At 42.3% G+C, this 144,179-nt stretch overlaps 2 protein-coding genes and 2 non-coding genes across 5 annotated transcripts; 3 read left to right on the top strand and 1 right to left on the bottom strand.

The window, feature by feature from the left end:
- The first annotated feature begins 16,564 nt into the window (after positions 1-16,564).
- Positions 16,565-33,680, top strand: MFSD1 (major facilitator superfamily domain containing 1). 2 transcript variants are annotated; one of them, XM_049774461.1, is made up of 16 exons: positions 16,565-16,750; positions 19,268-19,320; positions 20,044-20,156; positions 21,200-21,242; positions 21,541-21,608; positions 22,416-22,524; positions 24,006-24,108; positions 24,813-24,911; positions 25,632-25,743; positions 25,843-25,899; positions 26,162-26,318; positions 26,687-26,784; positions 28,089-28,201; positions 28,783-28,830; positions 31,358-31,415; positions 33,555-33,680. In XM_049774461.1, the coding sequence occupies exons 1-16, from the start codon at positions 16,597-16,599 to the stop codon at positions 33,556-33,558; spliced, it is 1,389 nt and encodes a 462-aa protein (XP_049630418.1). In that variant the 5' UTR covers positions 16,565-16,596; the 3' UTR covers positions 33,559-33,680. The 2 variants fall into 2 exon arrangements, with proteins under 2 accessions (XP_049630418.1, XP_049630419.1); XM_049774462.1 differs by lacking the exon at positions 33,555-33,680 and having other exon boundaries at positions 31,358-31,419.
- Positions 33,681-41,483: 7,803 nt separating this feature from the next.
- On the bottom strand, positions 41,484-41,616 carry LOC126012560 (small nucleolar RNA SNORA51). Its single transcript, XR_007497016.1, has one exon. It is a non-coding gene; the product is annotated as a small nucleolar RNA SNORA51 (small nucleolar RNA).
- An 11,071-nt stretch (positions 41,617-52,687) lies between these two features.
- On the top strand, positions 52,688-113,237 carry UBXN7 (UBX domain protein 7). The gene is made up of 11 exons (XM_049774460.1): positions 52,688-52,763; positions 84,061-84,208; positions 88,724-88,791; positions 94,574-94,639; positions 96,109-96,221; positions 97,185-97,331; positions 99,507-99,597; positions 101,073-101,200; positions 110,351-110,744; positions 110,881-110,960; positions 112,679-113,237. The coding sequence occupies exons 1-11, from the start codon at positions 52,688-52,690 to the stop codon at positions 112,838-112,840; spliced, it is 1,473 nt and encodes a 490-aa protein (XP_049630417.1). The 3' UTR covers positions 112,841-113,237.
- Positions 113,238-138,408: 25,171 nt separating this feature from the next.
- LOC126013010 (U6 spliceosomal RNA) lies at positions 138,409-138,515 on the top strand. The gene has a single exon (XR_007497348.1). It is a non-coding gene; the product is annotated as a U6 spliceosomal RNA (small nuclear RNA).
- The last annotated feature ends 5,664 nt before the right edge of the window (positions 138,516-144,179 follow it).

Here is a 144,179-nt window from a genome sequence, read left to right as displayed (position 1 = left end):
GGTGCCAGGGGCTGAACCTAGGTCAGTTGTGTACAAGGCAAGGGCCATACCCACTGCACTATTGCTCTGGCCCCAGTTTTCAAGTTTGAATATGTTGCTGGTTTTAGTTTGCAAATGTTTTATTTTTTTTTTAATTTTTTTTTTTTTGGTTTTTGGGCCACACCCTGTGACGCTCAGGGGTTACTCCTGGCTATGCGCTCAGAAGTTGCTCCTGGCAACATATGGGGACCATATGGGATGCCGGGGGATCGAACCTCGGTCCGTCCTAGGCTAGCGCAGGCAAGGCAGGCACCTTACCTCCAGTGCCACCGCCCGGCCCCGCAAATGTTTTATTAATGATTTTTGTTGTTTTTAATTGTTTGGTAAAGCATGTGCAAGACCATTGATGATTCCCCAACCCTTATATAGATTTTTTAGCAGTTTATTTATTTATTTATTGGTTTTTGGGCCACACCTGGAATGCTCAGGGGTTACTCCTGACTCTGTGTTCAGGAATCGCAGGGGACCATATGGGATGCCAGGAATCAAACCAGTCTGTCCCGGGTCGGCTGTATGCAAAGCAAATGCCCTACTGCTGTACTGTCTTTCTGCCGCCCCCCATATAGACTTTTTAAAAATAAGCTATTTTGTTAAGCTTTATTTTGTGGTGGTACATGGGGATCACTCCCTCCTTGAAACTTGGGCTTGCCTATGCAGTGCCAGGAAATTAATTCTGGCATGCATCACCCAATTAATTGAGCTATCTCTCTAGTCCAAAAAAGTGCAATATTAGACTCAGATTAAATGCCAGCTTGTGTTTATTCCACCAGCCAACTTCTTGTTTATTCCTATCTGAATGATCAGAACTTCCCACACCTGGAATGGGTGGGTAGAGGAGTCTGCTTGGAGTGGAGAGAGGGGATAGGAAGGAGAGTTAGAGTCAGCAAAGGGAGTCAGTCAGCAAGGAATCCTGGAGAGCACTGAAAGGGAGACAGAGGCATAGAGAACCAGAAGGAGCAGAGAAGTGGCTTCTTGGAAAAGGTTTAGCATAGAAGCCATGTGAGGAGATGTACATGGCAGTTAGGACCGTGAAATAAAACTGGCTGACTCCTGAAATTTTATCTAACTGCCTGCGAGTCATTTCTCCATCGTTACCCTGCAGTCTTCAGACCTGCTGGCTTAAAGGGGCTGCAGGAGCCGGGCCGAGCTGAGAAAGACCTCAACATCCCCCTCCCAACACATGCGGACTGTCTCATTATATTAAAATAATAAATGGCACTTGAACAGGGACAAAGGACCTGGGAACCTGAGAAGACCTCAACGATGGTGAGTGTTTTGGCTTTATGGTGGCTTGTCATGGCTTTCTTAAACTGGACTGAGAATGAGAGCCCAGAATACACATAACGTCTGTTCTATATATGGCAGAGGCTCATTCAGGTGGACGTACACTAGAAATGAAGAGGGGAGGCTGAAAACTTGGAGCTCCCCCCCTGAGGCCAAGGCCAACCTTTCTCCTACCAAAGGTACCTTTTCCGAAGACCATGGCCTCCTAAACTGTAAATAGAGGTCACTGATTGGAAAAAGTCAGAAAAAAATCTCCTTGGAAAGGGATTGGTAGCAGGCAGAGGAGTGGATTCCCCCAACCCAGATTCCAGCCCAGAAGACCTTGGCAGCCTAATGCAGGTGAAGATGGAGAAGATGCAGGATCCAAGACCAGTTGAAGACCAACAAAGGAGAAGCTACTTTCAGAACTTCTTGCACCTGGGTTACCTCCAAAAATTTAACTTTTTCCTAGGCTAATCTCTTGACCCTATTTTCATCAGATCGCTATATTGCTGGTTAAATTGTACATTATCTGTATGGATCCTATTGTTTTGTTCTAAGCCCCTTGCAAACGGAACATTTTGTATCTAACTTTAGTGCTTTAATCTTTGTTTGCACAATTCTGGGGAAGTGCATGTTAGAGTTTTGAAATTTCTCAGCTATCCAAATAAATGTTTCCCAGTTGCTATGATGTTACATTGTATATCTTACATAGCAGCTTATTTTCAAACTGTATTATCAGCAGAAATGTCCTTGTGATTTTGTTTAGAGCTTATGAAAAAAAAAAAAACCCGAGATGTTTTAGACTTATCAATAGTGCTTGTGTAATAATACAAAAAAGGTGGAGAATGTGGGTATCCCCTTCCACAACTTCTTATCCCTCTTGAGTGATCAGAACCGCTCACACCTGGAATGGGCAAGTAGAGGAGTCTGCCTGAGGGAAGAGAGGATGAGAAGGAGAGTTATCAGCAAAGGGAGTCAGTCAGCAAGGAAGCCAGAAGAGCAGCTGAAAGGAAGACAGAGGCAGAGAGAGCCAGAGAAGGAGCAGAGAAGGAGCTTCTTGGAAAAGGCTTAGCATAGAAGCCATGTGAGGAAATGTATATGGCAGTTAGGACCGTGAAATAAAGCTGGCTGACTTCTGGAACTTCATCTGATGCTTTATGAGTTTCTCTGCCATCACCCTGCAACCTTCAGACCCGCCAGGCCATAGGGGCTGCAGGAGCCTGGCCGAGCCGAAAAAGGTCTCACCATCCCCCTACCAACACATGTGAACTCTCTTTGTATATTAAAATAACACCCCCTTGGCGTTCACATCTCTATCAGCATTCCTGTCTCTTCCCAGCTTTCCCCCATCTCCACAGCCTCATCTAAGTGGGACATTTATTTGAAAATAATGAGTGTGTGTCAGTAAGTCATCCTGCAAAGTTCAGAGCAGACAATGGGCATTGCTCAGTGTTGGGGTTATGTATTCAGGGTTGTCTTGAGTATTGGGTCATTCTGCCCTCCACCTCTCCCCTCCCTTTCTGCCCTACCCCTGCTGGCTCCTCCTAATCTAGTCTCTGTCTTTATGGTTTTGCCTTTACCAGACTGACACAGCGTCAGGATGACCCAGGAAGGATCATTTCCAGGCCGGCTTCTTCCATGCAACAACATTCACTCCCAAAGATCCCTCTTGTCTTCCTTGTTCCATCCTGAACTTCTTGTAGCACTGAGTCATAGTTCATTGTTTGTGTGAATCATATGATCTGAGCAGATCATATCTGCTTGCCTTCTGAAGAGCTGCTCAGAGCATATCTTGAGTGCTCTTAATAGTGTCACCCTCTTATAGGTGTTGACAAGTCAAGCTTAGACCCATATTAAACCAGATTAGCTCTTGGTTTCTGAGATAGATTTGTTTCTGCTTGTGACCCCTGACCCGCGGGGGTGTGGGAATGAAGTAATTTGTGGGTTCCCTCGAGCAGAGCCGATCTGTGAAGTAAACTTGAGAGGTTAGTAAGATGAGAGCTTAAGACAACTCACGCTGTTCAAAAGGATTTATTGCTGGGGAGACTGGCATTTAAAGGCAAAACACGTCATGGGGGATGTTACAAGTACGTCACTCAATTTTCCACCAATTACAGCTTGCGAGCGCTTATCAGCATAAGCTGGGGGGCAGGAAATAGGGAGGGGTAAAAAGGTAGGCTTGAGCACATGTAAAATGCTAATCATTATCTTGTTTGTACTGAAAGCACAAGTCATGTAAAACGTTACCAAACAGGATCTTATAAATTTTACTCAGCAAGCATAAATAAAACACATTAATCTTTTGCTAACACAAAGGCAAGTTGTTCTATATGGGTAACTTCTCTCTGGCTAGGTGGATGGCTGCTTTGAATATATTTTAGAGTTTAGCTATTTCCTTTGTCCTCAGGGCATGGGTGCCTCTGGTTATATGTAGAGTCTGAAGTTTCAGAGGTTCCGGTTATGCTCAGGGTTCAAGCAGCCCCCAACATCTGCTCTTATATTTATTTCTTCCTTCTGTTTGTTTGGATCATCATAACTTCTTTTATTTATTTTTAGGGCCACACCCAGTGGTGCTCAGAGCTTAATCCTGCTTTGCACTCAGGAATCACTGATTCCTCACTCCAGGTGGTGCTTAGTGGTGCTTAGGGAGTTGTTGGGGTTTGAAACTGGGTCGGCTGTGTCCAAAGCTGTACTATTGCTTCAGCCCTGGATCATTTGATTTATTATTTTTCTTTAAAGTATTGTGATTTACAAAGATATTCATAATTAAGTTTTAGACATGCAATGTTTCAGCCCCAATCCATCAGTGCCAACCCTCCTCCATTGATGTTCTCAGAGTTCATCCCATACTATGCCACACACACACACACACACACACACACACACACACACACACACACACACACACACACACACACACACACCATATGGTCCTCCAAGCCAGGAGCGATTTCTGAGCCAGGAGTAACCTCTGAGTGTCACTGGTGTTGCCGAAAAACAAAAAACAAACAAAAGTTTCTTTGGGGGGTTGGGGTCACTCCCAGCAGTGCCAGGGGTTATTTCTGGCTCTGCGCTCAGAAATCACTACTGGCAGGCTTGGGGGACCCTATGGGATGCCAGGAATCGAACTGAGGTTTGGCTACATACAAGGCTACCGTCACAATAGGCACCTTTTTAAGTTTGGCTGTTAAAGTTTGGGACTCATGATTTCATTATTGTTGACTCTGTGGCTTGGATATTTAGTTCTGTCCTTCTCAACATCACAATGTACCTGAGTCCCCTTTGCCCCTGTTCCCCATTATTTTACATCTGTCTTTCTCCTCCTCCTCCACTCAATTTCTTTTTTTTTTTTTTTTTTTTTTTTTGTGGTTTTTGGGTCACACCCGGCAGCTCAGGGGTTATTCCTGGCTCCATGCTTAGAAATTGCTCCTGGCAGACACGGGGGGACCATATGGGATGCCAGGATTTGAACCGATGACCTTCTGCATGAAAGGCAAACGCCTTACCTCCATGCTATCTCTCCAGCCCCATCCTCCACTCAATTTCTTTCCTTCTCTGGTGCCAAAGATGTTTGAGACTACTCCCATTTAAACCATTGCATTTCTTCATGAAGGTTTTTTATTTTATTTTATTTTATTTTTTGGCCACATCCTGTGACACTCAGGGATTATGTTACTCCTTGCTATGTGCTTAGAAATCGCTCCTGGTTTAGGAGGCCATATGGTACACCGGGGATTGAACCAAGGTCCATCCTGGATCAGCTGCATGCAAGGCAAATGCCCTACTGCAGTGCTATCGCTCCGGCCCCTTTATGAAGTTATTCTAAATACAATATATAAGTGATCATTCTGTATTTATCTTTCTTCTTTTGGCTTAATTTAACATAATATCTTCGATTTTCATCCATGTTGGATGGAATGACATGATTGCATTATTCACAATACAAAAATGCCCTCTGCATCATTGCAGCACTATTTACAATAGCCATAATCTGGAAACAACCCTGGTGTCTGGCAAGAAAGAAGTGGCTAAAGAAATTATGGTATATTGGAATATTGGAATGCACAATGAAATATTATGCAACCTTTAGGAAAATAAAGTCATGGATTTTGCTTATACATAGATTATACTGGGTGAAATGAGTTCGAGGGAGAGGGATATACAGAATAATCTTACTCATATGTGGGAGATAAGGGAAATAAAAGTCAGTGTGGGGATGATATCCAAAGACAATAAAGATGAGGATTAGGAGGACCTGTCCAAGGTAGAAAGCTTACAACAAAGAGCGAAGAGTGCAGGTAAAGTAGAGAAGGGTCTACTATGAAAGAGACATGCATGGCACCCGTTCATTAACAGTAGTGCAAGTCACAGTGTCAAAAAAGAAAAGAGAGGGGCTAGAGAGATAGCCTGGAGGTTGGGCATTTGCCTTGCATGCAGAAGGACGGTGGTTTGAATCCTGGCATTCCATATGGTCCCCCAAGCCTGCCAGGAGTGATTTCTGAGCATAGAGCCAGGAGTAACCTCTGAGTGCTGCTAGGTGTGACCCAAAAACCAAAAAAAGAAAAAAAGTAAGAGAGAGAGAGAGAGAGAGAGAGAGAGAGAGAGAGAGAGAGAGAGAGAGAGAAGTAAAATGCTTGCCCAGAGGCAGGCAGGAGAGGGTGAGTGAGAGGCAAGTGGGCATCACGGAGGGTGAGAAGGAAACTGTTGACATTGGTGGTGGAAAATGCATATTGCTGAAGGTTGTTGTATATTGTATGACTGTAACTCAATCATGAACAACGTTTTCTTTGAAAAAAAGAAAGTAGTACGAACTACGAACAACCTACTAACTACAGTGTTTAAATAAGAACTTAAAAAATAAAAATATAAATGACTTTAACTACTAGACATTGCAAGAAGTAACTGGGGCTTTGGAAAATGACAAATCAACTTTGGACAAGAACTCAGTGCTGAAAGGGGAGAAACCATAAACCACAGTGTTAAAAAGGAAAGAGAAGCAAATTGCCTGCCATAGATGCAGGAGGGTTGGAAGGGAAATTGGAGACATCAGTGGTGGGAGAGGTGCACTGGTGAAGAGTGGTGTACAGTCTATGAATGAAACCCAATAACAAACAATTTTGTAATCTTCAATATAATTCAACTATAATACTTCAATAAAGCAATTTAAAAAAATGTTCAACAACTGGGGCTGGAGCCTTGGCACAGAGAGGAAGTCTGCCTTGCCAGGATGAACCACGGTTTGATCCCCTGACATTCCATATGGTCCTCCAAGCCAGGAGTGATTTCTGAGCACATAGCCAGTAGTATCCCCTGAGAGTCACAGGGTGTGGCCCAAAAATTAAAAAAAAATTCAACAACAGGTGAGTGTGTAACGGAAAAATTTCCCGAGTTCCCTGACTACCCTGATCACCTACCCCCCCTTCACAATTGTGGGAACTTGTAGACCCAGTTACAGTTTAACTTCCTTTCTGTTCTGACATGGTTCTAACCTGGTCATGTTAACCCTGTAAGCTTGCACCTAAACCTTGCAAAAATGTGATTGAGCAAATGCTAGATGTCATGTACTTACTAAAGCAAATCAATCTACTGTAACTTTCTATTGTTTGAAATGCTATATATAGCTTGTAAGCTCATGGCTCAGGGATGGCAGTATCTGGCTTATGCTGGATTCTAGTACAACCCTTGCATATGCTTGTAAGAAAATAAGCCCCCTGCTTTTGCATGAGACTGTGGTCTTGGTGTCTTCGAATGGCACATCATTCTCCTGGACTTAACAAGTGAATTATGAAGCTATGGTACATATACAGAATGGAATACAACATAGTTGTAAGTTGTATGGCACATTAGAAAGCCTTGGTTGGGGGCCGGGTAGGTGGCGCTGGAGGTAAGGTGTCTGCCTTGCAAGCGCTAGCCACGGAAGGACCGCGGTTCGATCCCCCGGCGTCCCATATGGTCCCCCCAAGCCAGGGGCGATTTCTGAGCACATAGCCAGGAGTAACCCCTGAGCGTCAAACGGGTGTGGCCCAAAAACCAAAAAAAAAAAAAAAGCCTTGGTTGTCAGTTTGTGTCTATCTACAGAAAGAAAGATTTGAATTAAATCAAGGTTTCTGGGCTTGGAGGTCTTGGTGTCCCTTGACCTAAGGAACAGGGACAGTTTTCTGGCATGTCCCCATCTTCTGAGTGGCTGCAGTTTATTGGCCTCTTCTCCTGATAGAGGTGGTGCTGGCATTCAAACTTCAGTGGCCCAGAGGTTTGAAGTTGAATCACTTCAGATGTTGAACCTACATTAGTGAGGAGAGGTCTGAAAACAGGAAGCAGGAAGCTGCACTTTATTTCTTTTTATTTATTTATTTTTTATTTATTGGTACCAGAAAAAAAACCTCATTCTGGTTCCTCGTTGGAGCCTGTCACCCTGAACAGCTCAACCCTCCACATACTGCTTTAGTGGGGCCCTGGTTTATTTTTTTTGTTTTGTTTTGGGGCCACACCCGGTGGCGCTCGGGGGTTACTCCTGGCTCTGCACTCAGAAGTCACTCCTGACAGGCTCAGGGGACCTTATGATATGCTGGGATCTGAACCACTGTTCGTCCTGGATAGGTTGCTTGCAAGGCAAGTGCTCTACCACTGTGTTATTGCTCTGGCCCAGGGGCCCTGGTTTAGTTCATACTAAAGCATCCTGAAGTCTCAGGCTGTGAGGAGAGAGACTCCCTGAGAAACAGGTCACACTGCTCCTCCTCTAGACTGACCCCAACACCCTCTTCTGACCAGTTTCTCTCCAAGGATGCAACAGTCTTCCACCTGCTGTACAAAGGTTTGTGAAGCTACAAGAGTCTTTTTTTTTTTTTTTTTTTTTTTTTTGAGCCAAACCTGATGACACTCCTGGCTATGTACTCAGAAATCGCTCCTGGCTTGGGGGGATCATATGGGATGCGAGGATGGAAACCTAGGTCAGATGCATGCAACGCAAATGCCTTACCAACTGCTCCACCACTCAGGCCCCCCCCCCCCCCCCCCCGAGAGCCTCTTTTTTTGTTGCTGATTTGCCAGAAGGCTAAATCCTGGCTTTGAGTCTGCTGAGTGCAATGCAGCCTCCCCCCACTCTCCTATCTCCTTTCTGGGAACCCTAGAAACAATATGACCCCTGGGACTTATGCACACTTGCACAAAAGGGATGGCTCACCTCAGGTGGGCTCCCTTCTGATGGGTTCAGGGCCTTCACATAGAGCCAGAGGGCACCATCAGGCTGGGTGCATAAGCAGAGGCAGAGGGACAGACCGTATGCTATTACTCACTCCTGTGGTGAGAGGGTGTGGATATGTCAGTCGTGATAAACACAGCGAGGCAGGTGGGAAGGGGGCGAGGATAGGGACAATTAGCTTGACTGGGAGTCTCTTGGGCAGAGATGGAGGTGTGAGCACAATGAGGGGGATGGCTCAGGATGAGAACAGCCTGCACCATGAATTCTTTTTTATTGTTTTTGTTATTTTTTATTTCTAGCACTATTTGGCATCACTGTGAGATACAGTTACAAAGTTGTTTATGATTGAGTTTCAGTCAGTTTCTTCACCAGTGCACATTTCCTGCCACCAATGTCCCCAGTTTCCCTCCCAGCTTCTCCACTGCCTCTATAGCAGACATGTTTCCTCCTCAGTGATCCACAGAGCGGGCCCAACTCACATTATCTTTTGGGGATTAATTTTGAGTTTTGAGGTCAAGTGTGTGTAAACTGATACAGCTTCTTTCAAACCTTCCCAGTGAGAATGAAGTTGTTTTTCTCTGCTGAAATTATTACTGGAACTGGTCCTTTTGTTTTTCCTTCTGCACTGTCATTTTTTTTCCCATCACAAAATTATAAATGGTCCCTACAAAACTGATTCTGGACCATGGGCATCACAACGACTTCCGTGCACCCCATCAATGGTGTGTGTGTGAGACCTGTGGCATCTTGTGAAATTACCAATGTGAGGACCTGATGGGTGGCTGCAGGCAGATGTGTCACCGTGGTGGAACAAGCACTTGATTCTTCTTGGATGGAAACCCTGGAAGGCAGAGAAACAGCACGCTCTGGCCTTGCACGTGGTTAAAATATGGTTTAATCCCCGGGAACCCCGTTAGGGTACCTGGAGCAGGACAGAAGTGATCAGCTGAGCACAAAGCCAGGAGTTAAACAGCACTGCCAGGTGTGGTCCCCAATGTAAACAAATGACAGAAAGTGAGCATTCATTAGGGAGCATTTTCAATGTGAAGTTAAACTGTGCAGGGCTGAGACTGTCTGAAATGAGGAGTCACAGTTGGGCCCCTGCCAAGGCATCTCTGCTAGTTTCAGTGTGATCTCAGGGCCCTGGTCCTTTCCTCCTCCCACCATGGCTCCGTGATGTCCACATTCATCCACTCCAGGTCACTGCAGCTCCACACTGCACCCAGTACCCCGAGAGCTTGCACCCCACATTTGCCTCTTTCTTCTGTTGCACCCCAGGACCCACACTGTGCTGTCTCCCACCAATCCCAGTTCTGCCCAGTCTGGTAACAGCTCTGAACCCCACTGCTCCCAGTATCTCCACTCAACTTGCACCTGTCCTCTGCAAAGTAGGGAGACCTCTCTGCTGGAGGGGGACAGGCAACTCCTTCAGCCACTGCTGCTCTCCTGAATGCAGGAAAATCACTACCATAATGGTGGACAAATGGCGCACATCTGGCCCAGTGTGAGAGTTTTGAGTGAGTGTGGGCTCAGAGAGTGTGTGGGTTTAAAGAGAGAGTAAGCTTTGATAGAGTGGGCACTGCCAGCCCCTGCTCACTGCCCAGTATCTGACAGCAATCGTGGAGTTGCATCCTAGTGTCCCCTCAGCCATGTATGGTCATATCCCACTATTTCTTCTCTGCCCCTTCTTTCCTGTAACTCCCTCAGTCCCTCCCAGCAATCTCCCCCAGTGTATTTACAGCAACCATTCCTTGGCTGGGAATATTAAGAGGTTTTGTTTTGGGGTCACACCCCTGCTGATGTTTAGGGGTTACTCCTGTCTCTGCTCAGGGATCACTCTTGGTGGTGCTCAGGGGACCATATGGGATGCCAGGAATTTAACCCAGGTCAGCTACATAAAAGTCAAGCACCCTACCTGCTGTGCTATCATGCTGGCCCTGAAATTTAAGTTCTTATTTGTACTTCCCACCAAAAACACAAAACAAATTCTAGCACCCAAAGCCATTCTGTACCAGCTATCAGATCTTCAGGGCAGTGCGTCCCACACACGAGAGGCACCTGTTACACTGGTAACAAATCTCAGGACCGGTGACACACCTGGGAGTGTCGCAAAAAGGTGGGCTGAAGGATGGGTGTGGGCCATCCCCATGCGGTCCATATTGGAGGCCAAGTTAGGATTAGGGTAAGGGTTAGGGTTAAGGTTACGGTTAGGGTTAGAGTTAATCAGCCTGTGTGGTGCCTACTCCTCTAGTGTGGCAGATGCTGGGGCTCACACCTTGTATCCACAGAACTGTATTGCTGACAGCTGCCTGGTCTACTGTGACCCTTTGGTTAAGAAACTGAAGGTTGAGACTCAGTTCAGAGGAGAGTTGCCCTGTGTGTGAGTGTGTGAGAATGTGTAATACTCATGTGTGCATTAGTTTGTGTGAGCATGAGTGTACGTGAGTTTATGTGTGTGTGAGTCTGAGTACGTGTTTGTGTGTGTCTGAGTGTATGTAGGTGCTGTCTCTGGCTGGGCACGCTGGGCTCAAAGTTCTGGGAAAACTTTGGCTGAACCCACTGAAGGGCTTGTTGACCAGAAAGACTCCCCATGGTCAGGTCCATCAGCACCTCCCAGTTGCTTCATCAGAGTAAACAAATCTCATTTTCAAGGTGCAGCTGTCTCTCCTGAATCTTCTCCACATGAAGAACCTTTCGGGGTACATTCTTGGAGTGTGAGCCCCAGACTCCATCCCCTATAATGCACACACACCCAGGTCTCATGTGACATTGCCACTGAGCCCCAGGCAGCGGTTCACTCACTCCATGGCATTCCACTTAGAGATCTATGGACCCAGCATGTGTCTGCTGTATCCTAGCTCAGGATCTGGCTCTCCAGATGCACTATTCTGAGGTCTCTGTAAGGCTCAGGAGAGCTGCTGTGTCCCCCAGACAGAGTGCTCCAATGAGCTCAGGCTCATAGGAAGTGCAAGAAATGGGCCCAGTGGGTAGTTTTCAGCTGCAGTCCCACAGCACTTCCTGCATGTCTGCAGAGTTACTGGTTCTTTAGGCAGCACAAAGGCATCTGTGCTGGAGCTAGGAAATATTCGTGTCTGTTCTTGTGATTAATCTTTGTTCTGGTTTATAGGGGTCTGCGAAGGAGTTTTCCTGCCTTCCCCGTCTGCAAGGGGCAAAGTCTGAAAGCCTGCCCGATCAGGGTCCCTCAAAAAGCTGACTTTCTCCTTCAGAAAGGAACTCAGCATTTGCCCAGCTCCCAGCTCACTTCATCAAACACGAACTACCAGAAATGTCCATGTGGGCGAATCTTGGCTGGAATCCTGTACCACTGTGTGCCCGTCCTTCCCCAGCACCAATCTCCCTGAGCTCCCTGGCCATCCACCCAGTCTCAGGCCCAGAACCCCGGATGTATCACCACTCTGTCCCCTCTCTTTTGCCCCCTTGACCTCACATCCATCCACTTCTGGACCCTAAAGGTAACTCACCTCCTCTGATCCTATCAATGCTCTTGATCTTACTGGTTCTATGCACCCTGCCCGCCACAGAATCACAGGTCAGCCGTCAAGGCTCATTCAAACTCAGTCTTCAGAGAGACATTTGGGTGACCAGTAATCACATCAAATCTCAACAAGTTTCTCAGTCTGCTCAGCAAGACTTCTCTGTAGTCTTGGCTACTGAGGCCAAGACTCAGTCCCTTTCTAGCTCTGCTGTGGCCAACAGAGGTGAAAGACAACAGGTCGAGCCATTAGCTCAAGAGAATTCTAAAACTCCTGACTGCACAGAGGTCCTACACCACCTTTCACCAGCCGAGGATGCTGTCCCCAGGATCAGGGCAGCCAGCACTACATAAACACCAAAAGCCAATTTCTAACTCCCAAGGGCATAGGCTCAAATGTTTAGTGGACATGATGGATCAGAGTAATGCAAAAAAAAGCAGACCCTCCGGCCCTAGGTTTTATTGTGCCCATAAACCACATTTTACAGTTTCTGCTCAATTTTATGCTGGTCCGCTAAACGTTTGATATCATATGGCACTTTCAGCCTGTGGATTTATGGCATGTCAGCAATTGCAACTGAAATAAAAAGTCCAAAGTGTGGGTTTTAAAAGTAATCCACTGTATTTATGATTGACATAAACAGTCCCCTGCAGTCCCTTTGAACATCGTCTTAGATTTAACTCATGTATTAAAGATATTATCCTTCCCGCTCAGCAAGGTCATCGGCAAGGTGAAAGCTGTAGATGGAGGGAAATGAAAAAGATCCGCTGTGTAATGAAAAATACTTTGAAGTGCAGTGATAGATAGAATTTCATCTTTCTACATTCCCGATTAATAATCATGCTCTGTTTATGTTCTATACCCCTGACGGCCCTCAGCCCCTAACTCTGGAAACTGCTAATGGGCCATTGGCCTCTCTAATGCGATGGTAAGAGTGCTTGTGAACACAGTCATGCCAGTTTTCCTGTGGACATGGATCTTTTGACTCAGATCTTTCAAATTCCCTCGAGATGTCAGTCTTCGGCTGTTTCTATTAGTGTGGCTGCAAGAAGCTGGTGATCCTCAATTTAACGGAAGACTGACTTTAACACAAACCAAGGGGAGTGGTCTTGGACCATAGGTGTTTTGTAATGAACCCACTTCACTAATCCATAGTTAGGAGCACAAATTGTGTCTTTTTAGATGGTGTAAGAACAAACCTGGGCCAGACGGCATCCAGCTCAACTAAGAGATGGGCAATGTCATTGAAAAATCTCCCTATTCGGCCACTGCTTGTGGGAATGCCGTCTAGTCCAACCTCTATGGAAAGCGATATGTAGATTCCTCCAAAATCTGGAAATTGAGCTCCCATTCGACCCAGCTATTCCACTCCTAGGGATATGCCATAAGTACACAAGAACAAAATACAAAACCCCCTTCCTTACATCCATATTTATTGCAGCACTATTCACAATAGCCAGGCTCTGGAAACAACCAAGATGCCCTTCAACAGACGAATGGCTAAAGAAACTATGGTACATATACACAGTGGAATATTATGCAGCCGTCAGGAGAGATGAAGTCATGAAATTTTCCTATACATGGATGTACATGGAATCTATCATGCTGAGTGAAATAAGTCAGAGGGAGAGAGAGAGACGCAGAATAGTCTCACTCATCTATGGGTTTTAAGAAAAATAAAAGGCATTTTTGCAACAATCCTTAGAGACAATGAGAGGAGGGCTGAAACTTCCAGCTCACTTCATGAAGCTCACCACAAAGAGTGGTGAGTGCAGTTATAGAAATTACACAGAGAGGGGCCGGGAAGGTGGCGCTAGAGGTAAGGTGTCTGCCTTACAAGCGCTAGCCAAGGAACGGACCGCGGTTCGATCCCCGGCGTCCCATATGGTCCCCCCAAGCCAGGGGCAATTTCTAAGCACATTGCCAGGAGTAACCCCTGAGCGTCAAACGGGTGTGGCCCAAAATCCAAAAAAAAAAAAAAAAAAAAAAAGAAATTACACAGAGAACTACCATAATCATGTGAATGAATGAGGGACCTGGAAAGCCTGTCTAGAGTACAGGTGGGGGTGGGATGGGACGGAGGGAGATTTGGGACATTGGTGGTGGGAATGTTGCACTGGTGAAGGAGGGGTATTCTTTACATGACTGAAACCTAATCACAATCATATATGTAAACAAGATGTTTAAATAAAGAAAAAAGTTTCAAATAAAAAAAAGAAAATATGAAAAAAAAAAACCTCCCTATTTGGGGCCGGAGAGATAGCACAGCGGTGTTTGCCTTGTAAGCAGCCGATCCAGGAGCTAAGGTGATTGGTTCGAATCCCAGCGTCCCATCTGGTCCCCCGTGTGTGCCAGGAGCTATTTCTGAGCAGACAGCCAGGAGTAATCCCTGACCGCCGCCGGGTGTGGCCCAAAAACCAAGAAAAAAAAAAAAGAAAAGAAAAAGAAAAATCTCCCTATTCCCTAACACTTAAGAGCTACTTTAATGCAAATTTGGCATTTATTAAAGCACTGGGAAAGGATTCCATTTCCAGTGCATTTGCAGGTAGCACTCGGCAGTTATGCATTTACTGAGTTCATATGTTCATATGAGACCCCAACTGAGTTCATATGATACTCCCAACTCTCAGAATACACTATTTCAGTGAGTGAAGGTACTGGCTGCATATGGGCAAATGGGGTCTTTGCTACTTTTCTTCATACCCCATATGTGTAGCTGGGAAGATGGCACAGGGGTGCATATGGTGACTCTGATTCCACCCTTAGCACCACAGGGCCCTCTGGGCATGGTGAGAACCCTGTGGGATCACCCCATTCCAAAAATTTTCATGTGTGGCTTTATTTTTATTTTTCAATATAAATGGGAAGTCACACAGAAAACTCATTCTCTACAAATACTTCAGCAAGGAGAAGGTGTCTGTTGGGGGTGTGTTAGGAGCCACATTGTAATGTCGTCAGACACCCCTTGGGCTCAGGGTGCCTCCCATGGAGGCCAACAGTTTAATGCCGCTTGCAGTTACCCATATGCAATGTGAGGAACCCAATGTACAAGCTGAGAGACCCCCAATTATGTGACCTCCTCAATGTTCAATATCAGGAATACCTAATGTGCAGGAAGCTCCTATCCCAATCACCTCCCTTCCTGGGATGTCATGGGAGGGAATGGATCTGTGACCACTAGGAAACTCACACTTGGCTCATCCCATGCACAGAGGATGGAAATTTTACTTGGAGGTCACACCTGGTGGTGCTCAGGGGCTACCCCGGGTCTATTACTTGGTAGGCCACGTGGCGCTGAACACTGACCTGGGTCCTTCTCCTGCAAACTGAACTCACCAGCCCTCCGTTCCAGGGAGAGTTGGGGCAGGGCACACCTGTTGGCACACAGGCTTTGCACTTGTCTCTGCTTTGGGATCTACTAGTGGCCTTGGGATCCAAGGGAGGATGGAACCCAGGTGTGTCCTGCCTGCTGTGCTATCGCTCTGGCACCCCAAGGATTTTTTTTTAAAAGAGATTTATTTGGGGCCTGGGATACAGGGGGGCGGTGGGAGAGAGAAAGAAACAGACAAGAGACACAGGCAGAGAGAAGAGAAAAAAGAGAGAAAAGAGAGTGTTAAGAGTTTGTTCCTTGGAGTATCGCGAGAGTGACACCTACTGGCCACACAGCTTGTGGCTGAAACTGTCACTTCCCAGGGATGGCGGTAAGGCACAGACTTTAAGGGGCTGAATACACTCTAAAAATTCTAGATCCCCCCAAGGGGCCGGAGCGGTAGCGCATATGGACGCATATTGGAGTCCCATATGGGTTCCCCAAGCCATGAGTTATTTCTGAGTGCATAGCCAGGAGAACCCCTGAGCGTCACCGGGTGTGGCCCAAAAAGAAACATAAAATAAAATAAAAATTCTAGACCACTATTGTTTACATTGTCAGCTGCCAATCCAGAGGGACGAAGGCCAAACAAAAGCTTGGCAGCAGCTTTCTAGCCAAAGCTGAGTAAACACGGGATTTTCAAGATGCCGAAGACTTCAACCTCTGCATTTCTCCTCCCACTTTAGACAGACTTCAAACAATATAAAAATGCAAGCGCTGGGACCGAGCCGAGTAAAATCCCAGAACCTCATATCTGGGCCAGAAGCGACCCCCGGAGCAGAGCCAGGAGTTAGCCCTGAGCACCGCTGTGTGTGTGAGACCCCCGAAAACAATGCCACTGCGTAATTTGACCTGCTGCGACATATTCCATAATTACAAAGTACTGACAACTTAATAAATGCTGGCCTAGAGGAGAGGGAAGAGCGCGAGCCGCCTTCCAGGTCTGTCATGCATGAGCCAATCCACCCGCAAAGCGTCCTCAGGACTCGCCCTCCCGGAAGTCCACCCACGTCCAGAACCTGCCCGGCCCCGTCCCTAGGACCACGTGGTCCACCCTCAGGCCTCGCCCCCGAGAAATACGAGCTCGGGAACAGCCAATAATCGGGCGTGGCTTCGGGTCACGTGACCACAAACTCCGCCCACAAGAGCCTCCCGCCCGCTGCGCCTTAGCGTGAGTGCTCACGTGACACGGCCTGTCATGTGATCGGCGCGGACGCTCCACCACCGGGATGGAGGAGGACGAGGAAGCTCGCGCGTTGCTGCCCGGCGGCGGCGGCGACAGTGGAGACCCAGATGTCCGCGCACCGCTGCCCGCGCTCTGCGACCCAAGCCGCCTGGCACACCGAATGTTGGTGCTGCTGCTCATGTGCTTCCTCGGCTTCGGTGAGCCGGGCTGGGGTGCACCCACCTCCGCTCCCAATCTCGCCCAGGCTCTCGGCCCTGCCTGCAGCACGGAGCCAGCCCCTGCATTCGCGGGGTGCCCCTCGTGCTGGGGCGCTCGTGAGGCCTCCACCGCTGCGGGAACATCTAGGCTGGAGGGCGGCCACTGCGGGCTCAGGCGCTTTGAAAATATTTTTTCTCCCTTAACTCCCCTTTTTGGGGAGCTGCTGCCTGCAACAGGGTTCTGCCTGACAGGAGCCACGGTTCTTCTGGGTCAGGAACTAGAACCAACACAGACACTTTATTTGTTTCTTTGTTTGTTTTTGTTTTTGTTTTGGAGCCACATCCGGCGGTGCTCAGGGGTTACACCTGGCTCTGCGCTCAGGAATCGCTCCTGGCTGGCTCGGGAGACCATATGGGATGCCGTGATTCAAACCACCATCTCACCTGAATCAGCTTCGTGCAAGGCAAACTCCCTACCGCTATGCTATCTCTCTGGCCCGACTCAGACACAAATTGTGCCAGAGCAGGGCCTGAAGGAGATGGTACAGCGAGGAAGTTTTTGGCTCGCACTAGGTCATCCGGTTCTGCTTCTCTAACCATTTGCACCCCAAATGGTTCCCTGAGCACCACCAAAAGTAACCACCACGACAATGGGGCCGGTAATAAGACCTGAGCACCCTCAAGTGTGACACACACCGCCACCAAAAAATATTGTCTCTTTTTCAGTTAGTTTTGGTAAATGATGTTTACATGCCTGCTTTTTGTTCCTACCTCTCTGACGATAGTTTTCTGTCTTTTGGGCCACAGATTCAAACATGCACTTCCAGAGTAAGTGGAGAAACGGAGACCATGTTAGCTTGATGCTGACAAGAACTGGAAGGGCTAAACCTCTCTACTTTCAGCTTATCAGTGTCTATTGTTATGCTTTCTTATACATTAGAATATCTTTTTTCCACCTTTCCCACCCTATGGGTCTCAGATCTTACATTGGCTGTGCTTAGGGTCCTTATGCCCAGCCTTACCTTTCACTTTCTGACACTATAATCTTTTATCTTGGGTACACTGTAGACAAAATCTTGTTTTAAATATTGGTTACATGCCTGAGTAAAACCCCTATTTCTTTGCTCTCAATATACACAATGAGGGGCCCGGAGAGATAGCACAGCGGTGTTTGCCTTGCAAGCAGCCGATCCAGGACCAAAGGTGGTTGGTTCGAATCCTGGTGTCCCATATGGTCCCCCGTGCCTGCCAGGAGCTATTTCTGAGCAGACAGTCAGGAGTAACCCCTGAGCATCGCCGGGAGTGACCCAAAAACCAAAATAAAATAAAATAAAATAAAATAAAAGATACACAATGGGGCTAGAGCATAAGCGAGTAGAGTGCTTGCCTTGCAGGCAGATGGTTTGATCACCAGCATTTCATATGGTCCCCTAGCACTGCCAGGTGTAATTCCTGATTGCAGAGACAGGAGCAACACCCTTGAGCACCATAGGGTGTGGCCCAAAACCCAAAAAGAAAGCTATACAGTGATCTCAACATTGGTAGAAATTGCTGGGGATGGGACATTGTGTGTGTGTGTGGGGGGGGGGGATGTAGTTTTAAAGAAAAAGTGGTTTTCCAAAGATGTTAGTAAAAATACTACAAAACCTAAAGTAAATAAAAAGGTAGTACTATATACCGACTATAAGTATTATAGTATTATAAGTATTATAGTCGGTATATAGTACTACTATAAGCTGACCCAAAGTATAAGCTGACCTCCCTAATTTTACCCTAAGAACTGTGAAAACTTAGTGACTTGAGTATATGCTGAGGTGGAAAATGAAGCAGCCACTGGTAAAATTCAAAACTAAAAATATAAGCCCAAAACAATTACAATAATTGAGGTATCAATAGGTTAAATGTTTTTCGATATTTATTGCTAAAGAAAAATTGTAAACGAGCAACAATAACTTTAAAACTTTAAATAAAGTGCAGAAAACCATAGCTTAATTGGTAATCAAGCTAAATCACAAAGGTTAAAATCCTTCAACACTGGATTCCTCCTCTTCATCATCTGTATGCCCAAACAGGCTTCAGCTGTATCTGACGTGAGGAAATCAGCGTAGACATTGTCATCATCACTGATGTTGGTCTCATACAAAGTGCAGAATATTGTGGGTTAAATAGTTCAGTGGCATACAGTTCAGTTCAGCTGCTTACCTCTTCAGCTCAGCTGGACTTGGGGACTGAGCTGTAGCACCGGCCCCTCTAGCAGATGGCAGATGACTAGAGACTAGGTGCATATATATGGTATTTTTAATCAGATTTGCTGTCGTGTACTTTGGTAATTGCAGAGGATTTGGAAGGCTTTTCTTACATTATTTGGTGGCAGTTTAGGAAATGTTGCTGGATGAACGAGTGGTCCAAAGAGTTTCCAATCTGTTTCTCTGCCCCAGAGTCAGCTCTTAAGTAGATACACACAGCTTTTACAGGAGGGTACTTTTCATTCACAGTATATGTGTCTTTTTTCTCTAGGTAGCTATTTTTGCTATGATAACCCTGCAACCCTCCAGACCCAGGTGAAGCGGGTGAGTAGACCTTATACTTTCTATGTGGCTTCCTACCAGACACCAGGGATTGTCAGGGTTTAACCTGCACAGTCCGATCTGTAATCCCAGAGCTGTCGTGGGTAGGGGTGAAGTTTGGCCTCACAGGGCCTGTTCTAGGATCATCTAGCTCCATTTGCTTTCACTTGACCCTTGTGCAGTTTTTTGGAAAGCAAATAATTTGGTAGGATAACTTCTGCCCTAAATAACAATGGAAAACAGGACATTTTACTGTTTCAGTATGTATACTGAACACAAGATTGCACCCATGTAGGTGTTTCCAGTTTGGATTTAAAACATGCTGATAATGTATGGAGCTGTATTTCTGTTGAAGTATTTACATTGTGGCAGCGAGAAATGTGTAGATGGGTCCTTACCCTTCTAGACTAAAGAGAAGAGATGTGGGAATTATGGTGATCTCTCTCCAGGTTGGGGGTGCCCCATTTACATGTAGGTAAGTTGTAAGTCAGGGAGACAGATGAAAGAGTGTCAGGCAGCTGTAGACAGCTGTGGTCCTGAACCACAGGGAGCTTCAAAATAGTGGACCAAGACCAAGTGGACCATCATTCCCTGGAATGATGTTTCTTAGTGCCCACAGCTGCCACACAGTTGCCAGAGTAGTTGGTGATCATGCTTGGAAAACTGTCCTGCAGATTTGTTAGGAAACCTGACTGTTTGGAAACAGTTTCCTTTTCTTCCTGACAGGACATGCAGGTGAACACCACCAAGTTCATGCTGCTCTACGCCTGGTATTCTTGGCCCAATGTGGTTTTGTGTTTCTTCGGTGGCTTTTTGATAGACCGAGTATTTGGAATACGGTAAGCTTTAAATATAAAACCAAACCTTGCCTATGACACAGTCTGATTATTAGGCAAATGTAGAGCTACACTTACACGATGGCTGTCAAAGTCTATCTTTCTCACTGAAATGATTGTTATGTTTCTGGAATTGGGTCTAAACTTTTGAGATATGGTTAGAGCTTCAGATAATGGTGATATGAGTATAGCTCCATCCATTTAGAGGTGATTGCTCTGTTCTGGAGAATCTGATGAACCTGGGTCTGAACCCCATGGCCACTGGCTCAGTAATCTATCTCTGTGTTGCTCTGGTAAATCTGGATCCTGGAGGTAGTTATGAGCCTTGAGATGTGGACACAGATGCCATCTTTCCCTTGCCCAGCCCAGATGTCTCTGCCTTCCTTTGTTTTGTTGTTGTTGGGCCCCACCTGGAGATTCTCAGGGCTTACAACCTGGCTCTTTACTCTTTGGTAATTCTAGGTGGTGCTGTGGGGAACCTATGTGAAACTAGGGATTGCACCAACAGAAGTTGTGTACAGGACAAATGCCTTACTTACCCTTGTACTTTCTTTTGGCCAGCAGAGCCTTTGGTGAACTGTAGCATTACATGCTGAGGGGATCGGATATGGTCGTCTGTTGATGGAGACTTGTAAGGGGCCTAGGCAGGAGGAAAAATCTTTGGGGTCTATCAGACTAATGAGGCTTACGGTGTGTATTGTGTGAAAGGGAAGGAAGGATGTTTTGGATAGGGGACACTAACTTAAAGAATCGTGGAGATGGTTTCATTAGGGGACACTGACCAATCACTTTGGGGAGACTCTAGTTGATGTCATTACAGTACTAGTGGCCCCTCCTGCAAAATTGTCTTCTCCCTGGAAACTGGGGGCCTGGGGTTCTCAGTGATGAGGCAGTGCAGAGTTGTGTCCTTCCCCCCACCTGGCTAAATTTTGGCATGGTCAGAACTTCCTTGGAGGGAATGAAGAGGGTCAGAGCAAAGGGGTAATGGTTGGTGACGGTCTTGGGACTTCTCTCCTCATCTCTGTTTTTGTCTTTCTCTCACACAGATGGGGCACCATTATCTTTAGCTGCTTTGTTTGTGCTGGACAGGTAAGGAGGCAAATACTCACTGATGTGGGTACTCCTTTTGAATGCATGTCTGTGACACACTGCCAGACTTGTGATTAGTGGAACCTGCCTTAAGTGTGTCCACAAGTGGCCCATACCTCAGAGTCAGGGATCCTGAAGATGCCTTTCCAGAGTGTCACATGCTGCTCCACACTCACGTAATGGGCCATTTCACAGATTTCCATAGAAGGGATGTCAAAACTATGGTGGATGTTAACAACTTACCAGTCTCTTCTCTGGATTGACTTGAATTTACTTTTTCATTTATTCTTCTTTGTAGGTTATTTTTGCGCTGGGTGGAATATTTAATGCTTTTTGGTTGATGGAATTGGGAAGATTTGTGTTTGGGTAAGTGCAGTGTAATTTCATATATCCTGTTACGTTGTTTGAATGTTGATTTGTTCAGTAACAACTTACTCTGAGTATTTTGTCTTTTGGGAGAATGATCTTGAATTCTGTTTTCAGTTACATGAGATTATTGCTTCTCTTCATTTCCCTGTGAATGAAGCAACATTTTACCCCCCTTTGGCCACACCTGCTGTGCTCAGGGGACAGTATATAATGCCGGGAATCAAACCTGGCTGGGTGTGTGCCCGGCAACCACCCTCCCTACTGTCCTGTCTCTGTAGCCCCAAGGAAGCAACGCTTTTGTTTGAGTGGACCTTTTTAACTGGGTGGAGTTTGACTATGACAGCACTCTTCAGAAAGAGGATTTTTCTCTGTGCTCTGTTTTTATGATGTAGTAGAATATAATGCTATGTTATTATATATATGTATAACTACTGTTTCTGGGTCTGAGGGTATAGTTCATAGGGAAGAGTACATATTTGCATGATGGCAAAAGGATGGAAATCCTGCCATCGCATGATCCCCTGAGCATAACCAGAAAATTGTATATGGTCCCTTTCTACTGGGTATAATTACACACACACATGCATACACATACACACAATCTGGCACCTGTGTCCCAGCTTTAGGACCCCACAGCCCCTACCACCATAGCCCACTGTGTGAAATAGTCTCAAGCTCTCACCATATTTGGGAGGTGACTTCAGCTTTTCCCATCCACTGGCTTGGAGGGGCACCATATTTTAACCCTGTTATGTTGCCTGTTGACAGCTGATCAGAGCCATCTCCCTTCTTCCTCCTCCTCAGGATCGGTGGTGAGTCCCTTGCAGTGGCCCAGAACACGTACGCTGTGAGCTGGTTCAAAGGCAAGGAGTTAAACCTGGTGTTTGGCCTCCAGCTCAGTATGGCAAGAGTCGTGAGTATGACAGGCCTGACGGGTACCACAGGGATCAGGAGACAGTCTTGTGGCTGCTCTAAGAAAGAACAAAAAGCGTGCACATGCGTGTGTAGTCAGCAAATGTTGTTTTTTCTTTTTCACTCACAGCACAGGTTTTTCTTTCTTCTGTTTTTAGACTACATCCAAAAACAGTTTACATTTGTGCCCAGGGCCCAGTCCAAGAATTGAATCCCTGTCTGTGGTGGTAGGCAAGCACCATACCCGCTGTATTGTCTCTCTGGCCCTTGTTTTGTTTTCTTTAAAAAGTTTTCGTTTGAGGGACCAGAGCAATAGCACGGTGGGTAGGGCATTTGCTTTGCATGCCGCCAACCCGAGTTCAATCCGCTGCATTTCATATGGTCCCCGAACCTGCTAGGAGTAATTTCTTGTTTTTGTTTTTTGGGCCACACCCAGTGATGTGGTTACTCAGAGGTTATTCCTGGCTCTGTGCTCAGAAATCGCTCCTGGCAGGCTCAGGGGACCATATTGTATGCTGGGAATTGAACCCGGGTACATCCCAGGTTGGCTGCATGCAAGGCAAATGCCCTACTGCTGTGCTGTGCTATTGTTCTGGTCCCTGTCAGGAGTAATTTCTGAGTGCAGAGCAAGAAGTAAGCCCTGAGTGCTGCCAGGTATGGCCCCAAAACAAAAATAAAAAAACTTACTTGGGGTCAGAGTACAACGGATAAGGTGTTTGCCTTGCATGCACCTGGCCCCAGTTCATTCTCTATCATCCCATCTGGTCCCCCAAGTACCAGTTGTGATTCCCGAGCACAGAGCCAGGAGTAACCCCTGAGCATTGCCAGGTATAGCCTCCAAACAAAACAAACCTCTCAAGAAAAGAACTCAAGTTTTTCCTCCCTGGTTCTGGGTGGAGACTGAAGATTACACATCCCTACTTGGTGGTGGGCCTGGCAGGAACCCACACTTTGTTCTAGTTCATATCCAGTACCTGGCATGCTAGCAGGCTCTGTGGTGTCTAAATGACAGTTTCCAGATACAGTCTATACTAGGAAAAGCTCCGCTTTCTCTGGACTGCTGGTGCGAGTTGGCCCCAATCACCCCATGACTTCTATGACGAATGTGTTGTTCATACAACAAAAACATTGTTCACAATAAAAAACATATTGTTGTTGTTTTGGGGCTACACCTGGTGGGGCTCACTACTCCTAGCTCTGTACTAGGAATCACTCCTGGGTTCAGGGGACCATATGGGGTGAATCGCTCTCCCCATCGACTATCACTCCTGCTGTCACTATTTTGTCACTTTGGCAAAAGTCCTAAACACACTATGCTGTTTGGGATATTTGCAATTTTAAAGTAAGCTGTCATCTTGGTAGTGGCCATATATGGTGCTTTATTTGAGTGTTTTTATTGATCCCACATTTGGATATGGTTGCACTCATTTACATGGGCACTTTGGGCAGGGACACGTGTGGCAGCATGTGTTTTCTCTGTAGGGCAGCACTGTCAACATGAACATCATGGGGTGGCTGTACTCAAAGATGGAGGCGGCTCTGGGCTCTGTGGGCCCCACCACCCTCGGGGTCACGCTTCTGATTGGTGAGTGAGGCTTGCGTCCCGCCCAGGAAGTGCCTTCAGGAAGGAGCCCTGGCATGAGCAGGGCTTGCCCTGCCCTCCCTGGGGACTCTAGTCGGTGCCTACATTCTTTTTTCCCAGGAGGTGCATATCACGCCATGCCCATTGGGCACTGTGAGGAGGCTCAGCAATTGGGGGGCCTGGACGTGGACAGTCGTTGCTTTGGGCTGATTATAGTCAAGGAACCTAGAGAACTTATGCTTGTTGAACTTTGGGGTGATGAGATGGGGGAAGAGAAGACCCTAGGGGCATTGGCAGGAGCCTTGACAAGGCTGCTGGCCTTTGTTTGGCTGAAAGTGAGCAGACCCCTCTTTCTTTCATGGGAGCCTGGCTGCTTGGGAGGTGCTGAACAAGATCTGAGGCCCTCTTGGGCCCACTGAGCTTTACTTTTGGGGCCAGACACAGTGAGTAAGGGTGCAGGCTGCTTTTTGTTCTTGGGTCTCCCCACACTCAGACTACAGTGGACTGTGAGGTTGGTTCTCAGAGCCACCTGTTATCTGGGATCCGTCTGGAAGGCATGTGTCGGTCCATTTCCTTGTCCCCTCTCGTGGCAGAACTATGCGAGGGGCACTGCTGGCCTCCTGGCTTATGCCAATGCCCACCGACCCTCAGGCACATGTGACCTTTTGGGATGCACATGCAACTCTCCCTCAATCTTTCTCTTCCAGGGGGCATCACTTGCATTCTCTCATTTGTCTGTGCCTTGGCACTTGCCTACTTGGACCAGAGAGCAGAAAGAATTCTGCACAAAGAGCAAGGCAAAACAGGTACAGTGAATGCTGTGGAACTCTAGAAATCCTCACTCAGGCAGCTTTCTGTACAACCTGAGAGGATTACAGGGTATCCTCTATTTCTAAATATCTCTGGCTATGTAGCATTTGGGACACAGCTTCCATCCTCAGAGTTTTCTGTGTTCAGAAATCGCTCCTGTCGGGGCTGGAGCGGTGGTGCGGAGCGGTAAGGTGTCTGCCTTGCCGGTGCTAGCCTAGGACGGACCACGGTTCGATCCCCCGGCCTCCCATGTAGTCCCCCAAGCCAGGAGCCATTTCTGAGCACATAGCCAGGAGTAACCCCTGAGCGTCACCAGGTGTAGCTCCCCCCAAAACAAAAACAAACAAATGAAAAAAAAAAAAAAAGAAATCACTCCTGGCAAGCTCAGGACCATATGTGATGTTGGGGATTGAACCCGGGTCCGTCCCAGTGACCGAGGTCATCTGCATTCAAGGCAAATGCCCTACTGCTGTTATCACTCGACCCCAAGGAAAGTTGTTTTTTGTTGTTTTTTTTTTCCGACACTCATTTGGAGCACTTAGGGATCACTTCTGGCAGGGATCAGAAGACCAAGAGGGGTGCTGGGGCTTGAACGCAGGCTGGCTATGTGGCAGGCAAGTGCCTTCCACACCTTAATCATCTTTTGAAAGTCTTTTGAACTGAAGGTGAGCCGGGTGGACAGGGCGGTCCCTGAACTTGATGCACCCCCTCCCCAGGTGAGGTCATCAAGCTGACGGATGTGAAGGACTTTTCCCTGCCACTCTGGCTCATCTTCCTCATCTGTGTCTGCTACTACGTGGCCATCTTCCCTTTCATCGGCCTTGGGACGTGAGTGTGCGATGGCGCCTCATCCATTAAAGTACCGTGAGAATCCATCTTGTGCACGACTTCCCAGTAACACATTTGGCCTTTCTCTTTCTCTTTCAGAGTTTTTTTCATAGAAAAATTTGGCTTTTCCTCCCAGGCTGCCAGTGCTATTAACAGGTAGGTGATTGCTGCCAGCTGCAGCTCCCATGGGTTTCAGACAGGAGATGGGACCCATCTGTCCCCGAGGCAGGCAACAAGACCCCTCAGGAGCTAGCTGCGGCCTAAAGGAAACCAGACATCTGGGGTGTGGGCACTATTGCTCTGTCAGTGACTCCTAGTAGGTGTGGACACCTAGCAGGGACCAACTGGATTAGTTTGGCCAGGGGTTATCAGGCACTCAAGACCAGCCCCCCCAGGCTCCTGTATACTCTTTGGGCAGCATCGTCTACGTCATCTCTGCCTTTTTGTCACCCGTGTTTGGCCTCCTGGTGGACAAGACAGGGAGGAACATCGTGTGGGTTCTATGCGCCGTGGCCACCACGCAAGCTGCACATGTGATGCTTGCACTGACTCTGTGGAACCCCTGGATCGCCATGGTAACTGCAGGGGGTGGGGCTCTCCCTGGGTTGCCATGGTAATCGCAGGGGCCTGTGTTCAATCCCTGGAACAGTTGCTCTACTGGTCTGTCTACCAGGCAGTTTGTGAATAGCATTACAGGGGGTCTCCAACAGTTTTTCAAAGGAAAACCCTGAGGTTCAGAGAAAACATTATTTTGGCTTGGGGGCTACATCCTCTGATGCTCGGGGTTTATCCTGGCCTTGTACTCATAATCACTCCTGGTAGTGCTAAGGGGACCCTTTGGGGATGCAAATGGTAGACCTCAGGTCAGTCAGGTACCAGATTGGTGCCCTCTCTGTGTAGCTGCAGTCCCAGCATTCTGAACCATCCCCTGTTGCCCCCTCAGAGCCTTCTGGGTATCTCATACTCCTTACTGGCCTGTGCCTTGTGGCCCATGGTGGCCTTCGTGGTCCCGGAGCATCAGCTGGGAACGGCATACGGCTTGTGAGTACCTGCTTGTGCGTAAGTCTGTTGTGTCCATGTTTCTTTTTGTAAAGAATCAGCCTTCAGGCCACTGTGGTGACCTGGAAAAAATGCTCTGCCATGTTGTAAGGACATTATATGGAGGAGGAATGGGACTCCTGTCTGGCCTGTGTAGGTCCCACCAGGAGGCGCAAGAAATGTGCCCACACCCCTGACTTGTGCTCAGTGGGCAGATCTTCTAGCAGTTCTAGGAAGGCGTGCTCCCTTGCTGGGCCTTTCAGCACCCTGGGTTCTGCCAGCATCCCGATGTCAAATGTAGACACATAGGTCTCCCAAGGGGTTCAGGCTGATACTTTTGTCTCCTGTCTTTTGGCTCTAGTATCCACATCTGAGGGAGCTGGCCTGCCTTGTTCATGGCTGCACACCCTGTGTGTCCAGGAAGGGGTTCCCAGCACCCTCGTAACTGTTTGGTTTAGGAATGATTTCATACTGTCCATATCAGCCCCTTGACATCTATGCCCTGTCCTTGTCTTTCATCACAAAAACTAATTGTAGCCTGAGTTTCTTATTTTTGTTTGTTTTTGGACCACGCCCATTGATGCTCAGGGGTTATCCTGCCTCTATCCTTGGGAATCTTCTATTTTTTTGTTGTTTGTTTTGTTTTTTGGGGTCATACCCAGTGGCGTTCAAGGGTTACTCCTGGCTTTGTGCTCAGAAATCACTCCTTGGGGCCGGGGAAATAGCATGGAGAAGGTCAGTGGTTCAAATCCCGGCACCCTATATGGTCCCCTGAGCCTGCCAGGAGTGATTTCTGAGCATAGAGCCAGGAATAACCCCTGAGCGCTGTGGGGTGTGACCCAAAAACAAAGCAAAGCAAAACAAAACAAAAAAGAAATTGCTCCTGGCAGACTCAGGGGACCATATGGGATGCTGGGAATCAAATCCAAGTCTGACGTAGGTTGGCCACTTGCAAATGTCCTACCATTGTGCTATTGATCTAGCCCCTTTTCGGGAATCACTCTTGGTCACCCGAGTTTCTCTGATGGTGCCAACCTTTATTGCTTTGACATTGTCCCATTTGTTTATTTTTGTTTTGCTTCCTCTGCTGATGGAAACAAGCCATTGGATTTTCAGACCCGAGGTTTCCAAGCTGCACTAAAGAATGAGGAGCAGGTGTAGGGGGGTACAGGGAGGGACTGAGGTGAAGTGATGTTAGGGCAGTGCTGGAGGGGTGCAAGTATACAAACACCAACACAGGCCCTGGGACCTTGTGTGGAACAAAAGGTGAAGAACAAAGCCAGCTGAGCTCCCTCCTGTCCCCTCAGCATGCAGTCCATCCAGAACCTTGGCCTGGCTGTCACCGCCATCCTGGCCGGCCTCATCCTGGACTCTCAAGGATACCTGTATCTGGAGCTTTTCTTTATCTCCTGTGTTTCAGGTAAAGTTCTGGGTATGGCCTCGGTCTCCCTCCAGAGCAGTGGGGTATGCCCAGACCAGCCTTTCTAGGGTTCTGTGCTCCTGAGCTCATGCAGCTGCTGTGTTGCAGCAACCCCCAGCTCTGAGCTATGGGTGCATGGGCAAGGGACAGTTGAGAGTTCTGACTCCTGCTCAGTCTAACTTTTGACTGCTACTGCAGTTTATGTTCACAAAGCCCAGCATGACCACTGGTGGCTTGCATGGTGACCATGTATTAACAATTTCCTGTTGAAGTGGCCACAGGCACCTGGTATGGCTGCCCCTGAGATCCTATGTGAACTTCCGTTGTCAGCACTCTTCTTACTTCACTTCCTCCTAATCTAGCCCTGTGCCACAATCCTCTGGGTGCACAGGGACGAGGCAGAGGGGCTTGGGAGCGATCTAGAGCAGAATCTCACCTGAACCCGTCCTCTCCAGGCCCATAGATGGGATACCTGGTTCTTGGGGGTGGGGAGCAGGTCACTGTGGAACGCTCACTGCTAAGTTCCCAAGGGGGGGTGCGCCCTTGTTGGCATCTGAAGGGCCTGTTCTTGTCTCCTGCAGTGTCGTTGCTGGCTGTGGTCTTCCTCTACATGGTGAACCATGCCCGAGGTACTGACTGTTACTGGGGGGCTGGGAGGGGGAGGATCTATGTGTCCGGGAAGCAAGGCTGGTTTGGGTAAGGGTGTGAGTGTTTCACTCTCGGCAGGGCTCAGGAACTCAATGCCAGGTGTGGAACCAGGCCTAGCAGAGTGCCACACAGATGCCTTCACTCTATTCTCTTGGCCTGGCCCCTGAGGTTTTCCTTCATGCCCTTGACCACCTGTACCAATGCCTGCCCTCTTCACTCTGGCTAGCTCCCTGAACTCTGTAGGATAACATTTGCAATGTGGTTGGCTCTTTGTTGGATTTTACTTTTTGTTTTGGTGTCCTATCCAGTAAGGCTCAGGGCTTACTCCTGGATTCTGTGATCCAGGGATGGGACTTCAGGGACCATATGGGTTCTGAGATGGAATCCAGGTCAGCTGTGTACAAGACAAGCACCTTTCCTGCTGTACTATTGCTTTTCCCCCACCCCCATCATAGTTCTTTGTTTTTGCTTTAATTTGGGAAGGCAAACCAGCCTTATTCAGCTTATTCCTGGCTCTGCTCAGGGATAATTTCTGGCAGGGCATGAGGGAAACTGAGCAGTACCAAGGATCAAACAGGGTAAGCATGTGCTTCTTAACTCATTGTGCTAGCTCTCTGGTCCCACAATTTTATATATACATAAATATATATTTTAAAAAATTTGTATTGAGACCATTATGAATTACAAGTCTCTCATAGTTGTACGTCTGGCATAGAGTGACAGTGAATTAGGGCTATTCTTACCACTAGTGTTGACCTTTTTCCACCAGAGTTACCAGCGTGCATCCCATAGCTCCACCCTTAGCCCCCTGGTCTACCAGTGTAACAGGTCAATTTTGTGTTTAGCTTGTTATAGTTCGAGTCTCTTGATTCTGTTGTCATTGATTTTGGCTTGGGTATTTAGTTCTGACCATTTTTTCCCCACCCAATGCACCTGAGACCATTTGGCCCCTGGGCCCCATCTACTTTTTTTTTTCTTCTCTCAATTTGTAGGAAGGCATAGAAATATGAGGTAAAACAGAGTGATTCATGTTCTATGAGAAGCGGGAGCCCCTATCTAGAAGATATAAATGAAATTTTAAAAAGGGAGGGGGTGAATGTGGCAGGTTTTTTTTTCCACAGGCAAAGCAAACTTTGGGGAAAATAGAAAGGAAATACCGTTGGCCTAAATAACAGGGTGTTTCTATCTGCCCATAATTACATTTTTAAGAATGCATTAAAGTTTTTTCCGGGCCCGGAGAAATAGCACAGCGGTGTTTGCCTTGCAAGCAGCCGATCCAGGACCAAAGGTGGTTGGTTTGAATCCCGGTGTCCCATATGGTCCTCCGTGCCTGCCAGGAGCTATTTCTGAGCAGACAGCCAGGAGTAACCCCTGAGCACCGCCGGGTGTGGCCCCCCCCCCAAAAAAAAAACCCCGAAAACAAAACAAAACAAATAGTTTTTTCCCTTCAAAATGTTCTGGAAATGATTTTCCCCCCTCATTTTACATAGCCCTTTCTGTTACTGTAAAATGGGACCAGAGTGATAGTACAGTGGGGAGGGCATTTGCTTTGCAAATAGCCACATGCTATCCTCAGTACTCATTGGGTTCCCTGAGCACTGTAGGAATGATCTCGGAATGCAGAGTCAGGAATTAGGTCTGAGCACTTTCCAGTGTGGTCCAGTCCCCTCCCCGCAAAAAATTAAAAATTAAATGATGTGGGCCAGAGCAATAGCATAGCAATAGGGCATTTGCCTTGTATGCACCTGACCTGGGACAGACCTGGGTTCAGTCCCTGGCATCCTATATGGTCCCTCGTGCCTGCCAGGAGTGATTTGTTTGTTTGTTTTTGCTTTTTGGGCCACACTCAGTGACGCTCAGAGGTTACTCCTGGCTTTGCACTCAGAAATAACCAAATAATAGGGGGCCATATGGGAAATAGGGGACCATATGAGATGCCGGGAGATCGAACTGTAGTCCATCCTAGGTTAGTGCATGCAAGGCAGGTGCCCTACCGCTTGTGCCACCACTTCAGCCCCACAGGAATGATTTCTGAGTGCAGAGTCAGGAGTAACCCCCAAGTACCGCCAGGTGTGGTCCCCCCAAAAAAACCCCAAAATTAAATCATATGGAGGTACAGTGTGGCAGGGCATTTCCTTTGCATGCATCCTACCGGCTTCAATCCCTGGTATCTCATGTGGTCCCATAAGCACTTTTATTTATTTATTTTGGTTTTTGGGTCACCCAGTGGTGCTCAGATTACTCCTGGCTCTATGCTCAGAAATTACTCCTGGCAGGCTCAGGAGACCATATGGTGTGCTGAGGATTGAACCCAGGTTGGTCATGTATCCTATCTGCTGTGCTATTGCTCTGGCTCATTCCTGAACACTTCTGAAAATTCTTGAGTGCAGACCCAGGAGCAAATCAAGAGCATTGCAAAGTGTGGCCCCCCAAACAAAAAGAGGTTCATTGCTGTTTGAATTTTATTTATAAGCTTAAATGAAAACCATTTTTATATTTGTGTTTTAGGTGGAAATTTAAATTTTTCTGCAAAACAAAGGGAAGAAATGAAACTATCACATACAGAGTAAGTATTAAAAGTTGTCTTTATTTTGATAGTCTTTTTTTTGTTTTTTTTGTTTTGTTTTTGGGTCACACCCAGCAGCGCTCAGGGGCCACTCCTGGCTCTACACTCAGAAATCGCCCCCGGCAGGCTCGGGGGACCATTTGGGATGCTGGGATTCGAACCACCGTCCTACTGCATGCATGACAAATGCCCTACGCTGTGCTATCTCTCCGAGTCCTATTTTGATAGTCTTTTTTTTGGTTTTTGGGCCACACCCGTTTGATACTCAGGGGTTACTCCTGGCTATGAGCTCAGAAGTCGCTCCTGGCTTGGGGGACCATATGGGACACCGGGGGATCGAACCGCGGTCCGTCCTAGGCTAGCGCTGGCAAGGCAGACACCTTACCTTTAGCGCCACCGCCCGGCCCCCTATTTTGATAGTCTTAAATTTTTGGATTTGATTGTGGTATATAGGATTTGAATTTGGAAGGACTTATCTTTTTCTTGAATTTCAAGATTATCTCTGGGTTACTACACTTGTTTCAGAAAACTTAGAAAGATATAAAAGGTAAATATGTCGGGCCCGGAGAGATAGCACAGCGGTGTTTGCCTTGCAAGCAGCCGATCCAGGACCTAAGGTGGTTGGTTCGAATCCTGGTATCCCATATGGTCCCCCGTGCCTGCCAGGAGCTGTTTCTGAGCTGACAGCCAGGAGTAACCCCTGAGCAACACAGGGTGTGGCCCAAAAAACAAACAAACAAAAAAAAAAAAGGTAAATATGTGGAGGATAAGAAAATAATAAGATTATTGTATAATTCTTTTGCATAATATTCTAGTTCTAGAAATACATCCTAAAAATATAATCAGGTATTGCAGGGTTTTTGTTTTTTGTTTTGGTTTTTGTGCCACACCCGGTAACGCTCAGGGTTTACTCCTGGCTATGCACTCAGAAGTCACTCCTGGCTTGGGGGACCATATGGGACGCCAGGGGATCGAACCTCGGTCCGTCCAAGGCTAGCGCAGGCAAGGCAGGCACCTTACCTCTAGCGCCACCGCCTGGCCCCAGGTATTGCAGGTTTTAATAATTTTTTTAGTGTTTTTTAGTGTCCAAAAATTGCAAACAACTAAAATGTCCCAAAGTTAGAATGGCTCAAGTATATAATTGATACCTTTGTCTAATATGTGAAACCATTTTTAGAAACTTATAAAGTCTAAAGTCATACTTACAGTGAATGATACTAAAGAGAAGATTAAATACATAAAGAGGTACTTGCTCACATTCATAGCAGCGTCATTCACAAAATTTCAAACAAATGTGTTACTGCCCGAGGGTAGGCAGGCTGCTGCATAGAAGGAAAGAGTCTGGACCTGACCAAAAGATGTCCCTGACCTGCTCTGACCCATTCTAATTATTTTTGACCCACAAATGGATCTTGAAGCATCTGGACCTTTTAGGAGGTGCCTGGGGATGAAGCCCAGAGAAGAAGAAGCAGTTGAATTGGGAGCTGGGTCTGGTGTAGAGCCCAGATGCCAATTAGGGGAGGGTGGGAATGTTTCAGGATAAGTGAAAGTTGCACACTTAAAAAGTACCTAGAATGGGGCTGGAGAGATAGCATGGAGGTAGTGTTTGCCTTGCATGCAGAAGGACAGTGGTTCGAATCCTGGCATCCCATATGGTCCCCTGAGCCTGCCAGGAGCTATTTCTGAGCATAGAGCCAGGAGTAACCCCTGAGCGCTACTGGGTGTGATCCCAAAAAAGAATTATTAAAAAAAAAAAAGTGTTTAGAATGATACCTGGAACATTAGCATAGTACATAGGGAGTTTGCCTTGCATGTGGCTGATAGGTTTGAATTTCACACTTCAGGGACTTCAGTGCAGACTTGAGTGTAGATCCGGGAGTCAGCCAAAAAATTAAAAAAAAAAAAAAGGTTAGAATGATAAATTTTTTTGTATTTACCATCATTAATGAAACTCAAAAGGAAAATTATCCTAATTTTACTCAGAAAATGTATAGATGTTAAACTCCTTTATGTAATAAATTTTTCTGAAAGAAAACCTCCCAGGTATTAACAATTTCCTATGAATGGTAGAGTTACAATTGTGTTTTTCCCCCCTTCATTTTTTCTCTACTTCCCACCTTTTCTTCATTGGTTTTACAGATGAGGATGTGAGTGTCTATCTGGAGGCTGCACTTGGCTGATATGAGAAGGTGGAGTTTCGTCATTTGGAAAGTTCCTTGTAGTTTGTACCAATTTCCATGTCTATCTGTCAGGACTGTTTTTTACTTGTCTCTCTAGGACAGCCAGTCAGCAGGGGCAGGGACAGTTCTGGGAAACATGCCCATAGCTGCAAGGACAGTGGCCCTGGGGCTCATATATCTTGTGCATCACCTCTTAGGAAAGCAAAGGGAGTGGTGTGAAAGGGATGTTCCTACAGAATAAACTGGGCATTGGGAAGTTTTTTTTTGGGGGGGAGATGCAGAAAGAGATGTGCCCAACAGTGTGTGTGTGTGTGTGTGTGTGTGAGAGAGAGAGGGGGGGGGGGAGAGAGGGGAGGGGAGAGAGAGAGAGAGAGAGAGAAGAGAGCAGAGAGGAGAGAGAGAGAGAGAGAGAGAGAGAGAAGAGATGCCTGCACTCAGGAATTACTCTTTACAGAAGGCTCAGGGAACCATGTGGGATGTTGGGGACTGAACCTGGGTCGCTATGTACAAGGCAAATGCACTACTCACTGTTTCTGTAACACCTTCCCCAATAGCAGATTTCTCATGGTGAGCTAGTGTGTGCCACCTACACCGTGTACCTTTATTTTGTTTTTCACTTTGTACCACAATAATTAAAAAGTGTCCTTTTAATAAAGATGATCACTTTTCTGTGTGGATAAATAAAACCACTACTTAGTGCTTTGAACTTTCAAATAATGAAAATGGAAACACTGACTCGATCTCTGGAAAATTAGAAGGAAACCTTGAGTTAAGAGTCAAGAAATTGCATTTGATAAGTCATTGGGAGATGAAGCAGGAAGATTTGCAGGAAGATGGGCTTTTCACATTCAGTAAAATGTGCACTGGGGAGGGCACTTACCTCGAACACAGCCAACCAGATTTGAGCCTCACCATCCCATGTGGTCCTCTGAGCACTACCTGGTATGACCCAAAAGACAAAAAACACCCTGAAACTTCTCTGACATACCAACTCCAAGCCCCTCTTCACATTCACACTTGAAAGATTCGGCACTGTGTGAGTCACAGCTGTTAAGTCCGAAACAACTGGATGTAGTTCATTATTCAAGTAACTCCATGGCTTAGTGCTAGAGATTCTGAAAGAGAAGGGACTCGATTCCTCGGGTAGGTGCCAGCTTCTGGCCTTCCTGGCTGGCTATGGCTGATAATCCTGTCCCTAGCCATGGTGCTGATTCCTCACCCTTGGCCCCTTAGGACTGGGTGTCGCAGAGAAGCTGGACATCAGCTGTGGTCTGGGGGCAGTCACAGAAGCTGCTGCTGCATTTGCAAATGACTCATGATCTGGGGATACAATATAGTGAGGTGCCCTCCCCATGTGTGGCCAGCCCCCATCCAACCCCAGCACTGCATATGGTCCCTCAAGTACTGGCAGGGTCACTCCTAAGCACCACCAGGTATATGACATCTCCCAAATCATCAGCAGTGGTTCACGTTCTGGGCTTCTCTGGCCTCATCCACTTCTCCCAGGTTTACCACCTCCTCCTGCTGTGCTATTGCTCCTCTTCTCTTGTAACTACTTTTGGAGTCAAACTAGACTCTTTTATTTTTTTTTTCTTTTAATACAGAAAAGGCCCTATACAACCAAAGGTTTTTTTTGTTGTTGTTGTTGTTTTTAAGACAAAAGACCCTATGCAACCAAAGGATATTTTCTCGTAGAAAATGCTAGAGCTTGACCAAACTGTATAAAATGTAGTATTTGACACTGCATTCGTGCTGTGAAATACACTCTTGTAGCTATTTTTCATTCCAAACTAGGGTCTCTTATTTTGAGGTCGAAAAGGCCTATGGAAACCAAAGGAAAATGTCACTTTGTTATCAACACCATTTTTTCCAGAAAAGAGTGAGCTAGAACTTCACCAAGCTGTTATTAAATGTAGTCCTTGAAACTGCACTTGTGCTGTAAAATGCATTCTTTTGTCTGCTTTTGCTCTGATACTAGGGTCCCTTGTTATAGGTCAAAAATTCTCACTGCCCTCTAAAGATACACATGACATTCTTCAAAGAAGTGGATCAAACACTCTTGAAATTCATTTGGAACAATAAACACCCATGAACAGCTAAAGCAATCCTTGGGAAAAGGAATATGGGATATTACTTTCCCCAATTTTAAGTTCTATTACAAAGCAATACACCATGGTATTGGAATAAAGACAGACCCTCAGATCAGTGGAATAGACTGGAGTATTCAGAGAATGTTCCCCAGACATACGATCAACTAATTTTTGATAAAGGGGCAAGAAATCCATAATGGAGCAAGGAAAGCCTCTTCAACAAGTGGTGTTGGCACAACTGGTTAGCAACTTGCAAAAAAGCAAACTCAGACCCCCAGCTAACACCATGAACAAAGGTCAAGTCCAAATGGATTTAAGACCTTGATATTTGGCCTGAAACCATAAGGTATATAGAAGAACATGTAGGTAAAACACTCCATGACATAGAGACTAAAGGCATCTTCAAGGAGGAAACAGCACTCCAAACAAGTGGAAGCAGAGATAAATAGATGGGAATGTATTAAGCTGAGAAGCTTCTGCACCTCAAAGGAAACAGTGCCTAGGATACAAAAGCCACCCACAGAATGGGAGAAACTATTCACCCAATACCCATTAGATAAGGGGCTAATATTGAAAATACACAAGTTACTGACAGAACTTAACAAAAATATATCTAAACCCATCAAAAAATGAGGAGAAGAAATGAATAGACACTTTCTCAAAGAAGAAATACAAATGGCCAAAAGACACATGAAAAAATGCTCCACATCACTAATCATCAGGGAGGTGCAAATCAGAACAATAATGAGGTAGCATCTCATGCCACAGTGACTGGCACACTTCACAAAGACCAAGAACAATAAGTGTTGTCAGAGACGTGGTGAGAAAGGAACTCTTGGGGCCGGAGAGATAGTATGGAGGTAAGGTTGGTGGTTCGAATCCTGGCATCCCATATGGTCCCCGAGTCTGCCAGGAGCAATTTCTGAGCATAGAGCCAGGAGTAACTCATGCCAGGAGTGACCCAAACACCAAAAAAAAAAAAAAAAAAAAAGAAAAGAAAAGAAAGAGAGAGAGAGAGAGAGAGAGAGGAGAGAGGAGAGAGAGAGAGAGAGAGAGAGAGAGAGAGAGAGAGAAAGGAACTCAATCACTGTTGGTGGGAATGCTGTCTAGTCCAGTCTTTATGGAAAACAACCTGGACATTCCTCAAAAAACTGGAAATTGATCTCCCATATGATCCAGCTATACCACTCTTAGGGATATACTCTAGGAATACAAAAATATAATTTAGAAATCCCTTCCTCACACCTATATTCATTACAGCACTATTTACAATAGCCAGACTCTGGAAACAACCAGGATGCCCTACAACAGATGATAGCTAAACAAACTGTGGTACATAAACATAATGAATATTATGCAGCCGTCAGGAGAGATGAAGTCATGAAATTTTCCTATACATGGATGTACATGGAATCTATTATGCTGAGTGAAATAAGTCAGAGAGAAAGAGAAAGACGGAGAATGGTCTCACTCATCTGGGTTTTAAGAAAAATGAAAAACATTTCTCAATTTTCAGAGACAAAAGAGAGGAGGGCTGGACGTTACAGCCTATCTCATGAATATCACTACAAAGAGTGATGAGTTTAGTTAGAGAAATAACCACATTGCGAACTATCCTAACAATGAGAATATATGAGGGAAGTGGAAAGCCTGTCTAGAGTACAGGTAAGGGCGGGGAGGGGAGGAGGGATATTTGGGTCATTGGTGATGGGAATGTTGCACTGGTGATTGGGGGGGGGGGGTGTCATCTGATATGACTGAAACCCAACCACAATCATGTTTGTAATCAAGGTGTTTAAATAAAAAATATTAAAAAAAATAAAATGGGCACTAGAAGAAAATCGATAGGGGAGAGAAACACAACTCAAGACTCATTGGTGGTGGGAATGTTGCACTGGTGAAGAGGGGTGTTCTTTACATGACTGAAACCAAACTACAATCATATTTGTAATCAAGGTGTTTAAATAAATATATTAATAAAAAAAACAACAAAAAAAGAAATTTTCCTATACATTGATGTATATGGAATCTATTATGCTGAGTGAAATAAGTCAAGGGGAGAGACACACAATATAGTCTCACTCATCTATGGGTTTTAAAGAAAATTAAGGACATTATTGTAATAATGCCCAGAGACAATAGAGATGAGGACCAGAAGGACTCTTACCACAAAGAGTAGTGAGGGCAGTTAGGGAAAAAACTACACTAACAAATATCATGACTTTCTTAATGAGTAAGAGAAGTAAAATGCCTGTCTGAAATATAGGCAGGGTTTGAGAAAGAGGAATGGGGGCATTGTTGGTGGGAATGTTGCACTGGGGGAAAGGGTTGTTCCGTTTATAACTGAAACCCAACTACAATCATGTTTGTAATCATGGTTTTTAATTTTTTTTTGGGGGGTCACACCTGGCCGTGCTCAGGGGTTACTCCTGGCTCTATGCTCAGAAATCACTTCTGGCAGGCTCAGGGGACCATATGGGATGCCGGGATTCGAACCACCAACATTCTGCATGAAAGGCAAACGCCTTACCTTTATGCTATCTCTCCAGCCCCTAAATAAATATTTTATATAGAAAAATATTCTCACTGAAACCAATGGGAAATGTCACTGTCAGAATGTCATTTTATTTATCTATTTATTTATTTATTTATTTTGGTTTTTGATCCACACCTAGTGACGCTGGGGTTACTCCTGGCAATGCACTCAGAAATGGCTCCTGGCTTGGGGGACCATATGGGACGCCAGTAGATCGAACCGTGGTCTGTCCTAGGCTAGCATGGGCAAGGCAGATGCTTTACCACTTGCACTACTGCTCTGGCCCTTCAGAGTATCATTTTAGCCTAGAACCAGTGAACTAGAGCTTCAGTAAATTGTTCTTCTATGGAGTACTGCAAACTGAATTTGTGCTGTGAAACACACTAGTTTAGCTTTTTGATAAATTTTGATAATAACTAGAGTCTCATGTTTTAAACAGAAAACTACCACTGAAACCAATGGGAAATGGTGCTTTGTTAAGAACACTGAGCAAGATCTTCAACAAAGTGGAATTCTATGTAGTTCTTGAAATTGCATTTGTGCTGTGAGACCAATCTGGAAGCTACAACCTATTGTCGACCTGAGGTCTCTTATTTTCTGTGCTGAAAAGTCCCATTGAGGGGCCGGGCGGTGGCGCTGGAGGTAAGGTGCCTGCCTTGCCTGCGCTAGCCTAGGACGGACCGCGGTTCGATCCCCCGGCGTCCCATATGGTCCCCCAAGAAGCCAGGAGCAACTTCTGAGCGCATAGCCAGGAGTAACCCCTGAGCATCATAGGGTGTGGCCCAAAAACCAAAAAAAAAAAAAGAAAAGTCCCATTGAAACCAATGGGAAATTGCATTTTGATAAGAACATCTTTTTTCTCCTAAAATTAGGTGTCAGTTCTAGAACTCCACGATCCATGGCATACATGATAGTGGCTGTGGGGTGTGTGTGTGACTACCAGAGCTTTCAGAGGTACTGAGGGGTTGGGGAAGACTGCCAGGCCTTAATCTTAGAGGACACCAAAGTTCTTAGCCCCAAGCAAAGGACTTAAGAGTCACAAAGCAGGGGGCCAGAGCGATCACAAAGCGGTAACGTGTTTGCCTTGCACGTGGCTGACCCAGGATGGACCTCAGTTCAATTCCCCAGCGCCCCATATGGTTCCCCCAGCCAGGAATAATTTCTGAGCGCAAGGCCAGGAGTACCCTGAGTGTCATTGGTGTGGCCCGAAAACCAAAAAAAAAAATAAATAAATAAATAAATAAAAATGAAGAGTCTCCAGCCAGAGCCAGGATTTGGGGGCTGGAAACTGGGAGAGTTAGAACAAAGAGCCATGAACCAAGAACTGCAAAACAAGCCAGGTCCCAGAAGCTGAATTGTATAGACATCTGGTTGACCACAGAATACTGCAATCAGAAGATAAGTCCAGGCAAATGTCTGGTTGACCCTGATAATGGGGATGTGATTAGTTTTATGAGGACCTGAGAACTGAAAGTTCTGGAAGTTGGGAGCTGGATAGACATCTGGTGGACCTTTAGATCTGGGAAAGGGAGCAGGGAGCTAAGTGCTGGGTTGAGAGCTACAATACATGAGCTACAAAATTCAAACCAAGAACCAGGAACTAAATGCTGAGAGTTGCAAACCAGAAACTGTGAGGCATGAAATAAGGACCATGAGGCAAAACAGGGAGCCAGGCACCATGGATAGAAAACTGCACATTTATGAGGCAGTGACTGAGAGCCAAGAGAAATAAGAACTGTGAACTGTATTCCTACTCTAAGTGTTAAAAAAAAAGTAGGGTACTTTTGCAAAGTGGTACTGAATTTAAAAATGACTATTTTGGGAAAGAGAGATAGTATACTGGGTAAGGTGCAGCGTCCAGTATCTACCTGGATGTCCAACATCCAGAGCTTCCTGGATCAGTACATGGAAGTTGCTCCTGGTCACGCTCTGGTGACTGAATGGTGTCAGTGATGGAATCTGATTCTCTAGAGTGCAAAGCATTTGTTCAGCGCCGTGAGCTTTCATTTCTTTTTTTGCAATGAGAACCAGAGTCTCACATATGCACGGTAAGTACTCTATTACTGAGTTATATACTTGAATACACAAAACTGGCATCTTTATAAGATTGAGACTTCTTAATAGTGAACAATGATTTTTAATTTAATATCTATCAAAAAGTTTTTATTATTTTCTGTATAACATGATACATTTTGTTACCATTCTTAGATATCATTTCTTTACAGTATTTTACATATACAAAAACATATTTTGTTTTCCCTTTTTATTTTTATGTGTCTGGGATCAAACTCAGGGCTGGATACATGGTAAGGCAAGTACTGTAGTGCCAAATTACATCCCCTACCCCTAAACTATTTCTATTTTATTTATTTTTCCTTTATCCTTTATATTTTGTTAATTTTTTAAATTTTTTTCTTTTACAGTGTAATTTTATTGAAATGAAGAACAGATTTGCCACTAGTTCAATGATCCCTGTTTTCTTTATTAAGTTTTTTTAAAAATGAATATGGGGGCCTGGCGAGGTGGCGCTAGAGGTAAGGTGCCTGCCTTGCAAGCGCTAGCCAAGAAAGGACCGCGGTTCGATACCGCGGCATCCCATATGGTCCCCCCAAGCCAGGGGCAATTTCTGAGCGCTTAGCCAGGAGTAACCCCTGAACATCAAATGGGTGTGGCCCCCCCCCCAAAAAAAAAACAAAAAAAATGAATATGGAACACTTCACGAATTTGCATGTTATTCTTGCTAATCTCTGTATCATTCTGATTTAATGTATGTGCTACCAAAACAAGCACTATTTTTATTATTTATTTTGAACTTAAAATTGTTTTTGTTTTTATTCTTTCCTTCCTATTCATGTTGCTGTTGCTATGGGTTCAAACACATCTTCGCTCTAGTACTCATACAGTCAATCCCAGCACCACTAACAATAGTATTAAAGCTAGTTCCTGTTCCTGTGTTTGCCAGAGGTCAGTCTACTAGATGCAGTGCTTGCACACACCTAACTGCTCCACACTGGAGATCAGATATGCTGTTGCAATGCCCCAAACAGCAGAGGTGGTGGGGGCAAATGAGCAGAAAATGAGAATATAAGCATACTGTGCATATGAGCAGCACTGGTGATTTAAATCGAGCATAGGGCAAACAAAACATGCTACTTTTCTCACCAACCTATCCTTAGGATAACACTTGTATCCAAAATTCAAAAAAACTATAATTTTAAACTATACTCTCTAATATTTAGGAATACTGTTTGTTTAAACATTTTTTTGTCCCCCAATTCACAATACAGACCAGGCAAAGGGCCTGTGTTGAGGTGTATATGGGGTACATTTACTGTACCTCCTCTTTTTATACAGTCAGTGTAAAGAACACAGCTTGTGGTAAGAATTGGGAGGTCTTTTCTTTTTTTTTATTTTTTTAATACATATCTATAAAATCCTTCACCAGTGCAACATTCCCATGACCAATATCCCAAGTGTCCTTCCTCCCCACCCCACACCGGCCTGTACTCTAGATAGGCTTTCTACTTTCCTCATTCAGTCAGATTTTGTTATGATAGTTCTCAGTGTAATTATTTCTGTGACAACACTAAACGATCCCTGTGGTGAGCTTCATGTCGGGAGCTGGACCCTCCAGTCCTCCTCTATTTTGTCTCTGAGAATCATTACACAAATGTTTTCCATTTTTCTCAAAACCCATAGATGAAGGAGACCATTCTGTGTTTATCTCTCTCCCTCCGACTTATTTCACTCAGCATAATAGATTCCATCTACATCCATATATAGGAAAATTTCATGACTTCATCTCTTCTGATGGCTGCATAATATTCCACTGTGTATATGTACCACAGTTTCTTTAGCCATTCGTCTATTGAGGGGCATCTAGGCTGTTTCCAGAGTCTGGCTATTGTAAATAACACTGCTATAAATATAGATGTGAGAAAGGGATTTTTGTAATGTATTTTTGTTTTCCTAGGATATATCCCTAGGAGTGGTATAGCTGGATCGTATGGGAGTTCAACTTGCAGATTTTGGAGAAATCTCCAAAAAATCCATCTTTGATGGATTTGTAAATCCATCAACATAATACACAATATAAACAAGAAGAAAAATAAAAATCACATGATCATAATAGACCATGGATTTGTAAATCCATCAACATAATACACAATATAAACAAGAAGAAAAATAAAAATCACATGATCATATCAATAGACGCAGAGAAAGCATTCAATAAGGTTCAACACCCATTCTTGATAAAAACTCTCAGCAAGATGGGAATGAAAGGAACCTTTCTCAGTCTAGTCAAGGCCATTTATCACAAGCCAATGGCAAATATTATCCTCAACGGAGAGAAACTGAAAGCCTTCCCTCTAAACTCCGGTACAAGACAAGGTTGCCTCTCTTACTACTCCTATGGTACTGGAAGTACTCCTAGGTACTGGAAGTACTTGCTATAGCGATTAGGCAAGAAAAAGACATCAAGGGAATCCAGATAGGAAAGGAAGAAGTCAAGCTCTCACTGTTTGCTTTAATTTTTAGTTTTAGGATTTTTGTTATGCAAGAAATCCTAAATGGAACAGGGAAGGCCTCTTCAATAAGTGGTGTTGGCACAACTGGCTAGCCACTTGTAAAAAAGTGAATTTAGGGGGCCGGCGAGGTGGCACTAGAGGTAAGGTGTCTGCCTTGCAAGCGCTAGCCAAGGAAGGACCGAGGTTTGATCCCCCGGCGTCCCATATGGTCCCCCCAAGCCAGGGGCAATTTCTGAGCTCTTAGCAAGGAGTAACTCCTGAGCATCAAATGGGTGTGGCCCCCAAAACAAAACAAAACAAAAGTGAATTTAGACCTCCAGTTAACATCATGTACAAAGGTAAAATCCAAATGGATTTTAAAGACCTAGATATCAGACCTGAAACCATAAAGTATATAGAAAACATGTAGGTCAAACACTCCATGACATTGAGACTAAAGGTATCTTTAAAGAGGAAACCGTACTCTCCAAACAAGTGAAAGCAGAAATAAATAAATGGGACTATATTAAGCTCGAAGCTTCTGGAACCTCAAAGGAAATAGTGCCCGGAATATAAGAGCCACCCAGTGAGTGGGAGAAAAAGTTCACCCAATACTCATCAGATAAGGGGTTAATATCCAAAATATACAAGGCACTGACAGAACTTTACAAGAAAAAAAAACATCTAACCCCATCAAAAAATGGGGAGAAGAAATGAACAGACACTTTGACCAAAAAAAAAATATATATATACAAATGGCTAAAAGGCACATGAAAAAGTGCTCCACATCACTAATCATCAGGGAGATGCAAATCAAAACAACTATGAAGTACCATCTCATGCCACAGAGATTGGCACACATCAGGAAAAATGAGAACAAGCAGTGCTGGCGGGGATGTGGAGAGAAAGGAACTCTTATTCACTGCTGGTGGGAATGCAGTCTGGTCCAACCTTTGTGGAAAGCAATATGGAGATTTCTCCAAAAGCTGGAAGTTGTTTAAACATTTTTGCTCACCCCTGACAATGATTGAAAATGGGCTCTTCCCAAATCTGCTCAGGAGTTGCTACTGGCTTTGTTCAGAGGACCTGGCAGAATTAGGAATTGAATAGAAGTCTCCCGCATGCAAATCTTCTACTTCAACCCATTGAGCAATCTTTCAAACTCAGGAATGCTGTATTTTATTACTTTATTTAAAGACAATGTATCACATAGTTGACATAATTGATCATAATATAGAAGTTTCCCAGTAAGTGGGAGCAAAATAATTAAAAAAAAAAAAAAAAAAAAAAAGAAGGGGATGGAGTGATAGCACAGTGAGTTTTTGGTATTTGCCTCGCACATGGCGGGCCTGGGTTCAAAACCCAGCACCCATATGGTCCCCTGAGTCTGCCAGGAATGATTTCTGAGCACAGAACCAGGAGTAACCCCTGAGTGCTGCTGGGTGTGGCCAAAAACAAACAAAAAATGAAAGAAAGAAAAAATGAAGGAAAGAAAGAAAATACAGTAACAAAAATCATTGTATCTCACAATGAGATCATAAGCCGTTGTCAGAGGTTTAATAAGCTTTTGTTGCTAGTTGATCATTCTGTTACTTCTTTTGCTTCTAAACATGATGTGTCTTCATATACATATTGGCATCTAAATCGATGTGTTCCTACGGGAATGGTAGTATTAAAAATTATTGGGGTTTTTCAGGAATTCCAAATACTATTGCTGATACTGTGGTGCTTGTGGGATATGGTTTCATCCAGGACTTCTGGAAGTATGAAAAGGCAGGAGAGAGATGGAAAGATAGCATAGAAGTAGAGCGTTTGCCTCACACGTGGTCAACCCAGAACAGATGGTGGTTCGATTCCTGGCATCTCCTATGGTCCCCAGAGCCTGCCAGGAGTGATTTATGGGCGAAGAACCAGGAGAAACCCCTGAGCGCCACCGGGTGTGACCCCCCAAAAAAAACAAACAAAAAAATTTTTTTAACCTATTGTGGGGCTGTATCCAGTGTACAGAACTATCTTAGCTAGTTGCTTCTAGTGGCATTTTGGGAACCAGAAAGTACAAGAGATCAAATTTGGGCTTTCTGTATGCAAATCATCTACTTAAACCCTAAAACCATCTCATTGGCACCATAATTTTTTGGATGTTACATATCTGGTAGTACTCAGGAATGTTGCTCTGTGCTAGTGATCACCTCCTGAAAGTATTCAGGGAACCATGTGATGCAAGGAGCTACTCAGCCCTCTTGTGTGCAAAGACTGCACTAGTTGAGCAATAGTTGAGCACTGAACTATATATAGTTCCAGTGTTTTTTTCTTGCACCTGATTAAATGATCTCTCTTTCTTTCTTTTCTTTTCTTTTCTTTTTTTATTTTTATTTTTGGGCCACACCTGGCTGCACTTAGGAGTTACTGAGCTCTGAGCTCAGAAATTGCTCCTGGCAGGCTCATGGGACCATTTGGGATGTTAGGGATTGAACACAGTTGACTATGTGCAAGGCAAATGCCTTACCTACTGTGCTATCACTCTGGCTCTAAATGATTTCTATTATTCAATTTGTTCTACTGTCATGAATTATGTTATATATACAATATATATATCCTTCAAATATTTATAAAAATAATCATATACCATGATTGAGTAGGATTCATCTCAGTATGCAAGATGATTGAATATGCACAAGTCAATCAGCATAATATAATATTTCAATAAAATACTATGACAATATCAACAGATGCAGAGAAAGCATTTAATAAGATCCAGCACTAATTCATGATAAAAAAAAACTCTCAAGATGAGAATTGAAGGAACATTCCTCATGTAGTCAAAGCCATTTACCTCAACCCCACAGCAAACATACATTATAATCAATGGGGGAAACTAAAAGCTTTCTCTCTTCATTTAGGCACAAGACAAGGTTGCTCATTCTCACCTCTTCTATTCAATATAGTGCCATAGCAATTAGGCTTGAAAAGATAATCGCGGACATCAAGATAGAAGGAAGAAGTCAAGCTCTCACTCTTTGCACATGATATAATACTATATTTAGAAAATCCTAAAGATTCTACAAAAATCCTCTAGAAATAATAGATTTATTTAGCAAAGTGGCAGGCTACAAAATTAATACAAAAAATTCATGGCCATCCTATTTACAAATAACGAAAGAGAAGAAAGAGGTATTCAAAAACAACCCCATTTATAGTCTTGCCTTAGAAAATGAAGTACTAAAGCCAGAGAGATAGCACAGTAGGGAGGGTATAGCCTATCATAGGCTAGCCTGGGTTCAATCTCCACCATCCCATATTGTACCCCTAGCCTTCCAGGAGGAATTCTGAATGCAGAGCCAGGAGTAACCCCCGAACACCAACAGGTGTGACCCCAAAACAAAAATGAAGTTCCTATGAATAAGCTTAACTAAAGTAGGGAAAGATCTATGCAAAAAAAAAAATACTACTTCAATAATTAAGAGGAAACAGGGACTGGTGAGGTGGCGCTAGAGGTAAGGTGTCTGTCTTGCAAGCGCTAACCAAGGAAGGAGCCCGGCGTCCCATATGGTCCCCCCAAGCCAGGGGCAATTTCTGAGCGCTTAGCCAGGAGTAACCCCTGAGTATCAAATGGGTGTGCCCCCCCCAAAAAAAAAGAGGATACAGGAAAGAGAAATACATTCCTTGCTCACAAATTGGGAGGATTAACATCATTAAAATGGCACTACTCTTGGGGCCGGAGAGATAGCATGGAGGTAAGGTGTTTGCCTTTCATGCAGGAGGTCATCAGTTCGAATCCCGGCGTCCCATATGGTCCCCCGTGCCTGCCAGGAGCAATTTCTGAGCGTGAAGCCAGGAATAACCCCTGAGCACTGCCGGGTGTGACCCAAAAACCACAAAAAAAAAAAAAATGGCACTATTCCTCAAGGCATTGTCTAGATTCAATGCAGTCCCTACAAGGATACCCATGAAGTTTTTCAAAGAAATAGATCAAACACTACTGAAAATCATATGAAACTATCACCCCCTGGCCCCAAATAACTAAAGCAATTCTTGGACAAAAAGAATATGGAAGAAATCACATGACCCAACTTCAAACTGTGCTAAAATGTGGTAGGAATAAAAACGGCATGGTATTGGAATAAAGACAGGGCTTCAGATCAGTGTATCAGAATTTAATATCAGACATATGCTTGGTATCAAAGATTGGCAAAGGAGTAAAAGATATAAAGTAGAACAAGAAAAGCCTCTTCAACAAGTGATGCTGGGAAAACTGCTCAGCTACATGCAAAATGAACTCATATTTCCCTTTAACATCATGCACAAAAGTTAAATAAAAATGGACTAAAGGGGCCAAGAGATAGCATGGGGGTAGGGCAGTTGCCTTGCATGCAGAAGGACAGCGGTTCGAATTCCAGCATCCCATATGGTCCCCCGAGCCTTCCAGGAGCGATTTCTGAGTGTAGAGCCAGAAGGAACCCCTGAGCACTGCCAGGTGTGATCCAAAAATTAAAAACAAAACAAAACAAAACAAAAAACAATAAAAATAAAAAAATTTTTTAAAAAAGGACTAAAGACCTTGATATCTGACCGGAAACCATAAAGTACATAGAGGAAAATGTAGCAGCATGTCATTGAAGATAAAGAAAGATGAAATGGGGGCCGGGCGGTGGCGCTAAAGGTAAGGTGCCTGCCTTACCTGCGCTAGCCTAGGACGGACCGCGGTTCAATCCCCCGGTGTCCCATATGGTCCCCCAAGCCAGGAGCGACTTCTGAGCGCATAGCCAGGAGTAACCCCTGAGCGTCACCGGGTGTGGCCCAAAAACCAAAAAAAAAAAAAAAAAAAAAAAGAAAGATGAAATGACACTGACCAAGAAAGTAGAAGCAAAGATAAACAAATAGGACAACCTTAAACTAAGAATATTCTGTACCTCAAAGAAAATAATGACCAGGATACAAAAACTGTCCATAGAATGGGAGAAATTATTTACTCAATACCCATCTGATAAGGGGTTAATATCTAAGATGTATAAGGTACTAGTATAATTTTCATGAAAAAAATCCAACCCCTTCAAAAATGGGTAGAACAGATGAATAGAAATTTCCTCAAAGAAATACACATGGCCAAAAGGCACATGAAAAAATGTTCCACATCATTAATCATCAGAGATGCAAATCAAAATAACAATAAGATATACCACAGAGACTGGTGCCATCAAAATAAACAGGAACAATCTGTACTGGCTCATATGTAGAGACAAAAGAACTCTCATTCATTGCTTGTGGGTCAACTGGTCCAGCCTTTTTTGAAAACAATATAGATATTTTCAAGAATAAAAAAAAAAAGAAAAAAAAAACAACAATATAGATATTTTCCCCCCCAAAAACGAGAAAGTGAGAGGGCCAGAGCAGTGGAGCAGTGGTAGGGCATTTGATTTGCAAATGGCTGACCTAGGACAGACCTAGGACGGACCGTGGTACCATGGTACCATGGTACCGTGGCTTGATCCCAAGCCAGGAGTAACCACTGAGCATCATTGGGTGTGGCCCCAAAATAAACAAACATAAAAACAAAATAAAAATAAACCTAAAAAGTGAGCTCTCATATGATCCAGCAATACCACTCCTAGGGGACCAAAACACAATATAGAAAAGACATCTGTAAAAAAAAAAAAAAGAAAGAAAGAAAGAAAAGAAAAGACATCTGTATACATATGATCATTGCAGCACTATTCACAGTAGCCAGAATCTGGAAACAACTCAAGAGCCTGAGAACACATGAGTGGATAAAGCAATTGCAGTACATCTATACAATAGAATACTATACAGCTGTTAAGGAAAATGAAATCATGAAATTTGCTTATATATGGATGGATATGAAGAGTGATTTTGCTGAGTGAACTGGGTCAAAGGTAGAGGGACAGACATAGATTGATCATACTCATTTGTTGAGATGCAATAATTAACATAAGAATATTACTCAAAGACAATAAAAACAAAGGGAGGAAAGCACAGTTAGGTTCCTTCTCTAGGGGACCACTATGAGAATAACAGTTGGAAATGTTTATTCTGGACAACTGAATGTTGAAAGGAGGTAAATTATATATACATGATACACTTCCAATAATAATATTAAAATCATGGTGCCTAAAAGGTAAAAAGAGGATGGAAAGAGAGATATGGGGGAGAGAGAAAGAGGAGAGAGAGGTGTTTACCACAGAGGTAGGCTGAGAGAGGTAAAGATGGGGAGAACTAGAGAATTTTGTGGTAGTAAATGAGTACTAGTGAAGAAATGGGTGTTGTAAACATTGTATGACTGAAATTCAACTATCAACTTTATCTCATGGTAATTCAATAAAAAAGAGAATAAAAATGAAAGAAATAGGGGCTGGAGAGATAGCATGAAGGTAAAGCATTTGCCTTTCATGCAGAAGGTAGGTGGTTCGAATCCCCGCATCCTATATGGTCCCCTGAGCCTGTCAGGAGCAATTTCTGAGCGCAGAGCCAGGAGAAACTGCTGAGTGCTGCCAAGTGTGACCCCCCCCCAAAAAAAACAAACAAACAAAAAAGGAAATAAACTCCAACGTTCACCCGCACATCAAATGTATACATGCATACATATGTCTGCTTATGTATTTAAATTTAAATTTTTTTATATTTTTGGTTAAGAAATATAAGACAAAAGTTTTATTCACTTGTTTTTTATTAGACATTGATATCAAGATCATGCCAGCTTCAAAGAATGAGCTTTTTGTCTACTTTTCTTCTGATTCTGGATAATGGTTTTAATTTTGGTATTACAGATATGTATATAAATACTGAATGCCTTTGGATGTTGCTAGTGGACAACTCCATGTTCACTCTTTTCATTTCAGGCTCTCACAGGGGATAAAACCTGGACTCCTACATGTAAATCCTGTGCTTTCATCCTTTGAGTCATCTCCCTGGTCCTTTCCCTTCCTCTTGCAAAATTATCTGGGTTTGATTGATTTTATTTGTGCGGTGAACTCAGTTTCTTTTATTTTCTTTTTGGTTTTGGGGTCAGACCCAGTGGTATGATGGAGCAATTTCAGCTTCGTGTTGTGGGGATCAGTATTGGCAGTGCTCGGAGGATCTGAGATCAAACTCACCAGGACTGTTTGCACTGAACTACCCTTAAATTTTGCATTATTCAAAATATAGCATTTGCATAATTTATATTCTGAGTATAATCTGTGCTTTGTAAAAAGAATCAAACCAAACCAAACCAAAACCAAAACAATCAGGGCTGGAGCGATAGCACCAGTGGTAGGGCGTTTGCCTTGCACACGGCTGACCCAGGACAGACCTAGGTTCAATTCCTGGCATTCCATATGGTCCCTCGAGCCTGCCAGGAGCGACTTCTGTGCGCAGAGCCAGAAGTAACTCCTGCGTGCTGCCGGGTTGACCCAAAAACCAAATACCAAAAATAAAACCCCTAATTTTCAGGTTGAGCATATAGCCAAGATTAAGATCCTGAGTTCAATCCCCTAATATTATACATATATTCATATGTATAAATAAACACATTTTTTTTTTTGTTTTTTGGGCCACACCTTATGGTGCTGAGGGGTTACTCCTGGCTCTGAACTCAGAAATCGATCTTTAGAAAAGAAGTAACACATGGCACCCGAGTGGTGACACAAGCGGTAGGGTGCTTGCCTTTCACGCACTAACCTAGGACAGACCCGGTGTCCCATATAGTCCCCCACACCAGGAAGGATTTCTGAGCGCATAGCCAGGAGTAATCCCTGAGTATCACCGGGTGTGGCCCCCCAAAAAACAAAACAAGTCACACTTTATCTTGCTCTGGCTTCCCTCTCCTTTTGTATCTCTTTGTCAACATGAAACATCTTTCCAAACAGTTACTGATCTTCAAGGCTTTTTTTGTTTGTTTTTTCGGTCACACCCGTTTGATGCTCAGGGGTTACTCCTGGCTAAGTGCTCAGAAATTGCCCCTGGCTTGGGGGGACCATATGGGACACTGGGGTTCAAACCATGGTCCAGCGCTTGCAAGGCAGGCACCTTACCTCTAGCGCCACCTCGCCGGCCCCTTGTTGGGTTTTTTTGGGGGGGGGTCCACACCCGGCAACTCTCAGGGGCTACTCCTGGCTCTATGCTCAGAAATCGCCCACTGCAGACTCGGGGTACCATATGGGACACCAGGATTCGAACCACTGTCCTTCTGCAAGCAAGGCAAAAGCCTTACTGCTATACAATCTCTCTGGCCCCTGGTCTTCAGGTTTTCTCAAGTTATCCAGACAACTGTTTAGCATCCAGGGATTATCAGACAAATTGTTACTTTGCTAACAATGCACTTGATCTGGAATCTGCTTTCCTATATGTCATTAATATCTTCCTGAAACTCGAATGCTTTATTTCATTTAATATGGTCTTCCATTTTTCCCCTCCTTTTTTTTTTTTTTTTTGGTTTTTGGGCCAAACCTGGTGGAACTGGGGATCAGGTGGGGAACCCTAACTGGTTCCAGGTGTTTGAATCTGGGTTGGCTGCATGCAAGGTAAGCATCTTACCCACTAAACTATCTCTCCAGCTCTTGACTTGGTCATTTAATTTACAAACTCAAGCATGAGATCGCTCAGAAGACTCATTCCATCTTCCATTGGGCCATTTTCCTATGTGATATAATATATATGGGTGGGAGGCTAGAATCTAAACTGAGGTACATAGTGACAACTGATCTTTTACAAATTTAACTTTATCCTTGTGGTAGGAGATGATTATACTGAGTGCAACACACACACACACACACACACACACACACACACACACACAGTTTGTTTCTGGCCCATACCCAGTGGTACTCAGGGTCTCCTCCTGACTGCACTCAGAAAGCACGCCTCAAAGGCTCCGGGGACCATCGGGCTCGGGGGACCATCGGGGATGCCAGAGATCTGGCTCTGCGCTCAGAAATCACTCCTGGCTTAGGAGACCATATGGGACGCCAGGGGAATCGAACCGAGGTTCGTCCTAGGCTAGCGCCGGCAAGGCAGACGCCTTACCGTTCCGCGCCACCGCTCCGGCCCCTATATTTTTACCAGTTAAATACATATAAGTAACATCCTAATGTGGTTAGCTAGCTATTGAAGTTTAACTTCCGCCGTGCGCCATACACAAGGCTGGGCTTAAAGTGAATTTGCCAGCGAAATAAGATGAAGAAAGCTGAGCACATGACCTCAGTGCTATGTGCTAAATAAACGAAAGCAGTGAATAAAAGAAACAAAGCAAAAGCAAAAGCAAGCCTAGACGGTGCGGCTCACTTAGGGGCTGCCAGAAGGTGAGTGAGCGAGCTACGGAGGTGGAGAGGACTCAATTAGATGAAAAGGGGTCACTTGGATAGCGAGGTACAGAACTAGACTTTCAGCGGCGCCTTCAGCCCCCACAGCTGCCAGGAGTAATTGCGCCTTGCGCATCCCCGCGTGTGGCCCGCAGACAAAAACAAAAGCTCCCTCTTGACAGCTTCCCCTACTGCTCTTTTGACCATTATTCTTTCTTCCACTTTTTCGTCCTTTTTGAGCCACCCCCGGTGAATCACCCCTAGCTTGGGGGACCCTATGGGACGCTGGGAGGAATCGAACCGCGATCCGTCCCGTCCTAGGCTAGCGCGCGCCAGGCAGACAGACGCCTTACCGCTTGAGCCACCGCTCCGGTCCCTCTGGGGAGCTCTGAAGAGATAAAGGCAGACAGCAACAGAGCAGCCAACCCCGGGGCGCGCGGAGAAGGTCCGGGATCGGCCGTGGACGTGCGCCTGCGCAGAAGAGCCTCGGGGGCGAGGGGGCGGGGCTTAGACTCGCAGCGCGCCTGCGCAGCAGACAGCCACGGAAAGGGGCGGGGCTTGAGCCAGCAGCGCGCCTGCGCAGCCCCGCGGCGGGGCGGGGGCGGTCCTTCCGTGTGTGTCTGTTGTTGTTCGGCGGCGGCGGCGGTGGCGGCGGTGGCGGTAAGATGGCTGCCCACGGGGGCTCCTCCGCGGCGTCGTCGGCGCTCAAGGGGTTAATCCAGCAATTCATCGCCATCACCGGTAAGAGCCGGCGGTTCCCGGAAGGTGCGAGCCGGGGCTCGGGGGGACCTGCCTCGCGGGGTCCCCCTGACCTTTGTGCATCCCGCCCTCTGGCTTCACTCACCCCGGGCCCGCGCACCCCCCCGTTGGAAGAGGCGACGGCCGCGCCGGGTTTCGGGGTTCAGGCGGGATTCAGCCCTCCCGCCCCCGCGCGCCCTCAGTCCCTTCGCGAGCTGAAGCCCTCGTCCCCCCATCACCCCTAGTAGCCGGTCTGTGTGGACGGGAGGGGCCCCCGCCATCCGCCCCCGCCGGCCCGGGGACCTGGGTGCAAGTGTTGGGGACCACACCCGGAACGCCCGCCCTCTGCTCCGTGCAGCCCTCGCTCTTCTTCCCGCCTGCCCCAGTCCCGGCCCCCAGACACCCCGCTCGGACCCCGGCCCGGCCCGCCTTCCCCTTTGCCGGCCCCCTCGGAGCCACCCAGAATCGGGCCTTCCTGCCAGGCCGGGTGGGTTTGGTGGGCTCCAGGAGGGGGGCGGTGCACCCGAAAGGGGGGTCCCGAGGTTCTCTTGCAAGACTGGGAGGATAAGAGAATAAAGGGGACCCCCGACCCCGGGAGGCTCGTAGGAAGGGATCTTGGGTGTTGTTTTCCTGCTGCCTCCTCTAAGAAAGCCAGCCCGAGACCAAGGCCTCCAGGGCCCCCAGCTGCAGAAATGGAAGGAAGGATGGAAGGAAGCAGAAAGTTCTTTGCGGAGGAAAATCCCGTTGGTGATTGTCAGTTGTACCCCCTCCACCCCAGACCTCTTTCTTCTTTTTTTCTTTGGACCCCTGCTTAGGTCACCTGCAGATCTTCTTACCAAGCCTGAAGGAAAGGGCCTAAGTCCTTCTATGCATTCCCGATACCTTGTTTCTCTCACTGATGGTGCTGAACTTCTTTTTTTAACTTGAGTTATTAGTGGGTGGAGCGAATGATGAAGTTCTCTGTGGAGTGATCTGAGAGCACTCCTTGCCCCTGAGAGTGATTTTGCTGCTCTACTTTGTCTTTTTGGAAGGAGGCCAGAATGTTAGTACCTGAGCAGAGAGCTAAGGCTTTGATAACTGATTAGCTGCGGAGAGTGGTTCTTCTGCCAATAGACCTAAGTTTGACGTGTGAGATCTTGAGCAAATTTTATCTTGTTTTTAACAGGTTGCTGTTTTATCATAAGCGTGCATCTTCATAGAACTGGATTGATTTTTTTTTTGTTTTGTAATGATAATTTGGTCTTTGATATATTAGTTTGTTAGCACTGCATGAAACATTCATCCCATTTGATGCACTCAAATTTGTCATTGGGGGGTGAGGAATGAAAAAAACTTTTCTTGATATCTTGAACTTTTGTGATTGTGACTTGGGTTGATGATGCGTATATTTTCCACTAAGCAGATTTCTTACTGAAGATATTATGAACGTTAATATTTCAGCATTAATTTATAGAATTTATAGAAAATGTTCTTAGCACCAAATTAGATTAAATTTAGAAGTAATTAACATAGATAATCTTTGGGGGGTACACCCTGTTCCTGCTGCCAGGTTTCTTTTGGGGTAGCTTTCCAGCCCTTTGAACTCTTTTCCTACATGATCCTTTCTCCATTCTCTCTTCTCCTCTTCTTTTCTTTTTCTGTGCTAGGAATTGAACCCATAGCCTCACACTTAAGAATCCTATCTATCTACTATAGACCCTCCCTCCAGCTCCATAAATCCTCTGGATTTTTTTTGTTTTGTTTGTTTTTGTTTTAAGGTCACACCCAGCAGTGCCCAGAAATGACTCCTAGAAGGCTCAGGGATCATATGGAATGCCAGGGATTGAACCCAGGTCCTTCTGGGTTGGTGTCCCCTGTTGGCCCTGAGCAAGGCAATGCCCTATTGCTGTGCTATCACTCCGGCCCCTTCTTTGGATTCTTTTTGCAATTGAGTTAGTTTAATAGGATGGTCTTCAAACACTGGTCCACAGAGGAAGTTGACCTGTCGGTGCAGAAAGATTGGAAATCTCTAGTCTCCTACCTTGGTTATAATTGCTAGTGGGATGTATTTGCAGGACAGGAGCCAGTTAACAGCTGTAAAAAGATTGAGGAATGCTAGTTTAAAATGCCATTTTTTTCATTTCATGTTATTTCATTTTTCTTGCTCTCACACTTTTTCCCGGGGATTCTATTACTGTTAGTCTCACCTTATTTCTTATAATGCAACAGCGTTTATAGAGATGGACAAGTCCAAAACCTGAGGAACTTTCACTTGTTTCAGTAGTTTCTGTTAGTCTATGTCTCTTGTTTCTGGTCACAGCCCTTCCTATTCCCAAATCAAGCTGGAGATGGTTAGTAGATAGGTAGTAATATCTGGAAGTGTGTGAAAAGGAAAAAAATAACAGATTGCTATTAGTGTATTGTGAATTTATAAATTTTTGCATTTTTTTTTTTTTTTTTTTGTGGTTTTTGGGTCACACCCGGCAGTGCTCAGGGGTTATTCCTGGCTCCAGGCTCAGAAATTGCTCCTGGCAGGCACGGGAGGACCATATATGGGACGCCGGGATTCGAACCGATGACCTCCTGCATGAGAGGCAAACGCCTTACCTCCATGCTATCTCTCCGGCCCCAAATTTTTGCATTTTTTTAAAAAAGTGTTTATTAGGGGCCCGAGAGACAGCATGGAGGTAGAACATTTGTCTTGCATGCACAAGGATGGTGGTTCAAATCCCTGCATCCCGTATGGTCCCCCGAGCCTGCCAGGGGCAATTTCTGAGCATAGAACCAGGAGTAACCCCTGAGTGCTGCCCGGTGTGACCCAAAAACCAAAAAAAAAAAAAAAGTGTTTATTAGAAATATGCTAGATTCTTCTAAATTAAGTATCTAAAAAGAAGTTGTGTTCTCTGTATATATATTCTAATTTGTAAAATTTGTGATAATAGGTTCTCCTGAGCCTGTCAGGATTAACCCTTGCGCACTGCCGGGTGTGGCCCAAAAACAAAACCCAACAAAAAAAGAAACCCAACATCTGGTAAAAGCAAAAACATTTGAAAAAATTCAAGTCTTGATTGTGGCTTAGTAGTAAAGAGCATGTGGGAAATTTGGGTTGGAGACCTGGCAAAATATTTATGTGCACTTACACCAAGTTGTGCATTCACACACACACACACACACACACACACACACACACTCACTCACTCACACAACACTGTAAGTCTCACTTCTTTGTGGCACTTACATGAGAAGATGGAAAGATTTTTTTTTTAATTCTCATTTAAATAGAGCAACTCTCCAAATGTATGAAGTAGTGGTTCATTTAATTAGTAAAAATGATATGTACAGAACATGAAATAATTTTTGGAAAAAGAAATAGCAGTACTATTGGGACAGTCTAATTCTTGCTGGTATACTTAGTTTTACATTATGGGGTTGTAGTAGGCAGAATTTAGAATTCTGAGTTTGTCAAATACATTATATTGTGGATATGATCAAACTCGAATAAACAGGTAAATAAGTAAAAAGATAGTCTTTGAAGTAATAACCTGAGAAGCTGTATCTGATTATTGTGGATGGTTTTATAGTCATTTGAATCTACATTAAAAAAAATCAATCCTGGGGCCAGAGAGATAGCATGGAGGTTGGGCGTTTGCCTTTCATGCTGAAGGTCATTGGTTCGAATCCCGGCATCCCATATGGTCCCCTGAGCCTGCCGGGAGTGATTTCTGAGCGTGGAGCCAGGAGTAACCCCTGAAGATGCCGGGTGTGACCCAAAAACAAACAAACAAAAAAACCAATCCTGTTATTTTACAGTTATGTCACATTTTGTAATTTATCTCTTGATACCTATCAGATTTGGCTTTGAATGCCTATTGACTATTTTCAGTCATATTCTCAAAACATGAAGAAAGAATATAATGCTGGGTCTGAGATTTCTTTTGTTTTTTTGGGGGGGCGGGGTTTGGGTCACATCCAGCACCGCTCAGGGGTTACTCCTGGCTCTATGCTTAGAAATCACTCCTGGCAGGCTTGGGGGACCATATGGGACACCAGGATTCGAACTGATGACCTTCTGCATGAAAGCCTTACCCTCCATGCTATCTCTCCAGCCCCTGGGTCTGAGATTTCTAAAGAACAATTTATATATATGGTTCCCTGTGCCTGCCAGGCGAGGTGGCGCTAGAGGTAAGGTGTCTGCCTTGCAAGCGCTAGCCAAGGAAGGACCCTTGGTTTGATCCCGGGAATCCCATATGGTCCCCCCCAAGCCAGGGGCAATTTCTGAGCGCTTAGCCAGGAGTAACCCCTGAGCATCAAATGGATGTGGCCCGAAAAACCAAAAAAAAAAGAACAATTTAATAAAATGTTTTGAACCATACAGTATTTCATCAATACTTATTATTGATAATAAGTACTTATTAAATAATTAATAAATTAATAAAATTATTATTACACAATAATAAATACTTATTCATAATAAGCCATCTTGAATTAATATCTGGTCACACACAATTTAAATTGTGCTGATTTAATGAGAACAATTCATGAAGGCTAGGTCAGTATACCCCTTCTATATATAAGGTTCTGAGTTCCATCCCCAGAACTCTCCTTCTCTGTCTACCCAATCTACAGAGTCATTCAGGAATTGAGGGATTCATAGGTGTTATAAAAGAGTTTAAACAGTCAATTAGAAAGTAAGGACACAATGTAAGAAAGTAGAAAGTGAAGGATAATAAGAGGGTAAGAAGTTGCTAGACTAGAACTTCTCTAATGCTTTGAGTAGTAGAAAGGAGTTTAGTTGACTCTTCTAAAACACTGTTTAAAGACAGCATGCATATTTATTATAGAAATTAAAAACTGATGTGCATAGTATTTGATTTGTGGCCATTTTTCACTCATACTTTTTTCTGCAGAAATATATTTCTCTTGGCTTATTTTGAAATCTTTGGAATTCTGAGAATAAATTTAAAAGGTGATAATAAAGTTTGAGCAGAAATATTAGGAGGTAAACAGTACCTTTTTTGAGATACAAATGGAATATTACAGGACCAGAGAGAGAGAGCACAGTGGTAGGACGTTTGCCTTGCAAGCGGCCAACTCAAGACCTACGGTGGTTCAAATCCCGGCATCCCAGCCAGGAGTGATTTTTGAACACGGAGCTAGGAGTAACTCCTGAGTGCCACCGGGTATGACCCAAAAACAAAACAACAGGGGCCAGCGAGGTGGCACTAGAGGTAAGGTGTCTGCCTTGCAAGCGCTAGCCAAGGAAGGACCAAGGTTCGATCCCCCGGCGTCCCATATGGTCCCCCCGAGCCAGGGGCAATTTCTGAGTGCTTAGCCAGGAGTAACCCCTGAGCATCAAATGGGTGTGGCCCGAAAAAAAAAATGTTGCACTAATCCAAAAAAGATTATATCCTGTAAAAAGTTAATATCAAAGAAGTGGAAATATGTGGTAAGTCAGAGGAGTCAGAATGACAGTATTCCTAAGTATCCAGGCATATAATGGTGCTAGTGTGAATGCATAGGCTAATACCAGGTTTGAGGAGAAGAGAATTGTTTCAGCTTTAGTTAAATTTCAATCTGTTGGACTTGCAAATTAAGTTGTTCAACAAGCAGATGAATATTGTATCTAGAAAGGAGTGATATCTGAGAAGTCACAGTAATGACAACTAAACTTAAAAAGCATGAGAGAATATATGAGAAAATAGGCTTCAGAATACAAAGCTGAAGAACACTAATATCCGAAAGGTTGCAGAGAAGAAAAGTGCCAAGAAAACTCTAACCACTAACCAAAGCTGTAGTAGGAAAAATTGAGTGTTAAGAGTATAAAATACCTCATGTACTAGGTAGACAACTATAGGAAACCAAAACTAATGCAATATTTTTAGTTCTTATTTTTTCTTCAGCTGGGTGGTAGTTTAGCAATCTATTTTTGGTTCAATTTCTGAGTTAAATGGAAGTTGAAGATCCAGAGAAGTAAAATGATTTGGGTTATATAAATTATATATCTGGATTAGTGCTTCTCAACTTCTCAGCTTCTCAAACTTACTTGAAAATAACCTGGAACAACAAACTAGGAAACAACATTAAACATTTTTTTTTAAATTTTTATTTGTTTATTGGGTCACACACGGCGGCACTCAGAGGTTACTCCTGGTTCTGCATTCAGAAATAGCTCTGGACAGGCACAGGGGGACCATATGGGATGCCAGGATTTGAACCACCATTCTCGGACCACCATTCGTCCTGCATTGGCTCCTTGCAAGGCAAACGGCCCTACCGCTGTTCTATCTCTCTGGCCCAACATTAAAGTTTTTATTTTATTTGGAAGGATTGCTTCACACCTTAGCGTATACTATCTCTCTGACTTGTAGAATTTATTTTAGAATTTTCTTTTTTTGTTTTTGTTTTTGGGCCACACCCAGCGGTGCTCAGGGGTTACTCCTGGCTGTCTGCTCAGAAATAGCTCCTGGCAGGCACAGGGGACATATGGGACACCAGGATTCGAACCAACCACCTTTGGTTCTGGATCGGCTGCTTGCAAGGCAAACGCTGCTGTGCTATCTCTCCAGGCCCTATTTTAGAATTTTCTAATCTTCATAGACAAATTTTTTTTTTTTAATGGGAGTGGGGCAGGGAAATCTCTCAAGCCGGGGGTAGGAGTGGGGTGGTAATTTGGGGACTACTTAAGATACTGAGCTAACTGGGCCCTGAAGGGCTGTGCTTGGGCCAAGCGATACTATGCTGCTCAGCCAGGCCTTTGGAGACCAGTAATGTCGTGCTCACAAGTTCATCAAGGTCCTCCAGGGTTATACTTAGTAGTTCTCAGGGGCCTTGTGATGCTTAGGTTTGAACAGCTTTAGCACATAATGCCACTTACTGCTGAACTGTCTCTCGACTCCCACCAGTAATATTCTAAAAATCAGTTGCTCCAGGGGCCACAGCGATAGTGCAGTGGTAGGGCATTTGCCTTGCACGGGGATGACCAGCGTGGACCTGGGTTAGATCCCTGTCATCCCATAGGCTCCCCGAGCAAGGAGTGATTTCTCAGTGCATAACCAGGAGTAATTCCTGAGCGTTAACTGGTGTGGCTCAGAAAACAAAGGAACAAAAATTAGTTGGATTTTGGTGGTGGTGGTGGTGGTTGTTGTTGTTGTTGTTGTTGTGTGTGTGTGTGTGTGTGTATTTGACTTTACCCTGGAAGTGCTCAGTCTTCAAACCTCCTGCAATAAAAAGCATTTACTCCAACCCATTAAACGTTTTAATTTTTAAAAATTACTCAAACACCGTGGCCTACAATATTGTTCATAATATTGTTTCTTTTCACAGTTAAAAAGTTGTTGACAATGTCCAGCATCCTTTACCAGTGTCTATTTCCTGCCATCAATGTCCCTGATTTCCCTCCTGCCCTCCCCCTTACCCTTTCCCTGCCTGCCTCTCTGGACAAACATCTACCACCCCCTGCCCTTTTTTTCTTTTAGACACTGGTTTTGCAGTACTTTTACTGAAGGGGTATCATGCATGTCACTTTATCGCCTTTCAGCATCCAGTTGTTTTCTAGAGCAATCATTTCAAACTATCGTTGTCATAGTGGTCCCTTCTCTGTCCTAATTACACTCCTCAGCTGTTTGTGGCAAGTTGCCTACCACGGACTGAACCACTTGGCCTTCATGCCTGTTGTCTTTGAATAGGATTACCATAGTAATTTTTTTTTAAATTTCTCATAGATGAGTGCAATCATTCTATGTCTTTCATCTGGCTCATTTTGCTCAACATAATACTCTCCATATCCATCCATGTATAAGCACATTTTATGACTTCATTTTCCCTAATAACTGCGTGGAATTCCTTTATGTAGGTGTACTGCGGTTTCTTTATCCACTCATCTGTTCTCTGGTACTTGGGTTGTTTCTAGATTCTGGCTATTGTGAATAGTGCTCCAATGAACATAGGAGTGCAGAAGGCTTTTCTGCATTGTCTTTTGAGGCTCCTGGATACATTCCTCAGAGTGATATTATGGAAGCTCAACTTCTGTTTATTTGTGGAATATTTGGAAAAAATATTTTCCCCCCCCTGGACCCGTTAACATTCCCTCCAGCAGTGAATGTGAATTCCTTTCTCCCCACATCCAAGCCAGCACTGTTTTTTTGTTTTGTTTTGTTTTGTTTAGTTTTTTGTTTTTCGGGCCACACCCCTTTGATGCCCAGGGGTTACTCCTGGCTAAGCTCTCAGAAATTGCCCCTGCCTTGGGGGGACCATATGGGACGCCAGGGGATCTAACCGCGTCAGGGGATCTAACCACAGTCCTTCCTTAGCTAGCGCTTGCAAGGCAGATACCTTACCTCTAGTGCCACCTCGCTGGCCCCTGTTTTTTTTTTTTCTTTTTTCTTTTTTGATGTGTGACATATATTTTCTGTGGTATGAGGTGATATCTCATTGTAATTTTGATTTGCATCTCCCCAATAATGATGTGGAACACTTTTTTCTTGTGCCTTTTGGCCATCTGTATTTCTTTTTTGAGGAAATGTCTCCATTTTCTGATGTGGTTAGATTATTTTTTTTTCTTGTTGCGTTTTATCACTGCCTATATTTCTTAGTTATTAAAACCCCTATTAGATGGGTATTGGGTAGTCTTTGTAGTTTTTTGTTTTCATTTTTTGGGGGACCACACCCTGCAGTCCTAGTGGTTATTCCTAGCTCTGAGCTCAGAAATTGCTCCTAGCTTGGGGGGACCATATGGTACACGGGGGATCAAAACTCTGTCCTGGGTCAGCCCCATACAAAGCAAACACCCTACTGCAGACCCATGGCTCGGGCCCTTTTGTTTTGGTTTTTGGGGGGTGTCATACCCTGTGGCGCTTGGGTTACTCCTGGCTCTGCACTCAAAAATCCCTTCTGCCAGCCTCGGCGGACCATGTAGGATACTGGGGTTTAAACTGGGTCCCTCCTGGGTTGGCCATTTACAAGGCAAATGCTCTACCACTGTACTATCACTTTGGCCTGAGACTTTTTTAAATAATTTTTTTTTATCATGAATGGATGTTAGATCTTGTCAAATGCTTTCTCTGCATCTATTGCTATGATAATATGATTTTTCTTTTTCCTTTATTGATATTATGTGTTATGTTGATTAAATTGAATATGTTAGATCATCTTTGCATCTTGGGGATAAATCCTATTTGGTCATGGTATATGGTCTTTTTGATGAATTGTTGGATTCTATTTGCTAGTATTTTGTTGCGGATCTTTGCTTATGTGTTCACCAAGGATACTGGCCTGCAATTCTGGGAGCTCTGTCTGCTTTTGATATGAGGGTAATGTTAGCTTCATAGAAACTGGAGTGTTTCTTTTTCTTCAGTTTCCTGAATAAGACTGGCCTTTAAATAAACTGGTCTTTAAATATCTGAATGAACTCATTAGTGAATTAATCTGGGCTTGTGCTTTTGTTTTTGGGAAGCCTTTTGATTACCATTTTAATTTCCTCAATAGTGATAGGTCTGTTCATGTATTCCACATCTTCTTGGCTCAGTCTTGGGAGGTTACTTTGAAGTGCAAGAATTTATTCATTTCTTTTAGGCTTCCTCATTTTGTGGCATAAATATTCTCAAAGTAATCTTTGATTATGCTTTGAATTTCTTTCTTTTTGGGTGTTTTTTTTTGGGGGGGGTCACACCTCAGGTGCTCAGGGGTTACTCCTGGCTCTACACTCAGAAGTCGCTTCTGGCAGGCTCTGGGGACTATATGGGATGCCGGGATTCGAACTACTGTCCTTCTGTATGCAAGGCTAACACCGTACCTTCATGCTATCTCTCTGGCCCTGCTTTGAATTTCTTTAGAATTTGTTGTGACATCCCCCTTTTTATTTCTGATTAGGTTTATTAGGGTTCTTTCTCTTTTGTTGTGAGTCTTGCTAATGGTTTATCGATCTTTTGTATTTATTTTGGTTTTTGGGCCACACCTAGCAGTGCTCAGGGGTTACTCCTGACTCTTCGTTCAGTAATTACTCCTGGCAGGCTCAGGGGAGCATATGGGATGCTGGAAATTGAACCCAGCTCTGTCCCAGGTCAGCCACATGCAAGGCAAAATGCCCTATCGCTGTGTGTTCTATCATTCCAGCCCCCTCAATCTTGTTTATTTTTTTTTAAAAGAACCAACTCTTGCTATCATTGATCTTTTGGATTTTTTTTTGTTTGTTTTGAATTAATTAATTTCTGCTCTAAGTTTTATTTCCTTCCTCCTGTATGCTTTCAGCTCGTTTTGTTGGTCATTTTCCCATTTCTGTTCTTTATTGGGGGGGATTTGGGCCATAGACAGTAACGCTTGGATTACTCCTGTTTCTGTACTTAGTAGTTACTCCTGGCAGGCTTGGGACCACTTAAATGCTGGAGATTGAACCTGGGATGGCTGCATATGAGGCAAACATCCTCCATGCCCATGCTATCACTTTGGCCTTCATTTTCCAATATTTTAAGATGTATCATCAAGTTATTTATGTAGGCCCTTTCATCCTTCTTGATCTTGCAAAGCTATAAATTTTCCTCTTGAACTGCTTTTGCTGTGTCCCACAAATTCTGATAATTCCTGTCTTCATTCTCATTTGTTTCTAGGAATATTTTGGTTTCATTTTTTTAGTAGTGAGTTGTTTAGTTTCAAGATGTTTAAGTTATTTCTGTGTTTTCATTTGTAAATCACTTCTCTTTCCAGTTTTTCATGGTCTGAGAAGATAGCTGATACAATTGGTTTGTTTTTTTTTTGGTTTTTTGGTTTTGAGCCACACCAGTAGAGCTTAGGGATTACTCCTGGCTCTGCGCTCAGAAATCACTCCTGGCAGGCTTGGGTGACCATATGGGATGCTGGAAATTGAGCCCGGTTCGTCCTGGGTTGGTTGCATGCAAGGCAAACGCCCTACTGCTGTGCTATTGCTCCCATTCCAGTTGATACAATTTCATTTTTGTTTTTTTTAGGCCACACCCGTTTGATGCTCAAGGGTTACTTCTGGCTAAGCGCTCAGAAATTGCCCCTGACTTGGGGGAACCATATGGGACGCCGGGGGATCGAACCGTGGTCCTTCCTTGGCTAGCGCTTGCAAGGCAGACACCTTACCTCTAGCGCCACCTCGCCAGCCCCTATATAGTTTTATAACTGCAATTACAAGTTTTCCAAAGTCACTTAACAATTTTGCATTCCCAATAGTAATGTTTGATAGTTGTGATTAGCCATTTGATATTTTTAAAACATTTTAGTCATTTTAATAGGTATGTAACAGTGGCATGGTAGTTTCATTTACCTGTGACTAAGGATATTGAACATTCATCTTTCTAGTGTTTAACAGCCCAAAAGGAAAACACTATGTTGGATTAAGCTGTCCTATTGCTTCTCAGTATTGGATTTCAAGAGCTTACAAATAATTAAATTTAAATGTGTTTTGTAAAACAAATACATTAAATCTGCAAACAAAGTGTTTGCAGTGCCCACTCTTCTGTTTTCTACTGCCTTTCCCTTAATTGTTTTTTTGTTTTGTTTTGTTTTGGGGCCACACCCGGCAGTGTTCAGGGGTTACTCCTGGCTATCTGCTCAGAAATAGCTCCTGGCAGGCACGGGGGACCATATGGGACACCAGGATTCGAACCAACCACCTTTGGTCCTGGATCTGCTGCTTGCAAGGCAAACGCCACTGTGCTATCTCTCCGGGCCCCCCCTTAATTGTTTTTAAGACGTAATAGGTATCCCACCCATCCCACCCTTTTTTTTGCAAAGCTGAGAAGTTGAGCTGGGTATGTTACTGGATATTGAACTCTTGCCTTTGAATGTGCAAAGTGTGGTCTCTACTGCCAAGTCATGCTCTTGTGCCCTGGTGCCCCCCCAAATGGTGTTTTTGTTTTGTTTTGTTTTGTTTTGTTTTTTTTTTGGCCACACCCATTTGATGCTTAGGGGTTACTCCTGGCTAAGCGCTCAGAAATTGCCCCTGGCTTGGGGGGACCATATGGGCACCAGGGGATCGGGATCGAACCTTGGTCCTTCCTTGGCTAGCGCTTGCAAGGCAGACACCTTACCTCTAGCGCCACCTCACCGGCCCCCCCAAATGGTGTTTTAAAGGATGATCACACTAATCTGTCTGTAGTATGTACAGTAATTGAATGAGGAAATGTAATGTATTAAAGGGACATGCCTATATCAATGTTGACCTCAAAGTTTAGGCAGGAAAAAAGACAGTGAAGGGGGAAAAACAAGGGAGGAAGAAAATGTGAAAAGGGAAGTAATGAGGATTAGGGATCAGGGCTTTGATTTAACTGGTGATGTAGAAAAGTGATATAGCTATATAACCAAAATATAGACCCAACAACGTTGAAAACACGAGTTTGTCTGTTTGTTTGTTTGTTTTGGGTCATACAGGCAGTGCTCAGGGGTTATTTCTGACTCTGCACTCAGAAATGGCTCCTGACAGGCACAGAGGTGGGGGTCGGGGGGAGTGGAGGAGGTGGGGAGACCATGTAAGATACTGGGATTCGAACTACCATCTGTCCTGGACCTGCTGCATACAAGGCAAATGTCCTACCGCTGTACTATCTCTCGGGCCCAAAACATGAGATTAAACTGCAAACACCAAACTTTGCAATGTGCCTGTCAAGATGGCAGATGTGGGGGTAGTGCAGGGATGTAAATAGGAACACCAGTAAGGAAGTTGACACTGATAATATGATAAGTTGAAATGTTATAATTAAAATCCAGTGAATGATAACTGTATGTAAATCAAGGCTCCTTAATTAAATGAAAATGATTTTTTTTTTTTTTTTTTTGGTTTTTGGGCCACACCCGGCGGTGCTCAGGGGTTACTCCTGGCTGTCTGCTCAGAAATAGCTCCTGGCAGGACCACCTTTGGTCCTGGATCTGCTGCTTGCAAGGCAAACGCCACTGTGCTATCTCTCCGGGCCCATGAAAATGATTTTTAAAAATATAAATTGTGTTTGTGTTATCTGGACTTCCTGCACACATGTTGCTTGCATCTCCTCTCTTGAAATGTGTACTTTGGGTTCTCTCTGCATTTGGAAAAGCCTATGTTCTCTCTTGAACACATACCTCTCTCTCTCCCTCACTCACCACTTTCCATCTCTCTTTTCTTCTCTCTTTCCATCTTTTTCTCCCTTTCCTCTCCTTTTTCCTTTCTTCAACATTTACAAGTAGGGGTGTTTTTACATCAAAAAATTTTTTGTTAAAAAAGACAATTGCGGGACCGGAGAGATAGCGTGGAGGTAAGGCATTTGCCTTGCATGCAGGGCGGAGGTTCGAATCCTGGCATTCTATATGATCTCCTGAGCCTGCCGGGAGCGATTTCTGAGCGTAGAGCCAGAAATAACCCCTGAGCGCTTCCAGGTGTGACCCCAAAACCAACAACAACAAAAAAGACAATTGCATGGGCCAGAGTGATAGCACAGCAGTAGAGTGTTTGCCTTGCACGCGGCTGACCCAGGACAAGCCTGGTTTGATCCCTGGTGTCCCATATGGTCCCCCAAGCCAGGAGCTATTTCTTTTTTTTTTTTTTTTTTTTTTTTTTTTTTGGTTTTTGGGCCACACCCATTGACGCTCAGGGGTTACTCCTGGCTATGCGCTCAGAAGTTGCTCCTGGCTTGGGGGACCATATGGGACACCAGGGGATCGAACCGCGGTCCGTCCAAGGCTAGCGCAGGCAAGGCAGGCACCTTACCTCTTGCGCCACCGCCCGGCCCATCCAGGAGCTATTTCTGAGCACATAGCCAGGAGTAACCCCTGAGTGTCAATGGGTGTGGTCCAAAAACGGGGGGGTGGGGACGACGACAATGAAAACAGAAACAAGACAATTGCATGATTTTTTATTTTCCCTTAACAGCATATAATTTCATATAAAACAGCATACATTTGGCTATGATTAACCAGTAGTAAAAGGAGTAGGTTTAGAAGTTATTTGTAGATTTGAATTCTGGTGTTTTATAGCCCGGTATCATGGTATCATGACTGCTGTTCTTTAAACTTGCTTATCAGAACAGGAATAATCCCTGTTCTTGAGGGATAGATGAAGAAGGTGTAAAATCTATATAATATCTATAGTGGCATAAATTGTCTCTTGCCTTTTTTCTATTTTACATGTATGTAAATTTTTAACTTAATAACTTTAAATTACAAAGTTATTCATAGTTGAGCTTTAGACATACAATTTTGAGAACCATTCGTACCATCAGTGTCAGACTCCCGCCACCAATCAGTGTTTTCTGAATTCAACCCATACTTTCTTCTCTCAGCCTGCCACGTTAATAGGCACTTTTTGTTTGGTTATTAAAGTTTGAGTTTTGTGATTTCATTGTTGTTGACTCCATGGCTTGGATATTTAGTTTATGATAAAAATTCTCAACAAGATGGGAGAATTGAAGGAATTTTTTATAAAATAATCAAAGCTATTTACCACAAGCCCACAGCAAACATTATATTTAGTGGGGGGAAACTAATAGCCTTTTCTCTAAGATCAGAAATAAGTCATGTTTGGCTTCTAGTCACTTCTATAGTATCAGAAGCACGTGCCATAGCAATTAGGCCACAAAACGATATCAAAGGTATCCAGATAGGAAAGAAAGAAGTCAAGCTCTCACTATTTGCACATGACATATTATATTTAGAAAATTCTAAAGACTGGGGAAAAAAAACCTTCTAAAATAATATATTTGTTTAGTAAGTGGCAGCCTACAAAATAAATACACAAACATTTATGGCAATTCTATCTACAAATAAAAGAGAATGGAGAGGTATTTAGAAAACAATCCCATTTACAGTTGTGCCTTAGAAAATGAAGTACCTTAGAATAAAATAAAGTTGAAAATCTTTTTTTTTGTTTGTTTGTTTTGTTTTTTGAGCTACACCTGGCTGTGCTCAGGGGTTACTCCTGACTGTGCTCAGAAATCATTCCTGGCTCGGGGACCATATGGGATGACAGGGATTGAATCCATGTCCATCTTGGGTCAGCTGCAGTCAAGGCAAACACCCTACCACTGTGCTACCACTCCAGCCCTCAAAAGTTGAAAATCTTATTTAAAGGAAACTAAAACATTGCTTCAAGAAGTAAAAGAAGACCAGAAGGAATGAAAGCACACCCCTTGCTCTTGGATTTAATATAATTAAAATGGCAATACTGCCCCAAAATATTGTCCAGATCCAATGTAGTTGCTATAAGAATGCTCAATAAAGTTTTTAATGAATTAGTTCAAACACTTGGGTTTCCTCCTGAATAGCTAAAGCAATCCTCGTGGAGGAAAAAAATTTGAGGCATCACTCATCTTCCCCTACTTTAAACTGTAACTATAAAGCAGTAGTAATTAAAGCAGTATAATATTGGAAAAAGACCCTCAGGTATCAGTGGAGTGGAATGGAAAGTAGTAGTAATTAAAACAATATAGTATTGGACAAAAGACCCTCAGATATCAGTGGGGTGGAATGGAATCTAATATTCTTAAGACAGGCACACAGGTATATATGAACAGTAATCTTCGATAAAGGGTCAAAAGTTAAACCCATAAAGTAGGGCAAAAAAAGCCTTTACAACAATTGGTACTGAGAAAACTGGTGAATTGTGGGGGTAGGGGGAAGTGAACTTGGATTATATTTCTTTTATTTTTTGGGGGGTGGTTTGAGTCACACCCGCCAGCGCTCAGGGGTTACTCCTGGCTCTATGCTCAGAAATCGCTACTGGCAGGCTCAGGGAACCATATGGGATTATATATTTCTATTGACCTGCACAATAGTTGGATCAAAATGGATTAAAGACCTTGATATCAGACCTGAATTTATATGGTACACAGGAAAAATTTAGACCAAACCTTCATGATAAAGAAATTAAAAAGTAAAAATTAAAAATTAACAATAAAAGCCACGGGCCTGGAGAGATAGCACAGCGGTGTTTGCCTTGCAAGCAGCCTATCCGGGACCTAAGGTGGTTGGTTCGAATCCCGGTGTCCCAGATGGTCCCCCGTGCCTGCCAGGAGCTATTTCTGAGCAGACAGCCAGGAGTAACCCCTGAGCACTGCCGGGTGTGGCCCAAAATCCAAAAAAAGAAAAAAATAAAAAGAATAAAAGAATAAAAGCCACTAAGCAAATGGAAGCAAAGACAAACAAATGCATTTAAAATATATTAAATCAGGAAACACTTGCATTTGAAAGTACACAATGATCAGGGGAAAAAAACCTCACTGAAGTATAATTGGAGAAATTTTTTACCTACCACTCAACTGGTAAGATATTTATTTGATATATCATCTCATCAAAGGTACATAAGGCACTGATAGAGCTTTACAATAAAAATACATCCAGTTCTTGATAAAATGAGAAGAGATGGATAGAAACTTCCTTAAAGAAGAAAGATGGCAAAAAGACACATGAAATAGTGTTCCACATCATTAATTATAAGGTAGATGCAAATCTAAATTACAATAGAATGTCATCCTACATCACAGTGACATAAGAAAGAAAAAGAGCAACTAGTGCTGGTACATATATAGGGAAAAAGGACTCTCATTCACTGCTGATGGGAATGTTGCCTGACCCAGTCTTTTGGAAGACAATATGAACATTCCTCAAAAAAATTTCCTGGCTGGTCCTTGTGCAGTGGTGTTTACAATTAATTGATCACAGCCAGTTACAGATTTCTTTGTTCCTTCTCCACTCCCACTGCTTCACTTGACTAGCCTTAAAGAAAAAAACATTTTTTTTCCCTCGGAAATTGGGGCCAGAGCGTTAGCACAAGCAGTTGGCGTTTGCCTTACATGCAGCTGACCTAGGATGGACCTGAGTTTGATTCCCTGCATCCCATATAGTCCCCCAAGCCTGGAGTGATTTCTGAACACATAACCAGGAGTAACCCCTGAGCGTCACCAGTGTGGCCCCAAAAAACAAAACTTCGGAAATCGATTTTTTTTCCTATGGCTCAGTAACACTGCTCTAGGAATAAAATTTAGTAGAGTTTATGGCACCCTTTGGTTTGGTCCTATCAATTGATTGGGTCATCTGCATGAAAAATTTTCATCTCTCCAGCCCTGCATAACCCCTATTATTAAACTTTCACATCTCTCTTTTTCTTTTTTTTTTTGTTTTTTTTGGGCCACATCCATTTGATGCTCAGGGGTTACTCCTATCTAAGCACTCAGAAATTGCCCCTGGCTTTGGGGGACCATATGGGACGCTGGGGGATCAAACCATGGTCCTTCCTTGGCTAGCGCTCGCAAGGCAGACACCTTACCTCTAGCGCCACCTCGCCGGCCCTAACTTTCACATCTCTATGATTGAGACTATCTGTCTTCAAAATACTGGTTATTTATTACGAAGACTTTATTTTGTTTCTTAAATTTATTCCTTTTATAGAGTAGTCCCTTTTTTTTTTTTTTTTTTTTTTGGTTTTTTTTTTTGGGTCACACCCGGCTGTGCTCAGGAGTTACTCCTGGCTGTCTGCTCAGAAATAGCTCCTGGCAGGCACGGGGGACCATATGGGACACCGGGATTTGAACCAACTACCTTTGGTCCTGGATGGGCTGCTTGCAAGGCAAACACCGCTGTGCTATCTCTCCGGGCCCTAGAGTAGTCCCTTTTTATAAAATTATACTTTAGTCAGAAATTTATAGTCTGTGGACTTTGAACATTTTGCAATGCTGACCTGTACTTTGGTTATTACTCTGTTATCTCTTCATGCTTTTCCCAAGTTATAGTTTTTATGCTTCTACATCACACTGAAATGCTGTTAAAAAAAACTTCTTGAAATAAAATCTTGGGGAGGGGGCTGAGGGACACAGCTTTTTGCAAGGGTCGTGCATGCCCAAGGTGCTTGAATGACCATATAGTGTCAGGGATAGATCCCCAAGGCCTTGCATGTCCCACATTTCCAGACCTCAAATCAGAGTCATTTTTGAATTGTTTTATTCTTTATCTAAATATTCACTTTTTTTATTAAAGTGTTTAATCTGAGTGAAACACATGTTTATAATGTGAGATGAAAAGAAAATACTTTGGAGCCAGAGAGATAGCACAGCAGTAGGGCGTTTGCCTTGCATGTAGCTGATCCAGGACAGACGGTGGTTCGAATCCTGGCATCCCATATGGTCCCCTGTACTTGCCAGGAGCGATTTCTGAGCACAGATCTAGGAGTAACCCCTGAGTGCTGCCAGGTGTGACCCAAAAATCAAAAAACAAAATGAAAGAAAGAAAATATATTTTACTCTGCCTGTTTACTTGTAAGAAAATGTGGTTCTCCAAAAGCTCTATGCAAATATATGCACTTCATGTTTACAATGGTTTTCATTTGTCATTGATATATAGCTAGAATACCATATAATTCATTTTTGTTTGTTTTTGGGCCATACCCTGTAGCACTCGTGTTACTCCTGGCTCTGTGCTCAGAAGTCACTCCTGGCAGGCTCAGGGGACATAATGGAAAGCTGGGGATTGAAGCCGGTTCAGCTGCATGCAAGCCAAACACCCTACCCACTGGTGTACTATTGTTTTGGCCCTTGGGTTGTTTATTATTATTATTATTATTACCATTTAATTAGAGCTGTGTTTTAATATGATTTATTTTGGTCACACCCTCTGGCACTCAGGCTACTCCTAGCTCTGCACTCAGAAGTAACTCTTGGGAGGTTTAGGGGACCATCTGGAATGTCGGGGATCAAATGCAGGTCAGTTCTGGGTCATCCACATGCAAGTGAAATGCCTTGCAGGTGTACTATCACTCCAGCCTTTAATATGATTTTTATTTAAAGAAATAATGATTGGCTGTGCCACAATAGATAGTGCTGGGGCTGCTTCCTTTCCTTTATTCTGAAGTTGCTCCTGTTAGTGTTGGGGACCATGCAATGCCAGAGATCATACCCAGTTGGTTACATTCAAGCCAAGTGCCTTAAACTCTGTTTATATTTCTCTTGCTCCTGTAATGTAATATTCTTAAGTCCATATGAGTCGTTAATGTTCTCATCTTATAACCAGAGATAATAATTGAGAGAAATTAGTAACCGAAGTTCAAAGTCACATAACTAGCTCATGATAGAACTAGGATTGATTCAAACTCAGGTTTTCAAGTACTTTGCTTGTCTTGACTAGAGAGGGAGAGAGAGAAAGCACAGTGGGTAAGGCAATTGCTTTGCAATTAGCTGGACTGCCTTTGATCCCTAGCATCTTATTTAGTCATCTTAAGCACCATCAGGAGTGACTCCTGACTGCAGAGCCAGGGATATCCCTTGAGTATTGCCAGATGTGGCCCCCAAAACAAAACAATCAGTGCCGGAGCAATGGCATAGCGGGTAGGCCGTTTGCCTTGCACGTGGCCAACCTGAGTTCTATCCCTGGCATTTCATATGGTATCCTGAGTCTGACAAGAGCGATTTCTGAGTGCAGAGCTAGGATTACTCCTGAGTTCTGTTGGGCGTGACCAGAAACCAATCAACAAACAAAGCAAAACCCCAGACTTTCTGTGTCCTGACTCTTTCCTATCCAGAAACAATAGAGTATGAGCAACTAGAAAAAGTATTTAATACATTGATTCCAATTTTTTTGGTATTCTGCCCTCATGTAGCACCTCATATAGCATCCATATGTTAGGTATCTTTCCTCACTGAAGCAGTTGGGGTGCTAGAGCTACTTAAATTTTACTTTGCTGAACCAAATTCTTATTTTCTTACATAATTGTTGCTAGGTTTGGGGAAGAAGCACTGTGGTTAATGTGAAATAATTTGTATACCCATAGCTCTTCAGTTCATGGTTTTAAAAATATTTGTTTACACAAATCAATCTCTTTATGTGGTTGTATTTAGGCACTTAGGAAAAAAACTTGGGATATTGTTGAAATCATATTACTGAAGGTCATTTTGCCTGGGATTGGTTTAAGAAGTTCCTGATTTTTCAGAACAACAATGAGATATCACCTCATTTCAGTGAGACTGGAACACATCATAGTTACAAAAGGTAGGAATAACCAATGTTGGTGGGGATATATAATATATATGTATTTTATATATATATATGGGAAAAGAAACCCTCATCTAATGTTGATGGGACTGCCAACTATTTCAGCCTGATATGTTAATATCAAAACATATTAAAACAGCAAAAAAAGTATCAAAACATTAATGGAGCTTCCATGTGACCCAGTAATTCCACTTCTTGCATATACCCAAGGTTCCATAAATACTATTTCAAAAAGGTGTTTACACTCTTATATTCATTGCAACACTCTTCACCACTCCAAGATCTAGAGGTAGCTCAAATCCCCAAGAATAAATGAGTAGACAAAGATACTTCAGTGTATTTATGGAATACTACTTAGCTATAAGGAAAGATGAAATAATGCATTTTGCTGCCATTTAGATGGATTTATAAATGACGGTATCTTGCTACATGAAATCAGTCAGGGAAAGGCACAAATACAGGATGATATCTTTCATATGTGGGATATAAAGTGACAGTCAGAAATTAACAACCAGCCAATGATAACAGACCCTGGGAATTGATGTTGGCCATGTGGTCTTTGGAAGGATACTAAGACGTCATTGATGAGGGTGTATTCATGCTGTATGTCTGAAACTTTATTGCTAATAGTGTTGTAAATCTCAGAGGCTAAATATTGTGAAGAACAAAAAGATCCTGATTTTCATAGTATTTCTTATTTTTCTGAGGGATAGATAGGATGTGTTGAGCCATACTCAGCAGTTCTGAAGGACTTTTTATGTTTGCTTCTTGGCAGAGCTCAGGGATTGAATTGAAGTCAGCCACATGCAAGGCAAGCACCTTACCCCTGATCTTCTTTTACTTAGAACCTATATAGTCTTTTGGTGATACCGTGCCATTGGAGTTCTGGTAATTTGAGGGTGGTGGAAAGGAAAGAAAACTATTTGTATGCTTTGGTCATTTTAAGTTGAATTTTCTTGTGAACAGAGACATTTCAAAAGGAATGCAAGCAGTCAGCATTTGGTTGCTATTATAGCAGAAGGGAGTTTCATCGCAACATCAGCATGTTCTTTGTGCTTTTTGTGATGTGTTAACATCAAAAGAAATGAATGAAAATGGTACAAACTCATTTAATTTTCTAAAAAGAAAAAAGTTCATTTAGATGCTTTGAGATATTATCTGGCCATTTTTAAGTAAATGTGACAGTTCACGCACTCTGAAAACAAACAAAATAGTTTACCTTTTAACTGTCAAAAATCGTTGTGTTTACAAATTAAAGTAGAAGAGACCATTAGGCACTGAACTTCTTTCTAGAGTGGTATTTACGAAGTATGTTAATGCAAAAATTTAACACTACAGCAAAATATAACTGCACAGCATCCAAATATTATGAAAATGTTAAAAGGCCATAGGATGTATGAGTAATTCTGTGAATTTTGAAACTATTTTCAAATGTGTGCTGTGTTTTGACCTGTGAGTGTATATTCAGTTACCTAATCTAAGGGTAACTATTGAGATATTTGAATCTTCTTTTCCCTAAAAAAATTGCATATGTCTTTGAGAGTTCATTTTTCAAAGATGTGGTTTCTGGTGATCAGAATATTTTTTAGGTTTTGGGGTTTTGTTTTTTGATTTGGTTTATGGTCAGTACTCAGTACTTGTGATTGTTCCTGCCATGTTACTTGGGGGGGTCACTCCTGCTTCTGGTGATTGAATCCTGGCCTCCCAAAAATATTCTATGTTTTGAGAATATAAGTTTACACACACTAGAATTTACTAACTTTAGTTTTAGCTAGCCAGAGCTATATATTATATAAGAAAAGTGAGAACTGGAGCCGGAGATGGTAAAGGAATAGACACTTTTACTTGTGTGACCCTGCTTCCATCATAGTCTGTCGTTTCCTGCCTGTTGCCACCCCCTTTTCCCTTTTCACCCCCCCCCCCATGACCAGAAGCTTGGCTGTAGCCCAGGAAACAAACACCATCCAACCCCCAAAGGAGGAGGAAGAAGAGGACAACTAGGTTATTTCAGTGGGGTTTTAACAAGGGTAGAAATGAAAGAAAATATTTCTATAGATGTAGATTATATACATATAATGTCCATTTTGTTCGTTTGTTTTTGGGCCACACCAAGTGTTGCTTGGGTTACTCTGGCTATGCATTCAGAAATCGCTCCTGGTTTGGGGGACCATATGGGACACTGGGGGATCAAACCATGGCCTGTCCTAGGCTAGCTCGGGCAAGGCAAGACACCTTACTGCTTGTGCCACCCCTTCAGCCCCTAAAGTCCCTGTTCTTTTTTTTTTTTTTTTTTTTTTTTTTTTTTGTGGTTTTTGGGTCACACCCGGCAGTGCTCAGGGGTTATTCCTGGCTCCAGGCTCAGAAATTGCTCCTGGCAGGCACGGGGGACCATATGGGGCGCCGGGATTTGAACCGATGACCTCCTGCATGAAAGGCAAACGCCTTACCTCCATGCTATCTCTCCGGCCCCCAAGTCCCTGTTCTTTAATAAGGATTAAGTTACCATTTAGTCAGTCTCCTACTCTAAACAGGACATCTGCCTATACTATATTGGGCCTATGTGACTGGAGGTGGAGAGGTGAAATAAAACTAGAGGGTTAGGAATATCACCTGGGATCAGTAAATAATAAGGGCCAGATTTGTCCCAGAGATTGACTTAGTAGTACATTGACAAAAATGGTCCTTCTTCTCTTCTGTTTTTCCCAGAGTTTGACTTAGTTGTGCATTGACAGAAATGGTCCCTCTTCTGTTATTAAAAACATGTATTTATGACAAAATATTTCTATGTAGAATGTAGGGCTTTTTAAAAAATTAAGTTATTTACAAAGTTACATAGATGGCCCATTAATAAAAAAGCAAACACTTTGGGTTTGTTCTGTTGTGATAGAAGAATACAGCTTTATGTATTTATTTATTTATTTTTTCTTTGGGCCACTGCCTTCAATACTGGGGGTTATTCTTGGCTCAGGAATGACTCTTTGCAGTACTCAGGAGGCCATATAGGATGGTCAGGTCCAAGCCCAGGTCAGCTACATACAAGGCAGGTACCCTATTTATTATACTTTCTGGCTCCAGAAGACAATTTTAATGTTGCCTTTTTTTGGGGGGGGGGGGGGTTTTGGGTCACACTGGCAATGCTCAGGGGCCACTCCTGGCTCCATGCTCAGAAATCACTCCTGGCAGGCTCGGAGGACCATATGGGATGCTGGGATTCAAACCACCAACCTTCTGCATTCAAGGCAAATGCCTTATCTCCATGCTATCTCTTCGGCCCCTAATACTGCTATTTCTTTAGCTCTGTAGTTTTTATTCTACTCAACCACAGTATAAAAGAAACTAACGATATGTTAGTTGAGTGTGGATATTTTCTTCTATTTACTTAGCTGTCTTTTAGTTTTAGCTATGTTTATTGTGCCATGCAAAAAATCTTTAATTTGCTACAGTTCATTTGTTTATTTTTTATTCTGTTGCCATTACAAGTTGCATTGTATCATTGAAAGCCCTTTGAGGTTCAAATCTTAGAGCATTTTGTCTTACTTTTTTTTTTCAATGTACTTTATAGGTTCTGGCCTGATCTCAAGGTCTTTGTGTTTGTTTGTTTGTTTGTTTTTGCGGGGGGGGGTACACCTGTTTGACACTCAGGGGTTACTCCTGGCAATTCGCTCAGAAATCGCTCGTGGCTTGGGGGACCATATGGGACGCCAGGGGATTAAACTGCGGTTTTTCCTAGGCTACTGCTTGCAAGGCAGAGATGCCTTACCTCTAGTGCCACTGCTTCAGCCCCGATCTAAAGGTCTTTGATCCACTTGGAATTAACTTTTGTGTACAGCGTTAAATTTTTAGATGTATTTATCCAGTTTTCTCAGCATTTATTGAAAAAACCATCTTTATTTCATTCCATGTTCTCAGCTCCTTTGTTGAAAACTAGCCTTTCATTAAATATGGGGATTTGTCCTTGGGATTTGATTCTGATACATTGGTCAGAGGGCTTGTCATTATTACAGTAACATGTTTTGATCACCATAGCTTTATACTATAGCTTCAAGTTAGATAATGAGGTATTTTCCAGTTCTTAGGGCTTTGGCTATTTAAGGTCTCTTCTGATTCCATATAAACTTTATTATTGACGATTCTAAGTCAATAAAAGGATGAACATTTTGCTTACATTGATTTTTATAATCCTTGAACATGAACTGCTTTTCCTAAAATAGTCTTCTACCTCTTTTTTTTGTGGGGGGGGGAGGCAGCGCTAAGGAGTTACTCCTGGCTCTATGCTCAAAAATCGCTCCTGGCAGGCTGGGGGTGGAGTCGGGAGAAACTATATGGGATGCCGAGATTCAAATCACCATCCTTCTGTATGCAAGGCAAAAGCCCTACCTCCATGCTATCTCACCGGCCCCTTCTACTTCTTTCTTAAGTGATTAAAAGCTATCAGGGTGTTTATTTGCCTTGCTAGGCCAACCCAGGACAGTTGGTGGTTCTATTCCGGCTTCCCATATGGTCCTCTGAGCCTGCCAGGAGCAATTTCTGAATGCAGAACCATGAGTAACCCCTGAGCGATGCTGGGTGTGACCCAAAAATTCACACACAAAAAAAAGTTACTTAGAATATAATAGATTTTTTTAAGTATTAATTCCTTATATTGTATTGAATAAAAGTGAAAAAGTGGGCATCATTGCCTTGTACCTTATCTCAGAATTATTTCAGGTTTTTTTCCCCAGTTTTTTCCCCCACTACTCTCTTGAGGAAGGCTCCTTTCACTCCTATTTTGTTTAGTCTTTTTTATTACAAATGGATGTTGAGCCTTATCAAAATCTTTCTGTGCTTTGATAGATATGATCATATGATTTTTATTTGTTCCTTTATCAATATGCTATATATTATGTTAATTGATTACATATGTTGAACCATCCTTGGAATCTGGGAGAAATCCCACTTAGTTGTGGTGCCTGGTTTTCTTTGTTCTTTTATGATATGTTATACTTCGGTTTGCTAAGATCTTGTTATGAATTTTTGCATCAGTGTTCATCAAGGAGATTGTTGTGAAATTTTCCTTTTTGGAATTTTCTCTGTCTGCTTTGGGTATTAGTGTAATGTTAGCTTCATAGGGGATGTTAGGAAGAATTCACGTTCTTCAATGTTTCAGAAGAACTAAAGGAGTAAAGACAGTAAATCTCTGAAGATAGATAGAATTTACCAGTACACCCAGGACTTTTGTTCTTGGAGAGATTCTCCCCCCTACCACCCCACCCTATGATGTTAGTAGATTTATCTTGTTTTGGAAGAATTTCAACAAAAGATAAAAATTAGGCAGGGTTTATAGATTAGTCTGAAATGCAGTTTTCTGCTACATATGTTTTTGGTGTGCTGCACTTAGATTATCGATATATACTATCTTTGTTTTTGAATCATTAAATGTGGGTATATTTAATTAAATTTTGTTCTACAAATTTTTTTCTAACACCCACCCCTTCACTAGAGTACATTTCCTACTACCAGTTCCCCCATTTTTCTCCCTCCTGCCCTTCCCCACTGCCTACCTCTCTAATAACATTCCCCCCCACCCCCCGCCTTAAAGAGTCTTTTTTTTTGGGGGGGGGCCACACCCAGTGGTGCTCAGGGGTTACTCCTGGCTGTTTGCTCAGAAATAGCTCCTGGCAGGCACAGGGGACCGACCATATGGGACACCGGGATTCAAACCAACCACCTTTGGTCCTGGATAGACTGCTTGCAAGGCAAACGCCGCTGTGCTAGCTCTCCGGGCCCGTCTTTTTTTTTTTCTTAATGACTTTATTTAAAGACCATTTATTATATAGTTGATCAGAGTGGTTTTTTCCAACCACCAATGTAAAATCCCGTCCACGATTTGCCCCTGGATTACCATCCGTTCCAGGCTTACCCTTTTTTCTGGCACAAAATAATACATTTTATATTGCTTGTTTTGTTTTTTGGGTCACACCAGCTGTGCTCAGGGGTTATTCCTGGCTCTGTTCTCAGAAATCGCTCCTGGCAGGCATGGGGGACCATATGGGATGTCGTGATTTGAACAACCATTCATCCTGGATCAGCTGTGTGCAAGGCAAATGCTCTACCGCTGTGCTGTCTCTCTGGCCTCTGATATTGTGGCTTTTGTGGGGTGGAGTGTGGTTTTGGTTTTCAGGGATTCTGGAAGTACAAGAAGATGGGGAGAAGGTGCTCACACTTCAAAAATTACTGGTGGGCCTAGAGAGATAGCACAGTGGCGTTTGCCTTGCAAGCAGCCGATCCAGGACCAAAGGTGGTTGGTTCAAATCCCGGTGTCCCATATGGTCCCCCGTGCCTGCCAGGAGCTATTTCTGAGCAGACAGCCAGGAGTCACCCCTGAGCACTGCCGAGTGTGGCCCAAAAACCAAAAACCAAAAAAAAAAAAAAAAAAAAAAAAAAATTACTGGTAACCTCACCTCACAGATTGGCATATTTGAAGTTTTGGTCATTTGGGCATGTCTGCAGAGATCAGTGGTTAAGTGGTGGGTGCAGTTGTGGCTTTGACAGAGCTAAGACTTAGCTCACCTTTTCCTTGGAGAGATTAAGAGCTCTCAATTTCCTTACATGAGATTCCCCTGTTCAGGTTTTCTACTTCTTCCTTATACAATTTTGGGAGATTACATGATTCTAAGTGTCTGTCTGTTTCTTCTAAAATCACCAATTTGAAAGCATAAAGTTATTCATAGTAGTCATTCACTATTCTTTAAATTTCTTAGGAATCTATTTTAATTTCTCCCATTTTATCTCTAATCTGGTTTACTTAGGAAATTACTCTTCTTATTCCTAATGAGTTTAGCCAAAGTTTTGTCAATCTGTTTATTCTTTCAAAAGCCAGCTCCTGGTTTTATTGATTCTTTATATTGCTTTCTTGGTTTCTATATTACTGATTTTGGCTCTAGTTTTCATTATTTATTACTACCTTTTGGATTCATTTTTTTTTTCCTTTTATAAATACATGAGGTATGTATATAAGTTGTTGATTTGAGCTTTTTCTTCTGTATTGCTATGAATTTCCCCTTTGGTGCAGCTTTTGTTGTGTCTCATAGATTCTGATAGCTTGTGTCTTTATTCACATTAGTTCCAAAAGTTTTTTCTATTCCTTGATTTCTGCTTTGATTTTTTTTTTAAGCAATCTTTAGTTCAGCTTTCAATTGTTGGGAGATTTTTCTGTTTTCTCTTTGCAGTTGATTTCTACTTTCATGGTATTGTGGTCTCAGAGGTTACTTGGTGTGATTTCTTTATATTTGTGTTTGAGTTATGTTCTATATGTAATAATCATCCTGGAGAATGTTCCATGTATACTTAAGAACAATGTGTATTTAGGTCGAGGAGTAGAATGTGTATAGCTTTGTATACATTCAGTAGTTCTGACTTTTTAGCTTCTTAATGAAGGTTCTTGTTTGTCCCTTTACTGATATAATTATCTGTCTAATCCAGGAGTCTTCAAACTACGGCCCGCGGGCTTCATATTGTATTTGTTCCCGTTTTGTTTCTTCACTTCAAAATAAGATATATGCAGTGTGCATAGGAGTTTGTTCATAGCTTTTATTTTCACTATAGTCCAGTCCTTCAACGATCTGAGGGACAGTGAACTGGCCCCCTGTTTAAAAAGTTTGAGGACCACTGCCGGAATCTATCTAGTAGCAAAAGTGGAATGCTGAAGTTTTCCCCACTACTGATCTTTCCATCAGTGTAGGCAACTTCAGGGCATTGAGCAAAATCATAATGAATTTTATTGACCCTTCTTTTGATGCATAAATGTTGATCATAATACTACTTGATTTAGTGTTTCCTTAACCACTAAGTAATTTCCATCACTGTCTCTAATTTCTTTCTTTATATATGTGTCAAGTTGCTTGATCTGGAATAACTGTCTTAGCTCTTTATGGCCTACCATGACTTCTGTTTTTGTTCTTGGGTCACACCTGGCAGTGCTCAGGAATTACTCCTGACTTTGCACTCATGATTCACACCTGGTGGTGCTTAGGGGACCATATGGGATGCTGGGGATCAAACCTGGGAATAAACCTGAGTTGGCTGCATACAAGGCAAATGCCTTACCCACTATACTATGTTATTATCTGACTGCGCCCCCCATTGGTTTTTGAGATTGTGTTTCATTTTTTTGATTAGGTGGGGGGGGGCAGGAAACAATATGAATGAGAATGAATGTGCATGATGGAGATCAGAAGATCGAGGGTTTTTTTTTTTGGTGTTTTATTTATTTATTTATTTATTGCAAGCATCTGTTTTCTCCATGTAGTTTTTAATTCTCTTTTTGGACCACACCTGGCAGCACTCGGGTTACTCCTGGTTCTGCACACAGAAATCACTCTGGCAGGCTTGGGACCATGTGAGATGCCAGGGATTCAACCCTTTGCAAGTCCTTAATCACTGTGCTATCATCACTCTGCTCCCTTTAATTCTTGCAGCATTTAGCTTTCCTCTTCCTCCCCCTCCTCCCTCTCTTCCCCCTCTTCCTCCTCCTCCACCTCCTCTTCCTCCTCCTTCTCCACCTCCTCCTCCTCTTCCTTCTTTACTTTCTCTCCCCTCCTCTTTCTCCTCCTCTTTCTCCTTCCCCTCCTCTCCCCCTCTTCTCTTCCTCCTCTTCCTCCTACCCCTCCCTCCCTCTTCCTCCTGCCCCCCCACTGCTAGTGTAATAGGTTCTTTGTATATAGCTTGTTGTAGATTAGGGGTCTTGATTCTGTTGTTGACTTTGGGTTTGATGTTTAGGTCTGATCATTTTTTTTTTTATTTCCACTCAAATTTCAAGTGACTATTTGCTCCTAGTATCATCCTCCCCCAACCCCAGTTCATGAGGCAGAACAAGATGATTCAAGTTCTGTGGTTCTGTTGGAAAAACAAAACAAAACAAAATCAAAACAATTTTTGAAAATATTAGCACCTTGATTATAAACATGATTGTAGTTGGGTCTCAGTCATAAAAAGAACACCCTCCCCCTTTGCCAGTGCAACATTCCCATCACCAATGTCCCCAATCCTCCCCCCCCACCTGCATTTGAGACAGACATTCTACTTCTCTCACTCATTGACATTGTCACCATAGTTGTCAGTGTAGTTATTTCTCTAACTGCACTCACCATTCTTTGTGGTGAGCTTCATTATGTGAACCAGTCTTTCCAGCCCTCATCTCTATTGTTGCTGGGCATTATTCCAATAATGTCGTATTTTTCTTAAAGTCCATAGATGAGTGAGATTATTCTGTATCTATCCATCTTCCTCTGACTTATTTCACTCGGCATAATAGATTCCATTTACATTCATGAATTCATCTCTCTTGACATCTGCATAATATTCCATTGTGTGTATGTACCACAGTTTCTTTAGCCATTCATCTGTTGAAGGGCCTAGTAGTTGTCACAAATGTTTCCAGCTCTTGTTTAAAAGCTATCATTGCTTCCTCAAATCCAAATGACATCTTTGCAGGGTAGTGGTATCTAGGTTGGGAGGGTTTTTTTTGTTTGTTTTTTTGTTTTCATTCAGTTCTTTGAATATGTTATTCTACTCTTTGCTTGTATAGAAGATCTGCTGTGATTTTTTCCCTCCAGGGGCTTATTTTCTTTTGCTGCTTGCTTTAAAGTCTTTATCTTTTGTTTTCACCATTTTTTTTTTGTTTTCACTGTTTTTATTACCACATGTATTGACATTGTTTTGAGTCTATATTGTTTCATGCTCTTTGTGCCATTTAAGTATGTGAAGAAGTCTCTTTAGAAATGGGAAGTTCATGGGCCCGGAGAGATAGCACAGCGGTGTTTGCCTTGCAAGCAGCCGATCCAGGACCAAAGGTGGTTGTTTTTGAATCCCGGTGTCCCATATGGTCCGCCGTGTCTGCCAGGAGCTATTTCTGAGCAGACAGCCAGGAGTAACCCCTGAGCACCACCAGTGTGGCCCAAAAACAAAAACAAAAAAATAAATGGGAAGTTCTGATTATTTTCCACCATTTTTTCTTCCCCTTCTCTTATTCTCTCCTTCCCATATTTTTTTTTTTTTTTTTTTTTTTTGGTGTTTAGGTCACACCCGGCAGCACTCAGGGATTACTCCTGGCTCTCTATGCTCAGAAATTGCTCCTGGCAGGCTCCGGGGACCATATGGGATGCTGGGACCACCGTCCTTCAGCATGCAAGGCAAACACCCTATCTCTCTGGTCCCTCCTTCTCATATTCTTTTAATTTGGAGATTATTTCTCCTGTTATGTATCACGATTTTTATATTCTCTTTATTCTTTATCTTCTCTTTTTCTTTTGCTACTTCATTGTTGATTACTCAATGTTTCTATACATGCAGAAAATATCTGTTGCTATAATTTGTCATTGTATTCTTTTAACTACTTCAGTTCCGTTTGTTGGACTCATTAATACTTTGAACCAGCTGTTTCTTGTAATGATCAAGTTTCTTTCCATTTAGTGATTGCTTTATTTCCATTTTTATTGCGAGGTATGTTTGAGGTCCTCCTCGATAGGCTCAAAATTTTTGTTGTCTTTGAGGATTTGCCAGAAGTCCTGTCCTTTTTTTCTAGTACAGGTGAATTCTGTTACCCTTAGATTTTTGTGGTATTTTTGGGGGGGGCACACTTGGTGATGCTCGGGTTACTCCTGGCTATGCGCTCAGAAATCGCTCCTGGTGGGGACCATATGGGACACTGGGGATTCGAACTATGGTCTGTCCTAGATTAGCGTGTGCAAGGCAAACATCCTACCGCTTGCGCCACTGCTCCAGCCCCAAGATTTTTGTGGTATTAACTATTGAATTTTAGATTCCCTATTATCTGAGTATTAATATGATATATTATTTTATATTAAGGGGCTACTGCTTATGATCTGTTATTTAACATTTTCCATGCCCTTGAGATGGAATTTCAAAGGTGAGGCAAGTAAAATCCTTTACTTTAGGATTATTATGAAGGTATTTGAGGGCAGATATAGAACTCACAAGCTTCTAGTGTCAGTGAGGTTGAAGGCTGTAACTCATTCACATGTTTTTGTCATCATAATGGCCTCTATGATCCCTTGGAACAATTGATTGGGTTTAGATGCAGTATATTTAGGTTAATTGGAAGAGGTCTTGGGACTGAGGGTGGTTGCAGCACAGCTCCCCATATTTCAGAGATTGGGGAAATAGGTCATCAGAGCTGGATGGCAGTAATGAGTGGAGTTCAAAGTGCCACCCAAATTAGGTCAAAAGTAATGTCTAGTCCACAGTCCATTCTGTGGGTTCTTGATACCTGAAGACTGAGCAGCAAGTAGAAACTGTAAATTTCTGAATTGAAGAACATATTTTTTTAACTTTTTTTTTCCTTTCTATTTTTCTATTACAGGTGCAAGTGAAAGTGTAGGGAAACACATGCTGGAAGCCTGCAACAATAATTTGGAGATGGCAGTTACTATGTTCTTGGATGGTGGAGGGATTGCTGAAGAGCCCAGTACAAGTTCAGCAAGTGTCTCCACTGTCAGACAACATCCAGAGTATGAATTTATTATTGTTGTTAGGAGCTACTTCTTGCCTAAGTAAAACATTTGCATTTTAATCAGGTTAATTCTTTTTTTTTTTTTTTATTTAAATACCATGGTTACAGGTTGTTCATACTACAGGTATTTTCCACAGATAAAGCTATTCACTATTGAGTTACAATCATACGATGTATAATAACCTTCACTAGGTGCTGATTAATTCTCTTTAAAAAACTAAAAAAGTTGGAAACATCTGAAAAAAGTTTTGTAGTTATATACTTTAAGTTCTCTAGTATACTGTCATGTGGGTTTTTTTGTTAGTTTTTTTTTTGTTTTTTTTTTTTTGGTTTTTGGGTCACACCTGGCAGTGCTCAGGGGTTATTCCTGGCTCCAGGCTCAGAAATTGCTCCTGGCAGGCACAGGGGACCATATGGGGCGCCGGGATTTGAACCGATGACCTCCTGCATGAAAGGCAAACGCCTTACCTCCATGCTATCTCTCCGGCCCCTTGTTAGTTTTTTTTGTTTTGGTTTTTGGTTTTTGTTTTTTCACACCCATTTGATGCTCAGGGATTACTCCTGGCTAAGTGCTCAGAAATTGCCCCTGGCTTGGGAGGACCATATGGGACACCAGATCGAACTGTGGTCCTTCCTTGACTAGCGCTTGCAAGGCAAACACCTTACCTCTAGCACCACCTCGCTGGCCCCAATCATGTGTATTATTTTTGAAAAGTACATTTTAGTAATGCATTAGCAGCACTTTATAGATGAGAAAGCAAAAATATAGCCATTTTTCCTTCTTTATAATAGTTAAGCAGCAGATATGGAAGTGAAGTCCATTATAGCTTAGATTTCTTGTTTTGTTGGGGGTTTTTTGGTTTTGGGTCATCCCTGTCAGCTCTCAGAGGTTACTCCTGACTCTACCCTCAGAAATCACTCCTGGCAGGCTCAAAGACCTTATGGGATGCTGGGAATTGAACCACCATCTGTTCTGGATTGGCCACGTGCAAGGCAAATGCTCTGCCGCTTTGTATCTCTCCGGCCCATATTTCTTTCTTTTTTTTCCCTGGTTTTTGGGTCACACACGGCAGTGTTCAGGGGTTACTCCTGGCTCTATGCTCAGAAATCTCTCCTGGGCAGACTCAGTGGACCATATGGGATGCTGGGATTCGAACCACCGTCCTTCAGATGCAAGGCAAATGCCCTACCACTATGCTATCTCTTCGGCCCCCAAAATTTCTTAATTGTTTATTTTCCTATGTAGAAATAGTCAACAGCAAACCAGCAGACCTGCTGCTGGGTTGAGCCTGGCTATAAGTGCCTCTTCACTCCCTGGCCCCACTGGTTTTGCCCCTTACAAACACACTATGCAAACAAAAGACATGAATTGTGATTTTAGAAATTTAAAATTATTAGAAATTAGAAACTTAAAAAGCCAAATAATATTTTTATCAAAACTTGCCTCTTTCTTGTTCTAGTTTCAAATTCTAAGTAATATTGTTTATATATGTACATATACACGATATACATATTGTATATGAAGTCTGAACTTTAGAGATCACTGCTATATTTAAGTAATCTTTTTATAGCTGTCCTTGTATTTCAAATGTAATGTTCCCTTTTCCCCTAACTTAGCTCAGATTTTAATGGAAATCGATATAAAACCGTCATTTAGGTCTGATGCCACTTAGTCACAGAGTACATGTGTTGCACGTCGAGGCTCTAGCACACCACAGAAAATCAAAATCAAACAAAAACGCACCATGATTTAATTTACAAAATACCTGTTATTTGATCACCTGGTTTTGTTTTATTTGTTTGGGGCTACTCCTCTTGTAGTACTTGGGAGACCATGTGGTGCCTGGAAATAACCCTAGAAGTCCCTGATTCAAAGCTTTAAATTCAGCCCTTTATGCCATTTTGCAGACCCAATAATATCTGTCACTTGAATAACAAGTATTTACAGTTAATTTGAATGAACTTTACTTAATGGATAACACATTTCTTAGTTAAGTTTAAAATACTTTGAGGGACTGTGGACTATAACTTAGTGGCATAACATTTGTGTGTGTGAGATATCAGGTTTTATCCCTGGCAACAGAAACACAATCTAAAAATTAAAGTTTTTATTAAGATCTTTATTTATTGAATTTTATTATAATTTGACAGATTCTATTACTGATTAACATTTGATAGTTTTGCATTTCTAAACTATATATATTTTTTTTTTCTCTTTACAGTTGATTTGTTTTTAATTCACTGGGTTACCCAGTTAAGTTATGTAGCAAATTTAGATAAGCTGTAGATTCTGCTTTTTAGTAACTACTACTTAATTTTATCCCTCTCCTAATTCTTTCATCAGATTAAGGTTGGTTGTTTTAAATTAGGATAATTCTGTGTATAAGGAGAGATGTATCAGTGTGGCAGTGACTTATTAAAGGAAAAAATTTTCCTTTTAATCCGTAGGTTTCTTTTTACTTTTCATTCTAGTTTTTGGGACATACCAGAGATACTCAGGACATTCTTCTGATTCTGCAGTCAAGAGTTTACTCCAGGCAGGGCTCAGGAAACAATTTGGGTTTCTGGGAATCGAATCAAAGGGGGCTGCACGCAAAGCAAGCAGCCCATCCCCTGTATCTAGCTCCTTAAACTAATAGATTTTTTTAAGGCAATTAATGGGCCCATTTCTTTTGAATGAAAGAGGAATATAATTTTGATGAATATAGGATCCATTCTTTCAGATTATTGAAATCTGTAATAGCAGTGGCTCTTATGAAACTATCCTTTATTCTTCAGTTATGTCATTTATTATGGTTTTATCTGCCTAGTTGCTCTTTATTGCAAGATATTCTTTTTTTTTTTTTTTTTTTTTTTTGGTAGGGAGGCCATACCCAGTGGTGCTCTGAGGTTACTCTTCACTTTGTGTTCAGAAATTGCTCCTGGCAGGCTCAGGGGCCATATGGGATAGATACCATTGATTGAACTTGGGTCAGCCGCATGCAAGGCAAATGCCCTATTGGCTGTGCTATTGCTCTAGCCCCCAAAGCAGGATATTCTTACTAATAATTTATTTCATCAAGTATGTTTTGGAGTTGCATTTCAGCTATCAAAAACAGGACTATAAACTCAGTTTTTACTATTTGTACACTTGAGTGGTAAACATGCTTAGTATACCTTTTCTTATAAGCAGAAAAATAATAAACGTGAAACATTATTACTTGCTACGGACATTAGTCAACAGAGTTTAATATTTGTGTTAAATTTTAAAATAAACTGGTACTTAAGGTAAAATACTTTTATAATGTATGAAGTAGGGAGAATGTATGTCAGAGTGGGGGGGCAGTAAATCAGTATGCTGCCCTATATTAAACCTTGAACTTGGACCTGGAGAGATAACACAGCGGAGTTTGCCTTGCAAGCAGCCAATCCAGGGCCTAAGGTGGTTGGTTTGAATCCCGGTGTCCCATATGGTCCCCTGTGCCTGCCAGGAGCTATTTCTGAGCAGACAGCCAGGAGTAACCCCTGAGCACTGCCGGGTGTGGCCCAAAAACCAAAAACCAAAAAAAAAAAAAAACCTAGAACTTAAGTACATTGACCCACATATTGCACTCCTATGTGAGGTTTTCTTGTAAGGAGGGCTTGGGGACATACCTGGTGGTGCTCTGGGCTTACTCCTGGTACTGTGCTAAGGGATCACTCCTGGAGAGGCTTGAGAGTAACTTAGGGTGCCAAGATTGAACCTGGGTCATCTGTGTGCAAGGCAAGCACCCTACCCACTGTACTATTTCTCTGGCTCCCTTTGTACATTTTACTAAAAAATATAAATTATTAGTAAACTCTATGGAGATAAATTTTGAAGAGTTCCTGATGAATATAAACTCATTGCCTGAAAACCCCCATTTATTCTGCCCTTATGCCTCTGTACCCAGTAAAGCCAGTACTGGCATCCTCCTGATGCACCCCCTCCCCATTTCATTGTTGCTGTAAAGTTACTTTAATATATCTGTGATTTATGATAATGCTATAATAGAAATGTAATACTGCTTTTATTAAGTCTTTATTTTTTTCCTGCATTTTTCATTTCTCTTTGTGAACATTTGAGCAATATATGCTAACTTCTTTTGTTTTAATTAGTTTATATGCAAACCATCCAGCATTCATTTATATTGATTTGTTGTGGTCCCTAAATTACTAAGCTTGTTTGTTGTCCATTGTACTTCTTTTTTTTCTTTTCTTTTCTTTTCTTTTTTTTTTTTTTTTTTTTTTTTGGTTTTTGGGCCACACCCGGCAGTGCTCAGGGGTTACTCCTGGCTGTCTGCTCAGAAATAGCTCCTGGCAGGCACAGGGGACCATATGGGACACCGGGATTCGAACCAGCCACCTTAGGTTCTGGATCGGCTGCTTGCAAGGCAAATACTGCTGTGCTATATCTCTGGGCCCCCATTATACTTTTTAACTTGAGTGTATTCACAGTAATTGATAAGAACTGTTAACAGAAAGTTTTCATATTATTTTCCCATTCTCTTGATAGAGAAGAAGTTCGTGCCCCAATTCCTCAAAAACAAGAAATACTGGTGGAACCAGAACCTTTGTTTGGTGGTAAGTTCACCTTTTTCCTTTTAGCTTCATTGATCTTTTTGTTCTCTTTAGGTCATTTTTTGTATTTATGATTTTCATGAGCTTATAAAATTTATTTAGGTAAATTAGATTAACTGGGGATGAAGGATGAAGAAAGTTATATGAAAATGTATATGTCAGGGCTGGGCAGTGGCGCTAGAGGTAAGGTGCCTGCCTTGCCTGCGCTAGCCTTGGATGGACCTTGGTTCGATCCCCCGGTTTCCCATATGGTCCCCCAAGCGAGGAGCGACTTCTGAATGCATAGCCAGGAGTAACCCCTGAGCGTCACCTTGTGTGGGCCAAAAACCAAAAAAAGAAAGAAAGAAAATGTATATGTCTTGGGGTCGGCGAGGTGGCGCTAGAGGTAAGGTGTCTGCCTTGCAGGCGCTAGCCAAGGAAGGACCACAGTTCGATCTCCCGGCGTCCCATATGGTCCCCCCAAGCCAGGGGCAATTTCTGAGCACTTAGCCAGGAGTAACCCCTGAGCATCAAACGGGTGTGGCCCAAAAACCAAAAAAAAAATGTATATGTCTTTTGAATTGAAAAAACACTTAACTTTTTTTTTTTTTTTTTTTGGTTTTTGGTTTTTGGGCCACACCTGGTGGTGCTCAGGAGTTACTCCTGGCTGTCTGCTCAGAAATAGCTCCTGGCAGGCACGGGGGACCATCTGGGACACCAGGATTCGAACCAACCACCTTTGGTCCTGGATCGACTGCTTGCAAGGCAAACGCCGCTGTGCTATCTCTCCGGGCCCACCACTTACATTTGTTTTGTTTTGTTTTGTTTTGTTTTGTTTTGGAGCCAAACCCAAGCAGCACTCGGGTTACTCCTGGCTCTGCACTCAGAAATTGCTCCTGGCAGGCTTGGGGGACCATATGGGTTGCCAGGGATCGAACCTGGCTCCGTCCTGGGTTAGCCATGTGCAAGGCAAACACCCTACCCATTGTACTATCACTCTGGCCCCTTGAATATTTTTATTTAATCTTTTTTTGTTTTTGTTTTTGGGTCACACCCATTGATGCTCAATCGCTCCTGGCTTGGGAGGACCATTTGGGACACCAGGGAATCAAACCTTGGTCCATCCTATGCTAGCACTTGCAAGACAGACGCCTTAACTCTAGTGCCACCGCTCTAGCCCCAAATGTTTTTCTGTTTTGTTTTGGTTTTGTTTTTTGGGCCACACCGATTTGATGCTCAGGGGTTACTCCTGGCTAAGCGCTCAGAAATTGCCCCTGGCTTGGGGAGAGCATATGGGACACTGGGGGATCAAACCGAGGTCCTTCCTTGGCTAACACTTGCAGGGCAGACACCTGCCTCTAGCACCACCTCACTGGCCCCATCCCCCAAATGTTTTTATTTAATCTTTAATTTGGAGTTTACTAGAGCAAGAAATAAAAAATATCTATACTATTTGGATTTAGAAATAAAGATGCAAGAACAGGGAAGTTCTGAATATCAATGTCTAAATATACTTCACATATTATTCAGTTTATCTAGTCTGAACTATTGCTAATATACCAGAAGTAATAATAAATTAATTTTTGTTTCTTTTATTTCTTGGGGGTGCTCAGGGCTGCTTTGAACTCACTGCCCAGGGATTTGTTGATGCTTGGGATTTTGTGCCTTGCCATGGAAGATTGAAGCCATGCCTTCTGTGTGCAAAACATTTACTTCAGCTCATTAAATTATCTCTCTTAACATGATTTTTTTTTTTTTTTTGGTTTTTGGTTTTGGGGCCACACCTGGTGATACTCAAGGGTTACTCCTGCCTATGCACTCAGAAATCGCTCTTGGCTTGGGAGACCATATGAGACACCGGAGAATCGAACTGCAGTCCGTTGTAGGTTAGCGTGGGCAAGGCAGATGCCTTACCACTTGTGCCACCGCTCCGGCCCCTTTCATGATAATTATTTTATTTTAAAAAATTTTAGTGGGCAGCGCAGTAATCCAGCAGGTATGATGCTACCTTGTGCATCCCTGGCATCCCATATGGTCCCCTGAGCACCTTCAAGAATGTTTGCCTGGTGTGTCACAAAAACTAATGACAAAAACCTTTTCTATTAAAACACCATGATTTACACAGTCTGTTCAGGCATACACAGTTGTTTCAGGCATACATGTACCAGTCCTCCCACCAATGTCTCCATCACTCCATTGATCTGAAGGTCTCTCTTTATTCCAGTACCATGTTTTAAAGACTATACTGCTTTATAGTAGTAGCTTGAAGTTGGGGAACATGATGCTTCCATCTTTTTCCCAAGGGAATCTCATCAGCCTTGTTTTGTGCCAGATCTTAGCTCATCTTTCTCCATTGAGTATAATGTTTGCTGTGGGCTTGTGGTAAATGGCTTTGACTATGTTGAGGAAAGTTCCTTCAATTCCCATCTTATTCAGAGTTTTTATCATTAGAGGGTGCTGAATCCTGTCAAATGCTTTCCCTGCATGTATTGTTAGAATCCTATGCTTTTTATTTTTTTTTTCTTTCATTGATACAATGTATTCAGTTGATTGACTTACACACAGATAGAATCGTCCTATTTGGTCATGGTGATGAATTTTGATGAATTGTTGGATTCTATTTGGTAGTATTTTGTTGAGGATTTTTGCACTGTGTTCATCAAGGATATCCCTTCTCAGGGATTTTGATGATTCCATTGAACTCATCCCATAATACTGTTCATTTCTTTTCAGACTTTGATCTGCTTTCTGCTGTTTCCTTTTTATTTTGGAGCTTCTTGATTATTATTCTGGTATTCTGAGCTTCTGTTGACTTCTATATCGCTACACCCCCCCCCAATGTAAACAGACCCTGAGACCCAGGAAGGCACCAAGTTTGAAAAGGCCCCAGCTACCTGAGGGAGGGTCTTTCAAAGCTGTCTACTATTACAGTATTTATTCAAAAGTGCCTGTACTCACACAGAGGGTGTTTGAAAAAGTAGCTCCTATAAGAAAGGAAGCTTGGAGAATAACCTGTACTCAAAGGTATTGGAGCCCTGAAACCTTGGTTGCCTATCCATGAGGCATTCAGGAAAAAAGGTGATGTAACATAAATATTAATAGTGACATAACTTAAGCTTAACATTTTAAAGATTACTCAGATTTAACAATTACATGGATTCAAATATTCTTTTTGTTTGTTTGTTTTGTTTTTGGGCCACACCCGGCGACGCTCGGGTTACTCCTGGCTGTGCGCTCAGAAATCGCTCCTGGCGGGGCCGGGCGGTGGCGCTAGAGGTAAGGTGCCTGTCTTGCCTGCGCTAGCCTAGGACGGACTGCGGTTCGATCCCCCAGTGTCCCATATGGTCGCCCAAGCCAGGAGAGACTTCTGAGCGCATAGCCAGGAGTAACCCCTGAGCGTCACCAGGTGTGGCCCAAAAACCAAAAAAAAAAAAAAGTGTTAAAAAAAGAAATCGCTCCTGGCTTGGGGGACCATATGGAACCCTGGGGGATCAAACTGTGGTTAGTCCTAGGCTAGTACGGGCTAGGCAATACCACCACCGCTCAGGCCTCGAATTCAAATATTCTTTAATAATTATTACTCACTTTTCTTAGAGCTTCTCTTAAAGATTACTCAGATATTACACACACCTTATGAGGAACATTTGTGCAGATTCAAGTATTCTCTATTCTCTATTTAGTCTTACATAATAATTACTCTCAAATCTAGTTTTGCTGTTAGCATATATGTAGTCATATCAAGGGTTAACATTTTAAGCCCCAATTCAGAGTGTATAGACCAGAATAAGACCAAAACAACATTAGTCACTGGGAAACTGACCTTGCTGGCTATAGATCTCAAATTAGCAAAAAACGACTTCAAAAGTGAAACTGCCGTGCATCAGAAATAGGCCTTGAATAATATGCCGCTGTACCTTTTTTGGTAAATTAGCTTTGTCTGAAAATTATGACTTGTCAAGGAATTGTGTATAAATATCCCACTTTTTGTTTTGAATAAACAGAACAGAGCTTGAACCCAACTTCATTCAGTCTTTGGCCTTTGTCTCCCACAGCCATTTTGTGCATTTACCTTTCAAGGAACCTCAGAAGTTTCCTTAGTGTCAGGACTAATAAGTCTGTGACACTACCTCACATACATGTTCTTCATTTCTACCATATATGACTGTAGTCATTTATTTTTAAATTTCAATTCTTGTTCTTTCTTGTGTTTTGCTGACTGCTTATGGTACTTTAAAAAAAATACTCATCGAACAATTTGTTATAGTCTTATTTACAACATTTTCTGAGAATTTCTAGTATTGTTTGTCTTCAGTAAGACTGTCTTCATTGAACTTGGTGGGCTTATTCAATTTTCCCCATTGATTTTTTTTTTTTTTTTTTTTTTTTTTAGTGTTTTTACTATGCTGAGGGTGAAACTTTGTAGTTAGATCCCCCTGGAAGATGATGAGTGATTATGCTGGGTTACTCTTTTTCTTCTTTGCTCATTTACACCAAATAACAGGAAGAATAACTGTGAGCAGTGTGTAATTTATTGAGTAGATTAAGAGCTGTAGTGTGGGCCAGTTAAATGGCACTGATCTAGTGTAGAGACTGCTGGGACCTACTCTGTAGGGAGGGCCTCTATCTCCTATACCAGATTAAGCCTGGTTTGTTAATCTGGGGCAAGCCTCATTAGAAATAGCAAAGCAGAGAGCAGGACAGGAGCTATAGTGTGGGCTTGTTTACTAGGTTCTTAAAAAACGTTATAAACTAGTACTTTTTTTTTTTAATTAGTATTTTTAAGCCAAGGAGTAATGCTCTTGGATGCTTTATATTTCTTTTATTGCAAGGAAAAGGGGGAGATATTGGGTACAGAAGACTAGGAAATAGTCTCATGTTATTTCACTGTTGAATGGAAACAACAAAGTGCTTATCAAATTGCCCCGTGTCCTCTTAAAATCTCCCTGATATTAAGGAGGGTCAGACTAAATTTATACTCTAATTATTGGACTATATAATTTAAAGGTCATTGAAGAGCTAATTTTTTCATAGCTAGAAATGACTCAAACTATTTCTGGAACCAGACAACAGTTAAGCTGTAGGTCATATGCACAGTACTGGTGGAGTTTGCTTCCCACATAGCCTCCTGAGCATTTCTGGGTGTGTACTGGTGGTCCCCGACACTGCAGGACCTTTGCAACACTGCATCCTCATGCATTGAACAACTGATCTGCTTGTTGTACATCACTGAGAGTAACTGCTGAGATTCCTGAGCACCAATTAGGACCCTAAACTCTTAAAAAAAATCCTGTTCTGAGGTGATAGTGGCAGGTAGAAAACTCACAGGCAGGGCCGGGCGGTGGCGCTAAAGGTAAGGTGCCTGCCTTGCCTGCGCTAGCCTTGGACGGACCGCGGTTCGATCCCCCGGTGCCCCATATGGTCCCCCAAGAAGCCAGGAGCAACTTCTGAGCGCATAGCCAGGAGTAACCCCTGAGCGTTACTGGGTGTGGCCCAAAAACCAAAAAAAAAAAAAAAGAAAACTCACAGGCAGTCAGGCTTCAGGAGATATCAGCTTTATTCAGTGGATAAAAGCAAAAAAGCCCCAGCCTTCCTCACACCCTTATATAGACAAGAATCAGGTACCACCCTAGGGTAAGAGCCAAATATCAAGTAAGGAACAATCCAATAATCTATCACTAGGTCACACTGTAGGTTGGGCATAATAATTTATTAGGGAAGGATCAGTAAGATAATCTTATGGAAATGTTTTCATATATAAGATGAACTTAAAATTTGTTTTATCACTTCTTTTTCTTTTCCCATGAAGCTCCTAAAAGAAGGCGGCCTGCACGTTCAATATTTGATGGTTTTCGGGATTTTCAAACTGAAACTAGTAGGTATCTATGACCAGTTTATCCTCTCCCCTTCCTTTCCCTCTCCTTCTTCACTCCCTCTCCCATCCCCCCTCTTATTTTCTCCTTTTGGGATAGAGGCAAAGAGATAGTACAAGGATTAAGGTACTTGTCTTAACTTCTTGCCAGCACCTATCATTTCTGGCACTGCTAGGAGCAGCCTCCAAGTCAAAAGCTGGCTTGGCTTTTCCATACCCCACATCACAAAACAAAAGTGATATTTAAAGACTGGGAGGATAGCTCAGTAATAAAAAAGCATCTGACTTACAAGGGTAAAATTGTGAATTCATTCCCCAACCTTGTCTCCAGCTGCTAAATATGGTCCACATTGCCTCTGTTGTCTGAGGTACGATTGCAATAGTACACAACCTTCAGTCCACAGCCATTTATGTTCAAGCACTGCAACTAATGTTGTAGTTCAGTGATGGCTAACCTTTTTGAGCCCAAGTGCCCAAACTGCTGCACAAAACCAAAGAATTTCCTCAAAAGTGCCAGCACATCAATTGAACCTTAATAACAAGATTTTAGTATCTAAGAACTATGCGGCACATGGCGCATATCTTAATTGTGGACCTTCCGAGTGCCAGCTGCAAGGCCTTCGCATGTCACCGCTGGCATGTGCCATAGGTTCACCATTGCGGTTGTAGTCCATAACCCTGCAACTATAGAGGATTTGCATGTGCTGACCTCTAGCAAGCACATGTATAAGTCGTCAGTGATCCCTGGTTAGGCCTACAACCAAAATGTGCGTGAACACCACAACTAAGTGATCGCAGCCCCCGGTGAGCATATGTGCAAGCATCACAGCTACATGGTATGGTCCCCTCTCAAGTTCTGTAGCCCAGTGTTGCCAGTACAGTAGCCAAATGCTTGATTCACCACTGATCTGTTATTCAGTGGCCCAGGAAATTCCTTTGATTGGATAGCTATTAATAGGCATTCTGTGTTTAGTCTTAACCTTGAGAGAGTATCAATGTGTCTTCCACATTTTCATAATTTGTATTTGAAATCAAGCTGATGAGTACATTGGTTTGGGATTTTGGGGAGTTAACTTTGTTTTTGAGTTTGGAGCCAGCAGTGTTTGGCTGTAGCTGGCTGTATGCTTAGGAGTGGTCTCTGAGTGCTATGGAGACCGCTGATAGAAGGCAAGCAAAGTAACCTCTATATTAGCTCTTGGGCCCAATTAGGGGTGGGGGGCTAATAGCCACACCCAGTGGTCATGAGTAAGTACTCTTTGCTCAGTAACTATGATCACTTCTGGCAAGGGCTAGGGGGAGGGGACTATATGGGATGCTGGGGATTGAACCTGGGTTGGCTATGTGCAAGGCAATTATTGTTTCCGCTTAGCTCTAGCCTAACCGTTAAGTGACTCCTGAGCTTGATATTTTTCAGTGCCATGCTTATGAATTATTTTATGGTTCCTTGAAACTTCTTTTTACCTGTGTTGCAGTTCGACAAGAACAGGAATTAAGAAATGGAGGAGCAATAGATAAGAAACTAACTACCCTTGCAGATCTTTTCCGGCCACCCATTGATTTGATGCATAAAGGCAGCTTTGAAACAGTAAGTTATAAAGTGATTTTAAACCTTTTGAATGGATCCTTTTCCTCTTTTGCAATTTTCAGTGTCTTTTATCACCTTTATTCATTGAGGGGGGAATTGGGCCCACACCTGACACTAATAGGAATTACCTCTGGAGATGCTCAGGAAACTAAATGGGATGCCAAGAATTGAACAAGGTTTGGATGAACTCAAGACAAACTTCTGTCTGCTGGACTATCGCTCAAGCCCCCTTTATTTTTATAAGTAAAAAGATTTTAGTATATAGAGTATTGACATCTTAATAAATTTGATAAAATATAAAATCATTAAATTACCTAAAGATTAAATTTATTTTATTTATATATATGAGATTGATTGCTTGGTAAATTCTGTTGATTGGCCTTGGAATTGTTTAAAATTTTTTACCTTGGGGCTGGAGAGATAGCATGGAGGCAGGGTGTTTGCCTTGCATACAGAAGGATGGTGATTCGAATCCTGGCATCCCATATGTTCTCTCGAGCCTGCCAGGAGCGATTTCTGAGCGTAGAGCCAAGAGTAACCCTGAGCGCTGCCAGGTGTGACCCAAAAACCAAAAAAAAAATTTTTTTTTAGTGTTTGGGATTTGGGCCACTTGCTGTGCTCTATGCTCAGGGATCATGCATAGTAAACTCATGGGACCTTAAGGGGTTTCAGGGCAAAAATCCAGGACAGCTGCTTATAAAGTAAATGCCTTACCTGCTGTACTGTTTCAATAAGGCAGTATAATAATTTATCACCTGCATACTAAAGAAATGATATTTCCTAGAACAAGAAGTTATTTTCCTATATTTTGTGCTTATTTTCCTTTCTTCGTTCATTGATAGCCTATGTTGTTGTAGAAGTATAGTTAATGCACACATGTAAATTGGTATGACTAATTTCTGTGTTCTGAAAACTCTTAGATAGTATTAATTGCCAGAAATAAACGAAGTATAACTTTTACAGGCCAAAGAATGTGGCCAGATGCAAAATAAGTGGCTGATGATAAATATTCAGAACGTACAAGACTTTGCATGCCAGTGCCTCAACCGTGATGTATGGAGTAATGAAGCTGTGAAGAATATTATCCGGGAACATTTCATTTTTTGGCAGGTGAGATTAAAGAGTTAATCGACATTTTTGTAGTATTTTACGTCTGTAGTGTGGAATATTAAGGAAGGAACAATTTTGTTGCAAAAGGCTTAATATGTTATAATGTCCAGTAGAAATATAATGGGGTCCATGTAATTAAAATTTTCTTATAAGGGACCGGAGTGATAGCACAGTGGTAGGGCATTTGGCTTACAACACACTGCCCACCCTGGACCAACCTGGGTTCCAACCCTGGCATCCCATATGGTTCCCCGAGCCTGCCAGGAGTGATTTCTTTTTCTTTTTTTTTTTGGGGGGGGGGTTTGGGTCCCTGAATTTGGGGGCTCACCCAGCAGTACTCAGGGGTTACTTACGGCTATGTGCTCAGAAATTGCTCTTGGCTCGGGACCATAAAGGATGCCAGGAATTGAACCCAGGTCCATCCTGCAAGGCTAACTATCCTACCATTGTACTATCACTCTGGCCCCACCAGGAGTAACTCCTGAGCACTGCTGGGTGTGCCCCAAAAAACAAACAAAAAATTAATATTTTCCTAATAGTCACATTTAAGAAAGTTTATAAAAGAAACGAGTGAAATGAACTTATTTAAAAAACCAGTACATCGAATATGAAACTAATGCTTAAATATTAGTGAGCTATTTTGATTTTGGGGTCAGTCTTCAAGATCTGTATTTATACTTAGTAGTATAGTTTCTAGTATATATTCTAGTGGCTGCCATAATCAACTGCCATAATCTGCTAACGTAGAAGATCGTAAAGTAATGGGTAACATTTGGCTAAGACTTGGATTTCACCTTGAATTTGATTTTCTTTTTTTTTTTTTTTTGTTTGTTTTTGGGCCACACTCAGTGGTGCTCAGGGGTTACTCCTGGCTATCTGCTCAGAAATAGCTCCTGGCAGGCACAGGGGACCATATGGGACACCGGGATTCGAATAAACCACCTTACACCTTTTGTCCTGGATCGGCTGCTTGCAAGGCAAATGCCGCTGTGTTGTCTCTCCAGCCCCAAATTTGATATTCTTTATAGCATTAGATTTTGACTTAGTCTTGTTGGCTCTATTTTCTTTTTATTTTTCTTTTTGGGTTGTACCCAGCAGTACCCAGGGCACTCCTGGCTCTGTGCTCAGAAGTTGCTCCTGGCAGGCATGGGAGACCATATAAGATGCAGGGATTCGAACCACCATCTATTCTGGTTCAGCTGCATGCAAGGCAAATGCCCTACCACTGTACTATCTCTTTAGCCCCTCTACTATTTTTTTTAAATTATTAAGATTCAGTGATCTTATTTTGATTTTCTATTTTATGAACAATTACGGAAATTAAAAGTTCTGAATGTAGGTCAGAGTGATAGCGCAGTGGTAGCGATTTCTGAGCATAGAGCCAGGAGTAACCCCTGAGTGCTGCCTATTGTGACCCAAAAATAAACAAACAAACAAAACAAAACAAAACACAAATTGCTCCTGGCAGGCTCAGGGAACCATATGGGATGCTGGGATTCGAACCACCGTCCTGCATGCAAGGCAAATGTCCTACCTCCATGCTATCTCTCCGGCTGCTCAAGCTTATAATTTTAATATATTATGATTTATTAAGGCACATATGGTTGAGCATCAGGAAATGATAAAGGTGGATAAGGTGGACCGATAAAAGGATGAGCAGGGAGCCAGAATATAATTCAGTGTAAGAGCCTTGGGGTTTTTGTTATTGTTGTTGTTTTGGTTTTGGTTTTGGGGTCACACCCTGTGGCGCTCAGGGATTACTCCTGGCTCTGTGCTCAGAAATCACTCCAGACAGGCTGGGGGTCTATATGGGATGCTGAAATTCGAATCACGTCTTACCACTGTGTTATCTCTCCAGCCCCTAGGAGCTGTGATTTCTATTCCCATTACCACATAGTCACCCAAGTACTGAGTGGGGAATAGTGCCTAGTACCCATTGTGTGCTCCCTGAAAAAGAAGAGTAATATCTGTTCTGAATTAGGAAGGAATGAAGGGAGGGAGGGAGGAAGGAAGGGAGGAAGGGAGGGAGGGAAGCATTCATACCAGATGATTTTAATTTTCTCTTTAATGTAGGGGTGAGAGCCCAGTATATATCAGAGTTATATAACAAGGGTAAACTGGATACATTTTTAAGAGGCTAACTTTTTTTTGTTTAATATATCAATAATTTAACAGGTTTATCACGACAGTGAAGAAGGTCAGAGATATATACAGTTTTATAAGCTAGGGGATTTCCCCTATGTTTCTATCTTGGATCCACGGACAGGTAAGATTTCTTTCAGCTTCTAGCTTTAACCTTATCTGTCTTTCAATTACCTAAATAACTGATCTTTAATATTTGGGTCCAATTTTAGAATTATTTGCAAGAATGTAGGTGAAAATTTATTGTTCCCATCCTTTAGAATTATTTAGACATCTATTGAATTATGTATTTAGGGAGTTTCTGGTAATATTTTATATGTGTTATTTTGTTATTTTAGAAAATTGCATATATATTAGTTTATGAAGAGCCACTATAGAAAAGTGGTAATTGTTCTATTCTTGTATAATGTTGTTAATTTGAATTCAAGAGCGAGCTCAAAAGGCTGGCCATGGAGGACTCAGGTTTAATATACAGCACTACCTGTTCCTCTTAAGTGACTCAGGTAGCCCCAACAGTGCTGGACCCAAGTAGTACCAGCCTGGAATGGCTCCAGGACCCTGGACTCTGCCTGGAGGACCTGCCTCACCCCCACAAAAATATTAATAAATTAAATGCATTTTTATTTTTATCATTTTTTATATTTTATATATATTTTATTTTTATAATTCTACCAAAGAAAAAGAAGATAGAACTTCTTTTATTTCTTGATTTTGAAGAAGGGGTCTCGTTGGCAGATCTGGGGTGATACTCTTGACTAACAACTCATTGTTAGTATCCGAGGACACCATCTTGCATGGATCCTAGGGCCACCCTAGGATGCTGGGGGACTTCAAGATTCTCAGTGATATTTCAGGCCATTTGGTGCTAGGGAGTGAGCCTGCTTTATATGCACCCTAATCTCTGTACTGTCTCCCCAGCACTGTTGATTTTTATATAGATACTGCTGTGCTGATTTTCTTCTTCTTAAATGACAGTAAATGTTACCAGCTGTTAAGACAGTTACCTTTATTTATGGTTATTAGTTTAATCACCATGGTGGCTGGGAAATATATTCTCTGGATTATGGAGACACTGTAACAAGAAGATGAGGTGGCCATATAGTCTCAGTACAGTTTAATTATGCATTCACAAAAGAAATAATGAGGAATGGATAGATAATGAGATATAATGAGAAATAATGAGGGATGGATAGATAATGAGAGCTGGAATTAAAGCACTTGTCTTGCATGCTGCCAACCCTAGTTCACTCCTAGCACCAACCACATAATGCTGCCTTGAGCATTGCCTGTCTAAACCCTGATGGGGCCGGGGTGATATAGTATAATGGGTAGGATGTTTGCCTTGGAAGATTCCAACCCATGTTCAATTCCTGGTTTCACATGTAGTACTCCAAGTTTGCCAGAAATAATTTCTTAGCTCAGAGATGATCCGTGAGTATTGCCAGGCGTGGTCTGAAAACAAAAACAAAAACAAACACATAAAAAGAAATAAACCCTGAGCACTGCTGGTTTGAATCAAAAAATAAGCAAAAGTACTTGATAAGATGTTCAGAAAGTATTAATTTAGCTATGTTTATATATTCTGTTTTTAATCTTTAGGTCAAAAACTAGTCGAGTGGCACCAGTTAGATGTATCTTCCTTCTTGGACCAAGTAACAGGATTTCTGGGTGAACATGGGCAGTTGGATGGACTCTCTAGCAGTCCCCCCAAAAAATGTGCCCGTTCAGTAAGTATAACTTAAAAGTGGTATTGAACAATTAAATGAAATAGTATATGTGTATCTTGTATTAAATGTTTGAGGTTATGATAGTTTGTAGGTGTTAGGCATGTCCACATCTCAATATAAATGTACGTCAATAGGTCTCTCCATCAACAAGCAATTCTCAAAGGCCAATTTATGTCCAAGAATTCGTTTCAGTTCTTACATTGTCTAGGTGAAGATAACATCAAATTCCATAGGTTAAGGGCGCAATCTCCTAAGACTGCCCTCCACTTCAAATATGGTTGGCAAGCCCCACATGAACAACCCAACACAGAAGTTTCCATTAGCTCTTTCTCAGGCTCCAGATAACTGTTTAAATCTAGTTTTTTTAAATATACTTTTGATAAATTAGTTGCCAAAGAGTTGCCAAAGATTTTTTTCTGCCCCTTCCTCAGATTTGAGTAATTGCTAGAATAACACCCAGAGCACAGGAAACCTATTTATCCTCTTATGTTACTGGTTTATTTCAAAGGATGTGAGTCAAGAACCCAATGAAGAAAAACAAAGAGTAAGGTATGGGGAAAAGTTATGGAATGTTCATGCCCTCATCAAACTGGTCATTCTCCCTCAAATTGCATTTGTTCAGGAACCCATAAGCTCTTCCAAGCTTCTTTTGGACTTTGATGCTTCATTATATAGACATGATTGATTAGACAATTGAACCTGATTTTTTGTTTTGTTTGGGCCACACCTGGCGGTGCTCAGGGGTTACTCCTGGCTATCTGCTCAGAAATAGCTCCTGGCAGGCACGGGGGACCATATGGGACTCCGGGATTTGAACCAATGACCTTCTGCGTGAAAAGCAAATGCCTTACCTCCATGCTATTTCTCCGGCCCCCGAACCTGATTTTTAACTCCTTCCAGTCCATGGAAAATACCACACTGATTCATAGTTTTCTTGCACATTCAGTTCCTTTCTTGAAGCTTTTCCTATGTTTCTAACTTTGATTAATATACTGAAAAGTACCTTTGCTGATTACAATACTTACACAATTGTAAGTACTTTTGAAAACCAGTGAATATTGAATGATGACCAAATGTGTATAAGAAATAATACTTGGGGCTGGAGAGATAGCATGGAGGTAAAGCGTTTGCCTTTCATGCAAGAGGTCATCGGTTCGAATCCAGCGTCCCATATGGTCCCCTGTGCCTGCCAGAAGCAATTTCTGAGCATGGAGCCAGGAGTAACCCCTGAGCACTGCCGGGTGTGACCCAAAAACCACAAAAAAAAAAAAAAAAAAAAGAAATAATACTTTTATTTGAATCACCAGTTTTTCTTAAAAATCACAATATTGGGGCTGGAATGATAGTGCAGCAGTAGGTAGGGCATTTGCCTTGCACACGGCTGACCCACGACAGACCTGTGTTCGATTCCTGGCGTCCCATATGGTCCCCCAAGCCAGGAATGATTTCTGAGCACATAGCCAGGAATAACCCCTGAGTGTCACCAGGTGTGGCCCAAAACCCAAAAATAAAAAAAAGTCACAATATCTCAGATAAAGATAGTAATATAAATAGTAGATAATTGCAAACTGTGGCTATATAGTATCATAGACATCTTATATTTGTGATTTTCTACATAAGGATTTGTCCTCTCAGGAAAATATATTCATATTCTCAATCTTCTTGAAGCCCTGGTTCAAGAATTTGACATCAAACCTGGTTTTAGAAGTAGGCAACGTGAATATGTACCAGTGAGCAGGAGGACTGATCTGGCAGTTTTGATGACAGAATTCGTTTTTTCAGGGTCAAGCGCCTCAAGATTTCAGTATCCAGATTTAAGAAGCTATGGAAATACATTAACTAGAACAAACCTCAGGATATAGCCGAACATTTTTACTGGTTATATATAACCTGTTAAAAAATATATGTAATATATAGTAATATATATTATGTATGATACATAATTTATATATAAATATATAACTTGTAAAATATATATAAGATTTAATCAAGCCTTGGAGCGAGTATACGTATATTTATTTTTTATGATATGCTGTAACTAGAAAGACCTGTTTGTTAGTTGGTATCAATATTAGTTGTAAGATAAGGAGAATGGGGACCTCAAATTGCTTGTAGGACCTGTTGGCTTTGAATATAAAAGTACTTTTAGAGGAGTCTATATAAGGAAAGTCATCTACAACTCCTTGCCATAGGATGTCCCCAAATGACTGCATACCAAAGAGTGGTACAAATTCTTTTTATTTCTAAACTGCAATGGATTCTTTTTTAGATTTGTTTCTTCCTTCCCTTTGTTGTTATGATGACTGGAGGTTGTACACATGCCTGGCTGCATGCCTGCACATATAGTTGAGTTTGCCAAAGATTTCATTCCTTTACACTTGTACACGTGCTCACCAGGAGTTGACACTCTAAATGTGTGTATGTCCCTGGGGTAAGGGAGGTCAGGGGACCTTTAGTCCTCACATAGATGCATTCCAGGGATTGTACTTCTTGGCTGTGGTGCTTTATACAACTTTTAATTTTATTTGCTGAGGGTTACATCCCTTAACTGTGTACACATTGATCTAACTATAGTGAAGTCAGATTGCTCTAGGAATCAGACATCAGCACCTCTTAGCTCAGCTTATACTCAGCACATAACAGTGAGACTACAAACTGAATATTTAGGAATATTGGTATAATAATACATAATCATAATTAGGTACAAATTAGGTGACTGGCACCTCAGGTATCTTTTGGGGGGGGTTGGGTTTTGGATCACACTCAGCAGCACTCAGGGGATAATCCTGGCTCTGCACTCAGAAGTCACTCCTGGTAGGCACGGGGGACCACATGAGATGCCGGGATTCTAACCACTGTCTGTTCGAATCAGCTGTGTGCAAGTCAACTGTTCTACCGCTGCAAGTCAAATGTCCTACCGCTGTGCTATCTCTCTGGCTCCTAAGATACCTCTTAAGTTACAAATTTAAAAATTTTTTAAAAAATCAGCTGAGATTAAAAAAAAAAAAAAAAAAACGGGGCCGGGCGGTGGCGCTAGAGGTAAGGTGCCTGCCTTGCCTGCGCTAACCTAGGACGGACCGTGGTTCGATCCCCCGGTGTCCCATATGGTCCCCCAAGCCAGGAGCAACTTCTGAGCGCATAGCCAGGAGTAACCCCTGAGCATTACCGGGTGTGGCCCAAAAAACCAAAAAAAAAAAAAAAAAAAAAAAAAACAGCAAATAATGACTTAAACAAGGAAGGCAACACTTTTCTCAATAAGAACTTTAGAGTAAAGCATTCTAGGACTTGACTCATAGATGTCATTTAGGGTTTTTCTTTTCATTTCCACTATCTGGTTTTTTCTTTCTGCTATCTTCTCCCTTGGTCTTGGCTTATGTCCCCATAGTCACAGTCATATTCCCACTAGTATCTAAGCACTACAGAAATAAATGTCCACGAGTCATAATTTTTCTTGTTTTAGCAGATATTTTCTTGCACAGCCTTACATACTTGAGATCTTATTAAGAAGGATGTAAAAAGGGGCCAGAGAGATTGCTGGAGGTAGGGAGTTTGCCTTGCATGCAGAAGGACAGTGGTTCGAATCCCGGCATCGCATATGATCCCCTGAGCCTGTCAAGAGCTGAGAACAGAACCAGGGGTAACCTCTGAGCACCGCCGGTGTGACTCCAAAACAAAACAAAAAAGTTGTACTAAATCAACTTTGCTTTCCTAGACTAGAACCTAATTAATTATAGTGCATTAACTTTAGAAGTATACTGTTAGGTTTTATTTGCTAATAAATTTTATTTGTCAAGCATATTTATTTGTGGTTGGGGAGGTGGTTGTTTCTTTTTCTTTGTAATATCTTTTTGGGGTGGGTTGATTTTTCTTTTTTATTATGTAATGTCTGTTTAAGTATTTTCTCTAAGTTTCTGTGTAGATGAATATTTCTTCCTGATAGTCAATGATTTTACCAGTGCAACCATCCTGGACACAGAATTTTCTTTGTGATGTTTTATTTTGGGAGGGGGGTTGAGTTTTGGGGTTTTTTTGTTTGTTTGTTTGTTTGTTTGGGGGTGTGGGCCATACCCAGCGGTCTTTGGGGATTACTCCTGGCTCATGCTCAGATACTGCTCTTGGCTCGGGACCATATGGGTTGCTGTGAGATTGAACCCATGTCTGTCCTGAGTCAGCTGTGTGCAAGGCAAACTCCGCCCCTATGTGAGATATTTTTATTTGTTTGTTTTGGTTTTTGGGTCACACCCAGTGGCACTCAGGGATTACTCCCGGCTCCAAGTTCAGAGATCAATCCTGGCTAACTCGTGACCATATGGGATGCGGGAATTTGAACCACAGTCTGTCGTGGGTTGGCTGCATGCAAGGCAAATGTCCTACTGTTATGCTATCTCTCCGGCCCCCTTTTTTGAGATGTTTTAAGCTAAAGATGCAATTTGATTATTAGATAGGGCATACAAGTATCTATTTCTTTAATGAGTTTTACTATTTAGGCTTATGTCTACTTCACATAAAAAGCCAGATATACTGATCTAATGTTGTCATATTTTTTGTTGCTAATGTCTATAAGTGACATACCTGCTCTCTGTCCAGTTATGGTAATTTGTGACTTCTTTTATCCTGAGTAAGGAATTATAAGTTTTATTGATATTAAGTGAGTAATTCTGGCTTCAGTCATTTTTCTTCTATTTTTTTAGGCCATTGATTAGAGTTGTAGTTTTTATTATCTACAATATATAGTATAAGATTCAACTATGAAAGATTGTATTAATCACAGTTATCACAAATAAAATTTAAAAAAAAGAATATAGTATAGCTTTAATTTAATTTTTCTTTGTGGATACTTCCTTTTTTTAGGGGGTCCACACTCAGTGTTGTTCAGGTGATACTCCTGGTTCTGTGCTCAGGAATCACTCCTGGCTGTCATGGGGACCATAAGGGATGTTGGGGGTCAAACCTGGGTAGACTGTGCATGCAAGGCATGCCCTACCTGCTGTGGTATCACTCTGACTCTGTGGAAACTTTTTAAAAATGGAATTGGAGGATGGGCCCGGAGAGATAGCACAGTGGTGTTTGCCTTGCAAGCAGCCAATCCAGTACCTAAGGTGGTTGGTTCGAATCCTGGTGTCCCATATGGTCCCCGTGCCTGCCAGGAGCTATTTCTGAGCAGACAGCCAGGAGTAACCCCTGAGCATCACCAGGCGTGGCCCAAAAACAAAAACAAAACAAAACAAAAAAAAAATGGAATTGGAGTAATTAATATAAGACATTTTCAAGTACAGGTATTTAGTTCCATATTCCTGTGGAATTGCTGTTGTAGCTCTGTACTATCAATATTTTCTAGTTGTAAGGAAAACTTATAAATGAAAATCTTCAGCTAACATGTTTTCTTTTATAGTCATGATTGGTCTTATAAGTAAGGATTCAGAATGAATATTAGATAGGAGTCTAAGTCTGTCATGTTGGTAGTTTTAAAATCAAGCTACATACTGACCAGTGTCAATCATCATTTAAACCTTACAATCTACTAGGCTACTACAAATTACATAGATACAACTACTTGCTTATTCTGTAGTAAAATAGCATTAGGCTTATTTAAAAGTGTTTCCTTTGGGCCCAAAGAGATAGCACAGCGCCGTTGGCCTTGCAAGCAGCCGATCCAGGACCAAAGGTGGTGGTTCGAATCCCGGTGTCCCATATGGTCCCCCGTGCCTGCCAGGAGCTATTTCTGAGCAGACAGCCAGGAATGACCCCTGAGCACTGCCAGGTGTGGCCCAAAAGCCAAAAAGAAAAAAAAAAAAGTGTTTCCTTTAAGGTTCAGATAGGTACACTTGGCTGACCCCAGTTCAACCCATGGCATTACATTTGATTCCCTGGCATGACAGGAGTGATAACTACTTAAGTATAGTGTCAGAGTTAGACTTGAGCAACCAACACTGAGTGAAGTCCAAAACCCCAAATTAATCATTAAAAAATAAGAAGTTTAATTCTTTGCTATCTGATTGTAGATAGTAAAAGCCAACATACGTTTCTTCTGATATTTTCTTTGTAACCTGTATATTTTTTATTTTTTTATTCACTCTGAACATCTTCAAAAGTAGAATGACTTTATTGTTATGTATCCATACTAATTTCTACATTCAGTATGACCAAACCAGTCATCTCTGTCTTCTGCTACTTGCATTTTCTTGAAGTAAATTTCAAATTTTGTTTCATTCAATTATACTAAGACTTGTATTTTTTAAAAGAGAATGACTATTTTTTAAAATATTCTCTTTTGTTTTTGAACCACATCTGGTGGTGCTCGAGAGGACCGTGAGGTAGCAGTGATTGAAACTGGGAATCGGGGCCGGGCGGTGGCTCTAAAGGTAAGGTGCGCCTGCCTTGCTTGCGCTAGCCTTGGACGGACCGCGGTTCGATCCCCCGGTGTCCCATATGGTCCCCCAAGCCAGGAGCAACTTCTGAGCGCATAGCCAGGAGTAACCCCTGAGCGTTACCGGGTGTGGCCCAAAAACCAAAAAAAAAAAAAAAGAAAGAAACTGGGAATCAATCTTCCATTGCTAACCATGAGTTCCACTCCTGTTTCTGTCTCACCAATAATAATGACTATATTTAAAAACCACAATCTTACATTACCATGAAGATATGCTTAAAATAGAAACAGTAATTTTAATGTTAAAAATAGCCAATGTGGGGCCGGGAAGGTGGCGCTAGAGGTAAGGTGTCTGCCTTGCAAGCGCTAGCGTAGGACAGACCGACGGCGGTTCGATCCCCTGGTGTCCCATATGGTCCCCCCAAGCCAGGGGCGATTTCTGAGCGCATAGCCAGAAGTAACCCCTGAGCGTCAAATGGGTGTGGCCCAAAAAACAAACAAACAAAAAAAAGCCAATGTTCTACTTTTGATTGTCATATAAGTTTGTGTTTGTCTGCACAGTTTGAATAGAAATTAAATTAAATCTGTTCAGTATTATTTTGTGACTCAATAAATTTAGTGAAATCTTTTATGTTAGAACTTTTTACTCAGGGGAAATCCATTGAAATTTTTCTCTGGGCCCGGAGAGATAGCACAACAGCGTTTGCCTTGCAAGCAGCTGATCCAAGACCAAAGGTGATTGGTTCAAATCCCGGTGTCCCATATGGTCCCCCGTGCCTGCCAGGTGCTATTTCTGAGCAGACAGCCAGGAGTAACCCCTGAGCAACGCTGGGTGTGGCCCAAAAACAAAAACAAAAACAAAAAAAAAGAAAAAAGAAATTTTTCTCTCATTATCATAATGAAAGCTTTCATTGGAATTAAACATGAAGTTTTCCTCCTTCCTTATCAGAATGAAAAATTTATTAGGCTTGCACGAATGCTGTTTTCTATTTGTGGTATGGCATTTTTGTTTTGTTTTGTGGTTGGAGAACTGACTTAGGATTCTTGCTGGTGAGCAAGATAGACTGTCTTTTTATTTAGTTATTTTTCAAAATCCAGTATATTGTCTTTGTATTTAATTTTTTTTTTCTTGTTTTTTTGAGCTTCAAATCAAGAGCCAGTCCTTCCAGCCCTCATCTCGGTTGTCTCTGGGCATTACGACAATAATGTCTTTTGTTTTTCTTAAAACCCATAGATGAGTGAGACTACTTTTTGCTATCTCTCTTCCTCTGACTTATTTCACTTAGCATAATAGATTCCATGTACATCCATGTATACAAAAATTTCATGACTTCATCTCTCCTGACGGCTGCATAATATTCCATTGTGTGTATGTTCCACAGTTTCTTTAGCCATTCATCTGTTGAAGGGCATCTTGGTTGTTTCCAGATTCTGGCTATTGTAAATAGTGCCACAGTGAATACAGGTATGAGAAAGGCATTTTTGTATTGGATTTTTGTGTTCCTAGGGTATATTTCTAGGAGTAGTATAGCTGGATCATATAGGAGCTCAATTTCCAGATTTTTGAGGAATCTCCATAATGTTTTTCATATAGCCTGGACTAGACAGCATTCCCACCAGCAATGAATGAGTTTTTATCTCTCCACATCCCTGCCAGCACTTACTTTTCTTGGTCTCTATCATTATTGGTGTACAAGAAGGCCACTGATTTTTGCATGTTAATTTTGTAGCCTGCCACTTTGCTATATGAATCTATTGTTTCTTGAAGCTTTTTGGTAGAGTCTTTAGAATTTTCTAAATGTAATATCATGTCATCTGCAAACAATGAGAGCTTGATTTCTTTCTTTCCTATCTGGATTTGTCATTGTGTTTTTGTTTGTTTGTTTTGGGGCCACACCCCCAAAACACTCAGAAATCGCTCCTGGCTTGGGGGACATATGGGACACCAGGGGATCAAACTATGGTCAGTCCTAGGCTAACACGCAAGGCAGATAGATGCCTTATGCTCTGCGTCACCGCTCCGCTCCGGCTTCTGGATTTGTCTTTGTTTTTTTGTTTGTTTGTTTGGTTTTTGTTTTGTTTTTTTGTTCTTGGTTTTTGGGCCACACCTGGCGATGCTCAGGGGTTACTCCTGGCTGTCTGCTCAGAAATAGCTCCTGGCAGGCACGCAGGACCATATGGGACACCGGGATTCGAACCAACCACCTTTGGTCCTGTATCGGCTGCTTGCAAGGCAAACACCGCTGTGCTATCTCTCAGGGCCCTGGATTTGTCTTTGTATTTAAAACCTTAGTTCTTATCTTTTCTGGGTAAGGTCTCAACTGTTATCTTGATCTTATTTATTTTGATGCAGAAATGCCTGTGCTTCTAAGAACATCTTTGTGCCAAGTGGTGTGAATTTTTTTTCTTTTTTGGCCATACCCACCAGAGCTCAGATTTAGTTCTGGCTCTGCACTTAAGGAATTATTCCTGGCAGTACACAGAGGACCAAATGGGAGGCTGGGGATTGAACCCAAGTCAGTCACATGCAAAACAAGCACTCTACTTGTACTATTGCTCTGGACCAAATATTTTTGTTTTTAATTAGCTATCCAACTTGGATGTTTTAAGATGTAGTCATTGCCTATAAATTGCTTAAATTCTAGAAGAAGAGATAAATTGAGCAGAAAATAACATTAGGAAGCTACTATATTTCTAATGCCCTGCTCTTTGGCTTACCTCTTTTTTTGGTTTAACCCTTTTCTTTTTTCTTTCCACCCATTTTTAATGACTGCATCTTGCAGGAAAGCCTTATTGATGCAAGTGAAGACAGCCAGCTAGAAGCAGCAATCAGAGCCTCCTTACAAGAGACACATTTTGATTCAACACAGACAAAACAGGATAACCGCTCAGATGAAGAATCTGAATCTGAACTTTTTTCTGGCAGTGAGGAGTTTATATCCGTTTGTGGCTCTGATGAGGAAGAGGATATTGAGAATCTTGCCAAATCCCGAAAGTCTCCTCATAAAGATTTGGGGCATAGAAAAGATGAGAACCGAAGGCCCTTGACAGAGCCCCCTTCCAGAACTGAGTCTGGAACAGCCACAAACCACCAAGGATTGCCAGCTGTGGATTCAGAAATACTAGAAATGTCACCTGAAAAGTCAGACGGAATAGTGGAAGATGTAGATGTGAACGGTGAGCTATATCCTAGACTTGTTTGACTTAAAATTTTCAAAATTTGTGAAGGAATTTATAAAAATAAAAATGTTAAGGAATTTTTAAAAATTATAATTATTCATATATATATACCCCCACCCCCAACTCTTTTTAGGACCAAAAGCACAGCTGATGTTGCGATACCCAGATGGAAAAAGGGAGCAGATCACTCTTCCGGAGCAAGCCAAGCTTCTGGTAAGTCTATCTTAGTGGAGGTGTTTGCTTCAAAGAGAGACTAGGTCATTGGAGTTAGTCTGTTGGGGTTTGCTTGATGATTTTTTGAGATCTTAGATATTGGAGTCATTCTGCCCTCTAAATGAGATATAACAGAGAATTTTAGTGCTTATTATTTCCTTTTAGAGTTATCTTAAGGAAGAAGCAATTCACATAGGGTCTGTCCTTTCCTATCTTATGACTGCCCTGGAATAGAAACCCAACTGAAATAATGACCTAGAAAGAGGATTTGTGGTTATTTAAAGACTGTGATGGAGCTTATGGATTTCTTAATAGTGGAAACTACAAAGACCATCATTCATATTTTATGTATTTCTCTCACAAGGCCTGTTTGGGTTTCCCTTTGTGAGTATCTGCTTTATATCATTCTCCTCTGTACATAGATGTTTATGGTTCTGTGGTGATGCTGAAGCCCATATCTGCTGGGATTTTTTTTTTCTGTTCTTGAGCTTCTGAAAAAGAGAAAGATAAAAACTAGCTTTTACCAAGGTTCTGAATGAATTGTCCTTGGGGAGAGGACCTGAGTGAGCCTTGAAGACTGTAACTTGTAAGACCTCACTGTGGTGCTGATATTCAAACAACATTGTGGGGTTCTATTTGGAAAGGACTAGGAAGGAGGACAATGGGTAGAGCAAGTTTAGATTTTTTTTTTTTTTATCTTTTTGGTTGTGAAGCTAGAGAAAGTAGTGAATTATATTCAGAGAAGAAAAGATGTTTGAGGGAAGCATTTGCAAAGAACACATTAAAGATACCTTAAAGGAGAATAAATGGTAGTGATTTGAATTCTTAGCAAGAAGAGGTTCAGGGCACAGGTGGTAGAATGAAGGACATACCTTCACTGATAAGAAGATAGAAAAAATTTTGGAGTGATAATATATAAATGAAGGCACTGACCTTGCATGTAGTGACCCCATTTCGACCCCTAACAATGTATGATTCCCTAAACACCACTAGAAGTACAGTACAAAATACTGCCTAATCCTCAGTATCTGTCTGTCTGGCTGTCTCTCTCTATCCCAAAAATACAAACACACACAAGGTAAAACTGATAAAATATTTGGGAATGAGGACAATTTTCTAGGAAGTAACTGAACTTGGTAATCACTCTACATTTTAGTAGCACTAATGACCATAAATTATTGGGTACAGAGACCAGAGAGAGATCCGGATGCAAGCACTTGCCTAGCATTATTGCCAACCTTGGTTTGATCACCTGCACTATATATACCCAAGTGTCACACCTGTGTACAGAGCCAGGAATAGTCTCTCAGTACAACCAGGGGTGGCCTCGGCTCCTCTTCCACCCTAATGTTTTGGGTGCAGATTTATTATCTTTTCATTTGATCTATTGGCCCTTCCACGAGAGTAGTATGTATTGATTATTTGAATTTGATTATTAGTTTGGAACCTAGTTATTTGTTCTGTAGAATAATAATTGTGTTGGAACTAGAGTTAGTACATCAGGTAAGACATATACCAGCAGATCTAGGTTTGATTCTAGGTGCCACATATGAACCCCTGAACACTGCCAAGAGTGATCTTTGGGTACAAGATAGGAGTAAATCCTAAGTACTACTGGTTATTGACCCTCTCCTTCCTCAACACATCTATTGCCTTTGTTCTCTTTAGTTGCTCTTTCATTTCCATCTAATGGCTTTATCTTTCCCCTGATTTCTTAGGCGTTGGTGAAACACGTCCAGTCAAAAGGATATCCAAATGAACGCTTTGAACTTCTCACCAACTTCCCACGAAGGAAACTGTCTCATCTTGACTATGACATTACGTTACAAGAAGCAGGCTTGTGTCCTCAAGAGACTGTCTTTGTACAGGAACGAAATTAACACCAAGCCTGACCTCTCTCAGCCCACCCCTTTGTCCCATTTCCTGTGAGATACGTTTTGGCTCATTGGACCATACAGCCAAACTTGGGCAAGCAAGTTTCCTGCCTTCTCTTTTATTTCTTATTCTCTCCTGTAAATCATTCTCTTCCCTTTCTCCCCCTTTTTCCTCTTTCCAATTCTTTTTTCTGTTTTTCTCCCTTTCTTCCTTATCTTACCTTGTGACCAAATGGAAGCTTAAGGACAAGACCTCCTCATACTGGAAATAGGAAATGTGTGTCCCAATAAGTGGTCTCTTAAGAGCCCACTTTTGGGGGAATCAAATGATACTACTCCTCAGACTGCTTTGGTGAAGGAATGGCTAGCCTTGGAATAAGAACAGCCACCCTTTTTTTTGGAAGCCCGGTTTATAGAAGTGAGAAAATTTCTAACACACCTTTTGTTGATGTAGGATATCGAATAACAAAATATTTGTGCTTTTGTTTACATGGAAAAAGCATCTCTTATAATTATTGCTCCTGGTTCAAAGGATTCCTGTCTCCCCCGCGAAAATGATATCCATGATGTATGTTCTTGGCAAAGTTACTGTTAAATGTAGTGTGAATAGCATGGGGTGGCTTTTCAGCATCCTAGCCCGAGATAGTTTTCTTCATTATTATTCTTTGACCTGTATTGATCCTGCTAGTTCTGGATGGACATGTAGTGACCATATTTCAGCAACTGAAACTGGAAGGTGCTTGCTGTTTTTGCCAGTACAGCATAGTAGTTTGTTTGGCCCTTCCATTCTTTGGGTCCACAAGTGGTCTATAGGAAGGCAGCTTCTCAATAATCATGCGGTACAATAGTCTGTAGTTGTGACCACTGTGATTATTGATTGTCCTATGTGCTTTAAGACATACATACATACATACATATGTCTCGGGGTATCGGGGTGAAAAGACACAGCCGAGAGTTGCTAATAACTGTGTTCCTTTGGTAAGAGTTCTTTTTTTTGTTTGTTTGTTTTTTGTTTTTTGGGCCACAGGGTTTACTCCTGGCTATCTGCTCAGAAATAGCTCCTGGCAGGCACAGGGGACCATATGGGACCCCGGGATTTGAACCATCCACCTTAGGTCCTGGATCGGCTGCTTGCAAGGCAAATACTGCTGTGCTATCTCTCCGGGCCCTTTTTTTTTAATATTTTAACCCCTGGTTGGAATAGTCTAAAAGTCTCTGGGTAACTAAATAAGCTTCATTCCTCATGCTGTTTTTTTAGGGTTTTTTTTTTTTTTTCCTTATAGAGGGTATCCAAACAGAAAGCTTCTCTAAAGGGAAAACATTTATATTCAATTTATAAAAACTATTTAGAAGGGAGGTAAGGAAGATAGTAATCTAAAAATATGAGGGTTTTTATTTTCTAAACAAAAGCACATTTAAATTGTAGTTGGCAAAAGCTTTTTCAGTATTAATTAGGAGTTACTATCTTTAATCTAGATACTATTCCACAGATCAGCTTCACTGTGCTCAGTTCTTGAGCTCTATCTAGGTAGAATTTGAATGGGGTAGTAGTGATTCTGGTGGCAAAATCAGAACTTTAGCTTGTTATAATAGAAAATGGAGTCTTTTTGTCAAAGAGGGCTTTGAGGGAGTTTAGATCAATTGGTTCTTTTACTTGAGGAACATAATTTCTATTGCTCAGAGACCTTTGAGTTCCCAGGTTCCTATCAACTTTAGAAATCTTGGAGACTAGGGGATTTTTTTAATTGTTTATATGTTGTTCTAATATATAATTAGAGAATGTGGTTTCTAATGGCTGAATTTTGAGGGACCCATCCTAAAGAATGAGTTCTGTATCTCCTCAAGGAAATCATGGAAAATTTTGTTTATTCTTCATTAAGTCCTTTTAATTAATGTTCTTACATTTTTTCTAAGTCTGTGTAAGTGCTTATGTATAAGTATATAATTGTATAAATATTTATAAATATATTTATATAATTACAGTTTCATTAATACTTGAGTCAAAGTTCTCTCTTTAGATTTGTGACTAAGTAATACCACTTTAATGTTTTTCATAGGCTTTTAAAGCTAACTAACAGAATCTGTTTTATTGAGGAAACATGGTTTTCATATTAATTTCTCAATATTGTCTCTGAACTTGAATAATATACTTGCTGTCTGAGGAATGGAACTGTATGCTATCAAAGGAATAAAAAAAACCTCGTAGTAGACAAGGTCAGAAATCCAAAACTTACAGGAGGCACAGGGTAAGAAAGAAGTGAGGGTGTTTCCAGCATTGGTGCTGTACTGGCACCCATCTCCAGTCACAGCTAAAACCCAAATCTGTCAAAAATGTGAAGACAATTTTATTTCTAGGACTCTTTCAATCTTTTATCTGCTAGTCTCTCTTTATTGAACATGTCTAGAGAGCCTGAGATGTGTTTATTAATGATACAATATATTTCTTCTTGATAAGCTCAGTTCTGGCATGTCTATTTATAAGAAACCAAAGTGACTTCTTCAACTCGGATTACTGTGAGATGGCCAAGTATATATGTAAAATGATTTAAGTAAACTCTAAATTTCTTTGATGCTTACCCAACTTTTGTATAATTGGACTGTTTGGAGTAAAAACCAACGGTACTATATTTTTAGGCAGGAGTGTAATTATCCTGAGCTTGATATAGAAGCCCATGGGGAGGAATTATCTATTTTACATGGAAATTTACATGTAAATATGGAGTATTGCTTTGCTCAAGAACTTGACCTGCTTGTGAAATATTTTGTCCTTCAATTTATCTTATTTTTTCTGCAGATTTCTTTGTTCTTCGGAGGAGAGGTTTGTATTGAGTAACAAGTTTAAAGTAGTAATTGTAATAGAAACACGTAGGAAAATTAAAAGGTAGGGAGGAAAAGACATTTACAGGAAGAAAACAACTGGAGGAAAAGTGACAGGAAACTTCTTTTGAATTTGATTTAGGAAGGAACAAGAGGAGAAAAAGATCAACCAAATGAGGAAATAGGGCCGGGCGGTGGCGCTAAAGGTAAGGTGCGCCTGCCTTGCTTGCGCTAGCCTTGGACGGACCACGGTTCGATCCCCCGGTGTCCCATATGGTCCCCCAAGCCAGGAGCAACTTCTGAGCGCATAGCCAGGAGTAACCCCTGAGCGTTACCGGGTGTGGCCCAAAAAAAACAAAAAAAAAATAAATAAAAAAGAGGAAATAATGGCAATCTGGGGGCCGGGAAGGTGGCGCTAGAGGTAAGGTGTCTGCCTTGCGAGCGCTAGCCAAGGAAAGATCGTGACCTCGGTTCAATCCCCCGGTGTCCCATATGGTTCCCCCAAGCCAGGGTCGATTTCTGAGCATCAAACGGGTGTGGCCCCCCAAAAAAAATAATGGCAATCTGAAGAATTAGTATAGACCTAGGTAATGGTGGACGTTTTCTTCTTTAACCTAGAGAATCACAAAACGAGTGTTTTCTCCCATTTTCTGGATAAGGAAGAAAATTGAAATTCAGAAAACCACTTTAGAATGTCACAACTGGTATATGGCAAAATCAAAATTATCCATAGTCCATCTCTTTCTTTACTCCAGTGCTGTAGTCTCCCACAGAGGGAATTTATTTGCCCAAAAGGTTATGTTAACATTATTTGAATCTGTAAATGATCATTTGATTTTTGTTTTCTTAAAGCTTTTGGGATTTGTGTTGTGCCATTATATTCCTATTTACATTATTTTGAAAGGCTGGTTAGTGCTTTTTTTAAATGATGTACTGATGAAAATGTGAAAATAGCTCTGTGGCCAAGAATGGCCATGTAAGGTGAAAAAATGAAAAAGCAGGGGCCAGAGAGATGGCATGGAGGTAGAGTGTTTGCCTTGCATGCAGAAGGACAGTGGTTCGAATCCCAGCATCCCATGTCCCCCGAGCCTGCCAGGAGCGATTTCTGAGCGTAGAGCCTCAGTAACCCCTGAGTGCTCGCTGCCAGGTGTGACCCAATAACCTAAAAAAAAAAAAAGAAAAGAAAAGAAAAAGCATTTTTCCTCTTAAACCAATATTTTTTTGTTTTTTGTTTTTGTTTTGGGGCCACACCTGGTGACACTCGGGTGTTACTTTTGGCTATGCGCTCAGAAATCGCTCCTGGCTTGGGGGATCGAACCACGGTCTGTCCTAGGTTAGCACATGCAAGGCAGATGCTCTGCTGCTGTGCCACCTCTCCGGCCCCTTAAACAACTTTTTTTTAAAATACGAATATATTTTATGTGTCCCATCCATACCATACCATTGAACCTTTTAAGTAAATATTTTAAATTTTCCTTATTATTCTTTCTTGACTCTAAGTCAAAAAATTACTAAGTTGCTAATCAAATGGGAAAACCTTGAAATCTAGGATGTTGTTCCTTCCTGTTTCATATAGTTGCTGAGTCAGACAATGAGATATTGCAGAGTCTGTAAATGTGTACCTTTCTGGGACTAAATTATAATTAATATTAGAATGGGAAAGTGTAGGCTTTAGTTTGGAGAAATCTTCACATAAAACAAAACAGAACTAAAAAGTGGCTAACACTGTAGCTCCAATTCTCTATGACTTACAAATATTCTTTTTTTTTTTTTTTTTGGTTTTTGGGCCACACCCAGTAACGCTCAGGGGTTACTCCTGGCTATGTGCTCAGAAGTTGCTCCTGGCTTGGGGGACCATATCGAACCGCGGTCCGTTCGAGGCTAGCGCAGGCAAGGCAGGCACCTTACCTTTAGCGCCACCGCCCGGCCCTACAAATATTCTTTAGTTTTATCTTTTGTTATTTCTAGACTTAGGACTTGAAGTTTTTTATGTAAGACATACTCAAGTACCCAGTCGGAAAGGTTATTGATCTCAGAACTGAAGATTGTAGCCACCATAATCTCACTTGGATGCTTAATTTAAAAAAATCAAAAAATGGAATCACTAGTTAATTGAAAAGTGAAGGAAATATCTATCTTCCCAGGTACAAATTACATGTGGAGTACATAGTATGATATGCAGAAGAAGCACTATATATAGGTATAGTGCATTTGACTAAAAGCTCTGCTCATTTCATAATTGTACTAGAAATACATGAAAGTTTTTCAAATAAAAAGACTTATTGTTTTAAATTTGGCAGGGATTGTGAAATTGTGGGCTTAGTTATTAATATATATGTGCATTTGGATTTACAGGCCCTTATAGAAACTCTAGGAACCCCTAATGTAAACCACTAAATAGGGCTTTTTAATTATTTTTTCCACTCCAAAATTTTATGAGTCTGTTCTTTTTCTTTGATTACATATTATTTCTAGGTAATTTAAAATATACTTTTTTTATTTGGGTGTGTGTCCAGGTCTCGTTTGTTCTGTATTTTTTATCTAATTTTATTGTGATGATGAAATCTAAAGAAAGGAGAGTATATGTAATAGTTTTAAATCTAGTAATAATTGTTGCAATACAGTTCACTAATTCTAAAAATATAATGTGTTTTTAATTGGTGTTGAATATGACGAAAAAGTAATTAATAGAATCAACTACTTCATTGACATCAGAGTTAAATTTTATTTTATTTGTGTTCTTAAGCATTTTATTGGCTATATGCATTACAAAATTTATACTAGATTTTGCTAGAACGAGTTTCATATCCCATGAAGTGCATTCTCTGTGTATGTCTCTCTGTCTTTGCCTCTCTGGGTGTCTCTCATCATTCCACTTTGCCTTCCCTCCTTACCCTGCTCTTTTAGTTACTCAAAAATATATCTTGGGATGTAGATTGATGATGTTTTACACAAAAGTTTTGTGTGAAACAAATGGGAGTAGGAAGAGCTAACCTATCTCATCAGTGGGACAATTTTCCAATAATACAAACATCACTGGAAAAGGCTAATTAACTACAGCTGTATCTGAATATTTGTATTGCTTTACCTTGCTTATAGCATTTGGTATTGTTTTCCCATAAAACTTAGTTTTCTATTACATACATTTTAGAATAATAGAATGTTCATTAGTCCTAAAATAACCACCAGAAAATACCAAGCCAGTACATGATTTCTCTTGTATTAAAAAAAATAATGTGCCATTTCAGGGACCGGAGAGATAGGATGGAAGTAGGGTGTTTGCCTTGCATGCTGAAGGATGGTAGTTCGAATCCCGGCATCCCATATGGTCCCCGAGCCTGCCAGGAGCGATTTCTAAGCATAGAGCCAGGAGTAATCTCTGAGCACTTCCTGGTGTGACCCAAAAACCAAATAAATAAATAAATAAAAATAAATTGGCATTTCAATGGGGGTTATTTGATTTTTACTTACCTTTGTGCCAGTCCTTCTAGAGAGACAACTTTAGAATCAGTTTGAGTTTTGGGGATTTATCCAAAATAGAAATTATCATGAACTCAGCCAATGTGGTCGAAATTTTTTGTTTGGTTTTAGTTTTGATTTTTGAATCACACCTAATGGCGCTCAGGGGTTACTCCTGGCAGGCTCAGGGGACCATATGGGATGCCAGGATCGAACCCAGGTCTATCCAGGGTTGGCCCTGTGCAAGGCAAACGTCCTACTGTTGTGCTATTGCTCTGGCCCCTTTGATCAGATTATTAAGATAGAACGAGACCCCCTTTTGTTTGTTTTTGGTTTGGTTTGATTTGGTTTTTGGTTTGGGGACCAATACCTGGCATCCTCTGTACTTAGAGATAGGATGCTGGGGATTGAAACTGGGTTGACCATTTGCAAAGCGAAGGCCTTCCCCCACTGTGCTATTGCTCAGACCCCAAATCTACTTTATCTTTTGCTTTTTTTTTTTTTTTTTTTTTGTATGTTCGCTTTTGTTTTGAGACCATACCCAGAGGCACTCAGGAGTTACTCCTGGCTCTGCCCTCAGAATCACTCCTAGCAGGTTCGAGGGACCATGTGGGATGCCGAGAATCAACCCGGGTCTCGGGTCAGCTGCGTGCAAGGCAAATGCCTTGCTACTGTGCTATCACTCTGGCCCCATCTTTTGCGCCCCCCCACCCCGTTGTTTATGACCGTCTGAAGTTTTCCTCTAAAAATCTGTCACGATTTCAGTAAAATTGGCTGTGTTGTGTTTAAGAAATCCTATTCTGGGCCCGGAGAGAGCACAGCGGCATTTGCCTTGAAGCAGCCAATCCAGGACCAAAGGTGGTTGGTTCAAATCCCGGTGTCTCATATGGTCCCCTGTGCCTGGCAGGAGCTATTTCTGAGCAGACAACCAGGAGTAACCCCTGAGCATTGCTGGGTGTGGCCCAAAAACAAAAAACAAAAAAAAAAAGAAATCCTATTCCTAGGGGCTGGAAAGATAGCACAGTGGTTTGGCATTTGCCTTGCAAGCGGCCGACTCAGTACCTATGGTGGTATGATCCCCCGTGCCAGCTGAGTGATTTCTGAGCACAGAGCCAGAAGTAACCCCTGAGTGGCACCTGGTATGGCCCACAAATTGGGGAGGGGGGGGGAGAGATCTCATTTTTAAATGTCTATGTGGGAAAATTTTTAGGCATGTCATTTTTATGTCTTATGTTCTCTAAGAATCCTCTTCAAATACTTGCTATCTCCCTGATACTACTTTCTCTTCCACTCTTTTTGATCACTGACATCCTTATATTACTTAGATTCTCATAAACATGAGTTTTTTGTAGATGCTGCCTTTGCCATATTAACTATAATAAAATAATTTAGATTTCTGTGAAATACTTTTCACAAGCTAACCCTAATTACTTTGTAGGCATAGAAATAGAAATATCAGTTGTATTATTTCTAAGAGTAACCACATTAGATAAAAATGGAAATTTACTTTTTAATTCTGTGGCAACAGAGAAGTAGTTCTTTTGATTTTTTTTCAATAAAATTACCATTTTGAAGATCATGATGCCCTCAGAGGTGCTAGAGAAGTCCAGTAGTTAATGGGCCTAGGCTTCATCCAAGTGCCACAGAAATGATTTCTGAGTGCAGTCAAGGGTGGTTTAATAGATTTCTTATAAGCTGAGTTGAATTTTAAAATAAAGTCAAGCTCACTACCAAAAAATATAGCTTCCATCAAGGGCATTTTTAATTGGTAATTGGCCAAATTTATTAAACACATGAATAAAAAGGAAACATTCCAAAGTGTTAGATAACCTGTTGGAATTAAATTAATCTTCAAAATCTGAATTGGGCTGGAAGATCACTGAAATAGCTGGGGAGAATATGCTTGCTGTGGTCACTTTCAATCCCTGACACTGCATGGTCCCCCAAGCAGTTAGGAGTCTCTAGATTGTATTGACATCTTTTTTTGTTTTTGTTTTTGGGTCACACCCGGCAGTGCTCAGGGGTTACTCCTGGTTCTACGCTCAGAAACCACTCCTGGCAGGCTCCGGATTTGAACCACTGTCCTACATGCAAGGCAAACGCCCTGCCTCCGTGCTATCTCTCCGGCCCCTATGTTGACATCTTAACTGAGAGGGAGAGATTCTTGATTTAGACCATGTGACATTCTTAGATGTTTTCCTTCAGTTTACTTTTCAAATATTTGTCACCAGGATCTTCTTCAAGTTACTGACTGACATGTTGCTGCTCATGTTGCTGTATCTGTTTGATGCTCAGTCCTGTTTTCTTTCTTTTATTTATTTATTTATTTTTTTTTTTGGGTTTTTGGGCCACACCCAGTAATGCTCAGGGGTTACTCCTGGCTATGCGCTCAGAAGTTGCTCCTGGCTTGGGGGACCATATGGGACACCGGGGGATCAAACCGAGGTCCATCCAAGGCTAGCGTAGGCAAGGCAGGCACCTTACCTTTAGCGCCACCGCCCGGCCCCTCAGTCCTGTTTTCAACACAACAGTTTTTTTTTTTTTTTTTTTTTTTTTTTTTGGTTTTTGGGTCACACCCGGCAGTGCTCAGGGGTTATTCCTGGCTCCAGGCTCAGAAATTGCTCCTGGCAGGCACGGGGGACCATATGGGACGCCGGGATTCGAATCGATGACCTCCTGCATGAAAGGCAAACACCTTACCTCCATGCTATCTCTCCGGCCCCAACACAACAGTTTTATAGTATTCTTTCCTCAAAGCCTCTGTGTTCTTTTTTTTTTTTTTTTTTTTTTTTTTTTTTGGTTTTTGGTTTTTGGGCCACACCCGGCAGTGCTCAGGGTTACTCCTGGCAGGCACGAGGGACCATATGGGACACCGGGATTCAAACCAACCACCTTTGGTCCTGGATCGGCTGCTTGCAAGGCAAACACCGCTGTGCTATCTCTTCGGGCCCAGCCTCTGTGTTCTTAACTAACAGTGTGACAGTAAATGATGTGACTTAAAATATAAACAGTTTTTAACACTAAATACTTTTAGCAACTTTATTACCCATAAGTTAAACTACATAATGATTGACCGTTGCCAGAAAAATCCCCTTTTACCTATTAATTAGAATTAAAGTAATATGTGACCTCCTGTTGGTCAGGGCCTATATCACTATTTTTGGGACATATGCCTTTTATCCCCCTCCTTGATTTGTTTTTGTTTTTGAGCTATACCTGGCAATGTTCAGGTGTTACTCCTGGCTCTAAACTTAGGAATTACTTCTTGCAGTGCTTGGGCAGCCATCTGGAATGCCAGAACCTGAGTTAGTCACATGCAAGGCAAATACCTTCCCCCTGTACTATTTTCTGCTCCAGGAACTGACCTTTTTACAGATTTCCTGGGTTGGTCCCTTGACTTTTTTGTTCGATTGGTTGGGGGGGGGGGGGCACACCTGTTGGCGCTCAGGAGTTACTTCCTGGCTGTGTACTCAGAAATCGCTTCTGGCATGGGGGACCATATGGGACACTGGGGGATTGAACTGTGGTCTGTCCTAGGTCAGCCGCATGCGAGGCAAACACCTTACCACTTGCATCACTGCTCTGACCCCTGGTCCCTTCACTTTAAAGAAAGAGAAATAAAGCTGTAAAATAATCCCAGAGTTACAGAAAAATGAGGACCAGTGGTGCTAACATGAGACTTTGAGGGGCTTCCTTCCAAGCTTTGTCATGAATCCATTAGACAACATTTTTACTTTTTTTTTTTTTTTTTTTGGTTTTTGGTTTTTGGGTCACACCTGGCAGGCTCAGGGGACCATATGGGATGCCAGAATTTGAACTATCGTCCTTCTGCATGCAAGGCATGTGTTTGCCTTACCTCCATGCTATCTCTCTGGCCCCACATTTTTACTTTTTGTTTTGTTTTGTTTTGCGGGCGGGGGGGGGGGGCAGGATGCGGAATTCGAACTATTGTCCTTCTGCATGCAAGGCATGTGTTTGCCTTACCTCTAGCACCACCTCTCCAGCCCCACATTTTTACTTTTGGAGGGGGGGGTTTCGGGCCACACCCGCTTGATGCTCAGGGGTTACTTCTGGCTAAGAGCTCAGAAATCGCCCCTGGCTTGGGGGGACCATATGGGATGCCGGGGGATCGAACCGCAGTCCTTCCTTAGCTAGCGCTTACAAGGCAGACACTTTACCTCTAGTGCCACCTTGCCGGCCCCACATTTTTACTTTTTTAAGAATTATCTTTTTGGACCAATTTTCCTTTTGACTATTAATAATAATGTCATTTTATTTTAGTGTCTTTTCTTTGTTTTAACCCTGCAAGAAAACAAGTCTTTTGGGTTTGGGTTTTGGGTCACATCTGTCTGTAGTCATGACTACTGGCTCTGTGCACAGAGATTACTCTTGGCATGGTTGGGGGATCATATAGGGTGCTGGGTATCAAACTCAGGTTGGCCACGTGCAAAGCAAGTATCTTATCCACTTTTGAATAGATCTTGATTGTTCCATGGAAACTCAGGAGTATTAGTCAACTCCGCTTGCTTTTATGAGATCAGTTTAAACTATGTTTAGATCATCTGGGGTGTCCAATTCTGTTGTGTCTTTACTGATTGTGCTGGGATCTTTTGTTTGGGTTGAGTTTTGTTTACAGTTTTTCATGTCATTTCTCAAACCTCACTATCCATCTTATTCAGGTACATCAAGTAAGGAACGAAATTTATTTGGGGATTGGATGGTGTTTGGTTGGCGACTTGAGTGAGGTCAAGTTGGGGTATTTGCTTTCACCTTCAACAATTCCTAAACAGTACTTAGAGATTCCCTGCAATGACTGTGGACTTAACTTACTCTAAACAAAGTGGTGGTCTTAGTGAGATTCACATTAACGCAAGGTAGGCTCTAATTTTAATCTACAATGTAATTGTTACTGATTTCAAGAAGATAATGAAATTTAAATGTAGAATTTCTACCAGGTACTCTTTACAGTGTTCATCTAGTTGTCAGTCTGACATAGTGCTGCTATGAGTCACTTGTTTCTATAGCTTCTCTCAGAAGTGGGAAGAAAGAAGGCTTTTGAAATAGTAAACAAGGGGCAGTTGAATCATCCACTAAAGTTTTTTTTATTTAAAACACATGTGAGACTCCTGTAAGTAATAATAAAGGTGCTAGGGCAAGCCTTAAATGTGAAGACTCACAGAGACCATAGGAATCTAAACTTGTAGACAAGAAAAGCCTATGCCATCAGGTGAGCAGAACTTTACTGTCTTAAGATTCATTGGAACTCGCACTTGCTCTAAAACCAGGGAAATCATTGATAACTGGGTATGATCTATCTATAGATAATACAGTCTGTAGGTAAATGTGTTCTAAAATAAGGATCATACTCTTAGATGATGATCCTCTGGTTTGGGGTGGACCAAATTGTGAATATTCTTGCTGTGTTATACCCAGTTACTTTATATTGAGTCTGAACTTGAATGGGGATGGGAAGGGACTATTGGGGTTGGAGAGGGTGGGGAGTGGGGCAATATCAGTCTTTTGGAGTCATCAGCTCACTGTGCTGAGAGAGGGACCAAATCAAGGAAACCTCTGATCTATAAATTCAACTGCTGCATTTTTATAAATACATGTAAATGTCCTATTGTAATATTTGATCTTGGAAATAAAAACAAAATCTTTTCAGTATTAGTTATTTTTGTGTTCCTCTTTTCGTGATCTAAAACTTTAATACCTTGATGGCTGGAAAGATAGTGCAGGGGTCAAGTTGGTTGCCTTGCAAGCCACCAATCCTAGTTGGAATTCCTAGCACACCACATAGGACCCACCAAACATTCCTTAGCACAGAGCCTGATTTAGCCCCTTAGTACTGCCAGGCAAGATTCCTCAGCCCCTGGGCCCCCTTACCCCCAAACCAACTATTACTTTCAGTAATGCAATTCAAAATACCTTTTACTCCTTGTTCTTATCTCCATTACTGGGCACAGAGACTGGTTAAGGCTAAAGATAACCTATGACTAGAGAAATGAAGAAGGTAGCTTGAAGTATCCAAAACTACCATAACATTCTCTTTTGTGGGACACAGGTACTAACTGAAAAAGGTTAGTTCGTTGTCCCATTACAAGAGTAATGCAGATTTTCCTATTCTCAGTAGTAATTAAATGTTTATGGTAAGTGCTTTTAAGTGATGGCATAATAGGAAATCATTGGGCTAGCTGGCTTTCCTAGGCCAGGAAGAGTACAGAGCACTTGTCTTACTTGTGACTGACCTCAGTGTTTGGTCCCTGGCACCACCTGATTCCCCCAAACAGCCCAAAGTAAGCCTGGAGCATAATGGGGTGTGTCCCAAAAACAAGAAAAAGGTTCAGTATCTGACTTATTTTGGAAATCAAAACAGTAATAGACTCAGCTTAAACAAGTGAAGGAAAATACAATGAAAAAGGGCAGGATATTTGATTCTATTATGTTGTAGAAGTTAAGATTACTGTCAGTAGTCAGTTTATGCAAACTCTTCTTTTATGGGACTGTCCCTTGTGCTTTGTGCCTCAACCTCTAAGGATGTACCATCTTCTAAGACCTTGTCTGATATTTGGACTAGACAAAAGGTGGGCCTTCTACTGGGCACAGCTAAAAGTTTAGAAAAATAATTACAGATTTGATTTAAATATAGAATAAAAAAGATCAGGTAGATAGTTCACAGCGCTAGAGATATATACTTTGCATGCAGGAGTTCAGGTTTGATCCTTTGATCCCTGTATCACAGTTTCCTGAATATTTTTGGGAAGGATCCCCAAATTCGTAACCATGAGTAGACTCAGAGTACTGCCAAGTGTGACCTCCCCCAGAAAATAGGAAAGAAAATGAGCCAGAATATTCTGCTTTAAACACAGTTTTGGAAAATTAACTGGCATGTGACTGGCCCATGTTTGATTCCCTAACACCTCATACACTAAGTACTCTGAGCTAGCCAGGAGTAAGCCCTAAGCACTGCCTGGTGTGACCCAATGACCAAAAAAAATAAGGGGGGAGAGGTGAGGAATAAAACAAGCAGACCAAGTACCGAGGCTATGGAGCTGGAGAATGTTTTTAATGAGGTGTGTTATACATGGCATGGTGTTGGGGACAATGGGACATGTGAGACAAGAATCAACATAGAGGGCTTCTACACGCAAAGCATGCATGACAGCCCTTTAAGCTTATCTCCCCAGCCCAAAAGAATTGTTAATGTGGAGCCAGTGATAATACAGTAGGTAGGTGGTTTTACTTGCACATAGTCAACCTGGGTTTGATCCCAGGAATCCTATATGGTTCTCAAGCACCACCAGGAGTAATTTCTGAGTGTAGGAACAGAAATAACCTCTGAGCATAGCCCTCTGTGCTAAACCCCCAACTCCAAAAAAAGAATGGTTAATGTATTTGTAATATTGAGAGGTTGATGTGTCTGGCATGTTGTAAACAAAAGTCCTGGTAAAGAGCTTAGATATTGTTCTAAGTGTAATACAGAAGCAATCATGTGGTTAGTAGATTGGTAGAAAGCAAAGGAGACTTTTGCAATGAGTATGGTCCAAACGTATCTTCTAGTGTCAACCATGATGCAGAAAATTGCATGGTTATTTCTTTCCTTCCATAGTATTCCACATCTTCATAATTCAGTCATCTGTCATTGGACACTAGGTTGAATTCCTATCTTAGGTATTGTACTAAGTGAAGCAATGAATAATGGTATGCATATGTCCTTTTGAATGAATGTTTTTAAGTCCTGGGAGTTGATATTCAAAAGTGGAATTGCTGGATCATATGACAGCTTAATTCTAAGTTTACTCCATACCGTTTTCCACGGGCATTTAACCAGACTAGTAGTAGTAGTAGTAGTAGTAGTAGTAGTAGTAGTAGTAGTAGTAGTAGTAGTAGGATTGTACAAAGTTTCTTCTTACCACATCCTTGCCAGCACATACTATCCCTACTATTTTTGATGTTTCATACTCACTGATATGTGATGTCATCTTATTGATGTCTTGCTGAGCACTTCTTCATGTGCCTATTTGTGATCCACTTGTCTTCCTCTGAGAAGTGTCTGTTCACTTCCTTTCTTAAGTTTTTGATATGGTTTTAAAAGAAATTTTGTTGATCTATGTGAGTACTTTATATATTTTGGATATCAACACTACCTTATGTATTGAGATCAAATATTCTTCCCACTCACTTACCTTTTTATTTCAACCTTTGTTTCTTTTACTATCCAGAAGTTTTTTAATTTGATGTAGTCCTACTTGTTTCTTTTGGATTTTGTTGCCTTTGGCAGTGATATCAAGTCATTGAAGATGCCTTTGAATTCTAAATCTTGGGACATTCTGCCTGTATTTTCTTTAATGTACTTAATAGTTTCTGGTTAAATCTCAAGGTCTATGACCCACTTGGAATTGACTTTTGTGATGGTGTGAGATATGAGTTGAGCTTTAATTTCTTACATATAATTATCCATTTTTCTCAGCACCATTTGTTGAAGAAGCTATCCCTCTTCAATTTCTTGTTCACAACTCCTTTATCAAAAATTAACTGTTCATGGGGTTTTGTCCTTGGGTCTTCAATTATGACCCACGATCAGATTGTCTATCTTTATTCCAGTCCAAGGTAGTTTGATCACTACAGCTTTACAATAGAGCTACAAATTAGGTAGATATCTCCACACTTAATATTTTTTCGATGTGGCTTTGGCTATTTGTGGACTCTTCTGATTCCATGCAAACTTTGTCATTGATTTTTCTAGGCCCTTGAAGAATGTCATCTGAATTTGGATAGGGATTGAATTGAGTCTGTATAATAGTTTGGATAGCACAGTCATTTTAACAGTATTGATTGTTCCAGTGTATGAGCATGGAATATTTTTTCCATTTCTTAAAGTCTTCACCTATCAATATGTTTTTAATATATCTTAAGTGATTAAAGGTTATCATGTATTTATATATACATGTATATAGATCCCCCATACCTTTTGTTAAGTTAATTTTTAGATATTTGATGTTTTGGATACTCTTTTAAATGGAATAGACTCCTTGATCTCTTTGCCTTCTAATTCATTTTTTGTATATATAATGCGACCAATTTTTTATGTATTGACTTTATAAATGACTGCTGTATTGGTATATTGCTTCTTGGAGCTTTTTTATGGACTCTTTAGGGTTTTTAATGTATATATGATTATGTCAGTTGCAAGTAGTGATAATTTGACTTATTTTTATTTGTATCCCTTTCATTTGTTTTTCTTGTCTGATTGCTATAGCCAGGACTTCTAATGATATATTTAATAAAAGTGGAGACAGTGGACATCCTTGTCTTGTGCCTGATCTCAGAGGACATGCTTTCAGTTTTTCACCATTAAGAATCATACTAACAAACCAAGCTTCAAAGAAAATAATGACCACTGATGCTTCCCAGGTAGCCCATCTGGGCTGATACTTCTGTGACTTTATCAGAATGGTGGGGGTGGGGCAATGTGGGGAGACGCCCCCTTTCTGCATGAACTACAGCAACCAAATGCAACACCCTTCAACAAAAACAGCCCATCTCCACTACTGAATTCAAATAATATGGGCAGCTAAATCTTGTTGAGCTTGATCTACAGAAAACTATGGGACTTTCTTTTCAAAAAGGGATTGGACCAAGTGCTCCCACACCTACCCTAAACCCAGCAGCTCTGCACACCATCTCCATCTTCCTGCAAGAAAATATGGTCCGGCTCCTCTACCAAGCCCCAAAAGAAAATAATGGCCACCAATATTTTCAAGCTCTGTTTGGACTGATCACTCTGTGGCCTTCTCAGGAGAGCAGATTCCCCTTTCTGCATAAACCACACCATAAGCCCAGCACCACCTGCTACAGCGTCCTATGGAAACAGCCTGCTCTTCGACTTAAACTTATCAAGCTTCCAAACTACCAGATTTGTTTCCAATGTACATGACTGGAACACCTGGTTGCATATAGCACCTTAGTATTTTATAATAGTGTCAGCCCAGTAATCTTACAGGAAATCTAATGGGAAAGTTACATAGTAATCTACCAAACTCAGTGAATCTAAACAGTAACACAGAAGGCTCAACTACATCAAATCCTTAAACATTGATTTTAGTAACACCATGAAAAAAAATAGCTATCATTTCAAATTGGTCCTTGTTGATCTAATTTTGATCATTCAGTTTGCCTTTGGGTTGTAAATAAAATATTAAGGAAATTTGCTTCTGTCTGCATGGGGCCAGGTTATGGCTGTGGTGGTGGGTAAGAAATTGGGAACACTGGTGAAGGGGAGGTCACAATAGTGGTGGGATTAGTGTTAGAATGCATCAAATGACTATCATGAGCATCTGGTAAATTGTGTTACAATAGAAATAAAAGCTGTCAGTTTGTCATAGATGGCTGTTAACTATCTTTTTTGTTTGTTTTTTGGGGGGTCACACCCAGCAGCGCTCAGGGGTTACTCCTGGCTCTCTGCTCAAAAATCGCTCCTGGCAGACTCAGGATGCCAGAATTCGAACCACCATCCTTCGACATGCAAGGCAAACACCTTACCTCCATGCTGGACCCAGGCTGTTAACTATCTTCATGAGGAAAGTTCCCTTAGCCCCTATTTTGTTGAGGGTTTTTTATCACAAATGAATGTTGGATCTTGTCAAAAGCTTTCTCTGTGTCAATTGATATGATCATATGATTCCTACCTTTCCTTTTTTTTTTGTTGTTGTTGTTGTTTGTTTTGCTTTTTGGGGTTATACCTGGTAGCGCTCAGGGGCTACTCCTGGCTCTATGGTCAGAAATCTCGCCCGGCAGGCTCAGGGACCATCTGGGATGCTGGGATTCGAACCACCGTCCTTCTGCAAGCAAGGCAAACTCCCTACCATTGTGCTATCTCTCTGCCCCCCCACCTTTCCTTTTAATATGTTATTATTTTAATTGATTTGATTATGTTAACCATCTTTGCATCCCTTGTAAGAATTCCACTGATAAGGTTGTATGTTTTTTGTTTGTTATTGGATTCAGGGACCGGCACGGTGGCGCTAGAGGTAAGGTGCCTGCCTTGCCTGCACTAGCCTAGGATGGACTTCGGTTTGATTCCCCCAGCGTCCTATATGGTCCCCCAAGCCAGGAGCTACTTCTGAGCACATAGCCAGGAGTAAACCCTGGCGTCACTGGGTGTGGCCCAAAAACCAAAAAAAAAAAAAAAAAAAAAAGAATGTTATTGGATTCAGCTAGCTAAAAATTTTGTTAAGGATTTTCACATCAATGTTCATCAGGGATATTGGTCTGAGACTTTCTTTTCAGAAATGCCTTTCCTTTGAATGTTAGTGTAATGTTAGCTTCAATTAAGATATTAAGAAGAATTCACATGTCTTTAATGATATGGAAGAACCTAAAGGTAAAGGTAGTAAATTGTCTATGAAGGTTTGATGCAACTCACAAATAGGATTTTGAGGCTGGCATTTTGAGGGTTTTGTTTGTTTATTTAGTTTGGCTTTTGGGTTTTTGGAACACACAAAGTGGCTCTCGAGTTACTCCTGGCTCTGCTCTCAGAAATTGCCCCTGGCAGACTCAGGAGACCATATGGGATGCTGGGAATTCATACACTGTCGGTCCTGGGTTGGCCATGTACAAGGCACCCTACCAGTGGGCTATCTCTCAGGCTTCCCTCTCATATTTTTAAATACTAAAGGGTCCATGTAATTTCTCCCCTTTCATCCCTGATCTAATTTATTTGAACATTCTCTTTTTTTCTCATGAACCTAGCTAAATGTTTATCTATCTTGGTTAGTCTTTCAAAGAACCAACTCCTGATTTTCTTGATTCTTTGAATTGCTTTTTTGGTTTCTATGTTGCTGATTTATGCTCTTGTTTTTGCTCTTTTTTATTTCCCTCTTTCTACTACTTTTTGGGCGCCTTCACTGCTCCTACTCCAGATTTGTGAGATGTCTGTTTAGGTTATTAGTTTGAGCTTTTTCTTCTTTCTTAATGTAGTGCATCACTATGAATTTATATTCTGATTAGCTTTTATCTTCGTTGTCATTAGTTTCAAGGAATCTTTTTATTTCTTCCTTGATTTCCTCTTTAATCCAGTTGCTGTTTAGCAATGTTTTATTCAACTTCCACGTGTTGGAAGTTTTCTTCATCTTCTATGGTTAATTTCTACTTTTATGACTTTATGTCTGAGAAGATACTTTATACAATTTCTATATTTGTATATATTTATACACAAATATGTGTTATCTGCCCTCAAGAACATTTCATGTGCACTGGAGAAAAATGTGTATTCTTGTTTGGGAGTGATAGCACAGTGGTAAGGCATTTGTGCACGTGGTCAACACAAGACAAACCCCAGTTCGAGTCCCAGCATCCCATATAGTCCCCTGAGCCTGCCAGGAGCAACTTCTGAGCACAGAGCTAGGAGCAACCCCTGAGTGCCACCAGATGTGACCCAAAAAAAAGAAAAAGAAAGAAAAAGAAAAAAAAACCAACATTGTATATGTCCAACAATCCCAGTTCTTTTGCCTCCTTATTTTTTTCTTTCCTGATTCATCCAGCTACTCCATGCCTTTTGACAGTTTAGTCCATTGATATTGAGAGAGGTTAATGATAGATAGGTTAATGATGTTGCCATCTTTGTGTGTGGAAGCTAGCTATTGTTGCAAGAGTCTGATTTTTATAAGTCGCCTTTTTAGTAATTCTTGCAGGATTGGTTTATTTATTATAAATGCTGCCAGTCCTTGTTTGTCTGAAAAGATTCTTATCCCTCCCTCAAGTCTAAATGATGACTTTGCAGGATAGTAAACTGTAAATTGGACGTTTTTTCCATTAAGTACTTTGAATGTTAATCTATTTTTTCTGACTTCAAAGTTTTATGAAATGTTTGTTGTGATTCTTATGTTCTTTCCCTTGTATTTGAGATTTTTTTTCTTTTACTGCTCTAAGTAGTCTGTATTTGTTTTTAGATTTTATCATTTTAATTACTGTGTGTTTGGCATTGTTCTTTTTTTTTTTTTTTTTTTTGGTTTTTGGGTCACACCAGGCAGTGCTCAGAGGTTACTCCTGGCTGTCTGCTCAGAAATAGCTCCTGGCAGGCACGGGGGACCATATGGGACACCGGGATTCGAACCAACCACCTTTGGTCCTGGATCGGCTGTTTGCAAGGCAAACACCACTGTGCTATCTCTCCGGGCCCGGCATTGTTCTTTTAAAGACTATTTTGTTTGGTTCTCTATGGGCCTCTTGAATCTGCAGGGGTTTCTCTCCAGAGATCAGGAAAATTCTTGTTATTTCTTCTGTCAACCATTCCTCTCCTTTCCTTTTTCCTCTCATTCTGGTGTTCCTATGATTCAAAGATTATTCCTCTTGCTATTATCTATATAAAAAAAGCCCCCGGCGTCCCATATGGTCCCCCAAGAAGCCAGGAGCAACTTCTGAGCGCATAGCCAGGAGTAACCCCTGAGCGTCACAGGGTGTGGCCCAAAAACCAAAAAAAAAAAAAAAAAAAAAGCCTTACATATTCTTCCATTTTATTATTTCTCTTTTTTTGTGTGTGTGTGGTTTTTGGGTCACACCCGGCAGTGCTCAGGGGTTATTCCTGGCTCCAGGCTCAGAAATTGCTCCTGGCAGGCACGGGGGACCATATGGGACGCTGGGATTTGAACCGATGACCTCCTGCATGAAAGGCAAACGCCTTACCTCCATGCTATCTCTCCAGCCCCTATTTCTCTTTTCTTTTGTCACTTTATTACTGGTGACAGCTACTATTTTTTCTTCAGAATGACTAGCTGAATGAAAAAGACTTCCAGCCAAGAGTACAGAATCTTACAAAACCATCATTTACACTTCAGATTCCCAAATGTTTTAGATCTTTATATTCTTTATATTTCAACAGTCTGTTACTCTTTATAATTGCTTATATAAATATTTATGTGCTCTAAGATGCTATTTTAGTGTTCATGAAGGTAATAAACCTTTTAAAGAGGGTAATTATGGAGGTATTTGAGGCAAGATATCAAAACTATACAGAATTAGTGGGCTAGACTGTTAAATTGCCACATGGGTGCATTGGCATTTATGTGTTTTTGGATTTGAAAGGGAGGTGGTCTGGGAGACACAAAGTGCAGAGGCAATGGTGTGGGAAGGTCAGAGCCCTTGATGGACTCAATCAACCTGTGTGCAGAATGGGAGGAGGAGGAGAAGGATGGAGAAGGGGGAAGGAGGAGGAGGAGGAGGAGAAGGACAGAAGGGGGAAGGAGGAGAAGAAGGGGGAAGGAGGAGGAGGAGGAGGAGGAGGAAAAAAACATTGGTCACATGCATCTGAGTTTGGAGAAGTAGACTGAAATCCAGTTCTCTCAGAGACCTGAGAAAGCATTATAGATGAAGTTCAGGAACCAGAGGAAAAGCGAGGTTACCTGGGGAGAAAGTTAGTAACACCCAGAGCCCAGAGTTGAGAGATCATCAACAAAAAAAGGCCCAGGGATACCATGTACCATGAACAGTCGCCATGTCTGCAGCCGGCCAGCTCCGTAGACTTGATCAATTGTCAAAAGAGATGTAAACCAAACTGGAGGATTATGGGCACACCAGCCATGCAGCTGAAAGCTGGCAGTCTCAGGAGGAGAGGAGAGCCAAGCAGCCCCTGTCCTGCCAAAGCCACACCAGCTGCACCCACCGTTCACAATCACTGCTTCACCAATGGCCCTGCTTTACCACTCATCTACCGCTCGTTACAGAAACACCAATCTGACCAAAACTCCGGATATTCTGGCATCTGCGCAGGTATCACTAGGGCTTATTTGGAGTGAGTGCAGTACCCTCTCCACACCTTTTTGTACGTCTAGAAGGTGTGGCAGCTGAAAAAAAGCTACAGTATCAACATGCTATACTATACCATGCTATCCCTCTGGCCCCTTCATTTTTCTTTTTTTCTTTACTTATTTATTGGTTTTGTGGGCCACACCCAGAACACTCAGGTATTACTCCTGGCTCTGTACTCAGAAATTATTCCTTGTAGGCTTTGGGGGTCTATATAAGATGCTGCAGGGATGAAACCCTGGTTGGCCCATGAAGGTAAATGCCCTACCTACTGTGCTATCATACCAGCCCCTCTTTTCTTTTTCAATGATTTTTTTTTTTTTTTGGTTTTTGGGTCACACCTGGCAGCACTCAGGGGTTACTCCTGGCTCTACACTCAGAAATCGCTCCTGGCAGGCTCGGGGGACCATATGGGATGCCGGGATTCGAACCACCGTCCTGCATGTAAGGCAAACAAATGCCTTAACCTCCATGCTATTTCTCCGGCCCCTCTTCAATGATTTCTATCCCACTTAACTGGAAACTAATGTATTATGATCAATTATGTCAACTATGTGTTATATAATCTTAAAATAAATATATTTATGTATGTATATAATATCCATATTATATATATCTGTATATTATCTATATAGTATCTATACATAATATCTTTATATTACATACATATACATATACATATACATATACATATACATATAAGGTCCAGTGAAGGAGATGAAACACCAAAGTAGTATGTCAAGGGGCCAAGAACAAGAATGTTTTAGAAGACTCTAGTAGCAGTCTGTTTAATATTGTCCTATTTTGAGCAAAATAAAAAGGACACAAGTGTTCATTAGAAGCCATTGAAGGTGAAGAGTAATTTTAGTGTGATGTTGGAGATTAAAGTCTCATTTGAGTGGAAAGTTTATCAGTTTATGCTAATAAAGGGGAATAAATCAACTTCCTCTTCATTGGACTGGTATAAATAGCAACTCTTTCAACATCTCCTTTCTTCCCTGTATTCTCCCTCCATTTAAGGTAACACTCTCCTTTTCAGTCAGTGACCATTTGAGGCCACCCACAAAGAAGCTTGAGGACAACTGGCTTGACTTGTCATCTTTTCTTTTCCTTTCTTCTAATGAATCCCATTTTCTCAACTTTTGGTGTGTTGCCCAATTTCTACTTAAATGTCTGTAACATCTGCCAGAATGAAACATCATTTTTCCTGTTCTTTCAAAGACTTTCAGTCTTAAGAAACCAAATTTTCTGGCATTAGCAAGTTATTTTTGCACCCAAACCCATTCTTTTTTTTTCTTTTTTTTTTTTTTTTTTTTGGTTTTTGGGTCACACCCGGCAGTGCTCAGGGGTCATTCCTGGCTCCAGGCTCAGAAATTGCTCCTGGAAGGCACGGGGGACCATATGGGGCGCCGGGATTCGAACCAATGACCTCCTGCATGAAAGGCAAACACCTTACCTCCATGCTATCTCTCCAGCCCCCAAACCCATTCTTAATTTGTTCCTTCACCTTGCTTCTCTCTAGAAATAACACTCTCTTGCAAGGTCACCAGAAGTTGGGCTTTTCATAGAGGGCTATTTTAAGATTATTAACACATTTGTTAAAAGGTAGTACTTTAGTTGGCCTGAAGAAAAGTGAATTTGACTAAGTTTGTCTTACTTAGAAAAATGATTTATTTTCAAGTATTATTTTCTAGAATTGTCTTGTTTCTAAGATGACTCATTGAATTAAATGTCGCAAATTTAAGGAATTAAGATCTACACCTGATATATCTCACTCAACAAAGTTTTGCATTATTTTGTTTTTGTTTTTGGAGCCTACCCTGTGGTTTTTAAAGACTACTCCTGATTTTGCTGTCAGGGTTCACGACTGGTGTTACTCAAGGAATCATAGTATGAACCAGGCCTCCTGCATAGAAAGCATTCAGTCTGTTGAGCTATCTATCCAAGCCTGAAGTCAGGCAGGAGCAGTGTCAAATGCTTTGCTCCACAGCTTTGCACATATATGTAAATGTCTGCTTTTACAATAAAACCTCTACAACTCTGACTGGTACCTGGCAGTTATGCATCAATCATTCTAATTGTCTAGCCAAAGATCCTTCAACAAATAATGCTTATAAAGTTCTTTTTGTTCAGATAAATTCAAGAACAAATGGAGAGGACTAACCCAGACTAGATATCTTGTACTGTACTTAATTATCAAAATAAAAGTATAATGCATCAACAATGAACTTAAATAAAGTAATTATATATCTTCAAAAAGGGAAATGTATAAAATAAAAATATTTTGTTTTGGGGCCAGAGAGATAGCACAGTAGTAGGGTGTTAGCCTTGCATGAGACCAACCCAGATGGGACCCGGTTCAATTCCTGGCATCCTATAAGTTCCCCCAGCCTGCCAGGGGTGGTTTCTGAGTCAGAGCCAGGAGTGACCCCTGAGTGCTGCTGGGTGTGGCCCAAAACCAATTAATAAATAAATAAATTTTAAAAGAATAAAAAAAATTTTTTTTTCAAAAATAAAATGTAAGGGGCTGGAGAGATAGCAGAGCCGTAGGGTGTTTGCCTTTCACGCAGCCAATTTAGGATGGATGGTGGTTCGAATCCCAGCATCCCATATGGTCCCCCATGCCTGCCAAGAGTGATTTCTGAGCGCAGAACCAGGAGTAATTCCTGAGCACTGCCAGGTGTGGCCCAAAAAGAAAAAGGTAATAGAGGCATCTTTTTACAAATCAGAAATTGGGCTAGAGATAGTACAGTGGGCAGAGTGCTTCCCTGGCATGTGGCTGACCTGGTTTGATCCCTGACATCCCAGTTCCCTCCAGAAATTATCCCAGAGCTCAGAGTCACGAGTCAACCCAAAGCACCACTATGTAGCCCCCCTCCCCACCTTTCAATTCCTCTCCCAAAAGCCACCAAGACAAATGAGAAACAGAAACTTTGTTTTTGTGCCACATCCTGTGGTACTTGGGGCTTACTGGTTTTACAGGGATTATCTACATGCAAGACAAGAGTCCTTCCACACTACTATTGCTCTGGTCTGAGGCTTGTATTTTTACCGAACTATCGTTAGCAATATTTCAAATTTATAGAGGACTAATAGGAATTTGTAGCAGGATTTGAGATTCAAATCTCTCAAATATTCAAGTTCCAATAGCATGCCTTTAAGAAGACCTGCATTTAGGTAGTAGGTGGAATTGGTCTGGGAGGGTGTGGGAAATTGGGCTGGAGATGCGGGTGGACACTAACATGCTGGATTGTGCAAAGTGAACACAGGACCAAATGACAGGATAACCTTTCCCCAACCTTTTATTCTAAGCAGATCAAATTTATCTGAGTTCTCATTTCTTTATTCACATAATGTAGCTAAACTATCTTTTTTTTTTTTTTTTTACTTTTTGTCTGCTTTAAAGATTTAATGAGGAGGGCCGGTGAGGTGGCGCTAGAGGTAAGGTGTCTGTCTTGCAAGCGCTAGCTAAGGAAGGACCGCATCCCATAAGGTCCCCCCCCCGAGCCAGGGGCAATTTCTGAGCGCTTAGCCAGGAGTAACCCCTGAGCATCAAACGGGTGTGACCCCAAAAACCAAAAAAAAAAAAGATTTAATGAGGGGGTAGGGTGCTGGCCTTGCAAGTTGACCCAAATTAATCCCCCAGCACCCTGTATAGTTCCCCCAAGCCCACCAGGAGTGATCCCTGAGTACAGAGCTAAGCGTAAGCCCTGAGCACAGCCAAGTGTGCCCCCCCCCGAAGAATAATAGTTATTGAAATTGTGAATGTAAGCTATCAAGTTAAAGGTTTTTTTTTTGTTTGTGTTTTTGGGGCCACACCCATTTGATGTTCAGGGGTTACTCCTGGATATGCGCTCAGAAATTGCCCCTGGCTTGGGGAAACCATATGGGACACCAGGGGATTGAACCGCGGTCCTTCCTTACCTCTAGCGCCACCTCTCCAGCCCCAAGTTAAAGTTGTTTTTTTTTTTTTTTTTTTTTTTTTGGTTTTTCGGGCCACACCCATTAGTTGCTCAGGGGTTACTCCTGGCTATGCGCTCAGAAATTGCCCCTGGCTTGGGGGGACCATATGGGACGCCGGGGGATCGAACCGTGGTCCTTTCCTTGGCTAGCGCTTGCAAGGCAGACACCTTACCTCTAGCGCCACCTCGCCGGCCCCAAGTTAAAGTTTTGTTGTTTTTTTTTAAGTTAAATGATTATTCTTTGTGAATCGTTAGTCAAGTATCTCCAAACAAATTCAGTTGTCCTTTCTCAGATAAGATCCTAAATCATTTAGGCTCTAAAAGAATTCTGTTTTACAATAAAAATGGAAATAAAAATAAAACATTCTATTGAATTGAATTTTTCAAGGGTTGTTTACCTGCTTTTACTTCAGACATATATACATCTACACACAGAAATTACTAAAAAGAAAGCAGTTTATGGACATAGTCAACCATAATATATTTGTTTCCAGATAAGTGAGAGCAAAGTTATTTTAAAAAGAATAGAAAGAAGTGTTCATTTTGGCAGCACATATACTAAAATTGGAACGATACAGAGAAGATTAGCATGGCCCCTGTGCAAGGATGACACATAAATTCATGAAGCATTCCATATTAAAAAAAAAAAAAAAGAATAGAAGAGCTGCAGCGGTGGCACAGCAGTAGGGCATTTGCTTTGCATGCGGCTGACCCAGGACAGACCTGGATTCTATCCTCAGTGTTCCATATTCCCTGAGCCAGGAACAATTTCTGAGTGCATAGCCAGGAGTAACTCCTGAGCATCACTGGATGTGACCCCCCCAAAAAAATAAAGAGAAAAGAAAGGGAGGGAGGGAGGGAGGGAGGGGATGAGAGAAAGAAAAGAAAGAGGAAGGGAGGGCCCAGAGAGATAGCACAGCAGTGTTTGCCTTGCAAGCAGCCGATCCAGGACCAAAGGTGGTTGGTTCGAATCCCGGTGTCCCATATGGTCCCCCGTGCCTGCCAGGAGCAATTTCTGAGCAGACAGCCAGGAGTAACCCCTAAGCAACGCCGGGTGTGGCCCAAAAACCAAAAAACAAACAAAAAAAAAAGAGGAAGGGAAGAGAGGAGGGAGGGAGGGAGGGAGGGAGGGAGGAAGGAAGGAAGGAAGGAAGGAAGGAAGGAAGGCAGGAAGGACGGAAGGAAGGAAGGAAGGAAGGAAGGAAGGAAGGAAGGAAGGAAGGAAGGAAGGAAGGAAGGAAGGAAGGAAGGAAGGAAGGAGAGAGAAAGAAAGAAAGAAAGAAAGAAAGAACGAACCCAGCATATCCTATGGTCCCCAAGCCTACCAGGAGTGATTTCTGAGGGCAAAGGCAGGGGTAACAGAAAAAAGGAAGAAAGCAGTGGCCATAGGACTGGAGAGTCAATTTCATTATATTTATGAGAATATTTATATCTTATATTTATAAATTATTAAAAAGCAAACATTGAAAATTATCTTGAGACCAAAGAGATAGTTCAGGGAATTAGGTACATACTTTGCATATGGCCAACTCCTGTCTGATTCAGGAGCTACTTGATTCCTGGGCATCACCAGGCAGAGCTCTGAAAACTTCCAGCCCTGGTGGGTACTGCCTTGGATGTCCCCCAAACACCATTCAGGTGGCCAGAGGAACCAACTCCCTGGTCTGTGAAGCCTACGCAGCACAGCCCACATGATTGGGAATTGCTGAAACGGGTCCCTGGGCCACCTGAGTACCTTTTGGGAACCCCTTCCAAAGAAAATAATTGAAATGCCCATTAATAACAGACTAACTTACAGAATCATAATGGAATATAATAGGAATTAAAATAAATTTCATAGTAGAATTAAAACCCATTTTTGATGAATCTCACAGATTTAATATTAAGTCAAAAAAGCAGACAAAAGAATATACACTGGGCCAGAGAGACAGTTGAAAGGACCAAAAGCCTACTTTCATGTAGGAAACCTGGATTTGGTCCCTAATACCACATGTTTTCCTGAACATAGAGCTAAATGCAGCCCCTGAACATTCAGATCTGCCCCCCAAAATATAAAAGAAGAGTGACAATATAGTGAAAGGATGTTTGCCTTACACATGGGCAACTCGGGTTCAATTCCTGGCATTCCATATGATCCTTCTGAGCCTGCCAGGAGTCATTTCTGAGTGTAGAGACAGCAGTAACCCCTGAGCGCCACTAAGTGTGACCTAAAAACAAAAGAAATAAAACATAAAAGGAGAATACACATTATATTATTCTGTTTATATGCTATTCCAGAACAACTAAGAGCTAATTGGTGATAACAGCTGAAATGGAACTTTAATACCATTTTCTTATAATAGTGATAGAAATACAATAGAACCTTCTGGAGATTTGGAGATGCCCTTTACCTAGACAGGTATGGCAGTCACCCAAGGTACACAAATAAAAATTCAACTTGTGCCGGAGCGATAGCACAATGGTAGGGTGTTTGCCTTGCACGTGGCCAACCCAGGATGGATGGTGGTTCAAATCCCGGCATCCCATAGGGTCCCCTGAGCCTGCCAGGAGCAACTTCTGAGCACAGAGCCAGGAGTAACCCCTGAGCACCTCTTGGTGTGATCCCAAAACAAAAACAAATTCAAGTTGTATTTTTGTTTGTTTGGGGGCCACACCAAAACGGGTTACTCCTGCCCTTGCAGTGGTCCTCAAACTATGGCCCGCGGGCCACATATTGTATTTGTATCTATTGTTTCTTCATTGCAAAATAAGATATATGCAGTGTGCATAAGAATTTATTCATAAGTTTTGTTTTTACTATAGTCAGACCCTCCAATGGTCTGAGGGACAGTGAACTGGCCCCCTGTTTAAAAAGTTTGAGGACCCCTGGAACTTAGGAGGTCATTCCTGGCCATGTGCAGGGGACCATATAGGATGCTGGGGAACAAACCCCATTGGCTGTGTGCAATGCTAACACCCTCCATGCTGTGCTATCGCCCAGTCTTCAAGATGTGTTTTTGAAAATCTGTGGATTTTTTTGTTTGTTTTGTTTTTTGGGCCACACCCATTTGATGCTCAGGAGTTACTCCTGGCTAAGCACTCAGAAATTGCCCCTGGCTTGGGGGGACCATATGGGATGCCAGGGGATCGAACCACGGTCCTTCCTTGGCTAGCGCTTGCAAGGCAGACACCTTACCTCTAGTGCCACCTCACCGGCCCCGAAAACCTGTGGATTTTACTCAGTAGAGGCAGAATCTAAATTTAATTATTTTAATTCAGTAGAAGCAAAAAGAAAGAAACGCTTAACTCTGAGTGAGGAAGCCAGAGAAGACTTCCTTGGGGATGTCTGAAGTTCATCTTCTGGGTGCTCCGAAGTCTGATGTAAGTTTGGAAAAAAAATTATGATGAGCTGGGTGGGGGAAATAAGCTAGAAGCTGGTAGAGGAGCCAATTAAATGCATCCAGTCAGCTAAGACTGAAGTAGGGAGAGGGGTGGGTTGGTGTTTGCTCTTCTTTGCACTGGGTCGACAAAGAGCTCACACTCTAGAGAGGAACTAACTGGATTGGGTTGGCTGTTACGTGAAGTCTTGCTGCTTGGGAAAAAAGAGGAGGATGAGGGTGATCCTCTGACTCATAGGACATTTTAGCTCATGAAGCCGTTTCTTCCAGTTCCTCGTGGTCACATGAAAATGAGTAGAGGATGGATCATCAGGAATGTGCCAACCAAGAAAAAACCTTCATGAAGAGGTGAACACACACAAACACACACATATGTGAATGCATGCTTAAGTGACATTTCCATCTACAAGGAGCCTCCCTGGCACTCATCTAGGGTCCTGAAGGAGCTGCCTCCAGGCCTCGTAGGAGTCCCTGGAGAGGCAGCAGGCTTGCAAGTCTGAAGATTCTTTATCTCCCTCTCTGCTTTTACCGTCGCATGCAGGTAAGCAGACCTGAAAGGGGAAAGGAGGCCAGAGACCAGCATGGCCTTGCAGGTAAGAACTGCAAGTCTTAGTTACAGAGACAGTCAGCTTGAGTGGATGCTCTGCCACTTGACATCAGGCTGCGGGACTTCAGGCAACTTTGTCTGGGTCTCTGTCAACTTCAGACCTCTATAGACATTCAGATTTCTTCTCCCTACCCAGCATGACCTCCTCGGCTGCTGTCATGGACTTTAACCATGAACAGCACTTCCTCTCAAGGTCCAACCTTGCACCTACAGGCTCACTGTTGCCAGTCAGCTTCCATCACAGCTGAGGATGCACACGTTTCTTGCCTGACGCTTGATTGTCTTGCCAAGGTGGACCCTGGACTTCAGCTCCTCAAGAGGAGAGATCTTATTCTTCATCCCTTTACCCCACTTGAACCCTTAGAATGATCCATGGTAGATAGGGATCACTTCAAAAATGTTCCATTGATGGAAAAGCAAAGACAGGCTCAGTGAGTTCTGCAGTAGTTAGAGATGCTGATCACTCAAACTGATGCCCAGACAACAGGCTGACAATGTGTTCACCACATGTTTTTTGTTTGTTTGTTTGTTTTTGGGTCACACCCAGCAGTGCTCAGGGGTTACTTCTGGCTCTATGCTCAGAAACCACTCCTGGCAGACTCAGGGGACCATATCGGATGCTGGGATTTGAACTACCGTCCCTCTGCATGCAAGAAAAATGCCCTACCATGCTATCTCTTTGGCCTCTTTTTGTGTTTTGTTTTTGTTTTGTTTAAATAATATCAGTGGTGGGCCCGGAGAGATAGCACAGCGGTGTTTGCCTTGCAAGCAGCCGATCCAGGACCAGAGGTGGTTGGTTCGAATCCCGGTGTCCCATATGGTCCCCCGTGCCTGCCAGGAGCTATTTCTAAGCAGACAGCCAGGAGTAACCCCTGAGCACCGCCAGGTGTGACCCAAAAACCAAAAAAAAATAATATCAGTGGTAACAACTTTGGTCAACAGGTTCTATTTCCATGCGTATTGTTTAATTATTCCATACAACTTTCAAGTGCAAATATTAACATAATGTTTAATTCTTTCAACTCAGATACCTCATTATACATGTATGCATATATATATTTTGTGTGTGTGTATGTATGAGAGAAAGGTCTCTGTTGCATCATTATTTCTACTCTTATGCACAGCACATGATTTAGGGGAGATAGAAGGCATCTAATGTCAAGACACTTCGTAGAAATTAGTAACAAAAGTGATTTGGGGGGGGGGGGTTGGGTCACATCCAGCAGCGCTCAGGGGTTACTCCTGGCTCTATGCTCAGAAATCACTCCTGGCAGGCACAGGGGACTATATGGGATACTGTAATTTGAACCAGTGACCTTTTTTTTTCTTTTCTTTTTTTTGGTTTTTGGGTCACACCTGGCAGCGCTCAGGGGCTACTCCTGGCTCTACACTCAGAAATCCTCCCCAGCAGGCTCGGGGAACCATATGGGATGCCGGGATTTGAACCACCGTCCTTCTGCATGCAAGGCAAAAGCCTTACCGATGTGCTATCTCTCCGGCCCCATCAAACCAATGACCTTTTGCATGAAAGGCAAACGCACTACCTCCATGTTATCTCTCCGTCCCCGAAAGTGATTTTTTGGGGGGGGGTTCACACCTGGAAGCACTCAGGAATTACTCCTGGCTCTATGCTCAGAAATTGCTCCTGGGCCCGGAGAGATAGCCCAGCGGTGTTTGCCTTGCAAGCAGTCGATCCAGGACCAAAGGTGGTTGGTTCGAATCCCGGTGTCCCATATGGTCCCCCCGTGCCTGCCAGGATCTATTTCTGAGCAGACAGCCAGGAGTAACCTCTGAGCATCGCCGGGTGTGGCCCAAAAACCAAAAAAAGAAAAAAGAAAAGAAATTGCTCCTGGCAGGCTCAGGGGACCATATGGGATGCCGGGATTCGAACCACCGACCTACTGGATGCAAGGCAAACACCTTACCTCCATGATATATCTTTGGCCCCAAAAGTGATTTTTTTTTTTTTTTGGTTTTTGGGTCACACCCAGCAGTGCTCAGGGGTTACTCCTGGCTGTCTGCTCAGAAATAGCTCCTGGCAGGCACGGGGGACCATATGGGACACCGGGATTCGAACCAACCACCTTGGGTTCTGGATCAGCTGCTTGCAAGGCAAACACTGCTGTGCTATCTCTCCGGGCCCAAAAGTGATTTTTTTTGACCCACACTGACTAGAGTCTTCCTAAATATCACTACTCCTATACTAATTTCTAATTTAAAAACACCGTGAGGCCAGAGAGATAGCATGGAGGTAAGGCATTTGCCTTGCATGCAGAAGGATGGTGGTTCGAATCCTGGCATCCTATATGGTCCCCCAAGCC

This window comes from Suncus etruscus, chromosome 6 (genome assembly GCF_024139225.1).
Source record: "Suncus etruscus isolate mSunEtr1 chromosome 6, mSunEtr1.pri.cur, whole genome shotgun sequence".
Classification (NCBI taxonomy): domain Eukaryota; kingdom Metazoa; phylum Chordata; class Mammalia; order Eulipotyphla; family Soricidae; genus Suncus; species Suncus etruscus.
Note: the sequence above shows the minus strand (reverse complement) of the source record. Positions and strands in the feature narration are given on the sequence as shown.

Excerpts from the sequence above, each read along its gene's own strand:
- MFSD1 (XM_049774461.1), top strand. The coding sequence starts at position 16,597 with ATGGAGGAGGACGAGGAAGCTCGCGCGTTGCTGCCCGGCGGCGGCGGC. Across the intron at positions 24,912-25,631 it reads CAAAGAGCAAGGCAAAACAG|GTGAGGTCATCAAGCTGACG; the intron begins GTACAGTGAATG and ends CCCCCTCCCCAG. Across the intron at positions 25,744-25,842 it reads CCTTTCATCGGCCTTGGGAC|AGTTTTTTTCATAGAAAAAT; the intron begins GTGAGTGTGCGA and ends TTTCTCTTTCAG.
- UBXN7 (XM_049774460.1), top strand. The coding sequence starts at position 52,688 with ATGGCTGCCCACGGGGGCTCCTCCGCGGCGTCGTCGGCGCTCAAGGGG. Across the intron at positions 94,640-96,108 it reads GGATTTTCAAACTGAAACTA|TTCGACAAGAACAGGAATTA; the intron begins GTAGGTATCTAT and ends CCTGTGTTGCAG. Across the intron at positions 96,222-97,184 it reads ATAAAGGCAGCTTTGAAACA|GCCAAAGAATGTGGCCAGAT; the intron begins GTAAGTTATAAA and ends TAACTTTTACAG.